The sequence below is a fragment of the Hermetia illucens genome, chromosome 3 (assembly GCF_905115235.1).
Source record: "Hermetia illucens chromosome 3, iHerIll2.2.curated.20191125, whole genome shotgun sequence".
Taxonomy (NCBI): domain Eukaryota; kingdom Metazoa; phylum Arthropoda; class Insecta; order Diptera; family Stratiomyidae; genus Hermetia; species Hermetia illucens.
Window position 1 is genome coordinate 113,907,370 of NC_051851.1, and position 144,179 is coordinate 114,051,548.

Consider the following 144,179-nt stretch of genomic DNA (forward strand, 5'->3'; position numbering starts at 1 on the left):
ATCTTCGCGGATCAAATCACTAGTCACGGCTGGATGCACATACGGACTACATCTCTAAATAGAAATCATCAGCTATCTATGTGTTCCAGCAGACTGCGCTTGACTGCTCGCCACTAAATTATTCTTTCAAACCACTGTGATTTCTGTAGAGCTGCTACTTCGATATATGCGAGAATTCCGCCAAACTCTGATGTATTGAAGGGAGTGGAAGGGAATGCGTTTTGAGTAAAACGATTAAAGGGGTATTCGTCTGCACCGAGTTGTATAGCTAAAATAATCATAGAAGGTTGGTTTATGCTTTTAATCCTCCTACACTGACTACATGCCTGTGTTCGTTGTGGAACAAGAATTTCGCTTCGACAGTGAGTCTACCTGAGGTACTCTATGCGGGATGGCATCCCAGAGAGACAATAGCTGCTATCAGAAAGACATACGATGATGCAAAATATCACATGCTATATCAAAGTAAAATCTCTGACGAATTAAAAGTCCAAAGCGGAATACGGCAAAGTTACATTCTAATGTCAATACTATTCTGTGCCGATTCGGCGACGTTCTTTAGGCTGTTTTCACAAGACAACGTCGAAAGATTCAATGGGCCGTAACACCTTTCCTTAAACGCCGCATCTACGCTGATATGTGTGCTATCTCACAAAGTCATGAACCTTAGCCGAACAACTCTAGATTTGGTTAAGGAGGTAATTGGAGTTGGACTGAAGACAACTGCCATCAAAACCAAGGCTCCAATTACTTTGAATATTTAGCTAGTTGTTGCTACCGATTATGACACCACAGGGTGGAGGCATTTGGCATGCAGCTTTACATACTATTGCCATTTCAATGTGATCTAAAGGAAGATGCCTGTTTGAATGTACATATTTATGCACTTGCAGATAAAGCACATTATTATTGCATATTATTCGAACCCACTCTAAAGGTGGAAATACTGTCTATGCTAAGCTCTAGATGTCAAGCATTCTTCATTAATCATCGAGCTTAGAATATGAAAATTTCCCCTAATGGCGATGATGGCAAGTATGTTTCGGTTAACTTTCAGATTATTCTTTCTTAATGAGTTCCTGACCTAAATAAATCCAAAGCGTGCAAATATTTAATCCATGAATGAATATGATACCCGCTACCAGGCCTGATAGGAGGGAGCTAGAAAGAGGAGAATCCTCCGGATCTAAAGTTTTATTGGGAGCTCTGAATAGAAATTTCAATGCCAATGGGATAATATAGGCCTCGGATCCACGCCTAGTTTTTCCACATACCTTTCACCTTGGATCCGGCTTTACTCTCAACGGTCCTGCCTGCAACTCTCCCTGCGCTCGTTTTCACGACGATATCTGACAAAATAGTAGCACCAGCGTTGCTTCCGTATATAATTTATATAACATTTACCTGCTAGTCATCTGAATTAAATTATTGATATATGTTATGTCTTTACAACAAAACAGAATTTCAATCTAAGAAAAAATTTATGTTCATCCAGAACGAGTACGCCATTATTTTCTCATTTATGGACGTGGAGTTCAGGTAATCCGAATTTAAATCCTCTAGTATAAAAGTAAGATCACAATTACATTTTCCTTCCAGTCCGTGCCAAATTCAGAAGTAGTCAACTGTTTAACGAAAATGAGTACCAAATCGAAACGGTATTTGTCGCCTCCCATAAAAAAGGCCCAAAAATGAATGTACCCTAGATACTAAAATATTACAGGACATCCGTTCCCAAATTGGTCAGAAACTTCAAACCGCATGGCAATGTCGATTATCTACGTTAAAGACGATCATCATCGCTTTGTTCACGTAGTCTCCAACACTCTCTGTCATTAAACACAATCAGATGAAGACGTCGAGAAGCTGATGTTTTTCACGAGAGCATAACGAAAAAACATCTGATTAGCAGTTGCTAGAACCAAGCTTGACTAAAAGAAGGGAAACGATTTTGGAATGTACCTCAGCATTTAGGGTCACATTTGTGAATGCTCCTTTCAGTGGAGATTCGGTACACTCCATGATTTCACCGGAAATCTCGACACGGAGTTTTCGGTGAAGTTATACCAGAAAATATTGGTGAAGTCTGCGATATCGTTGAATGGTACGCTTTCGTGGAAATGGATTTTCGGTGTGGATAACGATCCCAAACATCGTAGCCGATTGTATATGCGTTGCAAAGAGAACAAATCGGAAAACTGAAACTCAGTGCCGGATGATAGGTTTTGTGTGTTTCATATTTGGGAATATGTCGTTGCATGACGATTAAATTTGTACCTAACTAGTAGCTACAATGTATATGAATTTAATATGTGTTTCAGACTATTCACTTTACTGTGATACTGGACTCCGCCATGTTATTTACATAGCATACTGGTGCCAAGTCCCGGTAACGGAGTAGGGTTTGAAACGACGCACTTTGTACCTTCCTCAGAGAAACAAAAATAAATGTTAAAATCAGATGTAGAAATAAATATAGTTGGAGTTATTCTACTATGTTAAATCCTACCTGCTCTCTCTTGGTGACACGTCCCAGCAAATGCGTTGAATCATAAACTTCGGAAAAATGCTGGGGCGTTCACCTCAGTCGACGTGGTGGGACGGGCCCCGGTGCTGTTGAGAAATGAACAGTTACTTCACGCATAAATTGCATGAGGACGTAAGTAAATTAGTTCTAGCGAAAAAATAGGTATCTGCGCACTAAATATTGGCACTTTCACTAATATCTACGCTCTACAAGGAACCCGATGGTTCGGTGTCAAAATTGCGACACAGAACGCGAACACAATAAAAATGGCTATAAACTACTCTATTTTCGTAACTCGTACACTCAATATTGGCATTGCAATCTCTGGCTTCGGTAATACCATTAAAGAAGTCGAACGAGTAGACGACCCCCTGAAGTTTACCTTAATATCAACTGATCGCACTATCCACAGCTCGACCTGATGCCGGGAAAGATGCCTTCTGGCAACTTCTCGATGCGAAAACCTGCAACATGCTCACTAATGACTATATCATTATTGCAGGCAACCTTAAAAATTGTGTGGGTGAAAAGGCAGACAGCAACAGGTGCAATTGTAGAAAAGGGTTTGGGGCGTGCAATAAGGGTGATGAGCGTATAATCGATTTTGCGGATATCCATGACCTTGTAAATATAAATACATGGTCCGTGGAATATTATTACTCACTGCGTGCATGAGGATTCACCGTCCCTCAGAAATAAGCATATGACAGACAAACAGGCAGACCGACACATTTATCATGAGCGACTTGAGTTTAGTTCAACATTCAATAATTATGAAACTATAGAAACTAGAAAACAATATATCGATTCGTCGAAAGACGAATGGTGGAGTAATGCCACATAATTTCGGGAGGTTTAAATTAGCTCCATAGTCTTTGATCTGGACATAATAGAATTTCATTTTAGAGACATACATACATACATAGCTTCTATATGACGTGGCCGAAAATTTTAAAAATACAAAGGAAAAAAAATGACGAACAATAATAAGTTACAATTTTACATCAGATTTTCATAAATTCCATCATAAAGGAATGATATATTTAGATGGGTACAAAATTTCAATTTTATCGGTCCAATAGTTTTCAGGCTATAGTGTACGTCGATTTTGAAAAGATTGTTTGTTAACCCATCTAAAGCTATCGCTATGGGGATAGAAACGTTTCCCTGTAATGTGAACACAGAAAATATAAACGAACGAAGCATCCATACGTAACTTTAATGTTTTACAGTGCACAACTGTTTACATTAGAAAAAATACTTTTCAGGACTGGATTTCCTTATTGAAGCCTAATGTTCGTTTCAAAAGCATGCAGTGGGTCACTTTGAAATATTGGGGAAATATTCTCCAGTATATTACAACCGATTAAAGGAAATAGACAAGTCGGGAAACCGGAAGCTGGACGTTTCAGGTGTTTCCCTATTTGGGGAACTTTGAATGCGTGGCAGTTGCACTTGCATGATTTAATTTAAAATTCAACTACGTCAGCAACTATTTACACAAATAATTTGCTCTGCAAATACTCTATCGATTATAGCTAATTCCATACGCTTCACACTAGGAGTCCAATATGACTTAATATTTTAATATTTCACTCGAATATTAATTATTCTCGATAATTATGACGTCAGCATCTTATTTGCATGGCTAAGGATGCAGTAAATTCGCTCGAAATTTACAAGTTTGAACTGCTATCACTTTGGCGGTATCGGCCGAATTTCCATGAAACTTGGCACACGTATCCGAAAAAATTTTCCTCTATGCTGGCACCCCTGCGATGCGGGTTTTTTTTTCTAAAAGTTGATAATATATTATTAGTATTTGAACAGATATCGGAATGGGATATACTTCGAGTCCTAGATTTTATATAAGCGCATCATGCTGTTTTTTCTTGGGTTTTTGGGATGGGTAGTTTCTGCAAATGAGTCCTGTCTCAATTTCAGAGGGCACATTTTGACTCCTTACTGGTGCACTTTACAATTCACGTTAGAGAACTTTCATTTGATATCCCACATGACTACAATCGATGAAAAAAAATTTTACATCCCCCCTTTGTATGTATGAGAGCCCCCCTTGAAACTCCACGTAAATTTATATCGCTCACTTTATGCGTGAAATTTCATAGTTCCCATATGTTCACCAAATTTAGTTCGGATCGGTTTAGCAGTTTTGGACAAAAGTGCGTGCGACAGACAGTGAATCGATTTTAATAAGGTTTTACCGGAAGCTGGGCGTTTCGGATATAAAGATTTTATGTTTATCTTATGTGAGAAATTCTGTCTGCACGATTTTCCATTCGTACATACCCAAGGATACAAAATATTCAGCCATATTTTCACAAACTCCAAGAAACACATATGTACATACATTTCAACGACATAAATACTGTGTTCATCCTAAATAAACAAATATTGTCTATTACCACATGACGAGACATACATATATATGTGCATAGCAAAATTGATCTAACGCATCTTCACGCACTTCCACTTTAAAATATATATGCGTCTATGTTAATGTCAAATTTCATACCTCTGGGAAGAGCTTAAGGTGGTTTTCCGTTAAATTTCAAAAACATGGTAATATACTATTATTTATTTCATTTGCACAGAAAGCAGAATGGGATGTATTTTGCGTCTTAAATTTCATCTGGCTGCATCACTGTGATTTTTTTTTCAGATTTTTCAGTTGGATAGATTCTGAGAACGAGACCTGTTTCACTTTTTGGGGAACACATTTTGAGCCCTATCTCGTTTCACCGAATACCAGAAACCGAACAGTTTTGGAAAGTACTAATCAAGCCCTTCCATTTGATACCACACATGACCATATTCGATAAACAATAATTTAAAGCGCCCCGCCCCCCGTTCGCATATATGGGTTCCCCTTTAAACTCAACACAAAATGGCGCCACTCGCTGCATGTAAAGGGACACACAGCCTACATCTTCTCACCAAATTTTGTTCAGCCGAGAAAATTGGGTATGACAAACCGACAGACATTGAACCGATTTTAATTAGGTTTTGCTTCACACAAGGTTCTAATTGTATATCTCTCCTTAAAACTTTTATTAAAGTCGCCGCGTGTAAATCAAATAAAGAAATTTCATCCAAACTTTGCGGTTGATCGGAAAAGTCATCGGATTCTTTCTTATATTTCAAGTTGTTTTCATACAAGAACGTTATTGATTATGAATCTAGGGATGCTTTAGCGTATTTTGAACGACAAAAAAAAAAGTGGAGAAAAAGATAATTTCATTTGTATTAATTGAATATATTGAAAACCGCTAGAAATACGAAACAATGAAATATACATATATGCCTACGTGGCAAATATAGACTGGTCTGGCCAGACTACATGCGCCAAACCAAAGATTATCAGAACAAGTGGCAAACTTCGACATTTGTAAATCACGTTGAAATGAATATGGAAGCAGGGAGAAAATCGAGTGCAAAGAAGTATGTAGAAAAGGTGTGAAACCATTATTCGTAGCTATATTTGTAATGAATAATAACATTTGTAATAATAAAAGATAATTCAAACTACAATTCCTTTTTAACCTAATTTTCGCCACGCACTTTCTTATTGAATACATAGTATATTTTCCTTCCTATAGTTCTTGCCATCATTACCCGCTTTAGCACGCATAAAATTCAAACAAATACAATTTTGATCTTCTAAAATTGCTTAGAATAAAATGTGCACCAAACACTCTAGTACTGTGTATTTGAGAACATGCATATATGTCGCTATAATTTCCCGAAACCATTATTTTTCTTTTTGCTCTTTTTCAGATAAGACATGGAGGACTACAACTTAACTCAAGAAATGAAGAAACATGCGGTTATCGTCGCTATATGTGCAAATCACACCACCACGTTCCTTCGCTCATAAGGTTCGCCGTGAAATTGAAGTATTAGGCGGCGATACAGAATCTGACACTGTCCGATCTGCAAAATTTATTCAAAAAGTGCAAATGATCATTGATGAGGACCCTTCAAAATCAATGAGGAACCTTGCGAGGGAGCTTAATGTTTCTGACCGTCTTATCCGTCGACTTGCCCAAGAAGATCTCCGGTATAAATCCTACGTTTTCCGCAGACGACAGTTTATTTCACGGCGGAGTATCCGATCAAAACGCCTTTTAAACAAAATTAATCACCCTGAAGTACCTGAGATGTTATGGTTTTTTTCTGATGAAATTTTTTTTTTACCAAGATGGCTCTGTTACGATCGCACAGAGGTTCCTGTTGTCATGCATACGAAGCTTCCAGCTACTGTTATGGTTTTGGGTGTTGTGAGCAACAAAGGACATGTCATAAAACCTCACTTCTTCACTCAAGGACTTCAAGTGAATTCTGCTGCATATATCGAGGTTCTAGAGACAGTAGTGAAAACCTGGATTGATAGTGTTCGTGGTGACAGCCTATACGTCTTTCAACAAGACTCTGCTCCTTCACACAAAGCGATGGTGACACAAGATTGAATGGCTGAAAATTTCCATGACCATATAACACTGAACTTATGGCCGCCTAGCTCCCCATCCTCTGGATTATTACGTATGGAGTGTAGTTGAGCGTGAAATGAACAAACATCCTCATAACACTATTTCTTCTCTGAAGGCTGCAATTAATACCGTTATGGTCAATATGTACAAGGAGCATATGATTCGGCCATGCAATCGTTTCCGGACTCGGATCGTGGAGGTTATTGCAGCAAATGGAAATTTTATTGAATGAGTTTATGGATATATAATAAGTTAATGTTGTGTAAAAAATTCGTCAAGTTTTATTCATTCAGGTTCAAACTAAAAGCTAATTAGTTTTACTCTCAAATACCGTACCCACCCTGTATATTCTACTTTGTTGTACGTACGCGAAATTTTAAACAGAAGCCACATCAACTTTGACTTAAGCTTTTTCCAAACATTTTACACTTAGGAGCCAATTTCCATTCGAATTAAATGAGACTACGTTCCCTTAAAGCAACCACTCATCCAAGTAAATGAGTATGCCTCCGGTGCCACCAGTTTTCTTGAATAAGTTTTCTATTAAGGCTGCACTTGGAATCTTAAGCCTAGGTAAGATATGTTCTCCGCCATAATGAGATTTGCAAACCTTGCATGAAGGAGGGATGAAACAGTGAAGACCTGCGAAAGGGAAGCTGGCCACGCGTGTCCGAAAATTTGATAAACTTTCGGCAATCACGGAAATGTCTCTTAGGAACCCAGAAAAATCTCAGCACACAAACGCGAAATTGGTGTATGAAGTGAAAAATAAAGTATCAAATCACAGCCAATAGATTGCGGGAAAAAAAGTATTTCATAATAAAACCGCAATGAGACTACTAATATTTGCTCCGTCTGTAATGGCGGTAACGATAACATATCCAGTTGGAACCTAAGCCTGTGGAACTCCTAACATATAGTTCGGTTGATTCTAACAACAAAACAATGTATGTATACTCACTTAAACGCTCCATGTTTGCTTTTACAAAGAAAGAAAGAAAGAAGAATCCAAGATCGAAGCGACAACTTAAAACCGGATACACATGTGAACTTTGAGTCTTCAGCGTCAACGACATTGCCAAATCCAAATTATATGTTCTAATTGAACTCTTCTAAATCCTTAGGTACTAAATTTAACATTGAACAAAGAAACACGTCGGTAAATTTTAAAAAAATTCTGCTTTTATTTAATCACTTGTAAATTGTTTTATATAACTTTTGTTACCTAAAAATTACAGTTCATTATCTTATATAGTTTACAAATATAATCACGACAAAGATAATATACCAACGTCGTTCGCTAACATCTCATACCGTCTTCATTTCTTTTGCTTATTATATACATATCAATATTCGGCAACAAACTTCTGTTTTCTTTTCAATCGCGCCATTCTCATCACCATTTCTGGCTACACACCATTCTAAAATAAGTTAAGAAAGAATTCTCGTCTTGCTATGTTTTGTTCTCATACATTTTCTTATAATAAATTTTCCTTTAACTATCACATTTGTTTCCTTACTTCTTAGTAGTAGTCGTCGAATGAAAATTTTGATGAATACAGTATTTGAAAATATATCAGAGAAATCATAATATAAAAATAGAGTTGGTTGTAAAAAACTTGTCAATTTTATCATTTTTCTATTCTAGTATTTATGTTGAATGATATTATTTCCCGTAGGTTATTTAAGCAAATGAAATCCTTTAGCTGTATTAAATTTTTGCGGCAACACATGATGCTGTTCATTCAACTATTGTTAATCAAACACTGATCATTTCAATTTCCAAATTGAATTCCAGAGCTTTAGAATATCCTATAAATGGGACGAATCGCGGTTTTCTATGTAAGCTAAGCGAAGAGAAATGTTTCTATTTGTGCTGGATAAAAAATGGAATAATTGTCGCAAACCAACTACTTCAAATTGATGTGTTTTTCATAAATCATTTTCATTCTAAACCACGGACAATTATTTACTAAAATGTATTTTTATATCGAATTGGATGGTGAGAATCACTTAAAATTATATATAATTAGACGTTCATGTAAAGTAAGCCTCACAACTAAATTTTTGAAAACCGTGTAGGATAAACCAAGCATAAAATCATAGTCCGAGCGAATCTACTTATTTTAACACTTCATAGTTGAGTCAAGGCAATGAAAGCTGTGCAGATATGTACTCTAGGGAACGTCTGCTTTTGATTTATTTTACACTCCAGTCGGAGAATTATGTCTAAAACTGAATTCCATTTTCGCTTCATCCCATGCCGTGGTATAAAGTCATTTAACATAGAAAGCATAAACCAAGTATCAACTTATATCCAATAGTCTTAGAAGTCGCTTGTATATTAAGTTCACTACTTGCGCCTATCTACATCAACTGATTTCATCACTGTTTTAAAAATCCCGCCTGCTTTGATAGATATCATCATCATCCAAATTGTTGTCTACCTTCTATTTATTTTCTCTGCATTTGTGAAAGACATGTTTTATTTATATATACATTGGATACTTCGATACCGTATGGATAACATACTGTTTGCGTCGTGAATTTTCGATACAAATCGTAGTTCTACTTAATTCTTGAGCTTGTGAAAAACAAAACATTCGAAAAATAACACAAAAAAACATCAAAACTCTACCTCAAGCGTCCATATTTATTTGTAATGGCGATAAAAGTGGTTCAATAAGTGTGAATATTCCAATACTACGAAAGGTCGTATTCTGGAAATACATAATATACATAGAGATACAGATTTTTATTTATAAGGTAAACAGTTTAATTCTAGATATTTTGATCCTATTAAAATATGTTTAGATTTATTTGGGCTGTAGGTTTACAGAAAGGATTTTACTTTAGTAGAAAGAGCGATAAAAATATTTTGATATTCAAAGAATCACACGAATAAATTTGTATGGACTTGGTTTTATTGGAAACACTACAAAATATAAACGAAGATCTAGACTTGTTCATATAAATATATTCGTTTCTTTCGTGCTGCCTTGAAAGTCAAATAGCGAGAAGACCTTTTTGTATGCTCAAAACAGTTGAAACTTCTACAAGTTTCCTTCCGCAAATCGAACTCTCTTGATTATTGTTATTATCAATTTTCTGAGTCATGGTCATGTTCTATTAAATATAATATTGAAAATATATGAAGAGGTAAATGCAAGCGAATTACCAGAGAAGTTTAGCTGCATTATACAATTTCGTTGTTTTAATTCATAGGCTTTTAATTGATTGGCACTCAAACTTCCACTTGGCCCACGCTAATAAGGGCTCGTTGCGGTCCTCATGCGAATAAGTATCGACCTAACACAATTACACGTGTCGAATGGATCGAATATATTTATATTTTCCACATTCTACGCTTCTTCAGCTTCATCTTGAACTTGCTCTCGTGTAAATATTCTTCTCCTCAAAACGAAAACTTCAGCGGTATAGACTTTAAAAAAATATATTTCCTCAGTTTAAAGATAAAATTTGTCATCTGCAGGAAAGGCTTTAACTATTAAAATGTGTCTCTTTCTCCAAAATGAAAGCTACACTGTCTCAATATCAATTAAGGCGAAAACGGATCATAAGTTTCTATTGCAATTTTATTAGTTTTTATAAAATTTGTGATCCAACATCTTTTCAAATAAAATGAAAATTACGTCTTATCTATAAAATTTCTCTACGTACGTACAGCGTAAACTTTACAAAATACAAAATAAGATGAACGACTGCAAATGAATATTGTGTTTTTCTAAACTATTCCAGATGAAAAATATGTTTCGTCTTTAGCTTCTAACGATCGATATTCATCGGAATCGTCTTGATCTTTCTCTGACGAACACTCAGTTGATATTTGTGGTGGAGGGTTAGTAGCAGTAGTAGAGGCTGTAGCAGTACTGAAGTCCTAAAGGGGTACATTTTATGAGTTTATCTTTAATATTTTCATCCCTTGAGTCAATTTGCACTATTCGAGTACACTACAACGACCATTGGACTTGTATATATGCCAACACATATTTACACCGTGGTCATTAGAACTTACTCTTAAAGGTTCTTTCCTTATGCATGGAAATAACTCTACTTATTCTAGAAAATATCGTTTCATTTGAAACTAACCTGACTTCCAGGCAAATTTGTTGCCGCTGCGATTGCACTTCCTTCTAGAGTTCGTTCATCCTCCTCACTTAAACTAACACAACGATAGCGGTCGGTTAATGAGACTTGCTCTTCATCCTCTTCTGTGACACTTATAGTCCTATCTCTAGTATTTATAGAATCTGTCATATCTTGACTCGCCGAGGTGCAAATTCCTGATGTATCCGTTTGCGCAAAGGAATCTATCAAATGCTGAGTACTCGTTGAGCGGCTTACAGCAACACTTGACGCGCTAGAAGTGGCTGGAATAGATCAAAGACATTCAACTTTCAGATGTGCTGACGTGAATAAATGAATCCCATAATTTACAGACAACTGAAATCAGGGATAAATTGTTTATTTACTTACATTCATTGCGTTCACGGCGGCTATGGCGGCTGGATTCTGATTTAATAATTGGTTGTACTCTAACTCGATAAAATTTCGTTCCTTTCGATACTTTATAACGATTTTCGTCCTGTCGATAAATGGTAACGTATAAAACTGTAAAGGAAAACATGAAAAGCTTGATTACCTTTCTTGCATGGCAGTACTCCTTATCGACCACTCGCCCGACACAGTAGTATGGCTCGGGGAAGTCCGATATTGTGCAGCTGGGCGCTTTCAAGTTTAACGCACTGTGGCTATCGCTATGTAGGAAATATAATGTCGCTGAATCTTGGACAATAATATATTGACCATGTCTATTATTCCAAACTACGAATATTGTATCGCCTCTGTTGCAGCTATCTATTTGAACGCCTAGTTTCAAAGGCGATTGACTAGAAGTAGTAGGTTTTGAGCGTGAAGTGCTTCCGCCTTCCAAATCGCGACATGTTGATCTGTAACAGACAAGAGGTTTGCATATTTAAGTAGGCAATAGTAAGCAGGTAAGTTTTTTAGTGAAACCGTAAAAACAGAGGAAATTGGAGGAAATCGCCTCTTAAGTTCAATATATGATATTTTACTGTTTTTTTCTTTACATACACTGCCGGCCAACAGTTTGGAACTGTTCCTAAGAAACTTATGCCATCTCTCAATATTCAAAAACTACTGGCAAAAACAAAAAAGCTGCACACATGTATATTCTTTTGTCTGAAGAATCATTCGTTTGTATATTTGTCCGAGAAATTAATAACTTCAATGAGTGCCGAGGGATAGGGTTAAATTTGTGTTAGGTTTTCAGTGCTTTTATGCCTTTATTTTACACTCACCTAAATTTCTTTTTGTTTTAGCCTTTACTCACATTGATTATTGCTTTTATTACCCCATATTTATGAAGACGTCCCAAGAATGGGAAAAGTACACGATATTAATGTTGAAATGCAAATTGCTATCATTCAAAAGGCGATTGCATCACACTAACTTTCCAAAAATCTCTGGTAAAGCTAGAAAACAAACAAGTCGGGAAATCGGGAGCTGGACGCTTCAAGTATCAAAGGTTTTGTGTATTTCTTATATAAACACATTTGAGTGTGCATTTGCCCCAGTGATACGTAGTACATACAGTACATACATATGAGTATATTATGTGCGGGTGATATCGACATTCATAGTCTTGAACACGACAATTTTGACCTATTATAACTTTGTTAGTACTAGTGCGATTTCCACCAAACTTATCAGGATCATTCTCTCTGTCTTAACCTAGATTGATGGTGTTAGGATGAACTTAACGGGGGTTTTGCAGCCAATTACTAAAAATTATAGTAATATACTATTATTAACTTTATTTGAAAGGATATTGATATAGAGGATATTTCGGAGCCTAGATGACTGGGTCCGTTAAAGAGATGATCCACTTCCATCCCCCGCACTCCCCACCTTTCCAACAAATGTCAACACAAAGACCGTCTTCGGGGAGTACTAATCGAGAACTTTCATTTAATACCCCATATGAATGTATTTGGTGAAAAAAAAAATTTCACCCCCCTTTTGCATATATGCATATATATTTTAATATATGTATATGTGTGTCCGGATAGCTGAGTGGTTAAAGCACAAGGCTGTCGTACGGGAGGTTGCGGTTCAAATCTCGCTGGCGGCAGTGGGATTTATATCGTGATTTAACGTCGGATACCAGTCGACTCAGCTGTGAATGAGTACCTGAGTCAAATCAGGGTAATAATATCGGGCGAGCGCAATGCTGACAACATTTGCCTCCTACAGTGTTCTGTAGTGTACCGTTACACTAACTTCGTTAGTAATAGCGTTATTTCCACCAAACTTAGCATTATTATGCTCTATAATATAGCCTATATTGCTACTATTTCGTTGATGATCCTAGGATAAACTTAAGGGGGGTTCTCAGGCAATATCTAAAAAATATATTTATAATATATGTGGTAATATACTATTTTTAACTTGTATTTAAACTGGTATCGGTATGGAAAGTATTTTGAGGCCTTGATACAATGTGCATGGATGACCATATTTCTTGTCAGGTATTTGGGTTGGGTGGTTTCTGAGAATGGAACCCTGAAGTAATTGACGCTTTTTGGATCCCTGCACAGGTCTCACCTTCAAATTTCGTATCAATCGTTTCTGAGACAGACAGACAGTGTTTTAATAAGGTTTTATTATACACAAAACCTTAAAAAGTAACGGTAAAACGCAGGCACACAAAATTTTAATTATGTAACATTATGTTCTGAATCCTATCTTTCATATGATGAGTGCAATAACGAAATTGAGAATATAACGGTTTTCCAGTTTCAATATGCGCATTTTCGATGTCATTTTTATAGCGCGAAATTGGTTAGCCGCAGTGCTATTTTAAGCGTCCTGTCGGTGAGCCCTCTTCAATTCTCAGTGTTTTGTAAATATTTCGGAAAAACTAATTTCTTGAGATTATTTCAGGCTAATAAATTCAATTGCAAAAAGCGGAATTTAAAAATGGCAAGAGAAACCTCCTAGAAGTGGAAACAAACAAAATCGCCGTTTTAAAAGAAACTGGATTTCCAAATCATGCGATTTGTCGCCGATTTAATAGATCGATTGAATAGGTACTGAGAATGAGACCTGTTACACTTTTTGATGGTCATATTTTGAGCCCTCACTCCCCTATGTTTCACCTGTTATCAAATATGGGACCAGTTTCGAAAAGTACTAATTGAACCCTTTCATTCGATATCCCATATGCATACCCCCTTAAACTTAACACAAAACGGCACACAATTTTCGTGACAATCGGTCTAGCCATTACCAAATAAATCAGGTGTGACAGATAGACAGACATCGACTCGATTCTAAGCCAGCATAAAACCCCAGCCTGCGTCTTCTCACAAAGCTGTCACATTGAACTATTTAAAAAAACATATGGCTTGGATGTAAAATTGGCATGTCATTATTTCAAATGAGAAAAGAAATCTGCGTGCGAAGGACGCCTCAAGACTGAACCATGCGTCGATCATGGTATGGGGAGTAAATTCTTATTACGGAAAACTCTAATTATTTTTATAATAAACAAAATGAGGACAAATTTCATGTCGTTGGGAATCTTGGACAATGTTCTAATTAGCTATTCAAAAATTAAAAATTAGCATAGAATTCATAATTCCGCATGATTAATAACAGTATTCAGGTAGCAAAAAGTCAAAAAAATTCTGCCTCGTTCAATACTATTTTTTGACTGGAAAGCCAGAAGTCTAGGTCTAGGAATTCAATCGAAAATGTTTCAGATATTTTAGCAAAAGCAGTTTACGCAAATGTTCAAAATTGATAAAAAAGTGAATATCACTAAAAACGAAATCGTCAAACTTAACGATAACGATATTTACCGAATATTGACGAAAGTGCCTAGGCCTAGTGTAAGCAAAAAAATAGTGAATCAAAAATTCGCCAACGTTTAGTTTTATTTGTGATAATAAGACGTGTTCAATAAATTTCGAACATAAAGAACACATCAAATGTGATGATGAAGATCGCCAGACTTTGAGATTTAATTGGAATATCATTTCCCATTCCCACTGTAAGAAGAAGGAAGGAATCCAGAGGATAAAGTTAGATTCATACCGTTCTCGTCAGTCAATAACTAATCAAGCTAATATGTTTTCATCATAGATGAAATAATGACATGAAATAGCTAATATCGAGAGTATCGTCACAGTTTGATATAATCTCTGACTCATGAACATGAGGCAGCATTGCTGCGCAAAGCCAAAGTTTCAGCTGTCGAGACAGAACTAGCGAGTTCACCTAAAGCTGAAAGTCAGAGATTAGTCCAGAAGTAAATATTGACAAAATAACTAGAACCATTCAGCAAAAAGCCAGCAGATTTCGGAACAAAAGTGTTCATTGTGCAATCCCCAGTTGAAGCCTTTATTCAAAACTAAGCAAGCCGCCTACAGAGCTTTGAAATTTACCTCAGGCTACTAGGGAATAAACTATAATGAATAAACCGATAAAATGGACAAAGAGCCGCCACGCACACAGAACTAGAAATGGGTAAGTCATGAGTGAACCGACTCAAATCTACAACTCAGTCCATTCGTGTAAGTGCTGCGACTCACCACAAAAGAGGCGAGTAGACTCAAGGGTTGGCGAAATCGAAGCAATTGCGAAACGATTGATTCATTCATCCGGCTGGAAAGGAGATCAAGCAAACCTGTACTTGTGCGCATGAATGCGCCTGACCGACGCGATGGTCGCTGAGTGAGCGAAACTTTCATGCGCATCTTCATCACTCAAACATAAGAATATCTCAAATTTGGGCTCGACCTCTTTTTCACGGTCAGAGTTGAACTGATGGTGCCGTCTGGCTTGTCGGTTCTTCGGTAATATTTTTAGTCCGATAGGCGGCCGAATGGACTATCGACTGTTCAGGCGTAATTGACAGGCTTGCCGGATCGTCGATGACCGCCTTTAGGAACATTGACGGTCGCAAATACGTCTCCAATAAAAATAGTTATACACGTATTTCCGTTCAATGTTATTTTGGAGTATAACAGCATCAATAATACACGCAAAAGACTGCTCTTGTCAACTAACACCAACCCAGGCTTCTTGTGCGGTATATGGCGATCAGTAGAACTTGCCGGTCACAACACGTGCCGCAAGCAGAACTATTAAGTGCCCTTGCTTGTATGCAGAGTTTTGATGTTTGTCCGATGTATGGACTACCGAAATATTCCTAATGTATCTGTCAGTGAAGGGATAGCGAATACATTTAGAGCGCTTATTTTATTATTATTATTTATATCCAAAAGGCGATGCCTCATAAACATTTGAGGTCGGAGAAGCATCGATTGAGGATGTGATCCATCGTGGGTCCCCCTGTTGATCGTGGCATATAGGTTCCGAGTTTTACGGCTCCCCACATACGGTCGCCTTTTTTTATTTTCCAGTTTTATCCTTTTTTATTCGCCAAGTTCGCACGATATTCTCTTCATTAATTTTCACCTGAAGTGTTCAAAAGGACGGCCTCCTCCTCTGTTCCCAAAGATTCCTCGTGCTTGGCTAACACAGAGGCATGCCAGGGCATTTTCATTGGACATTTCAGTGGAGCTTCAATATTTGCGGGCGAACTTTCACGGCCAATTTCGCCAAATGTCTAGGTTTTTGGAATAGCTTTCCTCTCTTGATTGACTCCTATCACTCGGGATGATCTTTTGATCACCACATGTTATTATAGTAAATAAAAAAATTACCCGGATTCCATTACGCATGGACTTTTTATTCGATGTGAATTTGGCAGAAAAAAATCATTGAATGAATTAAGAAAAACAATTGGAATATATGAATCATTTGATATACTTACAATTTCATAGTCGCAACCGATGATTCCATTTCCAATCGACGCATCTTCTCAGCACGCAATTCGGACTCCATGCGCACTTTGTCTCTATTCAAAATGTCTATTTGATCCTTTAGATACACCCTATCACTTTCCTCTTCGTTTGCGAGCGCTTCGATTTTTACTTTTAATTGCGCATTTTCCTTTGACAATATCAAATCACGTTCCCGCATAACATCAAGTTGTCGCTCTTTCTCTTCAATTATCTTTCGGAATGCATCGGGACTAATGCTACTCGATGAGGCAGATTTTTGATTCTCCGCCCATTTCAGGCGCTCCTTCTCAATGGCTGCTTCGATAGCTCGTGTCTTCTCGTTTTCGAAATCTTCACGGAGTTGCTGTATTATCGATTCATGACTCATGATATCAATTACGTCAGGTCGTTCGATCTTTTCGAGGCTTATGTCGGATGGCGACCGTTCCATATTTGTCATTAGTTTAAAGCGGCAACGAAGAGATTCTATTTCTGTTTTATGTTCGTGAATTATCTTGTCGCGACAGTCGGCTACCGCTCGTTCTTTTTCGATTTCCGCGTTTTGCAGCTGTGTCTCCAGTTCACAAATTCTCGCATTCATCCTCGCAATTTCTTCCTTCAAAGTAATCTCTCTCGTTTCGAACTCCTCAGCATCCTTTGTCAATTTTGTTTCGAGTTCCTTGTAGTTACCTTCTAAGGTAATGAATTCATCCTGCTTCTTCTTGAGAGTCGAGCAGAGTTCTTTGATAGCCATGTCATGCTGCTCGGCAATAAGTCTATTATTTTCCGCCTCCTTGGCCTCACATTCACTTTTCATAGTGAACCATCGTTCATGCAAATGCTTTATCTCATCTTGCATTTCGCGATTGCAAGACTCAGTCTCGCATTTGGTTCGTTGCATTTCCGATCGTAGCAAAGTTAAAGCTTCCAACGATAATTGTGACATCGATTTTAGTAAGGCTTTCAACCGCTCCACCTCTAATGTCGTTGAACCCAAATTATCCTGCAAAAGATATATATTATTGAGCAAACATTAGACTAAATATACACTTTTATTCGTTAATAAGTGTTTAATTTTTGAAAGAAATATAACAAACTGTTTGAACCACGGGTGGGATAGGAAAGTTTGTATGGACATGTTCAATGGATGTGAGGAATTAGGAGATGACAATTCAACCGATTTGTTTATGGGCCACCAATGCTGGAATATCAATAGAAAACTACTGTTTCAAAGCTGTAACTATGTTAAAACTTAAATAAAAATAAAACACAATTTCCAAATATTGTTTTGATTTGATAGAGCTGTAACTCCCTAAATAGGAATGAATTTAATGGTGAAGTCCGGTATTTAAGTGAGCACTTGCTTCATTCGGTGGCATGATGATCATTAAAATTGTTGAGAGTGCATGAATTGAATATGTTCACATTTAAGGAGTTGGGTCGAAATTTTAATGCCCGTCGGAAAAGTGCTTTACTGGGATATGTTCCATCATATGCACTTTGCAGAAAAGCGAAAACGTCATTTTCGCTAAACATTGCCGATGAGCTAGAATGCAGGTTGTACTTCTATCATTTTCGCTGTTAATTAAATTTTAAGTTTGCGCTATGACCAACTTTTGGTGAGAACTAGTAAATAGAAATTTCAAAATTAATTCGATATCAATTACGATTAAACTACAAAACATAAGTTAATCCAAAATGCTTTTCAAAAGTGTAAACTGGACGTTTCCACATGTCAGCTGATAATATAGCATACAACATCTGATCATAGTTTCTAACGGTCATGCTACAAAATAGCAATGGCATTCCAAAAATTAACAGAAGTGCGTGCCCAAGTGTAGATAAATTGAACACAAAATACTAACGGAAGCTCTTGATAAGCTTTAGACTATGCGATAAATGCAACATCAACTCCGTTTATAGAATATCAAATTTTATCATTACATACTAAATGATTAAATAGAGTGTATTTAAGAATACTTGAGAATATGCAATTACATATATATGTATATAGTCTGATACCTGAAGTAAACTAATTACTGTCTCCAATGACTCGCGACTATTGTTGGTTAACGAAGCGTCCAGGGGACATGAATTATCCTCGCTTCTATTCTTGTATTGATATGAAAAGGATGTGTCCACATTTTGGTTATTCTCATACTCTTCATCACCACAGTGCCGGTCGAAAGAGTCACTATCTCCATCCTCACTGTATCCATTGTCGCCTTTCAGGCTTGACGGTAGAGATTCATCGATATAAAATTCCGAATTAATAAATTCATTATCAATTAGTAATACATTGTTGGCCGCCTGATTAGATGGTGAAGATGGCGATCTAGAGGGTCCTTGTTGAGTATGCAAATGCTGCTGCGGATGTTGGTGGCCCAGTAATAAAGGAAATGTATTTGTTGAGGGATTTTGTAAAGGATCAGGGGATCTTCTACTATCTTCGAACTGAGTAAGGGAGTGGGGAGAGGTTTCAGTGGAATCACTTTCAGGGATAGCTGGCAACATTAATTCATTTGTCCTCGAAGATATGGGGAGTGTATTCAGACGCGATGATTTCTTTTTCATCTTTTAATATTGGCAAAAAAATTGTTTTATACACTAACTTATATTTTATTATAAGATCTATCGATGGTTAATCAATATTTACCTCAGTGGAAGTCTGCGCCGTTTGCATTTCGACCCGCTCAGTGGTTGTACTTATGGTCACAGTCTCCACTTTCAACTGACTTGTTGAAGTAGCGATAGTCACGGCTGTTGCAGCTGCTGATAATTTCCGCTCATTAGGACTTTGGCCCACTTTCTCGAATTCTTCTGTATCAGTTTCAGATTCAAACCCACTGTTGAGAATCAAAGATGTAAAATATAATTCGCTGCGATGATATTTCGTTTTTATACTCACTCCTTCAAATGGGAATATATATCAATAGGCCGGGGCAATACCTGCGGACCTTCGATAGACTGCAGTTTGCCTGATAAGCAACTTTTATCTTGTGTACTCCTATTTCCAGATCTAAAAAGAAAGTTACTATCAAACTTCTAGCTATATTCTATTGCAAAACTTCACTCTACACTTACCTGGAATTGAAAAATTCTATCACAGGGTTTACAGGCGAAAGGGGAAAGTTCGAAGTTATATCTGGCATATATGTTGATAAAGTTTCCAGATCTGCAAATCAATTAAAGCAATAAAATAATTTATTGGAAGCCAAAAATAGAATTGCATCATTTACCATTTTTTGTCAAATCTGGTAAGCATTCATCGAAAGGAGCTGGGATTTCCGTGGCAAATTCAGGTGGCATGTCTGTTAAGCCAGGGAACAATGATCCCAAAAAATGACCGCGAAACATAATATCAAATTCTTGTCGCCGTGTTATTTCGTCCTTATAAATATTCAATAGATCACTGGCTAAACTGGAAGCCCAAGAACTAAACGCCGTTGAGTACGAGCGCCTCTGCACCACCTCCATCACAGCGGTCACATAAATTGTGGGTGCCTCGTGAATTTGCTTTATAACACTTAGGTGACTGTCGATTCGTCTTAAACAACGATGATAGAATAACAAATTGTTAGCCAGTTCCAACATAGTGTTTTCTATGTGGACAATATATCTGAGAAGAAAAATTGGAAATCGAATTACAGTTTGCATTCAAAACAAAGCAATATCTTAATATTATCTAACATCTATGCTATTGCAAAATTTATATCTATAGAAGGAGTGGGTTGAACTTCAGTTCCTTGCCTCCGTGTCGCAGGATCGAATATTGCTTCCAATTAAGGATGTTTTTTGTATGTCGATTCTGTGGCACATTATTATTATAATGAAACTTAAGCACAATTTAGGTTCATCGTCTCATTTAACATGGTCCACGGCTAAATCTGAAGAAAAGAGGTTCTACAGCGACTTCGATGAGACCGTAGCGTCGATCGTTCTGTAATTGTCCAAGTTTATGGAAAACTATCAAAATGCATTTATGATAGCTTGACACCCTAAAAGACCTGAAAACTGCCCGACTCCAGTCGAGCCAAACCTACGGACGAGAAGAGGCCAACTTGATACATATCAGCCGACCTCGCTGTAAATGGAGACAAAGGACGAAGAAGAAGATATAAGTGGAACTAATAAGGGCTAAACTATTTTGAAGAATTAGTTTTAACTCGCTGGTTGCATAGTTTAAGAAAAAACGCTCCTCGTTAACTCACTGTGACAAATTAAGTTATTAAGGGAGTCATTCTCTTTTGAGCCGAAAATTCAAGCCTATTTTTGTAAATTGCAAAAGAACTATGGAAGATAATTGCGCCTTCACAAATGTTTTTTTTAAACCGCGCCTGCAACACTAAAAAGCCCTCGACGTCGTCGAAGAGTTGTCTCAAACAAAAGCATAGATGTTTTTGAATAGTGTAGCGATATTTCTAGTAAATAATGAAAAGAATCACAAGATTCTACAACTATATTTAGTAAAAGTCTTATGACAGAAATAAACAAATCGGACGCCGGAAACTCGGCGCTTCAGGTATGAAAGGTTTTGTTTAGAGTGACTTAACAGTGTTAAGTCTGTTCTGTCTGAGGTTCGCAGTAAATTTTCAAAATATTAAAATATACTATTATAAAGTTAATCTGAGCAGTTATCATAATGAAGAAGCCTAGATACCATGTGCATTGGACACTATACTGTTTTTTCAAATTGTTTGGTTCGATAGTTTCTGAGAAGGGATCCTTGAAGTAATGGGACCTTTCGGTCCCCGCACTCCCCCATTTGCAACAATGTCAAAACAAATATCTGCTTACGAAGATACTAATCGAGACATTTCATGTGATGCTCCACATGGCTATATTCGGTAAAAAATGCATTCATTTTGTACGTGTAAAGCAACCCCCTTAAAATTCAACGTGCAGCAATGTAATTCACCGCATGTGTAGAGGACAATTCACAATTCTAATCCTTCTACCAAATTTCGTGTCAATAGGTGTAACTCTTTCTGAGAAAAGTGCGTGCAACACACAAACGGACAATGAATCGATTTTAATCAGGTTTTGTTTTCATCAAAATCATAAGGAAACTTATGAGAAATCGCATTTAAACCCCGACATGCTATTTACGTAGCATGCTGGCCCCAAGCCAAGGTAAAGGAGGCGGGTGGTGAGAGCAGGGAAAGAGACAAAGTATAGGTAGTTATTCCACTATGCCAAATCCTACCTGATTTTCCTTGGTGACACGGGACAGGCGGACTAAGCAAATGCATCCAATGTCGTTAAAAGCAGAAATGTGCAAGAGTTTCTGATGCATGGACCGCGCCAGGACGAACTAATCAAACCAAATCACGCTAAATATTGGCACCATCACAGAAAACATCGAAGAACTCGGAAAAGGCGCATTGATAACTGCGCTTTATAAGAAGCGCGATGGTTTGTTGCCAAAAGCTGCAATATAGAACGCGAACATGGTAAAAATGACTATAAAATTGTCTATTGGTAGCCCACACACTCAATACAGTGTTGGTATTGCCATCTCTAAGGATTTCCGTGACGGCATTAAGGAAATCGAACGATTTGATGACCGGCTGATGAATAATAATAATCGTTGGCGCAACAATTCAATGGGACCAGGCCCTTGACGTATGTTAGAGCATTTGATTCAAGACCGTAACGGTGCCCTTCAGTACAATGTTGGACACGATGTGGTGAGCATTGCGCTCGCCCGAGATTATTACCGTGTTTTGACTCAGATACTCATTCACAGTTGAGTCGACTGGTATCCGACATCAAATCATGATACAAATTCCACTGCCACTAGTGAGATTTGAACCAAGACCTTCCGTAAGACTACCTTGTACTCTAACCACTCGGTTATCCGGGCAACTGATGAAGCTCACCATTATATCAGCTGATCGCACTATTCGCTTCTTCACCGTCTACGCTCCAGACAGTCAACCTGATGCCGAGAAGGATGCCTGGCAACACTTCGATGCAAAACCTGCAACGTGCTCGCTGGCGACCTTAATGGTCATGTGGTGAAAAGGCAGCCGGTAACAGGTGCCAAGGGAGAAAAGAGTTTAGAGCTCGCAGTGAGGGTGACGAGCGTATAATCGATTTTACGGACACCCATGACCTTGTACTTATGAATGCATATTTCATCAAACGATTGCCTCATCTTCCTACATTTTGTAGTGGGAACAGTAACACGCAAATCGACTATATTCTCATAAGACGCCGACATTTTATCACCGCTCCCTATGAAACCAACGACCCTCAACATCGACCGCTGATCGCCGTCTTGCGAATAAGGGACCGATAAAACAGCTTTTTCAGTGATAAAACACTGGCCAATTGTTCAATTTATAAGAATGCCAACCGGGAAGTAAAGAAAGTGATCGCTGCCTCCTGAACGGTCCATTACAAAGATCTTTGCGATAAACTAGACACTTGCGATCTGTATCGACTCGCACACAGAATACCAAGCACTTCTGTTGCGTTAATGATAAAAACGGTATTTTGCTTACCAACCGTCGACCCAAGATGGAGCAAATTTCAACAGAAGAATTTGTTCATCTTGCATTGCCGACATTTGGAGCAATTCCACCTGTCACCCCAAGTGGTGCGCAGAGGTGGCGGTGAGGAAGATGAGGCCGAACCAGAACCAAGGGGCCGAGGAGAACCTTCATAGTGGCACCAGGAGACGTTGTATCGTATTGGTTTGCGGGCCGTGATGCAGTAAGCGAATGCTCCCAAGGCCTAATTAGGGAGATCAGGCTCAAGTCTGCAGGGGGACTCATTGAAGTAGCAATATGTCACGAAACCTTACCTGGGGTTTACTGGTACCATGGGAACCGGGATAGCCCCTGAATTCACATATTTCAGGAGAATTCCTGTTGTATGTGCGTTCAGCTCGGTTATTGCGGTTGGCCCCCTAGTGAGAGCTTCATAGGGGTTGTTGGTTACGTTCAAGCGAGAAATCTCGGGCCTCGACGTGGTGTAGCCTTTCAACACGGGTGTGGTACTCCTTAGTTGGGTAGAGATTTAATTTGTCTTTCATCCACCAGTATGAATGCTGAGCCATGCAATCGGTATAGACTAGTACAGTTGTAGCTCGCCGGAGCGGGGCTCTGATTGTGGTCACAAAATCATTGTGTCTTAAAAAGAAAGTGCGATTAAGTGCCCGAGATAGGTACCCACGTAAAACCATAGACGTAAGAAGCAGTCAAACGAATGAAATGGGGGAAAGCAACAGGACCTGACGACATCGCATCTGATCTCTGGAAAGTTAAGAGCTGAGACCCAAAACTGTGACGCAATGAATTCTTCAATCGGATGCGGATGAGCAATATAAAACATCATCTGACTAGCAAGAAAGTACCACAGTTCCAATATAGAAAAATAAAGCGTTTTGACCTATTTACAAGCCAATGGAGAACTGCGTTATGAAATTTCTTCACGCATTAGCGCAACCTGGAGGAAGTGGCATTCCACAACTGGCGAACGTCTCAAATCTAATATGACCGCACTGTCGTCACCCACTATTGTTTCAAGTGTTAGTCAGCTATAAAAAACAATGGACGGCATCTTGCGGTAATGGATACGAAGATATTGCATTGGATTATTGGCGTGACACGTTTTGATCACACTCGAAATTAAGATATCCGTGATACAAGTGGGTGTGGTTTTTTGGGGCGTGGACTGTATACACATATCACTACCAAAAAGTTCTCAATTCCATAAACTACATCAGTTCAAACTTACTTAATGGTCTGTATAGGCCTTATCTGTAGTACTCACTTTAGTCTTTTATAAAGATTGTCGGACAATTCTTCTTTCGCTTTTGAAATGCGCCGACGTATATCGCGAATTTTTCTTTGGCTTTGTAGCATAACTAACAATTGGCTTCGATGCGAAGCACACAAATCAGGAAGGATTGATGGATCGCCCAGATTGCTGGCACGGTTTTGATTCTGTAAATGAAATCGTTATTTTCAATGCCAAAATACAAATCATTTTCATTCGAAGAGAAAGGAAATTTTACCTGTTGAAAAGCAGTAGCCAATTCACGTTGTTCCTGGACAATTTTCTTGAGATCAAACATAAGTTTTTCAAGACCACACAGCCGATCTTCTAGACCTTTAATTTCTTTTATTTCCTCCTAGAAATTTTTGTTTCATTCAAGTTAAAGTGAAATTTAATAATACATTTATTTTGAATCATACGACAATCATTTCTACTTTCATCCAATCATTTCGTAACTGAGTCGTATAGTATCCAATTGTGAATTAACAAATTACTTTACCTGTTCAGCCATTTTGAGAATATTGGCAATATCAGTTCTAAGGAGTTGAACTTTTCTATCTTCCAACATTTCCATACCACGAAGGCATTCTTCCGACATCGATTTTAGGGCTAAATGATTATCCTTCAATGACATCCATTGCAGTAAACTAATTTGAAGTTGTGATGAATGTGAAAGACTTCCTTCCGACTTCAAACTTCGATTTTCTTGTTCACTCTTCACTACCGCTAGTTCTTCAGATTTAGAAACTGTTTTCGCCCTGGCCATGGCTAACAATTCCTCATTTCTCGAATGTGATACCTCTTCAGAAACGTCTTTTTCAGATATTTCATCGAATCCATGCGAATCGTATTCCACTCCTTTCAATAAATTAGGTAAGACAGGAATACGTCCTAGAACCTCAACGTCAATTTCAAAAGTCTTCAAAGCTTCGCACAGCGCGCCTCGTTGGCCCATATAGACCTCGAATGCTTCCGTGAAGTGTTTATATCGTTCTTTGAAATCGGTAACCAAATCTTCCATGTTCGCTATAACTGCTGACCAGCCTTGTTGTTGCAGATGTTGCTCATGAACAAGTCTTTCACAAATCGATTCTTCCTCTCGAGCCAAGTCGAAAATTTGCTGCGAGAGTTGGGCTCGTTGTACCACTGTTGCATATGTTGCTGGTAGGGCTAAGCATCTTTCAACTTGATCCTTGAGATCCACGTCTAAAACAACTGAAAATTCAATTTAAATCCTTTAATTACATCACATTTAACTTTCTTTAGGTGAGTTAAGATTCGAATCTGCCTACTGGAAAGTCGATAACTTTTACAAATAAAACGAAAGAATCATTTATCGTAAGGCCTTGGAAGTACCTCATTTGCTACGTCCATGACCTTCCAAGTGTTTTCCCCATAACATTGGAAATACAAGTAGAGCAACTTAGTCAACCCTCTCATTTCATAACTAATTGATTCCCTATGGTGATCACAGCATTTTGATCCTGAGCCAATCATCTTTTGTAAACAAAGTAAACAGTGACACCAAGTCTCTGATTTGTGAAATTGTCCCGTATTATGTGTACGTGCCACGGAACAATCTTTGATCAATTGAAATGTAAAATGAATATCACACAGGCAAACGAGCAGAGAAATGTCGCTCGCCAAATGTTAGTTATTCATCCGCAAGATAACATATATGTATATATATACATGCATCAAATGGTTTGTTTTTTCCTAGAAGTAAATTTGCTAGTCAAAATCGTGCAAGCATAAAAGAAATGATCGCAGCACCGATTTTGAGCTTTTGCATTTGCAGCTACAGGTTATTCACACATCAAAATATAAATGGAATGAAGCGGCTGCAAAAATATTATGAATGAGACATGGTCAAGTCGTATTGTCAATTCCTTCAAAGCAATGAAGCGTCAATCGACTTCAAGGTATTTATTTTTGGAAAATCAGAGATAAGGCAATGACTGCAGTTAGCCGTTTATAAGTAAGACCAAATACGAGTCTGCTCGAAAACAATGACAAGTAATCAAATAGCTATGGGGTAGGTCATTTAATTAAAAATCGCAATTAATTATTGAGAGAATTGTAGATGCATTTCTTTATCGTGTGCGAATATGACTTTCTATTCACTTGTGAAAAATTTCATATTTATAAATGAACTTTGTAAATATAAATATTATTGTCAAGTCAGCAGAAGCCAAAAAACAGACCAAATAAAATGAGCGAAACTCTGTAAAAAAAAATAGGATTGAAACATCCGCTGAGAGTTGTTAATTCAGAACTTTCATTTCTGTACGTTTTCGTTAAAAATTAAATTTTGGTTGTTACAAGTGCGCTAGTTGATAATAATTAAGTATTCTCATAATTAATTGTACCTAGAGCTCGACATGCGAAACATTTTCTTTGTAGATTCAGATGCATGGGCTCCGTAGACGTCTGCAAATATATTTTGAAATAGTCAAATACCTCCATAAGCCTATGGCGTATTCTGAGATCAAGAAACCACATCTCGCCCTTGTCATACAAATATGTGACCCACTTCCATGGTGCGTGGTGTGTTATCATCGTGTTTTCTTATCAAACTGTCTAGCAAACATTTTCTGATTGCTTCGTCTACCCGGCATGATAAACAATATGAAAGCGCGTACACTCGAATAATGTGAGAGTATAGTAGATTGTCATGGGTAAACAGACGAACTTGGCCCAATTCAAATTTGCAAATTGGAGAGAGATTTTATTGTGTCGTGTTTATGACTAATGCGTTTTCTGAACGTGTTCTATTGATTAGTATATGCTACAGTTTGATAACGTAATCAAAACAATTCAAATCCTCATTTTGACTTCTTACTCGCACACTTTACAATTCACCACCAAAGTAGTTTCGAAAAGTACTAATCGAAGTACACGAAAGGTGGCATATTCGATAAAAAAAAAATTACACCCCCCTTTAAACTCCACGTAAATTTATGTAACTGTATGCATAGAATTTCATAGTTCCCATATGCCCTCCAAATTTCGCTTGGATGGGCTTAGCCGTTTTGGTAAAAAGTGCGTGTGACAGACAGACAGACAGTGAACCGATTTTAATAAGGTCGAATGAAGTTCATGTAGGAAATTCAGGAAACCCCTTTTCGCCTAGACTATATTGTGCCCGCATCAAAGTTCATTCACACAGGTTCATAATGCTCCATGCATTGAGGTTTTTCACAGATTACTCTTTTTAAGTTTTCGTGTGAAACAAAACCTTATTAAAATCGATTCAATGTCTCCTATCCGTCTATCTGCGGGAGGGGCTCCTCATATATACGAAAAGAGGGTGTAAATTTAATATCAAATAAAATGGCTCGATACTTGCATCTTGGAATTCGGCAATATGTGAAGAAATATTTTGCTTTCTTAACTACGGAGGAATGGAAAAATGTGCATAGATTTCTCACATAAGATGAGCACAAAGGCTTTACATCCGAAGCGCCGAACTATAGAACTAAGTATGTCATTTGAATGGCGAGGTATCCTGAAATTAGAATTTCTCTAAAATTGAAATTGTATTATTATTGGGGCAATAATTTAGCAAATTTGCTAATCTGGTAATTAAGCAGCGATTCTGCCCTCAGTCGATTGAAGTGTAATCGCACAGAACCTATAACGAGTTGTTTCCATTGTCCAGAAGACTTAATGGCGTATATTGATTACCACACAATTACATACATACATGCAAAAACAAAACTATAGGATGTGTGTCAAGAAAATTTCCTTTTTTTTAACAAGTTAAGACTAACCAGCTATTTTTGTCCACTTGTTTTGATCGCCCACAATTTAGCGACTAATATTTTTATACGGTCTTCGCCAATTTCAGCAGATCATCCGAAATGCACCCTTAACGTCGAAATCAACAGCTTTCGGCCGGCTTGATCGGCATTCTTGCTTTTTAGAAACGAAAAACTGAAGTATGAAGCCGATGCTCTTTGTCAACTTTCATTTTGAAACCTATGTAAACTCATCAATTACAAAATCAGTTGTACAGCACAGAACTAGAGTAGGAAAACGAAATCCTCAATAGAACATTTCAGGCTAACTTACTCGCAGCGAACTGTGGCAGCTCTAGTAATAATGAGCCAATAGGATACAAGAGTGATCCCAAAAGTACCAGTTTGACAAAAATATCACTGTATTAGAAAGTACACACTCTATGGAGCATATGTGAAAGATTTGACTTTGAAAATATTTTCTTTTATTGGCTAATAGTATTTGAAATGTATACAAATACGTATTTCGGAGACCCATCGTCCCCATCTTCAGTGTTTTATCTTTTTTGAAGATAATACAAATACGTATTGGTATACATTTCAAAATACTAATAGCCAATAAAGGAAAATATCTTCAAAGTCAAATCTTTCATTTAAAATTTCGGCGTCCCAATTCAAACTTGAAGAGGCCATTTTGTTTACGATTTGTGAAAATGATAAAATTGGCCATCGTTATGTGATACAATACTTTTATTTTAAAAGCCTCAGTATAAAAGTTTCTTTTTGGGGATTGAGGAGTCCTAAGTCCACATCCATTTAATGTCGGACCGGACCAAATGGAGAGCAACTTGCTCCGACTCTCTATGGTCCACGGACTCCTCTTTTTCGGTTAACACTCAAAGTTCAAAAATGAAAAGACGAAGACGGCTACGATTTCGTACCAGGGGAGAGACAACTCATCAGACGCTGCGAAGAGCGTTTCATCTCCAGACAAGATAGATCATAGCGTCGGGTTTTTGGGATAATTTGCATTGACTATTTTGAAAAAGGAAATCAACGGCGAGTAATATGCCAAAGAATTGTAGCCTTTGAGTGAAGAAATTAGACAAAAACCTCCTGATTTGTCAAAGAAGAAAGCATTGTTTTATCAACGCAATGCACCAACTCACAAATCTGTTATTGCAATGGCCAAAATTAATGGATTGATTCTCTAGATTTAGCCCCTCGGATTATTTTCTGCCCCCAAACTTGAAAAAAAGCCTCAGTGGTCAAAGATTTTCAGAAGATGAAGAAGTGATGTTGGCAGTTAATGGCTATTTTGAGGAGCAAGTCAGTTCTTCTTATAAAAAGGACATCAAACTTAACATATTAAATATCGATTGAAAAAATAAATAGAAATAGAAAGAGATTACGTTGAAAAATAATTATATTTTTTTAAAAATTTGTGTTTTCTTTGTTAGGCCCGATACTTTTGGGACAACCGTCGTATCACACATAAAGAACTGGCTGGATCTTGCAAACAACAAAATCGGCTAAGAAAAGAAACACGATATTGTCACCCGAAATTATTAGAAATACTCCCGCGGAAAGCGGTGCACAAACATACGTGGGCCTCTCCACACGGGACCACTTTCAACCAAATTGACCACGTGCTGATTGAACGCTGCCCCTCGCAGCCTTGATGAATGTCAGAACATATAGGGGGGCCAATATAGACTCGGACCATTACCTCGTTGGCACCTACAATCTCTTCTGATAATCAGGTGAGAGTGAATACTGAAGCCATTCACAACACAGCCCTCCGCAATGCCTATAAGGGCGAAATGGATGCCGCAATAACCGCAGTCAACAGAGATCTTGGAGATGAAGCATCAACAAATGATCTTTACAACCACCTGAAGAACGTTATCATTGATACGGCCACAAAGATACTTGGCCCCAGCCGCAAAAAAAGTCGGAACGGAAAAAGGAAGCCTGGGAGAAATCTGATTTCCGACAGAATGGGCATATTGGAGCGATGGGTTGAGTATTTTAATGAACTATTCAATAACCAAAATATCGGCGAGTTGGAGGTACCGCTAACTGAAGACGACAGACAAATACTGCCACCAATAAGCATAGAAGAAACAGTCCGTGCAATTCATCGGCTTAGAAACCATAAGTCGCCAGGAGCCGATGTAGCCCGTTATGTATATGCATTTAGCATGTCTGACTACCCACTTTAGTGTGGTATTGATATTCAGTTGCAGCACATTTACACGGTAAAGTCAATTTTGACCTACTGTAACTTTGTTACTAATAGTATGATTTTAATCAAATTTGGGGATAATATGCTTCATATTATATTTTATACAACTACTAACTTTTATAACTCTGGGATAAACTTAAGGGGGGTTTTACTCAATTTCCCCAAAAATATGGTAATATACTATTATTAAATTAATTTGAACAGATATCGATAGGAGAGTATTTTGAGGCCTGGGCACCATATAGAAGCAGCTTCATGATTTTTTTCATATTTTTCGGTTGGGTAGTTTCTGAGAATGGCTCCGTTAAAGAAATCATCATTTTCCACCCCTCCCGCTCCCCACCTTTCTAATTAATCTGAAAACTAAGACTGGCTTCGAAAAGTACTAATCGAGACCTTTCATTTGATACCCCACATGACTATATTTGGTGAAAAACAATTTTACACCCCCAATTTTCTCTCTGCGACAAGCGATGGAAAAACTGTTGGAATATGGACATCGGTTGCACCATCTTTTCATCGACTTTAAAGCCACCTGAGCCAGCATGGCCAGGGTAAAACTGTACACGGCCATGAGAGAATTCGGTATCCCAAAAAATTGATAAGACTGACTAGGCTAACCCTGACCAATGTGCGTGGCCAGATAAAAGCAGCAGAATCACTCTCGAAACCATTTAACATCAACAACGGCCTAAGACAAAGGGATGCTCTATCATGCGTCCTCTTCAACTTGGCTCTCGGGAAAGTGATTTGCGATGCCGATGTAAATGCGAGAGGCACCATCCTCTTCAAATCCACCCAACTACTGGCCTACGCTGACGATATCGACATCATGGGAAGAACAACTCGAGATGTACAATCTACAATGTACAATCTAGCAGGCGGCGCGAGATCTTGGGCTGCACATTAATGAAGCCAGACTACAACTTTGAGACCGTTGAAAATTTCTCGTCTCTAGGGTTGAAAATCACAATCGATAACAGCTCCGGGTACGGTTGTTGGCAGCCAACAAAGCTTGTTTCAACTTACGAAAACTATTTCGCTCGAAACGCTATGATGACTATTATTTTGCCAGTCCTTATGTATTCCTCGGAGACCTGGGTTCTTAACAAAAAAACTGTGAACACCTGGCCGCGTTCAAGAGAAGAATCCTTCGAAGAATTTTTGGCCCCCTACGTGAAGATGGACAATTCCGTAGCCTACATAACGAAGAACTCTATGAGCGATACTGATCCAGCCCGGAAAATCTACAAGGGCAATATCTATGGTATGATAGAAAAAGAAGACGAGACAGACCCTGCCTGAGATGGAGCGATGGCGTAGGTCAGGACACCAGATAGTTTTTAGGGATATTGATTTGGATGTCAGGACTTCCTTATTACAACAGGCCTAGATTGGACACCGGTTGTTGCACCGTTGATGATGATCATGACTTAACCACAGTCCGCAAACTAGGATTATTCAAAAATATTAAAAACTAAATTTTGGTGCCTTATGTTAAACTTTTTCTGTAAATTTTGGTGTTTTTAGGGCTCTTTAATAAATAAAAAAAAACTACCGAATGAATCTCCATTATCCTAGTCTGTGGACCGTGGAAATATGTTCTGAATGAGTCCTGAAGATTTCAAAGAATTTCTTTAGACAAATTTGGGCTATGGTGGCAGCAGATTTTCAACTTGCGGTTTCGAGAAAAACGCATTTAAAAAGTAGAAGAAAAGAATGTGATTTTTATCCATAAAATCTTAACTGACCATTAATCTGTTATACCTAGTCCATAAACCTTAGGTTTCTTGAAGAATCACATCTAAAGCCTTGGCATCAATTGTTATGATTTTAGCGAATACTAGCTTTATTATGACAATCGACACTGTGATTTCCGAACAACTCCGAATATCAACAAATCACTTTGCCCATGAATCCTACACTATATCTAGATACAATTGATGCCAAAAAAAATTCAATTCCTTGGATCTGACACACGGGAGGACCCCCTTAATCACCAAAGGGTAGTTAGTTTCGATATAAATATTACATGCTCTGTGTTTACTATATTGCGGATGATAATTTAATTCATACTTTTGAAACAGACCACCAGCAAGTATAAAAAAATCATGTCTCTATAATCCGCGTCTATTTCTTTTAATAGTAGTGTGTAGAATTTCAAAACTTACTAGGTTCTATACTTGGCCATGGAATTTTATTGTTTTTACTATCTACTGGATCCTCCGTTGTAAACATGTAGATTGGATTGGTATCTGTTCCGGCAGAATAGCTGCAAACCATCGATCCAGGTTGAAGCATTTCACCACCGCTCACCAGAAGTACCTGGTGCGCAGCAGAAAAGCCATGTAGAAGCTCTATCGTATGTTTTAAATTTTCCACCCTGCAAAGATTCGAAACAATATATAAATAATTGAAAATAATATATTATATAGTTTAAACTTCTAAGAATATTATATATTTTGAATATGGAGAGACTAATAAAATTTTGTCGGCAACTAACAAGATCACGTTTTATAAATTTTCGACATTATTTCAAAAAATGAAATCTGCCAGATTTATCAAAAGTTCACGATTTGATTGTGTATTTGCGGGAACAATCAAAGATGATAATGTCAACATCATATTGAGTGCGTTGGCTACCAAAGTTGAAGATCACTTTCAATGTCTGGCCTCCTGGAACCAGAATACCTCTTAAAGCCTGTTAATTCGTCTGGCGTATTTAGTGAAGAATAGATTGGTTGTTCATTATCTTTGAAATGGGAAAAAGTTGGCATGATATTCTCAAGGGTGTCTAGACCCAAAAGTAAGAGGGGTAGACAAGACCTAGTGTATCCTTATGGAAAAAACTGCTCCAGCTTTTTACATTTTTCTAGCCATAATGAACTTACTAAAATTTAAACTGAATTATTTATTGAAAATTTAGAAAAAGATTTCCCTAGCCTTGAAAAAATTGCTATTCATTCACTTCATGTATTGGGTTTGGGAAAAGAAATGTCGTATTTGTGGTCGAAATTTAACGCTTTATATAACATAAAATTATCCGATTTAAGTCAAATATGCGCCGTTTTGTTCGCAAACTTGTTGCCATTTAGAAGGCAACTTCATTATCCTCCCTCCTTATTTGCAAAAAACTCAAACAGCCAGTTTTCGTAAGGCTCTTTTGAGGCCAACTTAGTAGCACCAAAAGCACTTGGTGCCAGGTCCGGACTATACGGTAGGTGCGATGACATCCCATCCGAGCTCCCGTAGCTTCTAGCGGGTCATCAAAAATGTGTGAGGCCGAGCGTTGTCCTGGTGGAACACAACACCATTCTTATTGACCAATTCTGGCTGCTTCTGGTCAATCGCCTGTTTCAAACGGTCGAGTTGCTCACATTAGAGGACCGAATTGAGGGTCTGGCCATATAGTTGAGCAGCCCTCAATCCGGGCTTGGCGATGGTTTAGACCGGCTCGCTGCGCTTCGACCATGATTTTTTTCGCTATACGAATGGTTATAGTATCGGACCCATAAACTTCACAAATATTTTCGGCCGCCTTCGTTGTATTTTTGCCTCTCAGGTAGTAAAAACGTAAAATATGACGAATTTCTTGCTTGATGGATTCCATCTTTGAAGCGCTATAACTTGAGACTGAAACGTACGATCACAACACTGTCAAAGAGACACTTGTAGCGCAGATTGTCGTCTTTAAATCGCCGTATAGTATGATCCGATGCGATAAGTACAACAAAAGATATGTTGAAATGTCACCATCTATTGGCAAAATACGACATTTCTTTTTCCCCAAACCAATATTATTGCCCACGTACACAAAAATTTGATGAATTAATTTCTAAGATTATGCGCGGCATATTTTGCTTTCTGTTGTGTTATGAACATCTTTAAAAATCCGAAAACAGAAACGTGTACGTTCTAATATTTGTGCCTCCTAACTTTGACTTCAAAAATTGTTTAAAAATATTTTTGCCCTAAGATAAGGATTACTTAGATATTCCTTGATCCAGGAGGCCCTGTGTAGTAAGTTTAGTCAAAAAAAAAACTTTAATTTTTTCATTTTTAAATCTTGGCTCTCCCTAGCGCATTCATTGCCCATACCTTATTGTCAGACAATACAGGGGTGCCTAACATATTTCTCAGCCTTTTGAGGTCGTGGCACCACGTGTGCGTCATTTGTCGTTTTTAAAGCAGAATTGAGTGAAAATCTGTCTGGCCCGCACATGTACGTCACGTATGATTTGCGAACAAGTAAAATAAAAATTCGGTTCTTATATAAATGTAGCTGAATATCTGATTTTAATAAATAAGGGCCGCCAAAAAGTATTTTGTCTACCAAGGAAAAACAAGAAATGAAAAAATATAATTATATACGATATTTTTGTTTAAAACTTGGTAATACAGTTAGAAGTAGGCTCGAGATAGGGCTGCGTGTAAAATGCTGAATTTCTAGGAAATATTTCTTCCTTATATTCATTGCATCCTTCGACCCCATTCTTCTAACTTGGTCAGCGGAAATGTAGTTGTATAATGTTTGCGATGTCGATATTTAGATTTCGATCCCAAGGTTGTACGCTGACATTTTTAGCACAAAGAGTGTGCGTAGGCATTGAACATTTATAGCCAGCATTTTAGAAATTTGGAAGTTAAATTTTTCATATCAGCGAAGTGTCTTGTGTACAGGCAAAACAGAATATGGTAATACATATAGGGCATCAAATGAAAGGGCTTGATGAGTACTTTCGAAATTTATTTTATTTTCAATATTAGCTGTGAAGGATTTAAATGTGTGCCCCACAAAGTGAGTCATGTTGGCTGATAGCTGGTCGAAGCATTTCTATTGCTTTTGCATCCTGAAGATGCTCAATACACCGAAAGTTGTCATATGTAGAATATACAGCTTTTGCCATTTGCCTAACTGTTGCTTGGGCACACAACGAATGTTGACAATGGTTGAGGCGTTGCAATTTTTCAGAGATGATGAAAATGTCGAAATATTCTCTACTGTCCTGGTAATAGGTTGGAGCCTTATAACTCCTAGCTCCCAAAATGTTCAATGATGTTGCAAATAATCATTAGTGCTTAGGCTTATTTAACATTCCGCGTGGAAAATCTTCCGTTCCACTGCGAATTCATTAAATAGAATGTCGACCTGAGTGTTGCTAGTGTCAAAAATAGTAGTTTTCTTAAAGTTTTGGCAGTGAAAATCTATCATTGACACAGTTCAACCAAGACAAATTCAAAACAAATACAAATAAATAAAAAAAATCTTGACTTATTTGATTTAAAAAAAAAAAAAATTATTACAAATCTGTCTCGATTATGTAGACACATCTGTACGAAGTACACGATAATAGATATCTAATTCTGTCTGATTAGAATAATAGTAATAATCGTTGGCGCAACAATCCATATTGGATCAGGGACTTGAAGTGCGAACTCTTGGCCGCGTTCGAGAGAAAAATCCTACGAAGAATTTTTGGCCCCCTACATGAGGATGGACGATTCCGTAGCCTACATAGCGACGAGCAATACCATGACGGTCTAGTTGTGGATAAAATCCGGCTCAATAGGTTACGGTGGGCGGGTCGCTTAATCCGTATGGATGAGGATGATCCCACCCGGAAAGTCTATAATATCTATGGTCGAAAAAGAAGACGAGGCAGACCCTGCCTAAGATGGAGCGATGGCGTAGGCCAGGAATCCAGACAGCTTTCAGGGATATCGAATTGGTGGACCTCGGCACAAAACCGGGATGTCCGGAGTTTCTTATTAAGGCAGGCCTAGACCGGATACCGGTTGTTGCACCGTTGATGATGATGATGACTTGAAGTGTGTTGGAGCACTTCATTCAAGGCCGTAACGGTACACTACAGTAGTGCACTGTAAGAGGCAATGTGGTCGGCATTGCGCTCCCCCGAGATGATTATCCTGATTTGACTCAGGTACTCATTCACAGCTGAGTCGACTGGTATCCGACGTCAAAGATTTGAACCGCGACCTTCATACGAAAGCTTTGTGCTCTAACCACTCAGCTTTCCGGACATTTAGAATAAACATAGTAATTATGATCAGAGTGAAATTATGCGGTGTTTCCAACGATTAATTAATTGAAATAATAAAAACTTGTTTCTTTTTCGTTGGTGTGGGTATTTATTCTTGCAAATACCGATATTTCGGGAACCACTTGTTCCCTTCATCAGTGCAAACAAGTTGAATAAATACCCACACCAACGAAAAATAAACAACAAGTTTTTATTATTTCAATAGTAATTATGTGTTCAGTGTATATAGCAGTTGGGCTGAAAAGTTCGTGTGGTAACACAAAAAACATGTTTTTTTATAAAATGATTTTATTATACAATATAGTTGCCTTCGAGGGAAATACAGCGGACGATGACCGCTATGGTCATATAATTTTTCGATACCATTTCTCAAAACAGACCTCAGTTTTGGCGATTACCTCTTCATCGGCGCAAATTTCTCTCCACCGAACATTCTCTTGAAGTCTGTGAACAGGAAAAAGTGGCTGGGCATCAAGATCTGGAGAATACGGTGGATGCGGAAGCAATTCAAAGTCCAATTCATGCAATTTTGCCATTGTTTTCATTGATTTGTAAAACGGTGCATTGTCTTGATGCAACATCACTTTCTTTTCCTTCAAATTGGGCCGTTTTTTGCGATTTTATCGTTCAAACGCTCTAATAACGCTATGTAGTAGCCGCTATTGATAGTTTTTCGCTTCGCAAGAGAGTCGGTGAATATTACACCAAGCGCATCCCAAAAAAATGATGCCATAACCTTGGAAGCTGACTGTTGTGCCTTTACACGCTTTAGAGCCGGTACCCCGCGTGCAGTCCACTCAAATGACGATCGCTATCTCGATAAATTTAACTGTGCGGTCATCCAAAATTATTTTGTGGGGGCGTTCACTGTGTGCGTCGTCCTCATTCCGCTTCGTTTAAAGTTAGCAAACCACTTCTCGACGGTGGATTTGCCCCAACTGTTCAATTTTCAACTACATATGTGGAAGTGGTCAAACGTGCAGCGAAAGCTCCTCACATATCAAAACACACATCCTTTAACAACTTGAGCGTTCAGCTTCAGTTTCCAGATTTGTTTCAAAGTTTTCATTTCATTTTTCTTTTCTTTGCACTATTGAGTAGTAGACAACCTGTTTCATATGTTGATCCTCTTAGCCTTGGAATTGGTGAACCACTGTAAATAATTCGTTGGTCCAGTACCGTTTGGAGAGTTCAGTTACACTGATATTCGCGAACCTGTATCTAATATATTGACACTTCAGTGCAAATTCCAAAACTTTGAATGTCAGTAGCACGCGAAAGTGATTATTCTGACATCTTTTTTCTCTTAAGCATTTGTCCCCTTCACAAGCGGGGTCAGCTGCGCCGTTTGATTTTATCGAAGACCTGATCCGGATGTAGTCGCGAGCCCCATCCAACGTATCCAGCCACCGTTATTTCGGGGCTTACCATCGACTTCGATGTTGAGACCAATCTCGGTAAATGTTTTCTTGTTAGTCCGAATTACATGATACCATCAAATACGCTTCTCTCGCCAATTTCCTATAATCGGTGCAACCCCATATCGATTGCGGATATCCCATTTCAAATGTGATCAAGGCGTTCACGCCACTAGTCTAACGCAACATCTTCGTCTCCATTACCGCAAGACACCGTTCCTTGTCTTTTATAGTTGACCGACACTCAGAACCATAGAGAGGGGCAGAACGGACGACATTGCGGTAAATTTGACACCTTTTATATTCTGGCATAATATTTGCATATACATTACGTGTAGATACTAATGGGACAAATGTCCACTCACATGTTTTCATATAACAAATACAAAAAAACCTATCATACCCGAGGCTGCTTTTGGTTTCTCGACTAAATTCCTCAAAAAAATAACGAATTCGTCCGTGGTGGTCAGTCAGTCAGTCAGTCTTGTTGGGTGATCACTCCCGTAAATTCTAGCCAGGAGCATCGTAAGGTATGAAACGTTTTCAATTATCCCATTTTTGCACCATTACATCCAGGGTTGCAAAGAAAGACAAAAATGTATAAATTAAAAGTAAAATAAAACAGAGTGAAAATTGCGATCTGTTACCATTGCTTATCAAAAGCGCCACCATATAAGTGAATTTAACTGCCTACTTACAACTTCATCTACAGTACGTCAGTACGTCGTCGAGAAATTATGATAGTTCCCTGCCTTTTCACTAGTCGATTTTTCAACTAGTGTCCTAGGACGAGTTAAAACACATTACCAGAAACTGGAAAGATAGGGCGCAATCGTGGTTGGCTGCTATGCGATGTGGTACTAACATAGTAGATATATCTATCTATACCCGCAAACTTGATTAGCATATACAGTATGGTGCAAAAATGAGTCAATTTTATGTATATAGATCTCATTATTGCGCATCTTATCATCTTATTCTATAATGTGAGAATAATCCTTTCAATCTTTCTTTCTCTCCCTCTTTCTTTTAATAGAGAACACTAGTACTGCATTGATTCAATTCTGCACAAATTCAAAAACTATTCCTTTAATGTTTTTCCCCTATCGCTCTTCTAATGGTAAAATTTATTTTTATGGTCATTGTTTGAACACGTACTAAGCTATTCAACATTATTTTGTTACAATAAGAACACTTGTGATTGCAATAAAAATCAAAGTTATTTCTAGTGAAAAGGGATCTAAATCAAGCCGAGATATTGCAGAATTATTGGAAATTGGTCAACAATCTGTAATCAAAATTATAAATAGTTGAAATCCGAATGGACCTTCCTACGCCCAGGATTACCCCAGCTGAAGCACGAGCTTTCTCGCTAAAAAAGGATTAAAGCTACTGCTCTTGTAAACAACCTGAAGGAGAAGGAAAACTAAAAATTTGCCTAAAAATTCTCAAATAATAGAAGGATTTTTTTTTGGAAAAGTACGAATTAACGACTGCTTCAGATTGAAATTCAATAAGTTAAAATTTTTTATTTTTATTTCTACACAAATCACCATCATCGACGGCGCAACAGCCGGTACCCGCTCTAGGCTTGCTTTAATAAGGAACTCCAGACATCTGTGCCGAGGTCTACTAATTCAATATCCCTAAAGCCATCTGGCGTCCTGGTCTAAGCCATCGCTAAATCTCAGGCAGGGGCTTTCTGGGCTGCATCATCCTCTTCCGTACAAATTAGGTGACTCGCCCACTGGAACCTTTAAGCCAGATTTTATCCACAACCACACCGTCATTGGATTGTTCATAGATTTCGTCGTTATGTAGGCTACGGAATCGTCCATCCTCATGTAGGGGGTCAACAATTCTCCTGGGCTAAGAAACGAGATCCTCCAAATCCATTCCATGTGCAACTTACGATCGTTGTTTTTACATTGTTTGAGGGTGTACTACCCCAATCGTAGTCGAGCTACTTATTAAAGTGAACGGGGTAATTCGTAATTAGTAGCATTTGCGTTTTTGTGAAAAACTCCTCGTTCTAGTGGTAAAAATAAGAAAGAATTGCCATGGGATCAAATTTCAACATAATAATGACCCTAAGGATATAGAAAAAATCGTCAAGAAATGAATCAAAAACCAAGAATTTGAAGTCATAAAGTGGCTAGCATATATAGATATAGATAGATTCGATTCTGTCGCTATGTAGCTCGAAGGCATATTTAAGCAGCGCGCACAAAATTTTATATTTAATGACTTGTTGACCCAAATGTCTTTGAACTCGTTCGAATATTTTCTGATGAAATCAAATTGTTTATTGGCGGTGGATACGATTTTGCTATACTCTATGTTGCATTTTGCTATCTAGAACTTTGTCAAAGTCGATGACTTATCGCATCGCATTTGTTAGCACTAAGGTGAAGATTTTGGATGCACCAGCGCTCAAGTAATTGCAATTTTGTTTTACACAAAACCTTGAAAAGCAGCACCTCAAAAATGAGAGAAGTTTTTCCACCTGGGTTAGGTCTAGCAAAGCTCCGGAAGCTCCGCTCCAGATATACAAATTTTGTGTTCATCTTATATGAGCTACCCTCTATACACGTTTTATCCATTCGAACATAGTTAAGGATGCAAAATATTCCTTCATATATTCCGAAAATCCAAGATGTAAATATGTACATATACAAATTAAACACATAAATATGGTGCTCGTCCTAAACAAGCATTGCCTACCGTGCCCTGATGTCATACATATACATATATGTATGCATCTAAATTGATCTAACGCATCTTCACGCATTTCCTGTTTGCTTCGTGCACGAAGGCATACATAGCAAATATATTAACTAGCGCTGGTTCTGCCCTATGCACATGTCCATCTTATTGACCAATGCTCACAAACTTCATTAGCACATATACACTCACATGTTGGCGTCCAGTAATTGATACAAACAACTAAAGCAAGTCGAGAAACCGGACCTGGATGCTTCAAGTATGAAAAGTTTTGTGTATTTGTGTCCCAATAGTAGCTAACACGTAATGTAAATGCATTATTAATGCGTTTATTAGGTGAGAATATTGACCTTCGCGTGATACTGACATTCAAAGCCTTGAATTTACACAGAAGCGACCATTTTGGCTTATAAGAACTTTGTTAGTAATAGTGCCATTTCCACCAAACTTGGTAGAATCATGTTCTAGGTTATAGCTCACATTGGTGCAACATTTATTGATTCTAGAATGACCTTAAATCGGAGTTTGCAGTCAATTACTAAAAATTATAGTAATGTGTATATTATTATTAACTTTCATAAGTCACATATCGGTATGGAGGGTATTTCGGAGCCTGTTTTTCAGATTTTTCGGCTGGGCAGTTTCCGAGAATCAGTCCGTGAACAAATGTCGAAACTAAAACCGGCTGCTTTGGAAAGTATTAACCGAAACGAGATTTGATACCCTACATGACTATATTTCGCGCTCCCATTAAATTCGAGGTAGAATGACATAACCGTATGCGTGACCTTCACAGTAAGCACCTTTCCCCAAATTTCGTGTCAACCACTATAACCGTCCCCGAGAAAAATGCGTTCTCAGAACCTATTCAACCGAACAATCTGAAAAAATCGCAGTAGGATGTTTAAACGAAATCTACGCCCCTTAAAATAGATTCCGTTCCCAAATCTATACAAACAAAGCTTATAATAATATATTACCAGATTAGAATGTTTCTTTAGGGTGAGCATAATATCTATGTCTATAATATGCACTTATATTTTGTAGTTTGAGAAAAATATGAAGGAGTAATTTGGATTTTTAGCCATAGACACTAATCGAGCCCTTTCATCTGATACTCCACATTCTGCAAAAAAACATTACACCCCCCTTTCTCATGCATGGGGAGCCCCCTTCAAACTTGGTACACTCACTAGAAGGGCTCTTTGGAAGCGGTTTTTGCGCTCTACAAGAAACTGAATGCGTGATGTCAAAAACTGTGACATAGAACGCAAACGCATAACCTACGCACTCAATATGGTGTGGTGTGATGCCTTTAAAAAAAATCGAACGATTTAATGGCCGGTTGACGAAGCTCCCTATTATATCAGTCATTAGTCAACAGGTGTCTGGATGGCGAGTGGTTAGAGGACAAGGCTGTCATACGGAAGGTCGCGGTTCAAATGTCACTGGTGGCAATAAAATTTGTATCGCGCTTTGACGTCGGGTACCAGTCGACTCAGCTGTAAATGAATAGTTGAGTCAAATTAGGGTAATGATCTCAGACGAGCACAATGCTGACCACATTGCCTTCTACTCTATACTGTAGTGTACCGTTACGATCTTGAATGAAGTGCTCTAACACAGTTCAAGGCCCTGATCCACTTGGATTGTTGCGCCAACAATTATTATTATTATTAGTTTACAGTTGTCATGAGGGAAAAGGATTTGGCGCACTTCTGTTGCGTTAATGACACTTACCAATTGACGAGCAGCATCAACGGAAGTACTTCTAAAAACACTGTTGACATTCGCCGCAGTTACACCTACCATCGCCTTTGAAGTCAAGGAAGCAATACAACGAATGAAATCGAGGAAACGACAGGACCTGACAATATCGCAGCTGAACTCTAGAAGGCGAAGAACTGCTCATGCAACACTCTCTCAGATTGAATCTGAATAAAACAGAATTTTTGACGACCGATTCCAATAAAACAGACATTATCACTGTTAATGGTAGTGACGTATTTACAACTGAGAAAGTTAATATTTCGCATCAATGCTTTACCTATGGTGAACTGTGTTATGAAACTGCTTCATACATCAACACAACTTGATAGAGTGGCGTTCCTTGTTATCCAAGCAAGCCAAAAATGCAGAATTTACCGCACTTTCGTCCGCCTTGTTACCCTTTAAATTACTGGATGCAAAACAACTATAAAAGAGAGTGAAGGACACCTCTCTGTAATGAAAACGAAAACGTAATGGACTAGTGACGTAACACGGCTCCATCCAGATCAGTCCTTTGACCGAGCAAATTGGCGAAACCTATTAAGATGAGCCAACCGCGCTGCTGGGCGGGATAAAGTCTGAAGAAGAAAAGAACACAGAAAATCCACAGTTATGAAAACCATGAAGGCTGGGAAGTCAAGCAATTAATCCATGGATGAGAAGCAGTGAAGGGCTATATGCACAGCAGTTTCACACTACAGGACAGGCGGTCAACCGAAGAAAACCAAAATATCATCATTATGGGAAAGAATACTTGAGACCTAATTAAGGGGGTCATCCCGGGTGTCGGATCAGCGGAATCGAATTTTTTTTTGGCATCAATTGTATCTAGCTATAGTGTAGATAGTGATTTTTTGATATTCGGAGTCATTCGGAAATTATCGTGATAAGTCACATGATAGATTTATGTCGATTGCCGTAATAAAACGCGTATTTATCGGTCCGAATGACGTTCGAATCACTTCGCTAAAAGGACAAGAATTGAAGCCAGGCCGCACATATGTTTCTCCAAAAAACCTAAGGTTTATGGACTAGGTATAGCAGATTAATGGTCAGTTAAGGTTTTATGGCTAAAAATCGCATTCTACTTTTTAAATGCGTTTTTCTCGAAACCGCATGTTGAAAATCGGCTGCCACCATAGCCCAAAATCTATCCAACCAAATTCTTTGAAATTTTCACGACTTATTCAGAACATATTTCTACGGTCCGCACACTAGGATGATTGCGATTCATTCAGTAGTTTTTTTTATTCATTGAAGAAGCCGTAAAAAACGCCACAATTAAAAAAAAAAGTTTAACACGGCACCAAAAATTCTATTATATTTTTAATATTTTTTAATAATCCTAGTTTGCGGACTGTAGTTAAGTCAGTACGTTAAAATGCCGTTTACTTTTTTTCTTTAAGATAATCACAGCACCCTCTAGCGTGGCAGCAGAAAAACACCTTTTTTTTGGAAATGAGTGTATAAATTGCTCTGTATTTTAATAATGTACTATGTGATCTGGCTGGAAAAATTACTATGCACGTTGAAGATATTAGTAAATCTATGGTGGAAAATTCGTATTTGCATCTTTCTCCAGTTCTTCACAAAAAATTTCTTAAAAAAGGCAAAAAAAACGGCTTTCACACGGGATGACCCCCTTAACTATTATAATGAGAAGGGGGAAAGGGCCTCTCATATTAACCTAAATTCTTCCGCGGCTCCAGATGAAGATATACTATCAGGGGAATAATAAGCACTGCAAAGGCACCTAATCAGGTGCACTTAGACAAATATCTCCTGAATCTAGCGGTAACAGACGGTAGTGCAGGGTCACAAAACGAGATACAAGTATTCATCCATGTAGTAGATTAGACTTAAATAAATGCAGTGGAATCCCGATAATTCGTACATCGATTATTCCTATTTCTGGCTAATCCGTACAAATTTACCGGTCCCTAGAGTTAATTTTCTTTAGTTTACACTCCCGATAATTAGTAGTCTCGATATTTCGTACAAAGTCGGCAATCCCTTGACCGTACGAATTATCGGGATTCTACTGTAGTATGCCCATCATTCAAAATGCACAATGTAGCAAAAATAATAGTAAAACTCTATGATAAATTTAATTCAAAGTGTTTAGAACATGTCCAGATAAACAAAGAGTCTCGATATGTGCGAATTCAATATAAGCAGGAAATACATCGATACGTCTTCCACAAATTTTAGGTGATTTAGCATTTTTATACTGCACCATGCATTAAGCATTGCTATTTTTATTACAAAAATTTAGCATTTAACATCCGTACCAACACTGCACATAGGGGTATTTCATCGATCTAGCCAGCCAAAACCCTATTTCTTAGAAACTGCTCTTAATTGAAATAACTGCCTCTGCGGATTATTTCCAAGTATGATTTTTTTTTATCGTTCAAATACTTAGGCTTTACAGTTAGTGGAAATTGATCATTGCTACACCTGCAAATCACAACTTTTAACGACCTCTGCGTAGAGGCATTTTTAATTTGGTTTTCTAAGGTGTTAAGTGAAGGTTTTGAGAAGAAAGTCATGGATTCCGAGAAAGCAGGTAAATGTGATGAATATTTATCTTTTTAAAATTTTCATTTGCCGGTAGTCTATTTTTTATTAAGGTTTTGTTTGTAAAACAAAACCTTATTAAAATCGGTTCTGTCTGTCAGTCCGTCTGTTTGTCACAGGCACTTTTCTCAGAAACGGCTATACCGATTGACACGAAATTGAATTGGTGAGAAGGTGGGACCTGTGGACCCCCAGACATGCAGTGAGTGATATCCTTCTACGTTGAAAATTAGGGGAGGTCCCCATACATTTAAAAGGGGGGTGTAAACATTTTTTTACCGAATATAGTCTGTGGGGTATCAAATGAAAGGTCTTAATTAGTACTTTTCGATGCCGGTCTTAGTTTTGAGATTTGTTAAAAAGGCGGGGAGTGGGAAGGGTGGAAAGTGATGATTTCTTTAACGGACCCAATCTCAAAAACTACCCAACCGAAAAATCTGAAAAAATCATGAAGCTACCTCTATATGGTGCCCAGGCCTCAAAATACTCTCCATACCGATATCTGTTCAAATTAAGTTAATAATAGTAAATTGCCATATTTTTGGGAAAATTGCGTAAAACCCCCCTTAAGTTTAGCTCAGAGTTATAAAAGTCGGTAGTAGTATAAAATATAATCATCATCATCGCGCAACAACCGGTATCCGGTCTAGGCCTGCCTTAGTAAGGAACTCCAGACATCCCGGTTTTGCGCCGAGGTCCACCAATTCGATATCCCTAAAAGCTGTCTGGCGTCCTGACCTACGCCATTGCTCCATCTTTTTCTTTTATAGATATCATAGATATTGCCCTTATAGACTTTCCGGGTGGGATCATCTCATCCATACGGATTAACTGACCCGCCCACCGTAACCTATTGAGTCGAATTTTATCCACAACCGGACAGTCATGGTATCGCTCATAGATTTCGTCATTGTGTAGGCTACGGAATCGTCCATTCTCATGTAAAATATAATATGAAACATATTATCTCGAAGTTTGATCAAAATCATACTATTAGTAACGAAGTTACAATAGCTCAAAGTTGTCTTTACCGTGTAAATTTACAACCCGAAGTACTAAATCTGACATGCTAAATGCATATACATAACGGGCTACGTACAAATTGGATAGTTTTACACTCAAATTTACTTACAGAAGAAGCAAACAAAACCTTTCATACCTGAACCGCCCAGCTTCCGGCTTCCCGACTTGTTCAATTTTTAAAGAGTAATGTTTTTAGACAAATTGTTTTCCTAAATATTTTTTCAACGGTGTTTTTATTATAGTGGCATCAATTCTACTTTTTTGAATAGCTTTTATAGATACCAAAAAGGTTGATCTCGCTTTTTGAAAATAGTGTGAGAAAATAACTGTTTAAATTCATATCTTGTACTTGGTGTCATAATATATGACATTTTTCTATCTATAGGCCCATCCAATCGTCGAATAATGACTCCGAAACAATTATCCAATTATATGAAGAAATCAGAAGTTTCAAATATTAATGAGAAATTGAATTATTTAGAGGAATATCTTCTAAACCTCGGACCGTTTTCAAACGAGAATACAATCAAAATAAAGAGAGATATATAAATTCACAAAATAAAGAAGAAATATTTTTAAAAAAGCACAAACTATGGTTAGACGGAACGTTTAGTGTATCAAAAACTACAACTCAGTCTGGACGACGGCCACAAATAATGTTTCCCGATTCAAGCGGCAGAAACAAAAGAAGAAATACGGGACCACTACGAAGAAAGAATGAACTGGAAGTGTTTCCATTTGCTGCTCAGTCTAAATTTCGTGAGCAAGGAAAAGGGATGCTTCATTAGTGCTCAAGGATGTCATTTCGTCACCAAATCGGGCGAGGAAGTACAAAAAGACCTCTAGTAATAGCCAATCAAAAGCAAATGCGCAGTTGACACCACAATAAGCTTTGTCTATGTTTATAAAAGCTGATCTATCACGAAGACAATACAAAATATTAGGTTGGGGAAAAAGTAATGTCGCATTTTGTTAATAGATGGCGACACTTAAACATATCTTGGGTTGTACAGCGTTGGTTCGATCGATTTCGTTCTGGTGTAGTGGATATCGAAGATACCCCCCGTACTGGTAGGCCAATCGTCGTGGAAACCGATAAAATCGTCCAAATCATCAAAGTAGACCGGCATGTGAGCATTCGCTCGATTGGCCAGGAACTGGGTAAGGACCATAAAACCGTTTGGAACCATTTCCAGAAAAGTGGATTCCAAAAAAAGCAGGATGTTTGGGTGAGTTGACGCAAAAAATCTTTTGGACCGAATCAACGCCTGCAATGCACTGCTGAAACGGAACGAATTCGACCCATTTTTGAAGCAGATGGTGACTGGTGATGAAAAGTGGATTACGTACGAAAATCTCAAGCAAAAAAGATCGTGGTCGAAGCGCGGCGAGCCGGCCCAAAACCATCGCCAAGCCCGGAAGGTTTTGCTGTGTCTCTGGTGGGATTGGAAGGGAGTCATCTACTATGAGCTGCTCAACTATGGCCAGACCCTCAATTCGGTGCTCTACTGTGAACAACTCGACCGTTTAAAGCAGGCGATTGACCAGAAGCAACCAGAATTGAAGTGGAAATCGGAGATAAATCTTATATAGTACCTTACTCTATGATGTTAACAATGGTTGATGGAAAAGTATGCAATGCTGCCACTAATACAACAAGAGAAAAATAAACTGTCAAAGAGAGGACGCTTGCTATACAAGGTGAATTCGAGAGGAAGATGAGCCTCATAGTGGATGTTCCGAAGGCCAATCTTGCCAATTATTGAAAGAGGCATCAGAAGCGAGAATCAAGTACACTCGCCTATATCGGCAAAAATTTGCGAGAAAATTTTCTCGAGAAGCCTTCAACATGGACATACTAAACAGGTAAAATGCAATCTATATAAATTATTTTGTGCCTGTCCACTTATTCACATTTAATTAAGATTACTAAATACTAAACACGAAATGGTTCCTTAATGTTCAAACAAGTGAAAATGGAATTTACCGCCATTAAATGTCTACCATCGTATCTTATTTACAGGTTGCTTTTGAAATCTGATCCAGTAATGACAGGTATGAGACCGCACAGAAGGAAAACATCGAAACCTTTTATAAGAGAAACTATTTCCTTGCTCCAATCTAGTGGCCATGACTTACCTGACATTCTATCTGGCGATGATTTTTAGGTTCTCAGAACTAAAAATGCGGCTGGTATTGAGCTCACATTAGATTGATCAAATACCCCTATATGCTGGCTAAACCTCTATTTTGCAAAACTTAACTTTATCCTTAAGGATGTTAAAGGAAGCAACAATTTAATCTTTATACGAAGAACCGTGGTTCAGGAAACTTCTTTCACTTCCCCTTGTTTGAATTAGAAGTGCTCATGCAAGGGTGAATAACCAAATATTACAGGAATCGCAATCTAATACAAGAAAGGAAAGTGCAGGAAATGCTTCTTTAATTACTTGTCCCACTTAGTTGATTGTTTATAATACTTTTCACGTCAAATTTCCTATTTTGTTACTCGTTATTAGAGGTCACAAACATTAATTCCATTTGCTCTAACTAGAATTGAATTCGCATTCATAACAGACAATGACGACGGTAAATTAATAGAAACTGTCAAGGCTAGCATTAAAATAAAACGTGAATACATTCATCCACTATCAACACCACTGCCATTTAATACATGAAACGCAGCGTTTAATTCGCACAGAATAAATCAGTGCCTAGAGACGAGTTCCACCATGTCGAAAAGAAACTATGCATCAAGTTTTCATTTTCTATTCCCTGTTTTTATTGCATGTCAGTTATATGAATGAAGCTGCACAGCACATAGAACTCGAATCATTTATTTCGTTTGAGACTGTAAAGTGGAAAGTGCACTCCAATCATTTTACTTGGTCAGAAATATGAGCAGGGTTGCTGTTGACGCCGCAACGTCTAGATTTAGGAAACTTGAAACAAGCTTCAGAAGGTAAAAGCAAACCTAACCAGTTTCTACAGGTTGACTGGCGAATTCAGAAAGTGGCAATTCATTCATTGCTGGTAGACTTCAGACCTTTGAGTCATGGCTCTTGATAAGGTATCAACTTCACCAACGCTCACAAATCAAGTGAAAAACGCCACTAAATAAAAATTCTCGGTTCATTATAGGCTTGTTGCTCCTGTTACAATCCTGCGAGAACAAACCAATAAGTCGAATCTTATATAATATTCTTGTAAAACAAATAAAAGCAAAATAATGTGCGTTAACTTACTTCGATAATGCCATGTTCATGTCGAATTTCATCATTCGACCGCAGTCAACGTGGAATACGTACAACATTCTGACGGCTGTTCAGACGGGTTTTACCCGTTCTCCTCTTTTCGAAAATTGTTGCAATCTAAACTGGATAACGCGTTGTTTAGGCTCACGACTATTTGTCAACATACCACAGAAGACTTTGTTTTTGATTGCACAGACTATCTCAGTATGTGCCTGCTAAATAACAAGTAACCGAAGCATATCTACACTATGGCGTGTGCTTTACTTTATATTATCAACTTGTATTTACACAACTACTTTTTTTCTTAACTTTTAACGCGCATGGTATGAACTTTAGAAATTACGAATACTGAATGCACACGTTTACTCTTATGTATTATGCGGCCACTTGTACTTTCAATCTTTTACATGATTACCATCGCTTTTTGAAGCTTATTCGATGAAAAATTCGCTTATTTCAAGAGACTTTTGTTGTAAGAATATCTACATTTCATTAACTTAACAATCAGCTTTCGGCACTGAACGTTCTACAGTTGTGACTTGTCTGAAAAAGAAGGAAGAAACAGTGAGTAAAGATGTAGTCATAGCGATTCACAGTAAAAGCATTTTAAAAACTTTTCATTCATATTTAGGGTAGTTACCAGCTAATCAATATGTAAGATCCACAGAAAGTGGAAGGTTCCTAGAATGGTTATATTCATTACAAACCCACAAACCACCAGTAAATTGCCGAGAACACATGCCATATCTGCTAGAGAAGCGGCCAAACGAACACTGACAACGACCATCAGCAGTCGCCAGCCTGATGTAACCAAGCATAAATTACAAGTTCTGGATAAAAAATTAAGGCAAAGATCTCAAGTGCTCCACAACGGAACATTACATATTTTAGTTAAATATTAAATTTGCGTTTTTTTTTTCTCAACAGGAAGGTGATTAGGTTGCTCCGGGCGCAAGTCATCAGCAAATCAAATTTTCATCTTCATTTTTTCACTAGGTTGAAGCGAGCTAATTTTTATCTCAATTATGAATTGATTCAGCACAGACTGCTCCATGCTTTAAAAAACAGCTCATCATGCGGAGTCAATGGTGGCTGAGATTATTCAAGGTCATCGTGGTTGGCTTCATTTAAATTACGTACGTTTACTTTACTGAGACTATCGGAAATCGTGTCACCATATCGAAACATGGTTTAGATTCATAAAATAAGAAGCAATATTTCCACTGTATTATCAGCGGCTCCAAACACACGCGTTCCTCAGGGCTATCAAACCAAATTCACATTTATTTTCCGTGATAATATCATGTTTGGCTAGTATTTGTTTAGCTGAAGTCTAATATAAGAAAATATTGCAATGGTGTGGCGATTGAAAGAAAACGTGAACCTTCTGAAAGCGCTTGAATATAAATATAGTTCACTTTTTAGTTTTGAAGGTCGAAGATTTTCTGTTTGTAAATAGAAGATTCCATTGGTCATGGATCAAGAGTGAATAAAAGAATTGTAGAATATGATTATTGGGAATTCGGAGAATTTCTATTTAGGGAAATAACGAGCGAAAAACATGTGAATACTATAAATGTGAAAACTTATCGACTAAAATTTTGAATTTGTTTCATGTTGTTAGTGCTGGCTCAAATCTAAATGAAGAAGTGCCTTCGGATTCCTACTACTTGCCTAGGTTTGTGCCTAAATGCATAAATGTAACTGGGGAACCTATCTGGAATCTGAACAATTCAGATATTTACATATGGAGTTTTAACAATGGTTCTATTATTATCACTCTTCACCATTTCTTCAAATTTTGGGATACAGTACCACCAAAATACAATTTTTATTTGATTCGCATTGCTGAAAAAGTCATGTGGCAATTTCAGAATTTAAAAGTGACTTGCATGAACAAATATGAATTGTGACCAGAAAAATATTTATGTTATAAAAACATCGAAATTTACGATAAGATGAAATCACATGACATAGCAATAGTCCTGCAAGCTTCCTCTTATGCTATCTAGTAAAGTTGCCAAAATTACAAACGCGTTGAAAAATATATCAGCGTCAGGATAGTGCTACCTGATTTGTAGCCGTTAGCGACTCACGTCCATTCCGAAGAGAAATGTCAAAAGTACTTGACAACTTTTGCATAATCTGCCCGCTTTCAAAGATCTTTTGCATACATTATATTTGAGATGTAGTGAAGCCGGCGATTATGGCCGCAGCCAGACGAAGTGTCCCAAATGGTGGCCAAACCAGAATTGACGGCCAGGAAGATTTTGCTGGGTTTGGCGGAGAGATTGTAAGGGCGTTATCTACTCTGAGCTGCTGCCCACCAACCCAGTTCATCAAGGCTCACCCGAAACTTGGTTGGGTTGGTCTGCAACTACTTCACAGTCCGAACATGGTTGGAGAAGGAAAGATGACTTGATAGTGTGAAAGTGACTTCAAATGCAGGTTGAGGAAAGAGGCTCTCTCATTTTTTTTCCTAACAGCGATGAGGTGTTTTGGAAAAGCGTATTGCCTTTGAAATGGAAAGGGGATGCCGAAATTAAAAAAGGAGAAGTCCATGGAATACAAAAGAGGAAGTAAGTTGCTTCCCAGGTGGTCCGGTCCATCACCAAGTGGGTACGGATTCAGGACTCCCAGCATCCTCAACAAAAAATTTACTTCGGCCTTATGACAGATTTCACTTGAATATAATTCGTACCCATTACGTATTTGCGATTATATTTAAATGGAGCGATTGCCATCTGTCGTTACTTTCGGTCACGCTGCTCCCAGGGCAGAGGTGAGGCAACGTTTGATGAGTTGCCTCTGTCCTGGACGAAACCGTCAGTCAACTTTCTCGTTCAAGTAAACTCCCAGTTTACACAGTAACTATAAGAAAATTCGCCGTTCAGTGAATCCCAGACTGGAACCCATAATCGATACTTTCAATATCAAAACCCATACAATTAAACGAAATTCCGAAAAAATACAGTATGGTGCAAAAATGAGTCCAATTCATACGAAAATTAACCAAACAAATCGTTAGTATTAGAAAACAAAATCAAAATTAATCATTTTATAAACTAATGAAAAAATCATCATGAGCGGCGCAACAGCCGGTATCCAGTCTATGCCTACCTTAGTAAAAACTCTAGACACTCCGGTTTTGCGCCGAGCTCCACCAATTCGATATCCCTAAAGACTGTCTGGCGTCCTGGTCTAGCCATCGCTCAATCTGAGGCAGGGTCTGCCACGTTGAATGACCCGCCCACGGCAACTTATTGAGCCGGATTTTATCCACAACCAGACGGTCATGGTATCGCTCATCAATTTTTTGAAGCAGCTTTATCACGGTCATTTTGGAGCAAAAAAATATAATTTTTTTCTTTTCGTATAATTCAATATGTATAATTTTTTGCACCCCATACACGTGAGCATTTTGTGCAACTTTTTTTTCACAAAATATGGTATCAATCGAAAGGGTTCATTTAGTACTTTTCGAAACTGGTCTCATATTTCATATAGTGAGGGCTTATAATATGACCCCCAAAAACTGTAACAGGTCTCGTTCTTGGAACCTATTCAACCGAAAAATTTAAAAAAAAATCACAGTGGTGTATCTAAACGAAGGCTTCAAAATACATCCCGTTCCTATATTTACAGGAATAAATTTAACAATAGTATATTAGCATATTTTAGAAATTTTGCCGGCACTGTACTTTGCGATAGTTCCAAAGGGAAGAGAACAGTAGTCAAGAAGTATTTAGTAACTTCTAAGAATGAATCTTTTAACGGGGGGTAACGTTTTGAAACTTTTTCTTTTCCATTTTTTTAAGGTTTTGTGTAAGCAAAAGGGGGGTGTAAATTTTTTTCATCAAATATAGTCATGTGGGGTATCAAATTAAAGGTCTCGGTTAGTACTTTTCGAAACCGGTCTTAATTTTGAAATTTGTTAGAAAGGTGGGGAGTGCGGGGGGTTGAAAATGAATATTCTTTTAAGGGGGCCATTCTTAGAAACTACCCAACCGAAAAATCTGAAAAAATTCAGGAGGCACCATATAGTGCCTGGGCTCCGAAATACCTTCTATACTGATATCTATACAAATAAAGTTAATAATAATATGTTACTATAGTTTTTAGTAATTGACTGCAACCCCCCTACCTGCTATAGAGTTTGGCAGAAGTTGCACTATTACTAACAAAGTTATAATACGTCAAAGTTGTTGCTTCTTTGAAAATTCAAGACTACGAATGTCAATATCATCCGAAAGTGGATACTCTCGCGTCCAGCTTCCGGTCTCCCGACTTGTTTTTATCTGATTTTCTAAATGGGCAACCTTTCAAGAATATAGTGAGACAATTTGAGATAAATCGGAGCAAAACTAAGGAAATATAGTGGTTTAAGTAACGACGCCTCATACATGACCGTGCTGAGTCATGTATAAGGCTCGTAGTTCGAATTGCAAAAAGCTGCAGCTGCACTGAACTAACTAATTTGGAAAATCTCATCACAGTATGTGAGTGGAACCTCTGTCTTCGTTGAGATTCCAGCTTATGTGACAACCTGTGTCTTCAATGAAGGTTTTTGGGCGCGATTAGCCGAGTGGGGCCGGCAGTTGAAAAACAAACTAAAGAAATCAGGATTCGTCGTAGACAGGAGCAAGAAAGTGCTTTAGATGTCATGGATAATAGCAACATTCTTTGTGGACCTAGCATCGATGATTCAGCGCGAGTTGAGCTGCAAATAAGTTGATTTTTAGGCAAAAGTAACATTTTTTCACTTCACAGTGTTACAAAAAATTAAACAAATGAATTTTTGTAACGAAAAGCATTAGAAGCATGAGACCTTTTATTTGATACCGCACATGGTTTTGTTTTCCACAAAATGTTGAAAACAGAGGATTTGACAACTATAGTTACAAGAAGTACAGGAGATAGTGCAGTAGTTCTCGGATTAGATCAAATATTTGAATGAAACTACTTTACTGAAGTGTTTATCGATTTGGTAAAATAAAGTTCCGTGGGCAGACAACTTGTTGATTCAGAAAGTAAACATGCTCATCAGCAGCTATTGAAAGCTGTTAAATAGTAAATTATATATTTTTTATTATTTATTATTATGTCCAAACTTCAGACCGGATAAATTACAAACAAGTCGGAAACCCGGAAACAGAAGGCTACGGTTATAGAGGGTTTGTGTTTATCTTGTATGAAAAATTTCTTATGCAAATTTCTCCATTCATATATAGCCAAACATTCAAAATATTCCTTGTGATATCCAACTACGCCATTCATATGAGTTCACTTTGCATGATAACGACGTCACACACATCTTAGTTCGCAATAAATTCATGTGAAATACAAAATTTTGACTTTCTATAACTTTGTTCATAATAGTTGCATTTACTTCACACATTTCAAAATTGTGTATTATGTTATTTAGTTTAGTTTAGTTAAATGGGGGGAGCCGCAGCTCCGAGCGCTCAGGCCATTATTAGGCCCATTGTACTATCCCCGTAAGTTGCCTATTCAATGGCTTCCCGCCTACGGTGTTCGCAGGCTTTAGCGAATCTGAGAACATTCTCAAGAGGCAGAGAGTGTGTAGATTCTTCATTGAAGAAAACCTTGCCAAGGTGTCTTCGTCTGAGATCTGAGGATGCCGGGCGGCTGCATAAAAAGTGCAGGGCTGTCTCCTCCTCCTCCTCACATTGTCTGCACACAGCCGAAACCACTACCCCAATCTTTTCCATATGGTAGTTTAAGGGGCAGTGTCCCGTCAAAAGCCCTACTAGGGTTTTCATGTCCCACTTCTTAAGGGACAAGAAAAATGCCGCTCTAGTGGCCCTAGGTTCCTTCACAAGGATTTTCGCTTGCCGGCAAGAGTCCAAATTTCTCCACTCGGTTGCGTGAATCCTTGCAATTTCACCCTTTAGAGTAGACTTGACAGTAGATGGTCGGATTGCAAGAGCTGGTTCTAGGCCCACCATTGTGGATCCAGACCCTCGGCGAGCCAGTCTATCAGCCCCCTCATTACCGGCGTTGTTTCGTTCAGTCGGCTTTCCGTTTCACCTCCAAGTGGATGGGGGGTAAATTTAGGATGGCTTCAAGTGCTACAGTCGGCGTAGTACTCATTGCTCCATTAATACTTAGGCAACCAAGTCTCTGAATCTGCGTTAGCAGCTTCCTGCTGTTAACAAAGTTCAGTCTTGGCCACCAGACGATGCATGCATACATCAAAATGGGTTTTATTATGGATGTATACATCCAATATATCCGTTTAGGTGAAAGTCCCCAGGTCTTACCTATCGCATTCCTACAGCAGCAGAGCAATCTGACGGATTTCTGGTATTGTTCCTGGATATGATGCTTCCACGTTAACTTGGAGTCGAAATGTACTCCTAAGTACTTGACTGTTTGTGCCAGCTAGATTTCCGCCCCTGCTAAGGTGGGTAGCGTATAGCTGCCCCACCTGACGTTCCTAGTGAACATAACTAGTCCAGTCTTCCTAGCGTTCACCGTGAGTCCATTGCGGAGGCACCAGCTGTATTATGTATTATGTTATTACTTATAATGGTACCAAACTTTGTACTTCTAGGATGAACTTAAAAGGAATCTTCGAGTAAATATTTAAAATATCTTATTATCTGAGCCGGTATCGAACTGGGATGTATTTTAAGGTCTAGATCGTCCATTGTGCATTTTTGTTTAGATTTTTTGGTTGAATAGGTTTTGAGAACGAGACATGTTACACTTTGCGAGACACACATCTTAAGCCCTCTCTCCCCTATTTTCCTGCCAACATCGATAACAAGATCGGAAAGTACTAATCGAACCTTTTCGTTTGATACCCCACATGACCATACTCTTTGAAATGCATGTCCCTATCTTTAAACTCAATGGAAAATGGCGCACATGTTCTCACCAAATTTTGTGGCAACAGCTTCAGCCGTTTCCGAATAAATTGCGTGTGATAGACAGACATTGAATCGGTTTTAATACGGTTTTGTTTCACACAGAACATTGCAAACCGATAAATCACCAAAAAATGAATCGTTTGTGCAAAAAAAATATATAAAGGAAAACTAATGCTCAAAGTACATCAGCAAGAAAACAACTAGTCGAAAACCCGGAGCTGGACGCTTCAGATATGAAAGGCTTTGTGGATTTCTTGTGTAGGAAGGTTATGCATTAAAATGTGCCATTTGCACATATCTACCAATATATATGTATTTTGTGCGTCAGACTATCCGTTTTAATATGATATTCAATGTTTTAGTTCGCAGCAAATTTAAATAAGAGGAAATTTTGACCTACTATAACTTGTTACCAATGGAAGGATTGTCACCAAACTTGGTAATGTCATGCCTTACATCATGGACTATATTACTGAAATATTTCTTGGTTATAGGATAAAGCTGAGAAGGATTTCCAATCAATCTGCTGAATACAGCCTTCCTCCGATATCAAAGACCTCATGTGAAAGTTCTCTCTTCCCACAGAATGATGAATGTCTTCTCCCTTCTGTGTGTCGCTCATTCTTATTCTGGTGGAACTGGAAGAAGTGTTTCATACAACTCGTCGACCAATTTCCATATTTTTTCAGAATGGACGCCCTATTATCAACTATCGCGCTACAGGTACAATACGCTTTATTTATGTCAGCAAAAATCTCACTTGAGAGATTTTCAACTGCCATCATTCAAAATACCGAAATGGCGAAGCCTTTACTCGAAATATTCTATATTCATTTCCGAAGGCAACTAATGTCGGTCAAACACATATTTGAAACCTGCCAAGCCACTGATGGAAAACTGGATTGGTAAACAAGAACTTCGGGTTACCGTCTCCCAGATGCATTCACCTACGTACGGAGGTATCCTTCCCGCTCCTTGCAGCACTACTTCGGATGCACGAACACACCCACATAACGCAGGCACCCGCGAAACAGTCAAATGGGGTCGATATACAGCACACGCCACTACCTACCCCTTACAGCAACCGCCCGCTACGTAACCCACACTTTCACACATTCTTTGCATCCCCGCAACGCTTTCTCTGACCGTGTTTTCATTACAGAAATCAATAAATGCCGACCACAAAAAATGACTCGCATTTCAAATCCAGGAACTGAACTTTTGCAAGGATATTGCCCATGGTTAGGCGAGTCATTGTTTACGGCAAGGGGCGAATGCCAAATTATTCCATCTGCGCCAACCTGCCTTATGGACATTTTCGGCTTCCAGGAACGTAGCTAGGATATTCGAAGAAATCTGCCGGCAAATCCTAAATTGAAAGTTTCAACAAATCCTACCTGCAACACGCACTTGATGACGAAAGCCAATCACTCACAAAACGCATAGATAATTCAAACAAAAGTTACAGATTTTCACAAGATAAAAGAAAACATAAAAACGTCACCACACCGAAGCGGGTGCAAGCAAAACAACCCCCGACGCATTCGGTAAACGAATGTCAGCCGAATAGAACGTTCGCGCTTCCAACGACCCCTCGAGTTTTCACCAAACTCACCACACTCCACTTGTCGTCATGAGTTTTCCGTCATAACAAAACAACTGCGTACACGTTCTCCTAACCACTACAAACAACACATCGTCAACTTTTCTTCTAACTACCTCATCTAAAAGCGACACTTCTCGACGGCATCAGCCCGTGTGCGACAAGGAGGCCATAGTCAAATGTCAATAATGAAGTCGACGTGTGGCCCAGAGCGGGATGGAAAATGTCTTTGTATCAGCCATCAACTGCGAGTCTGACAAACTGAATATGTCATCCTAGGCAACGAGAAAATTTTCTTAAACTGCTCGAATTTTTGGAACTACTTAAGAAACTCCAAGAATTGCCGATCCCTTTTCATTTGGGACCTTTTACCTGCACACGGTGACCTGAGAACCAGGTAAAAGCGGATGCAAGTCACTTTTTCTCGGAACTACCACCGATGACGTCTCGGTTTTCTTGTCGCTCGGGAACGACTTTGGCACATTTTCCTGAAGAAACACAAACTACTTACTGAGAAATAGAAGCTTACCTGGTTCCAGGCAGTTGTACGAGGGAAAATACTTGCACAGATCACAGATATGATTCCGAATTCGCCAGCGAAAGAAGCAATCCCCTTGCCAACTTCCGACACTACGCGAATCTGCAGCCTTCGAGTGCCTTCCCGGAGCACTCAGCGCACGGTCGGGTTGCAGAACAACAATAAATGACGCACAAAGCCGAACGGCCGATGCTATGGCAGCGCAAAGAAAACTTCTACCGGACCCTCGCAGGCACAAGCACTAGAATTTGTTACTTCCTCGCCGTCTCTTGCCCTCTGGCACCCTTCGAATTACCTTCAGCAGACAGTTCACGGCTGATCGACGATGAACCCTCGCGCACAACCCACCAACTAATAATGCACGACAGCACAAGGAAGCAGACTCGACTGGCGAAATAACAAAAGCAGCGGCCGCCGCACTCCGAACAGCTCAACTCCACAGCAATGACGAAACCGAAAGCCTCGCCGTACGTGCTCTTGCTCTCCCTCGTACCAACGACGAGCGACGCGGCAGAGCAGCTTCGCACTTCGCACCTTTCAGCGCGCCGCGACGATGTCAGGCTCGGTCCTCTTTCCGCCTCCCGCGTGCAGCAAACCAACAACAAATCCTATTTATTGCCGTCGCTCGGCCAGCGGACTGCGTGCAAACACTCCAAAACCAGATCAGCTGCTTTTGTTATTATTTTCACGTCTTCGGGTGGAATCAAAGCAGGTAAAGTTGCTTTCCGGACCAAGGCGAAGAAATGCGAGAGCGACGCAGGAGAACGCAACTCCCTACAAGCGGGGAAACGGCAGAAGTGCAGCGATCAGATGTTTTCTTTTCAGAGAACGGTCCCGGGTGCTTTGAAATGCACCAGAAAAATGCCCAAAGGTGCAGAAGGCGCGAAAATGAATTCAAAAGGCCACCCGGTTTTCGTAGTTTACGCGGGTAGTAATTGCCAGTATCGATAACATAAATCGAATAATGATTATATTCTTACATAAACGATGGGAAATTACCTAAAAGTACACCGAAACCGCGATGACCAAGCTAGATGGTGATTTTATAGCCTCTCGACTCCTCCCGAACCAAGCCTATGACCAAGAAAAGTGCCGAATCCGATCTAGACGACTCGACCCCGATACTGAACCGTTCGAATCCTAAGCAACAATAAGGTTCGCGATAATTCTAACATTTTAATTTATGAAAGGTGTTCTGGATTAAAAACGATGACAAGGCACCGAATAATGCAAGGGAAACGCGGAGATGCAAGCGTAAATATTGTATATAAACTGCTGGTACTTTAACACATTGCTTGCGGGCTCCGTATATGCTACAGAGTTTTACTCTTCAGTTTCTTTTTGTTTATGTGTTCAACTGTCGTGTGCTTCCCTCGATATATTCTCGCAGTTTAGTTACATTTTGTAAATTATATTGTACATCGGACACATGTTCCAAAAAGAATTTAAACATTTCCTTCACCTTCACGAATTGTCGGTCACAAATTGACTCTGGGCCGTAGTATGGATTTCTTCATTGAAAAAAAAAAACGAATTAAAGTAATAAATATTTGATAATACATGCATACAAACTTGAAACGAAGCTTCCACAAAGAAGGCAGTCAACGTGTTAAAATCAAGTAAGGTCCAATCAAACGCTGTGCGTGTTAAGTGAGCTACACAAAAACATTCATCTCGCAGAGTATGCTGCATGACCAACCGCACATAAGTCAATGCACCACCAACCTAGCACTAATCAATCCACGTTTCACCAGATTAAGCGAATTTATTCGAAAATTACAAATGCTCTGCCAAAGCACTCCACCAAAGGGGGTTTCAGGGAAGAATCAAGCACATGTCTCCCTCAGCTCAGCTGCCAGAAGGCATAATGGACGCGTTGCGCGCCGCTCTTCCTGGAAGAAATACTTTAGCCGGATCAGGCAGACCCTTTCTCCCCTCCTCTTTCCCTTTGTTTCCGACGCTGAGACTAAAATAATCCTAATTTTGACATGCGCGAGATTCCTGAGCACGTTTTGATGCACCCCGAAATAATTATGCCAAAGATTACCATGGGGCGGTAATGTGGGCAGACAGAACGGGACCCACCACAGCAGGCAGGGAGTTGCACAGACTCTAAACACTGGGTTGCATGTGTATCAATAGGGCAACATACCCCAGGGCATCCCTAGAAATCCTTCTTGTATTGACCCTTCTCTATCTGCACATAAAGATGTAGAAAAGAATGGCGATCTTCAAAATGTCTTGGAGTACCAGTGAGGCGAGGAGCTGTCTTAATTGAAATAATATTGATATTTTTTCTAAGCGGCATATAAAATACCAAGGCATAACATGACAACGAAGCACGACACGTAGTCACTAACGGATCCCTTACGCAGAGGGAGTAGGCGCCGGGGACATTGGTCGGAGGAAAGCGTACTCTGAAACAATGAGTAAGCATACAAACATGGGAAGTGAGCTGGCTGCGAAGGATGCAGCAAGTGCTGAAATACCTGACGTGACATTGGAATGCGCAAAAGGAGAGGAGGAATCGCAAAGTGATACGGCACCTGCAACGGAGACGGGAACCTAGACAGTACCACGCAGTGCTACAGTTGCGGAAAGGGGCACAGTGGAAATTGCCGAAACTAGCCAAATTTCGAATATAAGCCGAGTGGGAGGCCTGCCGACTACTCTAGCGCGAGCTGAAGAGGGAAGGTTAATTAAGAAATGCGTGGCAGTTGTGAAACGTATGCGCTTCGATTTGCGACGTTCCTCCAGAAAAACGTCAACAAAAGGGTGAAAACTGGCTTATAGAGCTGGAGGAGCTCCTGGACAGAATTTCATATTATAGGCGGACAAGAAGAGTATAAGAAAATCCGCGGGAAACAGAAACAACCGCGGCTCCCGATGAGAACACTACGAGTGCCAAACGGATCGCAGACAGCTCATTGCAGAGTGAGCTGGGGGAAAAACGAAAGGAAGAAGGGGCATTTGAAGGAGGTACTCGCCAGGCCTCATAAGAAGAAGGCGAAGAGAGACAAGAACATGCCGCATCATCAGAAAAAAATCTGCTTAACATTAAGGCGGATATGAAGGATAGAGAGCACCAAAAGAAAAGATGGAGAGACGAAGGATGACTAGACCGCCAGCGCTGTTTCTTAAGCCGACGGAAAGCAAGACTTTTGCGGAAGTCACCAGTGAAATCCGTTACAAGATCAAACTCGAAGACAGCGGAGCAGAAGTGTTTTCCATTCGTGAAACGAAAGGTGGTGGAGTCCTAGTCGAACTAGGCCCGAGAATAAATAAAGCTAAGCTCTGTGAAACAGAGCTTCTGGGAGAGAAAGCTTTGCTTTCCAACCTGGAACCCACGTGTTCTCTGGAAATCCGAGACCTTGACTGCCTCACAGAAAAGAACGAGGTAGAGGGGCCATCAAATGCGAACTCACGAGGCCAAAAACTCGCTGTGGAGGAAGTTGCCGAGCAATACGCGATAAAGTTTCTAGACAGCGGGAAAATCAGAATTGGTTGGGTAGTGTGTAGGATACGCATCTGAGCCATCCCAACCAAATGTTACAGATATTTAGATTATGGGCAAATGTCTGCAATCTGTCGGGGAAGTGACAGAAAGGCAAAGTGCCGTAAATGCGGTCAGTCCGGCCATAAAACCAGGCTGCGAGGGAAGCATTCCAGACGTAACCTCCACGTTGGAGTCGCTGGTGCCGCTGGTGGACAGGTGGCAAGTTCTGGAAGACTTCTCGGTAAGCGACCATCAATACATTACCTTCGAAATGGTGGATACAAACTCTCGCCATTCCGGCGCTTTTTCTGTGCAGGGAACGTTGCGAAAGTGAACACCGGGCGATTTGTCGACACTCCTGGAACAGCTGGGGCTGCGCTAAAGAGTACTCCTGGGGGTGGTGGTGCTGCAGCTTATACTGTCGTAAATGCAGTTAAGAAGCTGATAATGACGACCCGCGCAGCCTCCATGCCGGGAAGAACATCGAGACGTGAAAATCTTCTATGTATTGGTGGACGGTGGAAATTGCAAAGGTCCGGAGGGAGTGTCACAGGCTCTGCCACTTAACACAACGTCTAAGCGTACCATAATGACGCAATACAAATCAGCCAAAAGGAGACTCCGCAGTGCAATAAACTGGAGCAAAGCTCGCTGCTGGCAGCATCTGGTCGACGAGGTGAATGGGGACCCGTGAGGACTCAGTTACAAACTGGTAACCTGTTCATTTAAGGGTACTATTCCCTGCGCACCCCGGAGGCGCATAACCGCCGAACTCGTCCGGTGGTGCTCCTCGTAACGCATGACGTCAAAAATGCCTTTAATTCCGTAAGATGGAAAGACATTCTAGGCACACTAGACAATAATTTCCACGTGCCAAATTTTCTTTTACGGATATTGAGGCACTATCTGAGGAACCGCTCCCTGCTCTATGAAACACTAGAGGTTCAGGGTCGAACAGCCGCAAAGCAGACTCAGCATATGGATGTGGAGCGTAAGCGGATGGATGACTACTCATGATGTCAACCTTGCTTAGTCATCCTGACTAAAAAGATAATTTCGACCTTGTGTCCCATATCATTCGGCGAGTCGATAATCGAGTCAAAACCAGCGGCAAAGTATCTCGGGTTGACTCTTGACTCAAAGATGAGCTTTTCTGAGCAAATCAAAGCAGCAGCGAACAAAGCTGCAGTTGGAGTTTCGTTGTTAAATAGGCTAATGGCAAATATTGAGGGTCCTATAGCAGGCGACCTCTTCTGATAAGTTCAACGCAGTCTTTCCTGCTCTACGGTGGAGAGGTATGGGCTGACGTTCTAGGCAAGGAGGTATATGATGAGACTCTGACGCAAATACAGAGACGGGGAGCTTTGTGGGAGGCGTCTGCGTATCGCACTGTCTCTAAACCAAACGTGATGATGGTCACGGGAGTGATTTCCGTTGCCCTTCTTGCGAAAGAGTGTCAAGCCATATACAAGGGCAAGGGAGGTGGTTCCTGGTGAAGAACGGTAATGCAACCTAGACGAGTAGCAACTCTCCTGGCAAAATGATACTAGACGCAGATGGACAGCGCGGCTCATCGGCAACTTAGGCGCGTGGCTGAATCGGAAGCATGGTGAGACTGACAATTTCCTGACTCAGTTCTTAATTGGGCATTGAGGTTTTCAGTCTTACCTGCACAAGATTGGAAAAGCACGGTCTCTGGATTGTGTGTTTTGTAATGAAGTTGTGGACGACGCCCACCACTCCTTTTTTTCTTGTGGAAGGTGGGATGGGATTCGTTAGCAGCTCTATTGAAACCCAGGGGATCTCTATCCAGACAACATTGTCGAAGTGATGCTGAGGAGTGCTGACAGGTGGAGCCGTCTTGCCCATTACGTTCGAGGCCTTCTTGTTGCAAAGAAGATAGAGCTCGACCGATGGAGGAGCCTTGAACTGACAGTTCCCTTCCTCCCTCCTCCTCCTGTTGATGAAAGGAATTCCCTAATTTGAAGGCTCCGCAAGGCGGGAGAGTTCGGGGACTAGCCCGAAGCAATGTGACAAAGGGTTCTAAGCTAGCTCTCTGACGATGGGGACTTGTTTAGTTGACACTTAGCATCTCACATTCGACCTCGGCCTGCACCGATCATTTTACTGGCCATTCATCATCGCTGATGTTGCTCGGATCCGCCACGCTCAAGCACCAAGGAATAATAATCGACTTACGACAACGTCGCCTCCTCGTCAACCTCACCAGTCTTTTCACGATCTGCATGCTCGGCTCCACAAATTCACACCATCAGCGCCGTCTCATCTAAATTGACACTTTGAGACTTTTCGGAGAAGAAATATAGGCGTTCTCAAGACTGCGTTTTTGCCAAGAGAAATGGTAAGCTTGCCAGATCTGTTAATTCACCACCTGATTGTCATCAAGGGACCACCGGTTTTCACATGTCTCGACACCTCGCGGGAGAACGCCTCATCATAGCGAAGCAGGAGTTGGAGCTCCTGTTCGAGCGTGGTGCCATTCGACCCTCTTCGAGTCAGTGGGTCAGCTCCTTGTACAAAGTGCCCAAGGCTGGCGACAAATGGACCGCTTCGGGTGATTACCGACAACTCAGTTCGATCACCCACTGGGCCCGATATCCGCTGCCTATAACAAAGAATCTGGTCAAGGAGACCAGAGGCTTAGTCATCGACATGCAATGAGCCTTCTACGAGATTCCCGTCGCTCGCGAGGATGTATGTCTGCAAAACAATCGTCACTATGCAATTTGGCCTGTTTGCGTTCGTAGGAATGCCAATGGGACCGAGCAATGAAGCTCGAGCACAGAAGCGGACTTTGAACCACCTCTTTCGTCTGCAGCTATCAAAATGACATTCTAGTTTCTTCCTGTGACTAGCAAGAACATTAACGTCATCTCGAGGCGGCCAAGCGCCAGGTCAACTGGCACAGATGTCAGATCAGCCAGACTGAGGTCGTATTCGCCGACTAGCACATCAGCAAGAACGGTTTTCGTCCACAAGAGTCCAAAATTCAGCCTATCACGGATTTCTTGAAGCTCATAAACTTCACGTGGCTAAGACGCTTTCTCGGGGTCATTAATTATTACCGTCGCTGCTTACGCAACGACGCTTAACACGCCACACGCCGCTGAGCTCCAGGCACGCTAACTGAGCTACTTAAGGGCTGTACGAATAAGAAGTCCAAAATCAGTTGGACAATCGAGGCTGACTCCGAGTTTGAACATTATAAACAGAGTATCACTTTTACTGCGACTTCATGCTTCATATCATGGACCCAAAAGATAGTTTTACGCACCGACGCCTTCAAGATGGCTATCGGCGTGGCCTTGGACCAACAGCGAGAAGACGGCACTTTTGCTCCATTAGGCTTCTTCTCAAGGAAACTATCGGAGGCTGAGCAGCGATATTCCACTTACGAACCCGAACTTCTCACCATTTTCGCTACCGCCAAGTACTCCCAGCGAATCCTGGAGGAACCTAGTTCATGATATACACCAACCATCACTCGCTTACCTTCGCGCTGACGCAGCGCTCCGACAAGCCTTCACCACGTCGGACCTGTTTGACACCCGCTTCGAGTACACGCTTGGTGGCCAAAACTTTGTGGCAGACGATCTGCCTTGTGTGGAAACGGACTCTATGCACTCAGTTCCCATGCTATCAGCGAGGTGCAGACGAAAAACGTACAACTGCCGCACCTCGTATCTACCGGTTTCACTTTGCCGCCAGCCTTTTGACACCGTTCACCAACTGACACATCCAAGCGCCCGGGTACAGCCAAGCTTAGGTTCTTTTGGCCGAGTCTTCGCAAGAATGCCTTGCGCTGTATCAAGCAATGTGTGTCATGCCAGCTCTCAAAGGTACACCGCCACATCAGAGCAGATTTCGGTAATTTCACAAAATAACGGCCGCTCGGTTTGCTCACATCCACATGGATTTCATCAAACTTCCCCTTTGCGAAGGGTATGGAAATTGCCTTCCTATTATTGATCGGCCAACGCGTATGGCCGCAAGCAGTTCCAATCCTTGATACAATTTTTCCTAGCATCGCCTCTGATAAAGGCCTGTAATTTGAGGCTGACCTGCTTGTCCAGCTCAACCGCCTCGTGAGAAGCCTTTCCGGCTGAAATGATTTTCGGCTCACCGCACCGTATTCTGGGCGAGTTCATCGCTCCTCACGATAAACCAGCTAACAGCCCCAAGGGCTTCGCCACCGACATGTGCAGCCTCTTTAAAGCTATTCGCCCATTGCCAGCGTCTAGGCATTAAGACCACCATCCCTCCATCAAGAAACTGCCAGAGCAGCCGTATACCGGACCGCATCGAGTGATAAAACGGTGTGACGCTGTATTTGCGACGTGCTTTTTATCACTGACCTCCTTTTCGCGGACGTAACATATTATGTATTATACATTGCTAACAAATATGTAATATTAAAAGAAAAGGACTAATTTTTATTAAGGTTTTGTGTGAAATAAAAGCTTGTGAGAATGTCTGTCTGTCTGTCTTTTTGTCACACCTGATTAATTCAAAAATGGCTAGACCGATTGTCACAACAATTGTTGAGAGCGTGTGGTCTGTAGATCCCTTTATATGCAGCAAGTGGCGCCATTTTCCATCCCACACATGCGAAAGGAGGGTGTAATTTTTTCACAGAATGTGGCCATGTGGGGTATCAAATGAAAGGGTTCAATTAGTATTATTCGAAACTGGTCCCATATTTGATCTGGGGTGAAATGTAGGGGAGTGATGGCTCAAAATACGACCCTCAAAAAGTATAACAGGTCTCGTTCTGAGAACCCCTCCAACCGAAAAATCTGAAAAAAATCAGTGCTCTATATAAGCGAAACTAGGCCTCAAAATACATCCCGTTCCGATATCTTCACAAATAAAGTTAATAATAGTATATCAGCATATTTTAGAAATTTAGCCGGAAACCCCCTGAAGTTCATACTAAGAGTACAAAAGTGGCAATTGCATAAGGGATAACATAAGACATAATTTAGGGAAGTTTGAAAGAAATCCAACTATTATTAATAAAGTCATAGAAGGTGAAACTTTTACATGTTATGTGCATTTCGTGCATTCTATGTCTATGGCGTCATCATAATATATCAATTCGTCAATACCACAACAGAGTGAGCTCACATGAATGCGAGGTCGCAGGGAAACATTTCGTTTTAGTGTTTTAATCATTTATATATTGACATCAATTACTCGATGCAGACATATGTATGTATATGTAAATTGAGCTTTGGGGTAGTGCCTAATTCAAATAGATATATTTGCACATTGAACAAACGGCATTCAATATACGTACTTTATAGGTACATATGTATACTTTTATGCACCAAGTAAATCGAAAATACAGTACTGGGCAAAAAAAATCCGATCAGTTAATTTTCATTTCAATTGACAAGCAGTTTTTTTTGTTCCATAAAGACATGTGAAGACGGTGTTTGCACAGTTAGGTTGTGGTTTTTCGCAGTGGCAAGTTTTTGAAATGCGTTAATTGAACAAAAATGGCAAACACGTAAAATGAGTGACATCGACAAAAGAGAAATAATTGCCTTATTTCATAAAAAATATAGCACACGACAAATAATGGTCGTTGTCGGTTTTAGTCAGACCTCTGTAGCTGACTTATTAAAAAAAATCCGGGCCACTGGGTCTACTGCCCGGAAATGGGGTTCTGGAAGACCGAGAAAGACTACATCAGTCGAATACAAACTGATGCAGAGATCTTGTCTGCGAGATCGGCTCAAAAGTTCATCGGACATTAAAAAAGAGTTCAAGGATGCCATTGGGGTAGAAATTGATGGATCAACGGTTCGTCGAAGGCTCAGAGAGAGTAAATTTCATGGCCGACGTCGCGCAAAGAAGCCTTTTTAAAATGGAAGAATGCGGAAGCAAGGCTAGTTATGGGCAAAGGACCACGACAATTGGACCTTGGAACAGTGACAAACTGTAATATTCTCCGCTGAGTCCAAATTTAATATTTTTGGATCGGATGGGATTCACCACGTATGGAGAAGATCAGGTCAGTGATTCAGTGGGTAGTGTATCCAGACTACAGCACGCCAGCCGGGGAGCAGGATGATCTGGGGCTGTTTTTCGTTTTATGGTGTGAAAGGACTGTCGTTAATTGATGGAAGAGTCAATGGTGCAGCCTATAAATGAATCTTGGAGGAGCATCTGATACCTGCATTGCAGAGCAATATCAGTATTCAAGTAAGGTCATTTTTCAGGACGATTCTACGCCCTGTGACAGGTCTCACATGGTAATTATTTTTTTTTATTTTCTCAAGCTGTTTTACAAGAAATATTGAAGGTTTTCCAATAATTTTAGCTTTTTTGCTTTGGAGGTGCGCACTTTCTGGCCGAAAACTCAGTAAAGAAGCTTCTTGGCCCGGGAACAGCCCAGATTTATTCCCCATAGAAAACTTGTGAGCACTAGTAAAGAAAAAGGTCGCTGAATAGAAGCCGAAAAGCCAACATGAGCTGGATTTAATCCTCTTAAGGACGTGGAATGATCAAGTTGACCTGCAGATTCTGCAGAATCTTATCTCATCAATGCCAGTGAGAATTAGAACCATAATTAAGGCAAAAGGAGGTGCAACGAAATACTAATTAAGCATTTATGAGTTTATTGTTTAGCTATTAAGTAAATAAAAAAAATTATTGTGATACGACTAGTTTTGCGATTGATATGAAACATAAACCAAATTTACCTATTATTCGTAAATTAGATTAATTTTGAAAAAAAGACCCTCCTGAAAAATTTTACATAGGTTTTTTTTTCTCCAAGAACAATTTTTAGTGCAAATACAAAAAAAACCCTCATATTTACTTTTTTGATCAGCTCGATATTTTTTCTCAAAAATCAGATTTTCTTACTGATCTGATTTTTTTGCCCAGTACTGTAGGTGTACGATCAGTTTATATACATGCATATAGAACACAGTATTCGGTTCTAGGCAATGTTTGTTTAGCGTGAGCGTAATATCTACGTCTGTAATATGTGTGTAAATCTTGTAGTTTGAAAAATATGAAGGAATATTTTGGGGTTTTAGCCATATACGAATGGAAAAATGTGCGTAGAAACTTTCCCACATAAGATGAAAACAAAACCTTTATACCCAAAGCGTTAGCTTCCGATATTCCGACTTGTTTATTTACAAGCATAAGGTCTTAATGCACAATAGAAAGTGATTGATCCCGCAAGTGTAAACTGGCCTGAGAGGAACTATCAACTAACAGTGGAAAACAGAATTGGAGAAACCAATGTGCTCTTCAAACAGAGAAATATTTTTCCTGCTTTATTCCACTTCGGATGATCATTAGGATATTATCTGCATGAAAAAAGTTTCCTGCCAATAACCACAAACTTCTTAGCTCAAATTTTCAGTTCAGTAAACATCTTGGTGCCATTGCACGGAGCGCAGAGAATGTAATTCGAAATTATTTCGCAGATATTGCTTCTCAGATAGATTATCAATTTTGCTTTCGCAAGTGTACGTACGTTCGAATGTAAATACTTTCTTCGCAGCTCCAACCGCAATTGATAACCGTCTCAGATGAAGGAAGCGTAGATTCGTTATAAACAAAAACAAATTGCACAAAACAACTTGGCTGTGTTGGTGTTGGGTGGAAATTCCGTCTGTTTTAATTTACCTTCGCAATTTCATCAGCTCGGCTGGCGATAACAACTTGGGCACTGGTGCTCGGCGGCAGTGAGCAAATTACTATGAGCACTATTTTTGGAATGCTCCAACAGCTTGCGATCGCGGGCACAACGAACTCCTCCAAGTTCTGCTCACTGTTATCTTTCGCTTTTATCTTCCGCTCCGACGACTGATCGAGACGCTATCAAAACTGGGTCACGAAAACGCGTCATTAGCACACAAAAAACATTAAATTCTGATCAAATGAGAAAATCACATTCCTATCAGTTCGCGAATTTAGCAATCATACGCAATTAAATGGAACCGCGATCCCGTGGATTTTAACGATGAATGAATTGTTAAATCTGCACAATCACCTCGCGGCAGCAATACTGACCTTTCGGGTAGGGATTAAAATTGCTGGCAACGTGGACGTAGAGTCACTTCCTGACCACACTGTCCAGACACGTGTCGCGCTGTGCACTCTACTCTGTAACGAGCAATCTCATGCGAAAACAATGCAATTTTGTAGACTTTGCGGTAACCTCACGTATTTGCCGAGTGATCAATATCAGGCGTAGGTAGCGAAATTCGCACAAGATCAACCGACGAGATCATATGCAGAAATGTAACTCAACTGATCGCCAAATAGCCCGCGGCCCCACACTCCGTCTATGAGTAGCAGCTGATCGGGAGCTTTTGTGGCACGTGTACCAAGTGTGAACTGGTTGAAGGGGCCAGCGAAGCTGCCTGGCGTTTTCTGCGCTTCACATTTTCTGTTTGTTTACAATTTTTATAGTTTGTGGTTGCGGCGGTCGTAAAGCGCCTACACGTGCTAGCCAAACTGGGAACCGCCGGAAAGCTCACGTCTCGGGACCTTGATCAAATGATATTTACAAACTGCTTCGAACAATTCAGACAACCGAGCATACACAAATAATTACGCGTACAAACAGGCAGTCAATGAACACTTCTCTACATATTTGTCTTATATGTTCGTCAGTTTGTACGTAGAAGTTTACAACCCCAAGTATCAGACATTTTTGAATACCAGCACAAACTACCTACAATTAATATGTGAGTAAGTAAACATTTTGTTTTAAATTTGCGGAATCACTTTCCTCAGCGAACGGAACTGGAATACCTCAGGCCCGCTGATGGACCAGGGGATGAGGAGGAGAAAGGGGGTGATTGCCTTCGTTCTTGGCGTTTGTTCGGAGCGAGAAGGCTACCTACAGAAAAAGAAAATCGAGTTTCTAGGCGGAGTATAAGCAGGAGATCCCCCTCCCGGCGCATTGCTTGAATTTATATGGTGGAAGAAAAGCATTGCACCTCTTCGACGTTTCTCTACCGCTTGGGCTCTATATGTGATACATGAGATGGGGAACCACACACAACAGAATTACTTAGGCGTCATCGACACATGCGCCATTTAGCTACCTCGTACTAACCCGCGTATTTGCAATGATTTCCGTGCCGTCCAGAAACTCGATTTGCTGTATTATAAGTACAGGGGGTTCCTGCATTGGTGCGTGGCGTGGCCCATGTGGTTCATGTATTAGTGTGTCGATTGCGCCTAGGTGGTTTTCTTGTATATATTTCCCCATCTCATACATCATATACACGTGTGGTTCACGGTCAAATGCTTTCTCCAGATCCAGAAATGCAATGTAGAGGGCTTTTTCTCACGGTGTTTTTCCATGTGTAACCGTGAATTGCGTCAGTAGTTCCGTAGTTCTTGATAACTTTGGTTTGATTCACGTTTATTTGAGTGATGTCACGAATACGGTTGTCAAGAATGCGTTCAAAAGTTTTCGTGGTATAGGACAGTAATTCGATGTGAAAATGGAGGATGAACAAATTCTTCCGTTCAAATCTGCTGGAAATATTCTCGCCATTTATATGTCGCGGTTCGCCGATCGATAAGCAATTCTGTGTGCGCTGGGGTTGGCGATCGCTTTCTTGCCTTTCCGGTTGGCATTTTTGTAAATTTGTCGAGAAACTTATGGTAGATGCTTTTCTCTTCACGGCTTAGCAGACAGTGGCGATGGTAAAATGTCAGCGTCTTATGAGAATGGTTTGGGTTTTTCCCATTACAAAATGTAGAAAGGTAAGACAATCGTTTAATGAACCATGTATTCGCAAGTACAAGATCATACGCTCACCATCTTTATTGCGTGCTCTAAACGCCTTTCTCCCACCTGTTGCCATCTTTTTTTGCACCAACCTGACCATTAAGGTCGCCTGCCATAGTGGTATAGTCGTCAGCAAGAATGTTACAGGTCTTTGCATTGAGAAGTTTTCATTCTCGGCATTCGCCCTGTCTGGGATGCGTATGCGGCGAAGGAGTGATGACGTGTTGGGCTGATATAATGGTGAGTTTCATCAGCCGGTCATCAAATCGTTCGACTGCTTTAACTCTAAGATAGCAACGCCAACACCATATTGGGCTACCAAAATAGAGAAGTTTATAGCTATTTTTAATCCGTTTTATTAATTTCTAAGGTTTTGTCTGTCAGTCCGTCTGTCTGTCTGTCTTCAAAAGACTCTGGCCTGGGCACGCCAGAGTGTGGGATTTTTACCCACTAAAACCACCGGTGAGAAACTGGGTGAGAATATAATTGATCTCCCCATGCTTTCTCTCCGGCCACTCCCCGATGGAAGGGATCAACCTGTAAGTCCAACGACCCTTTTGTGACTGGTCCCATCGCTGTCGCCATCTGCTTATTGATCTCTCTCTTTCGGCTTTTTTCACCTGAGATAAGGGAGAGATGGAGCTGGTGTTATAAATGTTCATCATTTCGGTTATCAGGATGTCAATCGGCATCATTCCCGAGATGACGAACGCTGCATCGTCTGAGACGATCCTGAAGGCAGAACACACCCTTAAGGATGTTCTTCTGTAAACCGCATTCAGTTTATATGTATTGCCTAAAACCTGCAGTGCTTTTCCCCAAACTGGGACTGCATACAGCATGATAGAGCTCACCACCCTGGCTATGAGCAGCCTGCATGTATTTCGCGGGCCTCCTCCGTTCGGCATCATCCTTGCCAGAGCCATACTCGCGGTGGTTGCTCTTTTACAAGTATGCTCTATGTGCTGCTTAAAATTAAGTCCTCTGCCTATCATCACTCCCAAGTATTTGATAGCCGGCTTGGAAGTAATGATACGATTCCCGATTCTAATGCAGGCGAAATTTCTTTTGCGGCGCTTAGTGATGAGAACCGCTTCCGCCTTTTCCTCCGCGAGTTCCAGTCCAGCACTCTTTAAACAAGCCTTAACAACAATGATTGCTTCGCTTGAGTACAACTCAGCATCCTCGAGGTGCTTTGCGACCACAACCAGTGCTATATCATCGGCGTAACCCACCACCGTGGCCTCCTCCGAAACCGCAAGGTTAAGCACATTATTATACATGATGTTTCACAGTATTGGGCCCAGTACAGCGCCCTGTGGGACACCCGCAGAACCAACGTACTTCTTGGGCCCATCATCGGTGTTATACCAGAGCGTCCGCTCTTGCAAATAGCTATCGATAATAGCGGCGAGGTAGGTGGGAACATCAATAGTCGCCAGAGACTTTCGTATAAGGTTCCAATTGGCCGAGTTAAATGCATTCCTCACATCCAGGGTGACCACCACACAATATTTGCTGGTACAACTCCTTCCGTGAATTGCATTTTCGGGCAAGCCAGTAACCATTTTGATGGCATCAATGGTCTGGCTTTACGGAACCCATACTGCTTATCTGAAATGCCCCCTTGGCTCTCGACGACTGGGAGTAATCTATTATAAATAACCCGCTCCAACATTTTCCCTATAGTGTCTAGAAGACATATGGGTCTATAGGAAGACGATTCCCCTGGAGGTTTGCTAGCCTCAGGCAGCAGCACCAGCTTCTGCCGGTTCCATGGTGCAGGAAAGATACCCCCGGACATGCACGTTTCGAACAGCTACCCGAACATATCTTGTCTACATTTGACAGTAAATTTGAGGGCCTTATTCGGTATACCGTCCAGACCCGGGGCTTTGCTGTCGCCTAACCGACTGCAGACCTCCAGCAGCTCGTCCCTGGTAACTGGTGAAATCGGCGTCACATTCAGGGGGCGCTGGAAAGTGTCAGTCCCTTGCTGGGAAAATTATTTTCAACAAGAGTGTAGGGCACATGATCTGTGGGGATGATCGGCCTCTGAATCGCGTCCTGTCACGATTTTATAGGCGCTACCCCACGGATTTATGTCCGCTTTCGAACAGAGCTCCCTCTGAGCCATTCGTCTGGCTCTGTGGCAAATCGATCAAAGGCTGGCAAGTTCACTATTCCACCAATAATTGAGTCTTCCAGTGAGGAATGAGCTTCTCCTAGGCATAGACGCGTCACATGCTTTAGAGATGCTCTGCGTGACATGGAGGTGCCTACTTTGCTAGGCAAGTCTAGCCACACCTCCATGAATGTTTGCTCATCCATCGCTTTGGCAGATCATCCTGGTGTTCTTTCGGATTTCGGCTTCCGGGGTGCGGGTCTCCTGCTTTGTGGCTCCGTCGTTAGTTCAAAGATGATTGCATGGTGGTCACTGTACGTGAAGTTCTCACTAACTTGCCAGGACATGTCGCATGCTAACGCAAAAGTCGGATCTACAATTGAACCAGTTCCCCCTTTCCGATAAGTGTTTATATCGCCTTCGTTGGCCAGAACCACATCCAGCTGGGCGAATGCTTCTAATAAGCACCACCCCCTTGCGTTAGTCTCTTTGCTGCCCCACTCGATAGTCTACGTATTAAAGTCACCTCGTCCCCTTGCGTCTTGAGCTCAAACTCAGGCAGTGTGAGGTTCGGTGGGCGTAACAGCTATATACGAATATACCGCTTATTTTTGCCCACACGAAGCTACTACCCGCCTGACCCATGCTATATTGTTTGCTGTATTTCGCGAGGTGCCGTTTCTCCTGATTATGATACGCAACTTGATGTGGCACGACACAATAACAACGCTATATCCGTCCTGACAGCTTTATACAAAATATGAAAATACAGTTATTATCAACATCAAGTTGAGAAGACTCTTGAGTGTTAATGTTTTCTGTGTTGATAAATGCAAATGGAAATGTGGATATAACACTGCTCAAATTGTTTTCGACTTGCTTTCCAGCACACTGATAACGATATCACAATATTTAAAAGTTATTATTAGTTTTCATATCTAACCACGATTTATTCTAAATTTTAAAGGAAAATTGAAACAAGATGAATTACACAGGCCCGATGCGTTCTATACCACGGTTGGAGACAGAAGACCGGCTTATTTCCATGCGGTCCTTACTGTCCCAACCAACGGCATTTTCTCACCGCTAATTCTCCACTCCCTCGGCGAGTTCTAAGCGAGTTCTAAAGTGAGTGGAGTTCCGCCCCATCTACCCGTCCGCATCCGCGATATTCGAAATAAATTTCGAATGCCGCGGATCCTGCCGTGCCACATCACTCCGCCCCCAGACGAAACCTAGGGGGTTTCGGCGACCGATCCCGGAACTCCGTTCCCCGTTAATCCACACAACAGACACGACGCTGCTTCGGGGCGCACACGGGTTTCAGTCTGGACAAAGAGACCGCCTTTTTGTGTCCACCGATCTCGAGCTGGAAGAAATGTTCTCCCCTCTCGAGAACGCGGTACGGGCCCTTATATGGAGGCTGCAGCGGCTTCCGGACGGCATCCGTCCTGACCAGTTCCTTGGGCGAACAGGCAGGTGTGGGCGAGTGTCGAGTGGGTGGTGGCGCTTTGATGCGTCGGAGATTGTCCCTCAGCAGACGCACCAACCCCGACTCCGTGAGACCCGATCTCTTGTCGAAGACCGGATCGCTTGGGAGTCTTGGGTTCTCCCCGTATACCAGCTCCGCGGGGCTGGCAGCAAATTCCTCTCGGCGGGTTGTACGTAGGCCGAGTAGGACAAGAGGCAAGACTTGAGTCCAGGACGGGTCGTCGCGTGCCATAATGGCGGCTTTCAGCGTCCGGTGCCAACGTTCTAGCATCCCATTGGATTGCGGGTGGTATGCAGTAGTCCGCTGGCGTTTAAAACCTAGGAGTTTGCCTAATTCCGAGAAAAGGGTGGATTCAAATTGCATTCCCTGGTCAGTGATGACCACTGCAGGGACGCCAAAGCAAGGTATCTACTCTCGGCAGAGGGCTTCGGCACAAGATTGCGCCGTAATGTCTTTCAGAGGTATTGCTTCAGGCCACCGCGTGAACCTGTCGATGATTGTGAGGCAATACTTGCAACCAGGCCCAGGAATTTATATCCTTGTTCATGGAGGGCCAGAAGTATTTTCCGGTGACTAACCGATTTGTTGTCCTGATGCCGGGATGTGCCAAGTCGTGAACTGCGTGGAACACTTCCTTCCGAAATGTGGCCGGAATGTATGGCCGAGGTCCCTTTTCCGAGTCTTCGCAGCAGAGCGAGAGGTTTGAGCCGAAGATGGGCAACTCCCTAAATTTGTATTTGGGGTTCGATTTGAGGCTCTGAAGTGCTGCGTCATCCACCTGCGCCTTGGTAATAGCCGAGAAATCGAGTGAGGCGGGGATGTTAACCTCGGAGACACGAGACAAAGCGTCAGCAACTATGTTGTCCTTGCCGGACACGTGCTGGATGTCTGACGTAAACTGGCTTATGAAGCTCAGGTGTCGAAGCTGACGAGGGGACGCTTTGTCGGGCTTTTGTTTCAAAGCATATGTGAGAGGCTTATGGTCCATGAACACTGTGAATGGCCTGCCTTCTAGGGAGAAACGGAAGTATTTGATGCTCAGGTACGCGGCGAGCAATTCCCGATCGTAGGTACTGTAGTTCCGTTGAGCGGGATTCAACTGTTTCGAGAAGAAGCTCAACGGCTGCCAAATTTGATCCACATTTTGGTGAAGGGCAGCACCTACTGCGATGTCAGAGACATCAATAAAAACGGCTAGGGGTGCATCTTGCAGAGGAAATGCCAAGAGTGTAGCATCAGCTAGTTGCTGTCGGGATTTATCGAACGCGCGGACAGACTCTTCAGACCACACAATCTCTCGTGTGTCTTTTGTTTTGGGGCCAGACAAGTACGCGTTCAAAACGGACTGGTGATGAGCGGCCTTGGGCAGGAAACGACGGTAGAAATTTAGCATGCCCAAGAACCTCCTCAACTCCCTCACTGTTTTTGGACGCGGGAAGCTTGTGATTGCTTGCACCTTGTCTGGGTCGGGCTGTATTCCTTCAGAGGAAGTGGAGTGGCCGAGGAATCTCACCTGTTGTTGAAGGAATTTGCATTTCTCAACGTTTAGGACTAAACCGGCCTCAAGGAGACGTTGAAAAATGCACACGATATGGGCGAAGTGCTCAGACTCAGTGGAAGAAGTGACCAAAACATCATCCAAATAGACGAAACAGAAATCTAGGTTTCGCAGGACTGAGTGAATGAACCTTTGAAAGGTTTGCGCCGCATTGCACAATCCGAAAGTCATTCGGGTGAACTCGAAGAGTCCAAAAGGTGTGCATATTGCCGTCTTTGGAATGTCTTCAGGAGCTACTGGGATTTGGTGGTATGCCTTGGCTAAGTCCAAGGTCGAAAAGATGCGGCAATTCGCGAGGTGATGCGCAAAGTCGTGGATGAGTGGAATCGGATATCGGTCAGGAACAGTCTGTGCGTTTAGCCTTCTGTAATCCCCACAGGGGCGCCATTCGCCATTTGGCTTAGGGAGCATGTGTAATGGGGAAGACCAACAGCTGTTTGAGGGCCTGCAGATACCCTGTTGAACAAGTTGTTCAAATTCTTCCCGCGCAATAGCCAGTTTCTGGGGTGGTAGAGGACGCACCTTTGAGAAAATCGGGGAACTAGTAGTATTAATGTGGTGCTGCACATTGTGCTTCACTGGTTTCGAGAGACTACACTTGGTAGTAATCTGGCTGAACTTTTGGAGGAGTGTCCGAACACGAGAGTCGGTGATGTCTTCCAAAAGAACGGAAAGGTTGTTGTCAGCGTGAGATTCCATTTGGCCCGACGAATTAAGGTTGGTTGTGGGGTCTATAAGGGACTTATTTTGCAAGTCGACTAGCAATCCATAGTGACACAAGAAGTCTGTGCTTAATATGGGGAAGCTGACATCCGCTAGGGTGAAACGCCACGAAAACGTCCTACGCAAGCCAAGACTCACGTCCACTTGCCTGTACCCGTATGTGTTGATGCGCGAGGAATTTGCTGCCGCCAGTTTGAGGGGCTGTGGATATAGTCGATGATGCCGGGGTACGGGAAGAACCGAAACCTCCGCACCCGTGTCAACGAGGTAGTTGCGCCTGCTGAGGGGGTCGAAAATAGTTAGGTGACGTGGCGCTGCGCTCTGGGTGGCCGTCGCCAAGACCCCCCGCGGACCTAGTTTTTTGCGGTAGGCGCGAATTTACAAGGTAGCGTACATCTTGTCGCTTTATCTTCGAATCTCAGATGGTACCAGCAAATACCTTTGTCCGCAGGCTGTCTTGACGACCTGCTACCCGAACGCCCTTTTCGTGTGGCAGACCGTGAGCGAGCTCGCGATCTGGCACTCGAACGCTGAGCGTCCAACGTCGCCCGCATCTCGGTCACCCTGGCTGTTAAAGCGGCTATCTCGTGCCTTAAGTCGCTCACCTCATCCGACGGTGGTTGAACGGCCGCTATGGTTGGGCGAACGTACACCTAATGCACCTGGTCGGCCGTCGCTGCCAGTTCTTCCAAGGAACCGGAGACGCAAGCTAGGATCGCCTGGGTGCCCTCCGGGAGCCATCGCAGCCAGAGCGACTTGATCAGGTCATCGCCAATCTTGCTCCCACCCAATTGCCTCATTTCGCGAAGCTGGGAGGCTGGGAGGGGGGCTGGGAGTTCGATCACCCAACGTTAAACCCGCCAGCAAGTGGTCTAATGTTGCCGACTCGCTTGCCGACAGGCGCCTGATCAACTCACTCTTGAGCTGCGTGTACGATGCCGACTTCACTACGTCGGACACCAGAAGAATAGACTCTTCGTCCAGGCCGACCACCGCGTAGTTGAAGCGGGTCGCGTCCGATGTGATGCTGGACATTTGGAACTGTGCTTCCAAATGTACGAACCACAGTTCCGGGTTCCACCGCCAAAACGGAGGAATGAACACGCGATGAGTCTGTAACGAAAAACGCGGCGAATTTACTCCGACACGGCAGGCCGCACCCACGAATGACCGCACGAACAAAGTGGATAACACGACCGAAGCGGACGCTCGCTAGCGCAGACCGAAAATAAATACTTGCCGAGAAAATGGAGAACCCGCGATGAGATAACACCTTCACGCCGTCTCTTGCAGCGATTATTGCTTTAATTGATTTTAAATTGAATATAATATGAAAAAAAACTAGAGCAATATAATTCAACAAAGTCAGCACCCTAGGCACTTTTCCTTGTTTTGGACGTTGCAAATGGTCCTTACAATAAAAGTTGCAAACAATACTAAAAGTAATGAATTTCACTTATTCACTAATTCACAAAAGTGCTGCAATTGTTGACGTGCGGGGCTGCGGTGATGGCGTTGGGGCTATAGCGGCGGCTTCTGGTGTTGGCGGCTGCTGCGGTGGCTATGGTTGTGGCGGCGACTACGGCGGCGGCGCTGGTGTTAGCGGCTGCTGCGGTGGCGATGGTTGTGGCGGCGGCGCTTTGCTGCGCGTTCTCGGGGTCACCAATTTGCTGTATTTCGCGAGGTGCCGTTTCTCCTGATTATGATACGCAACTTGATGTGGCACGACGCAATAACAACGCTATATCTGTCCTGACAGCTTTATACAAAATATGAAAATACAGTTATTATCAACATCAAGTTGAGAAGACTCTTGGGTGTTAATGTTTTCTGTGTTGATAAATGCAAATGGAAATGTGGATATAACACTGCTCAAATTGTTTTCGACTTGCTTTCCAGCACACTGATAACGATATCGCAATATTTAAAATTTATTATTAGTTTTCATATCTAACCACGATTTATTCTAAATTTTAAAGGAAAATTGAAACAAGATGAATTACACAGGCCCGATGCGTTCTATACCACGGTTGGAGACAGAAGACCGGCTTATTTCCATGCGGTCCTTACTGTCCCAACCAACGGTATTTTCTCACCGCTAATTCTCCACTCCCGCGGCGAGTTCTAAGCGAGTTCTAAAGTGAGTGGAGTTCCGCCCCATCTACCCGTCCGCATCCGCGACATTCGAAATAAATTTCGAATGCCGCGGATCCTGCCGCGCCACAAGTGTATGGCTTGACGACCCCACGTCCATATCGCCGCTCCACCAGTCGAATCTGTGACCCATACATCACCGTCAAGATTTCTGTGCGGTTCACTAATGATAGCAATTTCCATTGCGGATTCGTAAGTGGTCTGCGCAAGCAAATCTTGTGCGACCCTGCAATGATTAAGGTTTATTTGTATTAACCTCTTTTTTTCACTGCAGTTAACGCCTTCCTAAACTCAGGGTATTTACCACTTTCGGCAATATGCCAGTTATTCCTTCCCTCCTTTTCTTCGCACAAAATGCATTTGGGGTCTCCATTCCACTCCTTTGCAATATGTCCTTTTTCCCCACACCTTCGACATCTAGTGCACGCCTTCACGAAGTGTCTAAACATTAGGCATTTGAAGCACATTTTTAAAGAGATCTGTTCCCTCTGTCAGCAAACAACCCATCCAATCCGAACCTTCCCCACGGCCAACAACTTCTGCGCTGAATCGACTGGCAGCCGCATTGTGGCCGCTTGAGTATCCCCATAAGCTTTTCTTAGGCTCACGATAGATTCTTCCCTGAATTCATCCAACTTGAATTGTTGCTTCAAGGCAGTGCAGATCTCTTCTCTGGATGTTACCTCATCGAGATCCTTGGACTGTATATAGACGTCATCTTTTTGGGATCAAACCGCGACATTCTCCCCAAGTGAGCATATAACTTGGTTACGAAAGCCGTCAGTTTTTCCCACGCTGGATTTTCTCAGCTCAAACATGAGATCCCCTTTCTGGGTCCTCCGGATTTTGCTGACATTTCCGCTTAGGTCTTTTAGGTCGGGGTCAGATTTCACCTTCTTCAGCCTCTGTCCTCTGCTGAAGATTACAATTGCCTTTGGGCGAATTTGCACTTTTGGTTTCTTATTTTTTTTTTATTCACGACCTGTCTGTCTGTCTTTCACACGAACTTTTCTCAGAAACGGCTATACCGATTGACACGAAATTTGGTGAGAAGGTTGGAACTGGAAACGCCCCCAGTGAGTGATATCCTTCTACGTTGAGATTTAGGGGGGTCCCCATACATGTAAAAGGGGGGTGTAAACGTTTTATTCACCGAATGTAGTCATGTGGGGTATCAAATGAAAGGTCGCAATCAGTACTTTTCGAAGACGGTCTTAGTTTTGTTATTTGTTAGAAAGGCGGGGAGTGGGAGGGGTGAAAAGTGATGATTACTTTAACAGACACATTCTCAAAACTATCCAACCGAAAAATCTGAAAAAAATCATGAAGCGGCCTCTATATGGTGCCCAGGCCTCAAAATACTCTCCATAGCGATATCTGCTCAAGTTGAGTTAATAATAGTATATTACCATATTTTTGGGAATATTAAGTTTATCTCAGTTGGTATTAGTATAAAATATAATATCAAGCATATTATCCCCAAGTTTGATCAAAATCATACTATTAGCAACAAAGTTTCAGTAGCTCGAAGATGTCTTTACCGTGTAAATTTACAACCCGAAGTACTAAATGTGACATGCTAAATGCATATACATAATGGGCTACGTACAAATGGAATAGTTATGCACCTAAATATACTCACAGAAGAAGCAAACAAAACCTCTCATACCTGAAGCGCCCAGTTTCCGGTTTCCTGACTTGTTTTCCCTGATCTCAGCATTTTATTTTTGTTTTAGTGAGGAATATATAAAGTACGTTGCTTCAAACCCTTCTCCTTCACCTAGGCTTAGGACCAGCATGCTATTTAAATAACATAATAATACTAATTTTTGCATTTACAAGATAACTGTACTAGCTGTTCCGAGCTGTCACAATCTCAGCTGATGCCGGATTTTACCAATACTAGAACTAAGTGCTAAACATTTAAGTTCGAACGATCCTATCTGCATGAAAGATTTCTTCCGAATGCCAGTGAAGTGATAGTGAATACATTCAGTGCGCCCATTTTATTTTTCCCGGGTGATGCGATTTCAGCGCGGTGCAGGAATTCGGACAGCAGAGTATACTTTAAATCACCAATTCGAGCATAGATTTCTTGCAAAATTGCGAGATGCTTGTAGAAGTTTGCCTCGGTCTCAGCTTGATGATTTCATTTGGATTCGGCGATTCCCTGTAAGATGGATCCCAATAACGGCATACAACTTGGTGTTAGCTAAGTGCATCAGGTATGTCAGCTCACATTAAGCATATATGCTATATTTAAATGCGAAACCATAACTTCTAGCATCATTCAGTAAAAGCGAGTTGAGTAAAATACAAAATCAAGGGATCTCCCTGGTAGATGCCTGTCCATATACGGATGCATTCTGAAGCATTGATACCCTCAGATGACCGCTTTGAAAAGGTGGTATGTCACCTTTCCATGACTATCGCCAAATATTTTACTAATTTCGGATCAGTGCCATACGGACATATGACTTCAATTAGCCAATTTTTTGGGACTCTGTCAAAAGCCTTGGGGCAATTGATATAGCAATTTTATTTATTTTCTGAGTTGGTGGTGGTAGATCAATGGAAGAATCCCTCCCCTCCCTTTAAGTGTGTTGGTCAGCATTGCGTTCGTCTAAGATTATTACCCTGAGTTGACTCAGGTGCTCATTCACAGCTGGTTCGACCGGTATCCGATATCCAGTCACGATAACAAATTGCACCGATCGTCGAAAAATTGTGAGAGAAGTGTCTTCGATGGTATGGTCACGTTATTCGCGCTAAAGATTGGTCTGAACAGATAGATAGATAGAACTAAATGGCGAAATCGATTACGACCAACCGACACCGCTTATGAACGCGACAAAGGAGAAGGAGGAAGAAAAAGGAGAAGAAGAGTCATGATAACCAATCTCTCTGCCACCAGTGAGATTTGAACCGCAACCTTCTGCTACGATAACCCAACCTTCTTACCACGTGAGCCACCCGGACAGAGTCTAGCAATATCTAGCCGTAATGGACCGCGCCCACTTTCCAAGTGAATTTTTCATGGTGGATCTCTTTGGTCATTCAAACCAATAAAATGAAGCTCGAGCGAATCTTCTGACCGTCCAATCTGTAAGCCACACAATCCAAACGCAATCTCATCACTGATTTGAGATAAAATTCACGGAGTTGGTTGAAATACATGGACCGTGGGAATGCCTATACACTATTTTATTGAAGCTCTTTGGGATTCGCTCTGAACTCCAGGGGAAACTTCAGTCTGAAGCCGCGTCTGCCCATTTCACCAACCACGGTTTCCTGATTACAAAATGTGTCATCATGGAATTTGGTCGTTGCGGGTAATAAAGCATACTGGTCTGCAACCCGCTGCGTAGTGAAGTTTGCAGATTGCGGGAAACGCTCATCGAATTTTCGATGCAACAAGGGGCGGTGAGGTCTACCTCGCGTTGTACATAATTTCGTAGTAAGCGGATGATAAAGAAATTCATTTCATCAGTTCTGAAGTGGTCGCCATAGATTATGGGGAAACAGGTCCAGCAGGTGGAGCCATACTCTGGGCCATCGTGGCGTCTAGACGTCAAATCGTCCCACGATTATGGATTTCGACGCCGTTTTGTTCATTACGGTAGCCCGACCCAGTCAACAAATCAGATGAATCTGGTCAGTTATCCGTGCTGGACCTCAAGTTCTTTCTTATCGTCGTTTCCTTGGGAATATTTCGATGCGGAACGACTCGATGCAGCACGTTTCGACGCCGTACGCTTCGACGCAGCCGGTTTAGACGCTGTACGCAGGAACATTTCTACATTCCGCCGTAACGATTTTTTGCCGCTTTTTCCCTCATATGTAATCAATGTTCATTCTCTGGTTTGTGAAAAGCCCTTTCACCACCGCTAACTTTTTTCGATGTTTTGATAGAATAAAAATCAATAAAATGAAAATTCTCTCATCGGCGCTAGTTTTAGGAGAGGAACATTTTTCATATATTCCTTTAAATAATTGGGATTGATGTTACCCTGGTTTTCTCTGCTACCTGGGTCGTTGGTTGAGATGACGTTTTATTTATTTATATGTCTAGTCGACAGCGCCTCATGCAGCCAGATTTATAGATGGTTCAATGGTTAGAGCGCTTGGTTCGCAGCGCGAATCTCACTGGTGGTGGAGGGATTTCTATTGTCATAGGATATCGGATACCACTCGACTCAGCTGCGAATGAGTACCTGAGTCAAATCAGGGTAATAATCTCGGGCGAACGCAATGCTGACCCCATTGCCTCCCACGGCGTCACGTAGTTCTGTAGTGTATCGTTACTGGCTTGAATGAAGTGGTTTAACACACTTCAAGGCCCAGATCCAATTGGATTGTTAGAATTATTTACTGAATATTAATCATGGATGCTCCTGAGGTTTATTCTAGACTTTTTACTCATTAAAAACCTTTACCGCTGTCAAATAAATACATTTATGGCTTAATATTTTTTGCTATAAGTTTCTGTATAAATTTACTTCTAGTTGTACATTCATTATTTAAGAAGTATATGATGGAGATATAAGATTGCATTATACATAAATATGTTATCAAGACTAAGGGGACGTGACCGGAATAATTTTTGAAAAAAAAAAAATCGGTTTTCTATGATTGATTTTGGTAGTGAATACCTCTAAAAATATGTTTTCAATAATATAAAACAAGTCGGAAACCGGAAGCTCGGCGCTTCAGGTACGAAAGGTTTTGTTTGCTTGTTCTGTGAGTATATTTGAGTGCAGAATTATCCCATTTGTACGTAGCCCGTTATGTATATGTTTTTAGCATGTCAGACGACTCACTTTAGTGTGATATTGATATTTAGTTGCAGTAAATTTACATAGTAAAGACAATTTTGAGCTACTGTAACTTTGCTAGTAATAGTATGATTTTGATCAAACTTGGAGATAATCTGCTTCATATTACATTCTATACCACTACACTACTACTTTTATAACTCTAGGGTAAACTAAAAGGGGGTTTATATAATTTCCTCAGAAATATGATAATATAGTATTATTAACTTAATTTGAGCAGATATCGATATGGAGAGTATTTTGAGGCCTGGACACTGTTTAAAGGAAGCTACATGATTTTTTTCAGATTTTTCGGTTGGGTGGTTTTTGAGAATGGGTCCGTTAAATAAATCATCACTTGCCACCCCGCCCCAATATATGGGAACCTGGACCAAAATTTTGCATATGGGATCCGTGCGGTGGCCGTCACCTCTGCTACTGCTTGGCTTTTCGGAATAAAGTCAATCCCTATCTGAGTGGCTGTTAACGTTTCGATAGCAATAATGTTTCGAAATATGCAGGTTGTTAGCTTACAAATTTCTATCTCTTTCAGTCGCCTTTTCCGACAAAAGCGAAGACTTTGAGTGTATTCTTAAGTCCCAACTGACAGGGCGTAGTTAACCTGGCAAAGGCAAGATAAAACTCAGCTTTTATATAAATGTTCCTGAGTGAAATGGCTTACGTTGGGGATATAAAGTTTAAAGTCAACAATAATCAAGCATTTCTTAACATTTTTTTTTAATTAATAATTTTTACCAGGACGAGCGCAATGCTGACCATATTGCCTCCTATAGGGTATATGATTCAGTAGCGTAAAGTTACGGTTTTAAATAAAGTGCTCTAGCACACTTTAAGGCCCTGATCCAATGGGATTGTTGCACCAACGATTATTATTATTATAATTTTTGCAAACTAGCGTCGATTAATGTTTCCGTAGAATCATTTGGACTTGGAAAAAACGGCTGAAAGTTCAAGGAATTCATAATTATCTGTTATAATTTTGAAATGAATAACTTTGAGTTTAATTGTTGAAGTTTGAGAGATGCTTTCTTTAACTACTGAAAATAAGCCAATTTTTCAGATTTTTTTTTTTTATACAAACTATTTGCTCTTAAAAGGCAGTATGGCAGTAATATTTGTACTTTTTCCAAGGACGCGTACCTAATTAATGTATAACCTAGCGTCCTTAATTTTTATTCGAAACAATCAAAAATTTTACAATTGTATAGCATCAAGTTGAACCTATAAAATGTTAGAAATTGTCAGAATTTATCAAAAAAAGTTTAGATGGAGCATTTTCTTTTAATAATATTTTATATTTTCTTAGGTTTAACTAGAAGGTACTAGTCTATAAAAAGTGTGTGGAACATTTTAGCAAAATCAAAGAGCACTATTATAAATATGTATTATGATCAATGATTTTTATATAAATTAGAAAATTTTATTTTAGGTAAACATATTGGAAAAACTTTTATTAACATATGTTTCATCATCAGCATCATCATCATCATCAACGGCGCAACAAGCGGTATCCGGTCTAGGTCTGCCTTAATAAAGAACTCCAGACATCCCGGTTTTGCGTTGAGGTCCACCAATTCGATATCCCTAAAAGCTGTCTGGCGCCCTGACTTACCCCATTGCTCCATCTCAGGCAAGTTCTGCCTCGTCTTCTTTTTCTACCATAGATATTGCCCTTATAGACTTTCCGGGCTGGATCATCCTCATCCATACGGATTAAGTGACCCGTCCACCGTAACCTATTGAGCCGGATTTTATCCACAACCTGACGGTCCTAGTATCACTCATAGATTTCGTCATTGTGTAGGCTACGAAATCGTCCATCTTCATGTAAGGGGCCAAAAATTCTTCGGAGGATTCTTCTCTCGAACGCAGCCAAGAGTTCGCTATTTTTCTTGCTAAGAACCCAGGTCTCCGAGGAATACATGAGAACTGGCAAGGTTATAGTCTTGTACAGTAAGAGCTTTGACCCTACGAGACGTTTCGAGCGAAACAGTTTTTGTAAGCTGAAATAGACTCTGTTGGCAGCCAACAAGCGTGCGCGGATTTTATTATCGTAGCTGTTGTCGGTTGTGATTTTCGACCCTAGATAGGAGGAATTATCAACGGGCTCGAAGTTGTAGTCACCTATCTTTATTATTTCCGTTTGACCAGTGCGGTTTGATGTTGTTGGTTGGTTGGATTTTGGTGTTGACGTTGCCACCATATATTTTGTCTTGCCTTCATTGATGTGCAGCTCAAGATCTCGCGCCTCCTGCTCGATCTGGACGAAGGCAGTTTGTACGCCTTATGTTTGGCGTAGAAAAATGTCTCCGGCTCCCTCAGACAACAAACAGACATATATGTCCTTTCGATGATTTTCAAGAAATATGCATACATTTATATTCGTATTCGAATATTTCCGTATTCACACAAGTGAATATGAATACGGCTGTATTCTTACTTGCGAGAGTGAATACAAAGGTATTTATATTTACGAGTGTGAATACGATTTCTGTTGGATTCATAATTTGGAAATATGAATACAAATTCTTTTGTATTGAAATGTTAGTGTTCGCCTGGATAACGAATTTATCGCCTAAATGATCTGATCATGCTGTAAATATGTATGTATAGATAAAGAACTATGTACGTATAAACTTGAAAGATATTTACAAGTCTGAAGGATTGTTTTCTGAAAAGAAAGCACGTGAAAGGAAAGCCATCCTGTTCAGTGCTTGTGCCAGGTAAATGTCTATGCCCTTATCATACATCAGATATACAAATGTCTGCATCAGAGAAGTGTCTGTTTCAGACAAAGTCTGCGTCTATGTCAGACAAATGTCTGTCTCAGCGGAATGTCAGGCATCCGACAGACTGTATCAGACAACAGGCAAACGGATGTCTGTGTTTGAAGCAAATAGGTGGTTTCGTCTCAATTAGACTGTCGATTTACACAGTACGCGCATATAAGCAATTGCCACTTACGAAATACGCGTATATAAATATTTAAGTTTCTAAATTGGGTATTCCCAAATGGACCGGGCTGTTGTCTACCTCCCCGTGCAGAGTCAATTCTCTCAATTCGTCATTTCGGCTTGCAGCCAACACGCCTTGTTTATAAATTACAAAGAACCATCATCATCTATGTACGCACGCACACAGATGATCAAAAATATAATTTTTTGGGGGGTTGTTTTGCAATTCTTACACATATACATATCTACAAGCGTGAAGTTGCCAATTGAGATGAACACATATATATCTGTGCACTGGGGGTTGAACTATTTCCCATTTCCCATTTAGACTTTTTCCGAAACAAACATTCAGCTGAGGCAGACGTTTGTCTGATACAGAGATTTGTCTGTTTGATATCTGATACAGGCACAGACATTAACCTGACACAAGCATAGAAAAACAAGAAGATGGGTTTGCTTTGAAGTGCTTTCTCCTCACAAAACAACTCTCTCACTCGAAAAGTACATTTTAGATCTGCTAAAGTGATTCGTACATCTTTTCTGTAGTAGTATCTTTTAGTGGAACCTATGAATTATGAAGTATTATCAAAAAGAAACAACTTTGTTTACATAAATCATAAAATTCTCAATTTTTATTGGAAATTCACGCTTTTTTAAAGTTTATTTTTTTTATAAATTTTAAAAGTTTACTGCGCACTGACTGAGCACCTCAATTGTAGCGTTTTTGGGACAAATGGAAATCCTATTGCCATTTTTTATTAAAATCGGTTTACTGTCCATCCGTCTGTTCATCACACGTATATTTCTCAGAGAGGGTTGTAGCGATTCACACCAAATTTGGTAGAAAGGTGGAAACTGTGAACGTTTACGCGTATAGTGAGTTACAGCCCTTTACGTCGAATTTAAGGGGGGGGGGTCCCCATACATGCAAAAAGGGGGTGGACATTTTTTTTTCATCAAATATAGTCATGTGGGGTATCATATTAAAAGTCTCAGTTAGTATTATATTTTTCGAAGCCGGTCGTAGTTTTGACATTTGTTGGAAAGGTGGGGAATGCGGCGAGTTGAAAGTGATCATTTCTTTTACGGACCCATTCTCAGAAACAGACGAGGTCCTGGGATATCGAATTGGTGGACCTCGGCGCAAAACCGGGATGTCTGGAATTCCTTATTAAGGCAGGCCTAGACCGGATACCGGTTGTGGCGCCGTTGATGATGATGATTCTCAGAAACTACTTAACCGAAAAATCTGAAAAAAAGTCAAGAGGGTGTCACTGTATGGCGCCTAGGCTCCGAAATACCCTTCATACCGATACCTGTTCAAATAAAGTTAATAATAGTACACTGACGAAATGCCCTCCATACCGATAGCTGTTCAAATAAAGTTAATAATAGTACCTTACTATAATTTTTAATAACTGGCAGGAAAACCCCCCTTACGTTCCTCCTAGAATCAAAATTTTGCAGCAAAGTAGGCTACAGCATAGGCCATGATACCACCAAATTTGGTGAAAATCGCACTATTACTAACAAAGTTATAATAGGTCAAAGCTGTCGCTTTTGTGCAAATTCAAGACTTTGAACGTCAATATCACTTGAAAGGGGATATTCTCACATAATATATGAATATATTACGTGCTACATACTAATGTGGCAAATGCACACCCAAATCCCTTTATAAAAGAAATACACAAAACCTTTCATACCTGAAGCGTCTAGCTTCCAGTTTCCCGACTTGTTTTTGTAAGTTGATAACAAATGAAAGGTTACTTTTAAATGTACCTTATTGAGACAGCATCATCTGAAATATGTAACAAGTTGGTATACTGGGCTGGGCGTTTCGGGTAAAAGGTTTTGGGTTTATCTTATGTGAGGAATTCTCTATGCATAGTTTCCAAATCGTACATAGCTAAAAATGCAAAATATTTTTTCTTAGCAATTATTAAGCTCCAGATAAATATCAAAGACATCCATACTGTGCTCATCCTAAATAAACAAACGTTGCCTATCTAAATAGATCTAATGCATCTTGACGCTTTTCCACTTTCCTCTGTGGTATGGCGTCTTAGAGTTCAATAAATTTACGTGGAATGCAAAACTTTGCACGTCCATAATGGCTGGCGAACGATTTCCATTAATAGATGAAAACACCTTTTTCTATTTTTTAAAAACAGTTTATACAGTGGTCATGGAAACTTAATCTTCATTTTGTTTATCTCGATTAGAGAAAAAGTCGCAAATTGTGGTCTGCTTACCACCGGTGTAAGTTATCATATTCAAGGCGCAATCCAATTCCGTGATGGACTTGACTACACCGTCGCTCAAACTACCTTTTTTTAGAAATACACACTTTATTACATCTAGAGCGTTACGAGCGTCTTCTGTAGTTAAATCACGTTGGTTAATTTCACTCTCTTCCTCCTCGCATTCTTCCGCTTCTTCATTAGGGAGTGGTAATACAGCTGTGACAATTTCATCATCAGTGAATTCTCCACAGATAGCTAAACCATAATCAAAGGTAAGAAACTTTTCGAACTCAATTTCTTGAAAGTTGAATACTTCCTGAACTCATTGCCAAGCCTTAGCAGATTCTACGAGTGGCAAGTCATCCTCGTCATAATCACATGGAACTTTGAACCCACTGTTCTTGAAGCAGTTGGTGATGGTTATTTCACTTACTTGATTCCAAGCTAAGACGTCAATTGTAGTTTGCGTTTGGTGTTCAATATAAGTAAGAGACTGTCTGACAACTTCCTCCCTGTAGTGTATTTTGAAGCTTTGAATGATGCCTTGGTCTAGTGGTTGAAGTTTCGAAGTGGTATTTGCAGGCAAGTACTTTATTTTTATGCTTGCCAGGTTGGAAATGTCTCAATGTGCAATACAATTATCGATGAACATCTCTTTGTCAAGACTTCTAAGCCAATTGTTAAAAGCATCACAGGTCATCCAAGCCTTATTGTTTGACATATACTCTGTTGGTAAATTATTGACATTTTTAAAACATCGTGGTTTTATATATTTTGCAATGATGAGTAGTTTAAGTTTTTATGTCCCGGTACAGTTTGATCCTAGCAACACTGTTAAACGAAGTTTGCTGTTTTGCCACCACGACTTTTATCGCCTTTGAATGAGAAGGGTTTGTCAGGTAAACATTTATAGAAAAGACCTGTTTCATCGACGTTAAAAATGTAGTCAGGTCCATATCCCTCGGTCTGTTCTAAAAGTTTGTCCTTGCACTCATTACATACCACGTCATTGACACCAGCACTTTCACCACATATTTTTCAAAAAATTATTTCGTTTCTTTTTTTGAAATTTTGAAGCCACCCTTCGCTGGCACAAAAGTCTGCAGATCTCAACTCTACTGCGAACTGTTGAGCGGTTTCCTGAAGGATAGGCCCTCTGATAGCCACATTTTTGTCCCAGCACTGTTTTAACCATATCCGAACACATTCTTCAATGTCCGTGTATTCACACGCAACCCACCTTTTTCTAAAAATATTTATCTTTAAACTTCAAAATTGTGACCAATTTACTCGCGGGAATTTTGAACTTTTGAGCAATGCCCATTTTTAAGGTTTTGTGTGAAACAAAACCTTATTAGAATCGATTCGATGTCTGTCTGTCCGTCTGTCTGTCTGTTTGTTTGTCTGTTTGCCTGTCTGTCTGTCTGTCCGTCTGTCTGTCTGTTACAGCCGATTTATTCGGAAACGGCTAGAGCGATCGTCACGAAAATTAGTAGGAGTATGTGATCTGCCGTTCCCTTTACATGCAGCAACTGGCGCCATTTTGTGTTAAGTTTAAGGGGGAGCTCTCCATACATGTCAAAGGAGGGTGCAAAATTTTTTTTCACAGAATGTAGCCATGTGGGGTATCAAATGAAAGGTCTCAATTAGTACTTTTCGAAACTGGTTCAATATTTGATATTGGGGCTCAAAATATGACCATCAAAAAGTGTAACAGGTCTCGTTCTCAGAACCTATCCAACCGAAAAATCTGAAAAAAATCGCAGTAGTGCATCTCTACGAAATCTAGGCCTCAAAATATGTCCGGTTCCGATATCTGCACAAATAAAGTTAATAATAGTATATTTCCCTATTTTAGAAATTTATCCGACACCCCCCCCCCCTTATCTTCATTCCAGAAGTGGGATGCGTATAAAGAAGAACATAATGCACAATTTGGTGAAGTTTGAAGAAAATCAAACTATTATTAACAAAGTTATAGGGGGTAAAACTTTACAATTTTTTTTGTGAATTTCGTGCACTCTACAACCTGCATGACGTCATCATCACATATCAATTCGTCAATACCACAACGAAGTAAGTTCGTATGAATTGGGTGGAAAAGAATTATTTTGTTTTAGTTTTTTAATCATTTGTATATGAATATCAATTATTCCAACGGGACATGTTTGTATGCAGGTGTATAGTATATGCGTGCTAATGGACTTTGCGGGTAGTGCCTAATTCAGATAGATATAAGAAGGCCTTATTAAAACAGGCCTAGACCGGATACCGGTTGTGAAAATTTGTTATAAAGAGGTAAAAATTATTCGTAATGTAAAGTTATATTTCCCATTAACTCTTATAGAGAGTTGCCGGGGACTCCCAAAAAATTGTTAAATTGAGGAAATTGTTATGTTGAGGCTTCTTATATTAAGGTTGCACTGTATTATGGTATATATTGCTTTTGCAATTACGAGGTGATGTGGTTGAGTTTTCAGCAGAAATTTAATGAAAGCCTTCTGCATATATTTAATGTCTTTATTACGTATATGTAACATTAAACCTGCGTTTTATTGTGATGTTCGCAGTAGAGAAAAAGATAATTAAAACAGTTGAGGCGATTCCCGACTTATATTTTTTGATGTTACCAGTCCAATGATAGTTCCCAAGGGTTGTATTTGTACCCCCTCCGATCCTAGCCTCTTTATCTTGCCTTTCCTCTATACGAGTTTATGGAAAGTCGGAGCAGTTAAAGTGCCGAATTCCAGGCCAACCAATTTTGGGAGCAGCAATTGCTTAAACTCCACAAGATTTAAACACGCCCTGTTCAGCTTTAATAATTCTGACGAACTATATATATTTCTAAATTCATGTTTCCTAATTTATACAAAATTTACATATGCTTAGTAGGTCTGTACTTTTAGGTACATATGAATGTACAGTATATGGGAGAAAATAGTACGTAGTAAGCAATGATAATGTGGGTAAGTTTTACAGTATTTTACAATTTTATTTAGTAAATATTATATACCATCTGTAACCATAATATTGTTCTTACCTACCTCACTGTCGACAGTCGCTTACAAGAATAAAGGCTTTGGCATGTCCCCGTGAATGGGCCTAATGAGAACAATATCTCCCACAGGTCCCCTCGCTGCCGTGCAACCTCATTTGCTACGTCGATGCATAACGTTAGTTATGGTCGCAAAGGATCTCGAGGATGCTGAGTCATACTCAGTAAAAACGGAAACGGTTCAAGTGTGTGAAATCCCACATGGTGGAGTGTCCAGGTGAATGGCTTCCGAAGGTTTTTACTTCTTTAAAAAAAATACAGACAAATATAGGTAGATAGACAGACAGTGAATCGATTTTGATAACACGAAATCTTAAAATGAAATTCGAAAAAGTACCCACTTTATACATATTATGGACATTAGTACTATATGTGATCTATGCATTTGTGGCACGGCAGGATTCGCGGCATTCGAAATTTATTTCGAATGTTGCGAATATCAGAGAAGCGAAAGATACAAGATGTTAGAAAAATAATAAAAATAACTAGCACCAGTTGTGTTGTTGGAAAAAATGAAAAGATTCCTATACAAAGTTTCTATGAAATTCATCCTTTGTTGAAATTGTCAGTGACATTGTTTTTATGAAATAAATGAAGTGTTATAACCAGTGAACATCGTTGCTCTTTACTTCTAAACATTCACGACAGTATCACAGAGAGTTATAAGATGTAGCAAAACACACGAAAATGCTAATTTTAACTTACTACAATTTTGCTCTGTTTGCTCATTGAGCTGATATTCAAGTATGCTTACCATAAAATGCGAATGGAAGGGATAGAAATTTGTAGGCATGAAATCAACACCTCGGCCAGGGACTTCGGCTATAAAAAGCGATTGATGACTGCTTTCTGAAAAGTGCGCATGTTCTTCGGCAACGGTATCGAGGAGAGAATTTCAGTGATATCGGTTAAACATTCTGGTTCTAAACGAAATGTGGTGGTGGGACTTTGGAAAACACTCCTCCCCCTCTTACGGCACTGTGATTTTGTACATTGGAAGGTAGCAGACGTAAATCCGTATTGGGCTGCTAGTGATGAATATCATAGCGTGCGTTCTGCTGCAGTTGCTCTGGGAGCTGGTTTTAGTAATTGTTCATTGCTACGTACCAAAAGGAATTTCCAGCATGCAGGACAAGGATACTTTCTACGAACAATTGAATGTAGTAGAGGAGAGGGTTGCTAAAGTTGATATTGTCATTGTTGTGGATGATTTAATGCCAAGGTATGGAAGCACGGTCTTGTTGACCGGAACAATGGTAACTTTGTAGATTTTTGCAAATGTTCGGTGGCCCATTATTTGAGCAGAGCACCTACCATAAGTTTAGTTTAGTTTTGATGATCAAATCAGGTTGTAGTTGTCTTTTGACTGGGGTAACAAAAGGGTGCTGACATTGCCCTCGAAATGGATTGTTTTTTGATGATCGCTTATCTCCGCCTCTGTGTGACCGGTGCCTTTGCTTATTGGGGAACAGACCATTGAACCGCAAAATTCATTACAATTCGTCTTCATGTTCCGACTGTAAATCAGCAGTCGGGAAATTTTCTTGTTGCGCAAATGGCACAAAACCCTAAACAAAGAGAATATTGATGGCTGTTATTAAAACTGTCTTTGTCTCTGTCGTGGATACACTTGTCGTCAATGTTCCAAAAAAACATTACAAAACCTGACTGAGTGCGGAAACGTGGAGGCGAATTGATGAACGTAAGGAGTTGAGAGCTCTGTTGATGGCTGCGAACGGGGCTAAGCGAGACGGGGTAGAGACGAGCTACTGTGTAAATGAACGAGAACTGCAGCGTAGTATACGTCATAGCAAAAATAATTTCATCATTGCATTAGTGGGGGAAGCAAAAACTTCCGCAAATACCTAATGCATACTGCGTCACACAAAGATTTGCAGCTGGCTGTAAATCGGCCAATGGTCCAGTCAAGGACATGAACAGTCGACTCCCATCCATGGAAATGAGCAGGTAATGAGGAAGAAGAACCCTTCACCAAGATCCTGAATCGTATAACTTCACCTTTTGTATGTATGGGCTTCAATTCAATTCATTCAAGACCGTAACGGTACACTACAATACACTGTAGGAGGCAATGTATTCAGCATTGCGGTCTCCCTAGATTATTACCTTGATTTGGCTCAGGTACTCATTCACAACTGAGTCGGCTGCTATCCGGCATCCGGTTAGGATAACAAATCTGCCGGTTTAAAAAAATCCGTCTGTCACCAGTGAGGTTTGAAACGCGACCTTCCGCTACGATAGCTCAGTGCTCTAACCACTTGAGCCATCCAGATACTATGATACAAATAAAAGCGAAAATATTTTTGTCATCAGCGTGCTCAAGCGGAGTAAAGCCACCGGCCTTTATGATCTTTCGCTGGAACTTTTCCGGGCAGCATCTCCTAATTGTAAATACAGAGAAATGGAAATGTTTTGCAGATGAGAGAAGAGGACGACCGTTAAGATTCCGAAGACGGGCATCTGTTGCTGTTGCTGGAAGCTTCGAAAGACATGAACAAGGAGTGTATGATAAATGCTCTGTGCAGCAGAGGATTGCGCAAAATATCACGTGCTGCGCCGAGGTAAAATGTCAGAGAAATTTTAAGTTCAAAGTGGAGTCCGCCAGGGTCAGGTCCAGTCATCGATACTTGTCCTCCCGGTCACAGGTAGATACTAGACAGATACCACACCCCCCTTGCCCCTCAAGAAGGGAAATCAGTGCGAGTACGCACGATTTCAAATTGCCCTGCCCTTGAGCATGAACGAGATATAACGACAACCAGATCAGCTGCGTTTGACGTGCTGCCCGGATTTGCTAATGTGTTGGTGAGATTGGCACGTTTTTGTCTATGTAGATGTGAATACTGAAATTACTTTTGGCTATATGGGTGAGCATGCATTAGTGCCATGGCTGACATATTCTTTTCATCTCTCTCTTAACAATACGATTTGACGAAGGTTATGGTTCGTCTTTCTTTAGCGCGGATCATGTGTACGGATAAGTTTCCGCAATCCATTTGCAAATCGGGGCATTTTAGTGTGGGTACTGCCTATTAGATATACTGTGCTCTCGGTTATCAATAATGATCCTCATGCTGCAGTTCGGAGGACATGGTGGGGTTCAATGGGGCATGAAATCGTTCCTCAAACACTTTCACTGTGTTGATGACATTTGCTTGCCCTGTCATCAAATCATGGACCAGAAATTTTAGATTTAAAGTAGGAGGCAAGCAAGGTTGGACTGAAAACATGCACCAGCAAAGTTATAGTTCTGAGTGTGGCTAGTATTCGCATTCTTCCTATTCGAATGGAAGGGTAGAACATTGAGGAAGTCGAAAAGTTTGTACATCTAGGATGCGTTGTTTCTGCTGACGGTACCACCGAACTCTATGTCGCTCGATGTATCAACAGCACTAGATCTGTCTTCAACACCAACATCAAGTTGAGGTTGCTCCCAGACACTGTTTGGTTTATACTGCTATCTGAAAGTAGCACATGGAAAGCAACCGCTACTGTTACAGTACAATACAGTTACACGGAGGCTGTAAAAGCTGGATGATCGACAAGTGGACCACCCTAGAGTTACGTAACGCAGAATAATGGAGGGAAATTGCAAGCTTCTTGAGAAAATCGTGGAGCGAATTGAACCACATTGCCAGCAGCCGAGAGTGGTGGCGTGTATGTCTTATTGACGTACTTAACAGTATATGAGTATATATAGTTACGAGTTTGTACCGTCGGTTAATGAAAAATAAAAACACGGCGGTTGCTCGGAGTAGTAAGCTTTATTTTCTCGATGAAATTTTGCCTAAGACTAAAAACTTAGATCAATTCTACCTTATTTATAGTTGAGTTGAACAAAGGGCGCAAATTGCTGAGTTTGCAAAGTTGCATCTTTTGTAACTCGATATCGCTCAATGTTCGTTTGAGTCATGTTTTTGTTTATGTTCGAATGTCGCTTATCTCTTGTGGATAGATTCTAGCTTCTGTTAGAACGACAATGTTTATATTATTTCGCTCGAGTTTAGCAAGATAAATTTTATGAAGATAAGGTGTTCATGACTCATACGTATTATGGGCATGTGGTCTTTGTGTAAGGTGGAGTGACGCATGTTACAGGACATGTAACCTCCCCCTCCTTTGACTTTACTTTGTCCTCAAAGGAAACAGATTCGTCCTCCTTATTAAATTTTGCCTGGTTTTCTCTAATTTTATTTACCGTAGGGATAAAATTTTTAATCTTTATTGTTTTATTTTTCAGTTTACAATAAGTGAAAAGAATTAATGCTAGAATTATTGAGATTATTAGGAGAATAGTAGAAGTTGATATCCAGGTCTTCTTGTTTATGTAATGCAATTCTCTAATTTCTTCATTGTTTTGAAAGGTTTTCATTTTAATTTCTGTGAAATTGAATTCAAATTGTATGTCTGATATGTTTGTAATTGGACTTGTTACAAGGTTGTCAATATGGTTTATTACTTTATTTACGTAAGTATTATTGTTAATAGTAACTTCACAGTTTACAAAGGTTATTACATAATTTCCTTGGAGTGTTATTACATTTGTTTGTTTACATTTTTGTACACAATTTAATTTTTCTGCATTTACAACGAGTATTTTTCCGTTTTCGATTTCTTCTATGTATGAGAAGTTTTCATCTCTTACTTTACAAGATTTACAATTTATTGGTTTACATAAATTCTTAATGTATTTTTCTAATTTACAATATTTGTTATCTGATGTTTTTATAGCAATGGAATTGGTTATGTTTAGATATTCAAAATTTTGATTTACAATTTTTCTTACAAAGAATTGTGGGTACTCAATAATGTTTGGTATTGATATTACAAAGGTTAGTTTATTCTCTTTTTGTAGTACAACAAGTGTTGTTAATTTTAATTGGTTAAGACTGATGTTTTGGGTATTTATTTCGTCTTTTGTTAATAGTGATCTTGTCATTATTCCTACTTTTGCAGAGTTAATATTGTCAATAATTTTTTCCAATTCGTCTTGAATATGACTTAAGGCTTGAGTGATTTTAATTTCAATTATTTCTTCGTTTATTAACTTTTGAAATTCATTTAACTTTTTTACAAATTCTGTACTAACTTGCTTTTGAATATTATTTATATTTTTATTGATTTGGTTCATATTTTCTTGCAATATTGAGTTTATTTTAATTTGATTATTTAATTTTTTTATAATTTCATGATTGTTGGAATCAATGATCTGCATATGCTCTAGGATCTGGTTGTATTCGTCTCTATCAACTAGTCCGAATAACCAATTATATCCTGTTCCAATGAAATTGAAAAGTCCTCTTTTGTGTATGACATGGTGGGTGTGACAATTTTTGACTGTGTCTTTTTTCATGCAATTGAAGAAGTTGCTATGCTCTGAGGCGTTATTAAACAGGGGTATACATTCTTCGTTTTTGGGATTATCATTACAATGTTGAACGTAAAGTTCCAGAGTAGTCATGTTGACTGAGTGTAAGTGTTTGTAATCTGGGAAAGAGTTTTTGACTTCTAGGCATTTGCTCATTTTATCTAATGTTTCGTTATATTTCAGGAAGGTGCATTCGTTCCAATGTTCGAATTCTTCTTTCTGTTGTTGTTCAAGGGTTTTGTTATTTGTGATTATTTGAGATGTTTTTACGTTAATTTTTGGATTGATTAGTGTTAATTCTGATTTTATTAAGTTAATTGTGTGTTTAATGAAACTGTTATTGATTTTTGTGTTTTGGATATTATTTATGGCTTTTACATAGGATTTTAGGTTAATGGTGTGGTAGATTCTGTACCAATCTTTTATTAAAGTTGCCGGTTCGTTCTTGGGGATTAAGATTATTCCTGAGTTTGATTTAATTTTCTCGTTTTTAATGTACTGGGGTTCGCTAGTTACCATAGATAGTAACATGATAAAGATGATTGTTATCATCTGAAAAAGAAAGTTTTTCAAATTATTTTTCCGTTAAGGATATTTTCTTTGATTTGATGTCTATACAAAGGTATGTTTGATTGAGTGAATATTAGGGGTTTATTTTGAGTTATTAGTTCTGCGAATTTAAGAGTGTAGACTCCGCAATTATAACTATTGTGCTGATGAGGGATGTCTATTTCGTTAATGGTTATATATTTTTCGGGTAACTCTTTCTTGAGTTTGTCTAGGGATTCAAGATTTAAATAATTCTGTAGTTTTTCTAACGTGTAGTTGTTGTTATTTCCAAGGGAATCATAGTTGGAAATTGTTTTGGTTTTGTTGTTGATGACTATTAATGTCCAATGATTACCTTTTATGTGGGTTGGTATCAAGATTGTGTCGTAGTTAAATATGTTGACTTTTTTGGTCCATCTTTTAATAGAGTCGTATCCTTGTTCTAAATATTTGTTTATGAAGAAGGTATTGAATACATATACTTTATTGTTATTTTCTGTTATGAGGTTTAGATAAAAGTTTATTATATTATCATTGAGCCAGTTTTGATTATCGAGGGTTTTTAGATCATTTTCGTAAATGGAAATACCGTATTTCTCTATTGGGTATTTGATAGGGTCTTTCTTTATTAGTTCTTTTGCATTAGTTTCTTTATTTTTATAGTATTTGGGTTGACGTTTGATTCTATCAAGGTTAATTTTTTTATTATTCTTTTTCTGTATTATATTTTGATTGCTGTCTTTCTCTATTTCTCTTCTTTCGAATAGAGGTTCGTTTTTTCTTCTAAAAGTTTTCTTTACGTAGACTTGTTTGTTTTCTATATCGGGTTTTTGTTCACGTTTTTGGTTAATTTTAGAAATCCATATGTTTTTTCTGTTTTGCATTCTTTCTGTTAATTTGTTTTTGTTGATTTTTCCGAATTGAATTTCGAATGGGGTATAGCCTGTTGTGGAATGTACTGTGTTGTTGTATGATTCTACAGCTTCTAATATGACGAAGTCTAAATCCTTTTGTTTGTCTATTTCTTGGATAGTTCTGATTCGTTCGGTGAGTGTATTGTGACATCTGTTAATGTCTGCCGTTCCTGTATGGGATCCTGGGGCTGTTGTGTGGTATTCTATGTCTCTTGACTTTAGAAATTGTGTTATTGATATTACGTCGAAAGCGTTGTCGAATATAACCTTTTTGGGTTTGCCGAATGTCGTTATATATTCTTGTATTAGTTTTATTAGGGTTATAGGGTTTTTATCGAGGGTATATTTTATATGAAGGTATTTGGAAAATTTGTCGAAAGTTGTGAAATAATTTTTGTTTTTAGTCATGTAAATGTCCATTATGACTATTTCGTTAACGTCGTTGGGGGTTTCTGAAATTTCAAATTTGATTTTATACGGCTTTCTGTCGTATTTGGTTTTACCGCATGTTTCGCAATTATCGATGTATTCATTGATTAGTTTTTCTAGTTTAGGGAAATAGTATTTTCCTTTTAGGTTATCATAAGTTTTATTAACGCCGAGGTGTTTGTTTTCCTCATGCTCTTTTTTTATTATTTTGAGTGTTTGTTCTTGATCTAATAGATCGATTGCTCGTTTGCTATACTTTATAAAGTGCAGTTTTAAATTGTTACTAAATAGTTTCACGATTAGTATTTGTAATTTGTTGTATATTGAATATGGAAGTTCACTATATATTCCGATTTTTCCTTTTTCTGGTAGATTGCGTTTTAAGATTTCAGTTGTCAAATTTTCACTGTTAAGATCTATTTCGTCGATGTAGATATGTCTATTTTTATGAACTGTTTTGAGTTCTTTTTGTTTCTCTTTTACTAATATTATTTGATGTTTGCAAGTGTTTACTATTCCTTCTCGAATGTGTATGTGGTCGTTCAATTCCTCTTTTCCTGAGTGAATTGTTGCTATATCTGATGGTATTTTATTTTGGTAGTTAATTTCATTTTGGTCCGTATTAATGCGGCTTAAGAAATCAGCAACTTGATTTTCTTTACCTTTTACGTAACTTATGTTGAAATTATATTCGTTGAGTTTTATGCGCCAACGAAGGGTTTTTGAATCGGGGTCTTTAAGACTTTGTAACCATACTAATGGTCTATGATCAGTTTTGATTTCGAATTTTATACCGTAAAGGTAGGGTCTGAAATATTTTGTAGCCCAAACGATTGCTAAAAGCTCTTTCTCTATGGTAGAGTAATTCCGTTCGTGTACATTGAGGGTTCTCGAAGCATAAGAGATTGGATGTCCTTTCTGCGATAGAATGGCTCCTATGGCTTTATTGCTAGCGTCTGTGGTTAGAGTGAATTTTTCCTTGAAGTTTGGATACTTCAGGATTGGATAGTTGATTAACATTTGTTTGAGTTTTTCGAAGGAGTTTATATATTTGGGATCGGTATAATCGATCTGATTCTCATTTTTGAGTGAGTCAGTTAATGGTGTCGCTATTTTTGCGTAGTTTTGGATAAATTTTCTATAGTATCCAGTGATACCTAGGAAACTGCGAATTTGTTTCAAAGTTTTGGGGATTTTAAGTTTTTTTATGACTTCAATTTTATTTGGGTTGGGTTTTATACCATCCGAAGTTAATATGTGACCTAGAAATTCGGTTTCTTTTGCGAAAAATTTGCATTTATCAACTTGTATTTTCAGGTTGTGTTCCTGTAATTTTTGGAAGATTAATTTGGTATTATTTTCCATCTCCTGTATGGAGGTGCCAAAGATTAAAATGTCGTCTAGATAGACAATGCAGATTTTATTGATATGGTCCGCTAGTACTTCATTTACCATGCGCTGAAAAGTAGCAGGTGCATTTTTTAAACCGAAGGGCATACGATTAAATTCGAAATGTCCCTGAGGTGTACTGAAGGCTGTTTTGAACTTGTCTTTTTCTTGTATTTCAATTTGGTGGAATCCTTTTGCAAGGTCCAATGTAGTGAAGTATTTTGCCTTTCCGAGTTTATCGAATAGGTTTTCTATGTTTGGAATTGGGAATTTGTCTTCGACAGTTATTTCGTTTAATTTACGATAATCGATTACGATTCGCCATTTTTGTTTGCCTAAATTATCAAGTTTTTTGGGGACCACCCAAATTGGACTATTGTAGGGTGATTGACTTTTTCTGATAATGCCTTGCTCTAGCATTTCGGTTATTTGTCTGTTCACTTCCTGCTCATGGACAGGTGGAAATCTGTAAATTTTTGTATAGATGGGTTTGTCTGACGTTAAGTCTAATTTGTGACGGGTTTGACAGGTTGCTGTAAGTAAATCTCCATCTTTATACATTAAGTTGTTGAATTTTTTTAGGATTTTGGTGAGAGACTGTTGTTCCTCTAAGTTTAAATTTTTGGTTAGACTTTGGTATTTTTGTTCAATAACGGGTTCTATGACTTCAGCATTATTGATCTCCTGTGGTGGAGCGTAATTGAAAGGGATTCTGTTTGTTCCTATTTGTAGGTATTCAAATCCAGAGAATATTGCTGCGTTCAGTGGATATAGAAGGTTTTGTCCTATTATACCTTTGAAAGATTTGTTTGAAAAATCCATGATGTTCCATAAGATTTTGTGATCTTCTGGCATTTGAAATTCTTTTGGCATGTTTGTTTTAAGTTTGTGTGTAACATTGTAGTTACCGCCTAATCCTGCTATTGGGATCGGAATGTCGAGTTTGATTTTTGGTAGGTTTTGAAGACAATTTTGATCAAGACTAGATGTTGTTGCTCCTGTGTCTATCAGGATTGGAATTGTTTCACCATCGATTGATAAATTTGTTATTGGTAAAGGGTTTCCGAGGCAAATATTTGAAAATTTTGCTCAGGTTGAATGATTTGTGTGGACATTTTGGAAATATAACTCATGTCCTTGGGGTCTAGGTTTGGTCTGGGAGTATATCCTGAATTATATTTAGGATTTGTAATTTGTGTTCGCATGGATGCGTCTGGAATTTCTGACCTATTAGTTTCATTTCTTTTTTGAGAATGGTTGTTGAATTTGTTATATTTATATTCGGAATTGTAGTTCCTTTGGGGTTTATTAAAACTTTGGTTAGTTTGTTTGAATTTGTAATTACTGTTGTCTCTGTTTTGAGGATGTTCAGTGTTTTGACTATTAAATTTGTTAAAACTTTTGTTATATTTGAAATTATTTTTATTATAATTGAAGTTTTTTTGATATTTAGTGGGTTGAAATTCGTCTTTCATTGCCGTAGCATCTACCCTGTCAATGGTTTCTTTGAGGTAGTTGTAAGCTTCAGTTAAATTGGTTGGTTTTTTCGCGTCTAGAGCCCAAAATTCTGCTCTAGGAAGAAGCGCTAGAAATTTACTTAAAACAATTTTGTCGGAATTTTTATGATTGTAGATGATAGAGTCGAGTTGGTTAGGATCCTGCTCATATTTAAGCGAAAGCAGATTTTTGATTTCTAATAATTTGTGATACAGTTCGTATATTGTATAATGTTTATTTAATTTATGGTTAAAGTTCGTTATTCTATGTAGTCTCGCGATGATTGAGTCGTATGATTCTGATACGCCAAATTCGTTTTTGAATGCTGATGCAACGGAGTGCCAGCCTTTGTCTGGGAGATTTAAATAGGCTTGTAAAGCTCTGCCTTTTATTCGTTGTATTATAATATCGTAGACGAACATTCTTTCGTCGCCAAATGGTGCTAATGCTAGTATTTTGTTGACATGTGATATCCACGTAGTTAACATATGTTTGTCGCCATCGAATATCGGTATGTTTTCCGCTCGTCGAAGGACTTCATTGTATGGGATTGTGAAGGGTTGGACTTCTGGTCTACTGACACTTGGTCCTTGTTGTGTAGCCATTTTGTTGGTTGTTGATTGGTTGGTTGGTTGGTTTAAAGGTTTTACCTAAGGCCTCTAGTTCCTTAGATACTTACTTTGTGATGACAGTATGAATGTCTACGAGGTTGAGACACTGCTGGATACTGGTGATGAACTATAGTTGTTCGGGATTTAAAGTTGAACTGATTTAAGGGCTTCCGTAGGCGTACTCGCCCCACCGGTAGCGTGCTATTTTCAGTTTTTTTGTTTTCAGGATCTGGTGATGACTTTTTTTTTTATATAACACTTTCACTAATAATGTTACTTGATGTTTATATATTAGCCAACTCAGTTTGTCCTGGTTGGAGGAGAATTCTTTTAAAATTCGTCCTATGAGGCGATGCAAGCCTTTTTTATATTGGTTTGACCCGAATTCTTTTAAAATTCTGGAGTCTGGGCGTTGCAATACCCTTTTTTTTTTTTATATTTGTTAGGTTGACCGGAATCACAACTGGTGTTACGGTGACCGTTTATTGTTGCAGGTTCCCGATCGCGTTTGTTGTTTTATTTGTGTGTTTTCCTTGCCGTGTCCTCTTGATCGAGTTTGGCTTAGCGGAATTTTTTTACAAAATAACTAAGTGACGACCGAAACCGACTGCGCCAGTTACGAGTTTGTACCGTCGGTTAATGAAAAATAAAAACACGGCGGTTGCTCGGAGTAGTAAGCTTTATTTTCTCGATGAAATTTTGCCTAAGACTAAAAACTTAGATCAATTCTACCTTATTTATAGTTGAGTTGAACAAAGGGCGCAAATTGCTGAGTTTGCAAAGTTGCATCTTTTGTAACTCGATATCGCTCAATGTTCGTTTGAGTCATGTTTTTGTTTATGTTCGAATGTCGCTTATCTCTTGTGGATAGATTCTAGCTTCTGTTAGAACGACAATGTTTATATTATTTCGCTCGAGTTTAGCAAGATAAATTTTATGAAGATAAGGTGTTCATGACTCATACGTATTATGGGCATGTGGTCTTTGTGTAAGGTGGAGTGACGCATGTTACGGGACATGTAACCATATATGTAACTTTTGTTCAGGTGGGCTTAGTCGTTAAAGAGCTGGAAGGTCGTAGCGTGAATTTTGCTGGTGGCAGAGGGATTTGTATCGTGATTGAATGTAGGATATCAGTCGAATCAGCTGTGAATGAGTACCTGAGTCAAATCAAGGATAATAATCACATTGTCTCCTGCAACTTCAGGGGAATTCAATTTCAAAAACGCAAATAATAATAATAATAATAATCGTTGGCACAACAATCCATATTGGATCAGGGCCTTGAAGTGTGTTAGAGCACTTCATTCAAGACCGTAACGGTACACTACAGTAGACTGTAGGAGACAATGTGGTCAGCATTGCGCTCGCCCGAGATTATTACCCTGATTTGACTCAGGTACTCATTCACAGCTGAGTCGACTGGTATCCGACGTCAAATCACGATACAAATCCCTCTGCCACCGGGGAGATTTGAACCGCGACCTTCCGTACGACAGCCTTGACGCTCTAACCACTCAGCTATCCGGACACTTAAAAACGCAAATATATAACTTTATTTGAGTAGATATCGAAATAGGGTGTGTACTGAGTCCTAGATTTCATAACCCCTCACCACAGTGTATCTGATCATATCACTTTTTGAAAAAAAAGCGGTATTATAGTTATATCCGTACAGATTACGTTATATCGTCAACATAGCATATTATACTCGGTGACCCGTTTTGCCAAATATTATCTATCACTAGAGCGTTTATGACATTCGTAGCGTAAAATGCATTGCAGCGCCAAGCAGTTGGTGAATGAAGAATGAATGAAGAGAGGAAAAAAACCTGGGAGTAGGGAGTCTTGATTCTTACGACGGAGCAGGTCTGCATTTTATTTTTTCTTTATTTCACTCGGCAGTAAATCAAAGAATCCGCATTAAGAACAGATTTAAAACTAGAGATTTTTTCAAGCGAAGTGTAGCAAAGAGAACAGAGGATCACAATATTAACACATTCACAAGCGAAAGTTGGAATCGGCACTCGAAAACCGGTCGTGGTCATGTAATGTTACACTTTAAGATGATATCACTTTTGTGATGCATCACCCACCCCTCCTCACGACCTTATATTTTTACTGATATCAAAACAAAGATGTAAAAGGATTAACTTAGGTCCTCCAAAACAATTTTGACAACCCCGTCTCCTCTTTGCCTGTTTTGGGAGCACCTTCCCGCTATTTACCCAACTCAAAATCATTCCTCTCACTATATATGTGGAATTTCACAGTTCCTACATTCCTATTTATGATGTCTCGCGGGCAATAAATTCGCACGAAATTGGAGACTTTGATCTATTATAACTTATTATGCATTGTATCTTTTTTTATGCCGATGCCAATTATTCTTCTAGAATTTAAGGGTCGTTTTGATAAATTATGCTCAAGTGTAGGACAACAAATTAATGCCTGACGACTGGCAAAGAAAAATTATCTGCCCCATACATAGAGGTATCACGTTGTTATGTACAATCTATACGATATTCTGCGCTATCTTGCTAGGTGGAATATCCCCAGGCCCTCAGAACATCATTGGTGCGGCAAGCGGTGGCAAAACTATTGTCGTTTTATCAACTTCAAGGGCGTGCGTGATAGCATAGCCAGGGAAAAATTGTACACAATCATCATCAACAGCGCAACAACCGTATCCGGTCTAGACCTGCCTTAATAAGGAACTCCAGACATCCCGGTTTTGCGCCGAGATCCATCAATTCGATGTCCTTAAAAGCTGTCTGGCGTCTTGATCTACGCCATCGCTCCATCTCAGGCAGGGTCTGCCTCGTCTTCTTTTTCTATCATAGATATTGCCCTTATAGACTTTCCGGCTGGATCATCCTCATCTATACGGATTAAGTGACCCGCCCACCGTAAGTTATTGAGACGAATTTTATCCACAACCTGACGATCATGTTATCGCTCATAGATTTCGTCGTTATCTAGGCTACGGAATCGTCCATCCTCATGTAGGGGGCCAAAAATTGTTCAGAGGATTCTTTTCTCGAACGCGGCCAAGAGTTCGCAATTTTTCTTGCTAAGGACCCGAGTCTCCGAGGAATACATAAGGACTGGCAAGATCATAGTCTTGTACAGTAAGAGCTTTGACCCTATGATGAGACGTTTCGAGCGGAACAGTTTTTGTAAAATATGGTAATTTACTAAAAGGGACGCCCATAGGTGTTAAGAATACGCTTTGTAAACAATTTTAAAAAATGCAAAATGAGAGAGTAATTTTTATTCAAAATAATCTTTGAATACATTCTAAGTTGAAATTAATGTCCATGTTTTTTTTACAGTTGGTATATAAGTTGAAAAAAGAACTAGGTGTTCTTCCTTATCCTGTAAATATTTTTATTTTTTCCCCGTATACAATTGTTTCGGAGACCACGTGCCTCCTTCCTCAGTGCTAGTACCTAATTCCTAATTAGGTTCTTTTTTCAACTTATGAATACGTTCATTGGCGCGATATTGTATTGTATCCATCGCTTTCTTAAATTCGGAACATGGAAACGCTTTCAACTTGGCTGTTACAGATTTTTGGAGTCCTCAATCGTTTCATAATGGGTTCCTTTCATCTCCAATTTTATCTTGGAAAGGCAAACTAGTCTGGGGGACTCAAATCGGGAGAGTAGGGGAAATGCTCATCTAGATAGATAGATAGATAGCTTTATTAGTGTAAATCAATTCATGTTCAGATACAATCAATATTTAAGTGATACAGACTAAGTCTTTTCAACTATGGTAAGTTGTGCAGTATAAACAATCTTAATAAGTGCAATCGCTTCAATTCTCAAAATTCCCAAGGAAAATTTAAAAAAAAAACCTAGTTTGCAACTTACGACCTAAACTTATACCTATTACTAGCCTAAACTAACTCTAATAATATATACCTTAGCAATAATTAGAGAAAGATGCAATTAGTGCAAGACTCTGTAACTACAAAAATATCAGTTTTAATAGAATCTATGAAATCCATAGTTTCAAATAATTTGTTTTTGATGCTTTGTGCATTCCAGTATATGCTCATCTAAGTTACACCTTTTTAACCAGAAACTGCTGAACAATAGTGGCAGTTCGTTTCAGCAGATAGCGAAGTAGGATATGTTTTGCGGGTTAGATTTTATATGGACGTGCCTTTGTGACCTTGTCAGGTTTTTCGTTTGGATAGGTTGTGAGGACGAGACCTTTTACACACAGAGAGGAATTATCGATTTTAATGGGATGTCCTTCCTCCTTTTAAATGCCCTTTTAGATTATCCATACGCTGAACGTCGCTAGCCCATTGGAACTTTCGAAGTGTTATTAATTTGGAGACTTTATGGTCGTCACATATTTGGTACAACTCGTGGTTCTATTTTTCAGATCCGTAGCATAGCAGCACAGGTTTTACTATCGTTTTGTTGCACTCCTCAGAATGTAAAGTTTCTAGGCTGTACTCGTCAATCGTTATACTTTGTCTAAGGGGGGTCATTTTTTTCGTTTGCGTCATAATTTTAGTCGTATTTTCATTAATTTGTAGATCAACTTCGCTTGCTTTTTTATCGAAGTTTATATCATGTTTATATCATAGGCTTGTGCGACAATTTTGCAGGATTTAAAGGGCAGCGTGCCTTTTGTGTCTACAGGTAACTTTCGTATAACCTGCTTTAGTACCACATTGAACAGTAGATACCAGCCCATCTCCTGGAATCTACAGACTATTATTGACTCGGACTTGCGCTGCTGTGTGGGACATTGGGGTAAGACTTACCAGTTTTGCTGGAATTCCCGTATCGAAGTATCATTTGGTACAGTCATTTCGATCAATACTCTTATATGCCTGCTTGAAGTCCACGAATATTTGATGGAGATCGATGTTGAATTCCCAGTATTTTTGTCTAGCCCCTAATTGACCGTAAATATTAGGTTGTTGCGCATGAAATCGCCGATTTGGCAATCAAGTGAAGTTCGTTGCGACTTTGCGGTATCAAATCACCATCAGTTGGCGCTGTTGGTGTCGAATAATGAAGTATAAACACTCCTACATTTAATCAAGGAGTCATTTCAGTTTTGACCATCGTTGTGATAACAGTGAGCAAAAAGGAAAAAAGGATGGAAAAGAGCTAAGAACTCATACTTTTCCTGTATGAGTTCAAACTCGGTCATAAAGCAGCGGAGGCGACGAGGAACATTAACAGCGCATTTGGAGCAGATACGGTAAGCGAACGAACCACACGGCGGTGGTTAAAAAAAATCCGGTCAGGCGACGTAAACCTTCAAAGTGAGCCACGTGGACATCCAGGACCATCGATTTACAACGCCGAGCTGCGTCTGCTAGTCCAATCCGACATACGTCAGTCTCTGAGAGACATTGCAAAGAAACTGGGCGTACACTATTCGACAGTTTCCCGGCACTTGCAACAACTTGGAAATGTGAAAAAGCTTGACAAATGGGTCCCACATTCCCTTACGGAGCAAAACATGCCGCTTCGAATGGAAATTTGCAGTTCTTTACTCTCCCGCAACACAAGCGATCCCTTTTTGACCAAATTAGTGACATGTGATGAAAAGTGGATATTATGTAACAATCGTCGCCGATCAGCACAATGGCTAGATGCTGATGAGCCACCGAAGCATATGCCAAAGCCGAGCCTCCATCCAAAGGAGGTAATGGTGACTGTTTCGTGATCTACTGTTGGAGTTATCCACTATTCATTTTTGGCACCTGGAGACACGATAAATGCACAGAAATACTGTGCCCAACTCGAGGAAATACACCAAAAATTGAGTATTCAAGCCGAGATTAGTCCACAAAGATGGTGTGATACTCCTTCATGACATTGCACGACCTCACGTATCCAGAACAACGGTTCAAAAGTTGAACAAATTGCAGTATGAGACTCTGCCTGATCCACCATATTCACCGGACCTTTCGTCAACCGACTACCACTTTTTTAAGCATTTGGATCATTTTTTGCCGGAAAAACAATTTAGGAGCGAAGAGGCTGTCAAAATTGCCTTCGACGAATTTATCAATACCCGACAGTTGGACCTCTACGAAACTGGCATACATGCTCTTGAATCTCGCTGGAAGAAGTGTTTTGAATCGAATAGCACCTATTTTGATTAAATGAATAAATTTGTGTAAGCTTTACAGTCGTTTCAAATTTTAGTACCAAAATGGCCATTTCATTTGCAACAACCTAATAGCTGTAAATGTCAGATGTTAACTTGTCATCTTTTTTGTGGATAGGGCATATCACATTTTTTTACACTCTTGTAGGACCTGTTCGTGGTTCGAGATGGAGGGAACTAAATTATGGATAGCTTCTATGGTCAATGGACCATCTGATTTGATGAGTTCAGCGGGGATGCCACCTATGTCCTGTGTCTTTTTCTTTTTTTTACATTTGATCATAAACGGCGCAACAACAACGCCATCGCTCCATCTCAGGTGGGGTCTACCTCGTCTTTTTCACATTGTGATCGATGTCTCTACTCCATCCAAAGTTTTTGGTTCAATGTTTCCATTATGCTCGACCATAATTCTTGTGAGTTTTGATGATTAAGTTGTGTGTATTGATTGTGCTAAATACGTTGCCTCAAACCTTTATCCTTCACCTGGGCTTGGGATCAACATGGTATTTACATAACACGGCGGATTTGTTATTCCCATGGCCCATTTAAAAACTTTAAGAAGGATATTTTATGCGAATATAAGCCTCACTAACGTTCACGCCCCTACGGAGGAGACTGCAGAGTCGAAGAAGGATACCTTCTACGAGGCAGTAGAACGAACCCTCGAAGTCTGTCCCAGATATGATATCAAAATCATACTTGGGGATTTTAACAGCCAAGTAGGGTATTCAGGGGATACGTAGGCTCCCATATTTTACACCAAAATACAAATGATAACGGACTGCGGATTATTCAATTAGCAGGGTCACACGAACTGGTTGTTGGAAGTACCTGGTTTGCGCGGAAAGCGTGGGCCTCTCCAGACGGGAGCACTTTCAACCAAATTGACCATGACCAATGATCTTCACAACCACATGAAGAACGTTATCATTGATACGGCCACAAATACACTTGACCCCAGCCGCAAAATGAGTCGGAACTGCTGGTTTGACGAAGAATGTAAGCTACCAATGGAACGGAAGAATGCCGCATACCGAGTAATGTTGCATTCTCAAAGAACGCGGGCACGCGCCGAGACTTATCACGAACTCCGTCGAGCGGAGAAGCGACTTCACAGACGGAAAAAGGAAGCCTGGAAGAACCAATAAGTCTGTGAATTAGAAAAGTACAGGGAGCAACCGCACCAGGCGCGGAAGTTTTACCAACAAGTCAGGAAGATGAAGCATTATACACCCCGATGTTCATCCTGCCGAGACAAAGAGGGAAATCTGATTTCGGACAGAATGGGCATATTGGAGCGATGGGTTGAGTACTTTGATGTGCTACTGAACAACCAGAACATCGACGAGTTGGAGATCCCGACAACTGAAGACGACGGACAAATACTGCCACCACCAAGTTTAGGAGAAACAGTCCGTGAATCGGCTAAAAAATCATAAGTCGCCAGGAGCCGATGGAATTACAGCCAATTGGTTAAATATGGAGGCGACCATTTACACCAAGTGGTTCATCAATTTGTGCTCAAGGGATGGGACAGCGAATCAATGCCTGACGATTGACAACGAGGCATTATCTGTCTTATACATAAAAAGGGAGATATTACACAGTGCAGCAATTATAGAGGTATCACGTTGCAGAGTACCATCTATAAGATATTCTCCGCTATCTTGCTAGGACGGAAAGCCCCATACGCCCACAACATCATTGGCCCATACCAAAGAGGCTTCACTCTAGGCAAATCAGCAACAGATCAGATTTTCTCTCTGCGGCAAACGATGGAAAACTGTTGGAATATGGACAACAGTTGCACCATCTATTCATCGATTTAAAGCCGCCTATGATAGCATAGCCAGCATAGGGTAAAACTGTACACGGCCATGAGAGAATTTGGTATCTCGACGAAATTAATAAGACTGACTAGGCTGACCCTGACCAATGTGCGAGGCCAGATAAAAGCAGCAGGATCACTCTCAAGACCATTCGACATCAACAACGGTCTACGAAAAGGGGATGCCCTATCATGCGTCCTCTTTAGCCTGGCCCTCGAGAAAGTGATCAGTGATGCTGAGGTAAATGCAAGAGGTACGATCCTCTTTAAGGGGGTCATCGCGTGTGAAGGCCGTTTTTTTGCCTTTTTTTGAAAAATTATTTTGAAGGACTGGATAAAGATAGAAGCGTAATTTTTTCACCATATGTTTATTGATATCTCTAGTATATGTGACAAATTTTTCAGTTTGATATCGTAGCTAGTTTTTGGAATACGTGTCAATTTAGGAAACCCATTTCCAAAAAAATGTGTTTCTGCTGCCACGCTGGAGGGCGCTGTGTTCATCTGAGGAAAAAAAACTAAACGGCATTTTAATGTGGACAATATTCCACGGTCCGCAAACTAGGATAATTAGAAAATATTAAAAGGTAAGTTTTTGGTGGGCTTTTAAGCTTAATTTTTTGGATTTTGGTGTTTTTTTACGCCTTTTTTTATGAATAAAAAAAAACGACCCTTCCGATTGCAATTATCCTAGTTTGCGGACCGTAGAAATATGTTCTGAAGAAGTCGTGAAAATTTCAAAGAATTTGGTTGGTTAGATTTTGAGCTATGGTGGCAGCCGATTTTCAAGATGCAGCTTCGAGAAAAACGCATTTGAAAATTTAAATGTGATTATCAACAGTAAAACTCGCCATTAATCTGCTATACCTGGTCCATAGAGAGCACCCTCCGTTTCTTCAAAAAAGTCTTGTAAAGGCCGTTTGTTGCTCTCTGGTTTCAATTCTGGCTCTTTTAGCGAGGCCAGTCGATCGTCGTTCGGGCCGCCAAATTCGCGCTTCATTACGGCGGTCGGCATAAACCTGACATATGTGAAAAACATGACATCCCATTGTCACTAGGATTTTGAGAATGCCATTGAATCCTTTATTGAAAATAATTACAGCCAGAAAAGTGGCTATTTCTACGACCTTGGCCCCAGAATGAAGGTGTTTAGGAGCGAAAGTCCAGATCAATGCATTTAACGATTCATTGTTATTCTGGGTCTCTGCTCCTAAACATCTGTTCAAGAGATCATCTCGTGACAAATCTTCGTAGATTGGTTTGATGACTGTTTGAACTTCTTCAGTCAAAGGTACCTTCTCGTGGTGGAAACTATCCAGTTCTCCTTTAGCTTTGCGCCATTTGCACCAATTATCCTCGCCTGTTGGACAATTTTGATGCTGAGGATTTTCATCTGTAGAACATTTATGGAAGAAAGTTGCCCAAATTTCCTGCTTCATTCTTCTTCATTCCTTCTATCGAATTTGCGTGTCGACGAATAGCTAGCCCAAAAAATGTAGTGAGGTCGTTAATAACCTTATCAGTAAGTTTTCCAGCCCCTTTGCCTTTGTGATTCTTCTTTGCTTTTCTAAGTCGCGTTCCCATTCTTTTCTCGACATGTCCTGTGCATTCCTTTTTTACTACTACGTACATTTTATTATTTGCAGAAATTTGCAGAAATACCGGAGAAAACTCCAGCCAAATCCAATACACAATACACAAAATTTGTCGCAATTGGAACATCCATGTTTATGCTTGCTAAAAGTTTCTTTGCTGATGTTGATGCGAAGTCCTTTTATCGATTCCCATGAAATACTCGTTTGTTAGTGCGAGCATGACGTTGAACGTTAAAGCGATCTCCCTTCGTACGATCCATTTCAAAAAATCACTGAACACACAAACAGCACAATACTTACAACAAAATATAACTGAGTATAGCTTGAAAGCCTTTCAGTGCTCACTCTAGACTGGATTATCCTTTTTATTCCAAACAGCAAATAAGTTTAGACAATTGATTGGTTTTCCATCTGTTTATATTTATACCTGTGTTCGAATTTATAAGGCTCAGGTAAAAAACTAACAGGTAAAAAAGATTCGATGCTCTTTCTCATCGAGTACTCTAGCGCGGCTGCAAACTCCTTACCTGTTTAACACTGTAATTTCTGAACGATTCGGAATATCGGAAAATTCCTCTGCCCACACATTCTCCACAATATATAAATATAATTCATGTAAAAAAAAACTCGATTTCTCCAACCCGACACACGGGATGACCCCCTTAAGTCCACTGGCCTATGCTGACGATATTGACATCATGGGAAGAACCACCCGAGACGTATAAACTGGCCTGCACATCAATGAAGGCAACACAAAATATATAATGGCAACGTCAGCACCGATAACCAACCAACCAACAACATCAAACCGCACTGGTCAAACGGGAAGCATAAAGATAGGAGACTACAACTTTGAGACCGTTGATAATTTCTTCTATCTCGGGTCGAAAATCACAACCGATAATAGCATCGATGATGATGTCCGCGCACGGTTGTTGTCAGCCAACAGAGCTTAAAAAACTGTTCCGCTCGAAACGCCTCACCATAGGGTCAGAGCTCTTACTGTACAAGACTATGATCTTGCCAGTCCTCATGTATTCCTCGGAAACTTGGGTTCTTAGCAAGAAAAATTGCGAACTCTTGGCCGCGTTCGAGAGAAGAATTCTTCGAAGAATTTTTGGCCTCCTACATGAGGATGGACGATTCCGTAGGCTACATAACGACGAAATCTATGAGCGATAACATGACCGCCCGGTTCTGGATAAAATCCGGATGAGGATGATCCCACCCGGAAAGTCTACAAGGGCAATATCTATGGTAGAAAAAGAAGGCCCTGGGGTCGGCCCGGGTGAGCGTAATATCATAGCTGTAATATGTACGTATGTATGTCTCGTCGTTTGGAAAAATATGAAGGAATATGTTGGATTTGTAGCTTGCGTCCGCCCTCCTTAAACTTAACACAAGGTGGCGCCACTTACTGCATGTAAAGGGAACACCAGATTACATACGCTCACCAATTTTCGTGACAATCGGTCCACCCGTTTCCGAATAAATCGGGTGTGACCGACAGACAGACAGACAGACTTTCCGCTGTTGCGGAAAAGGAAGGAGGCCTATCCGACAAGCAATTCGGGTTTCGTAAGGGGAGATCAACCATCGATGCAATCAGCATGGTGACTGGCCTGGCTCGCGCTGCAATACAAGATGACAAATGCTGCGCAGTGGTGACCCTCGATGTAAAAAATGCTTTCAACACTGCAAAGTGGACGAAAATCGTAGAGGCTCTAACCAAACTAAAGGTTCCAAAGTACATTGTACGCATCGTTGTTGCATTTCTTCTTGGAAGAAGATTATATTGCGACTCGGACGATGGAGAAAAATTATTCCCAATGACGTGCGGCGTACCACAGGGGTCTGTCTTAAGTCCCTTACTGTGGTTAATTATGTACAACGGAGTGCTGATGCTACGCCTTCCTAACGGCGTGACAACTATTGGCTTTGCGGACGATATCGGGGTAACAATAGTGGCAAAACGCTTAGACGAGATCGAAATCTATGCAAATGAAGCGATATGGGAGATCAATTCCTGGTTGAAAAAGTCCGGTCTATCACTTCCTGAACATAAAACGGAACTAGTGCTAATCAGCAAAAGAAGGAAAGACACGACCGTGAAAATTAAAGTTGGTGAAAAAACAATTTACTCCCAAGAGTCGCTTAAATATTTGGGAGTAATGATTGACAAAAGACTCAACTTTAAAAAACACATTGAGTGCGCTGCAACTAAAGCATCTTCCATCGCTGTAACGATACTGCCGAACATTGGTGGACCAAGACAAAGTCGACGTCGTCTTATTTCAAGGGTAGTTAGTTCCGTGCTACTCTACGCTGCTCCAGTTTGGGCAACCGCTCTGGAAAATAAATCAAACTGCGGAAAACTAGGAATGGCGTATCGACTAAGTGCACTCCGGGTATGCAGTACTTATCGAACGACATCAGGCGAAGCAGCATATGTACTGGCAGGGACAATCCCCATAGACATCTTGGCGGATGAAGGTCGGCGTCTCTACGACAATATGTATGCAATCGGTGAGTCTATTGTACTTAGACGGCAACTAGCACGGCGAGAATCCATCGCAAAATGGCAAAAGAGACGGAACGAGGCACAAACTTGCCGTTGGACCTACCGTATCATTCCACACATCGAAGATGGATGGAAAGGAATCACGGGGAAGTAAGCTACGAGCTAACACAGTTTTTAAGTGGACATGGAGGTTATCGGGCTTATCTTTATCGATTTGGACACGACGAGTCACCATGGTGCCCAAGATGTGGTAACGTGGCTGAGAATGCGGAGCATGTTGTGTTTGAGTGCCCAAGGTTTACAGCACACCGAACTAGGCTGGAGGCGATCGCAGACAGGCGCTTAACACCTGGAAATATAGTGGAGTTTATGTTGGAATCAACGGAGGCTTGGAATCAAGTGGTAATTGAGCTGAAAATGATTCATGAACAGCTAAGGCATGAAGAACTGCGAAGAAAGCAAGAAAGGGAGCGAACAATAATGCGCCGCAGTTAAGAACTGATCCAGCCCCACGATGCAATGCTTATAGCAGTCCCGTGGGGAGAGTGGAAGAAGAAGGAGGTGGTTTTAGTGAGTAGAAGTCTCACATAACTGTTTGGGAGGAGCCAGCAGTAGGTTTTGAACCTTTCCACCTTCCAACGATGAAAAAAAAAAAGACAGACAGACGGACAGACAGACACCGTCTCGATTCTAATAAGGTTTTGTTTCACACAAAACCTTAAAAATGTGCGTTGAAATTTCTTACATAGGATGAACACAAACCCTTTATACCCGAAGCGCGAGCTTCCGGTATTCCAACTTGTCTTATTGGATATTAAGTCTGACTTCACCATACATACTTACAAGATAATCAGATCATCGAGCCGCGAGTACTAACGTATAAATACAAAAGAATTCGTATTCGTACATAGAAGTACTCGTATTAATCCAATAGAGTTCGTATTGGTACTCGTAAGTACGGATACGTTTGTATTCACTTGGGACGTGAGAATACGGTCGTATTCTCTTGTGTAAATACCAAAATATTCACTTTTTCGAATATTCATATAACAATGACTAAACGCGATTTGGTAACGAAAGTAGTTGGGTAGGTTCCGAGAATAGTTCCGCGCCTCTGCCCTCCTCTCTATTGCACTAAATGTCAGAACCGAGACCAGCATTGGAAAGTACTAATCGAATCAGATATGAACATATTCGGTGAAAAGAAATGGCACACCTGCCTTTGCATGCCCCCCCCCCCCCGTCCTTAAGTTCCAGGGGAATGTAGCTTCGTGTATACGTGGGCGTTCACAGTTCCCGCCTGCCCACCAAATTTGGGGTCGATCAGTACAATCGATTCTGAGAAAAATTGCGTGTGGCCGACAAACGGACAGGCAGACAGACAGACAGTAAACCGATTTTAAAAAGCCTCCTTACAGCAAAAATGTGTTGTGATCGATTAAATTGGTGCAAAAAGAGAAAAAAATTGTTCAGCAACTGATGGGGCTGATGGAATTTCCCTCGGCGAAAGCAGAATAACGTTAATTGGTCCAAATTTGGGAGTTATAGCAATGGACCATACAGTGATGAATGAGTACAGGGATGCAAAGGATTCTCCATACTTTATGGTCTCTAGAAGCAATTATAAGCCGTGGTATAGGAGAAAGCACTGTGAATTAGGCAGCCTTTGTAGAAACTATGAAAAGAGCCTTTTGCTAACAGTCGGGGCTTTAAGGGAGGAAACCACAATAGAAGGTATTTTGCATGTACTCTTTTAAGATTTTCTTTAGTGGGGAGAATTATTTGGAATTTAATGAAAGTTGAACATTATTAGTCATATTCCCAAAAACTTTAGAGAAAGGTTAGGCTTAATATTTGGATTTTCACCATGTTTTTTTCACTAATTATGCCAAATGTTGGTTCATATTCTTGTAAGGAAGCAAATTTCCAAATTTGATAATGATTGATTTATTACTTTTTAAGCTAGAATTCCCGCTCATGAGAAACGTCGTTTTGAGAAAGACACGTTTCAAAAAACTGCTTTAAAAATCCTCTTTCGGATATGAAGACGTTTAGCTATCAATTATTATAATTACGAAGAAAATACAGTTACAAGAAAAATAAATGCACTCGTACAAAGGACAAGTATTTATAAATACACTAGGTACATAAGGCTAACAGATTTCGTAAGGACATAAAGCAATTACCTCCTGTGCGATGGGCGCTGAGCCTGTACCCGATAATCGCCCCTTTCTACCCCTATAAATTTAAAGGACCATGAATTTAGCTTTGAAGTTTCTGCAGCGCATTCTGGGATAGCTAAGTTTACGATGTTAGCAATAACGAACGTCGATTATGAAAACCTTCTACTGTGGTTTCCCCTTTAATTGAGTACATATGATAAGTGAAATTCCAGGATGATACTTCACCGTGCCATTAATCGAAATTTGCGAGAACAGCATGGCAATTTTCTTATACGGCTATTTTGCTACAGTTTTCACGAACAAATTACGATGAATTAACTTTCTTTTTTTTGCATAGGTTAACCAGTATTAAGATATTTCAGGGGCTAAGTCTGCAAACAGCCCGGAGGTCAACTCCAGTGTGTGGGCTTTGGCAAAATTTTTTCTATAAAATGTGGTCAAGTGGAGTGCCAAATAAAAAGGCTCAATTAGTACTTTTCTAAACTGGTTCCATATTCGATATCGGGTGAAACATAGGGGAGTGAGGATGCAAAATATGACCATCAAAAGTATAACAGGTCTCGTTCTCAGAAACTATCCAACCGAAAAATTTGAAAAAATCACAGTGGTGCATATCTACGAAATCTAGGCCTCAAAATACATCCGGTTCCGATATCTGCACAAATAAAGTTAATAATAGTATATTTCCACATTTTAGAAATTTACCCGGCAACCCCCCTTATGAACATTCCAGAAGTACAAAATTTGGCATGGGTGTAAGGGATAATATAATGCACAAGTTTGTGTATGTAGGTATATCGTATATGCGTGCTAACGAAGTTTGCGGGTTTTGTACCAGCCGTATTTAATGTGCGTACTATATAAGTACATATGTATGCTTTTGTGCACGAAGTAAATCGGAAATATGGGTACGATCAATTTATATACGTGCAGTATTCGGAAATGTTTGTTTAGGGTGAGGATAATATCTATGGCTATAATTTGTACGTATATTTTGTAATTTGGAACAGAATGAATTAATAAATGATGAAGGAATATGTTGGATTTGTAGTCATTTACGTCATATCTTACATAAGATGAACACAAAACCTTTCTACCCGAAGCGCGAGCTTCCGGTATTCCGTTATCTCTAGGTCGGCCACCTAGGATGGTCTTCTGGCTATCACCCAACCCATTAAATCATTACATAATACATTATTATATCTTAAAAATTTGCCGCACTGAAATTCATCCCAGAGGTACAAAATTTCGGGGTAATAAAAGTTACTGTATTGAGTATCATACTGGAAATCCTAGTACTATATATGGAGGTGCCATCTTATATCTTTGTTACTTTTTTTTAAGTAGGTCAATTTTACCTATCTTGAGTAAATTTGGTGTAAATAAGACATCTTATGGATATACACTTGAACAAATGCGCACCAAAACATTCTTTCACCAAAAAGCCAGAAAACTTTTCATATCTGAATTGCCGAGCTCATGGTTTCGGACTTGTATCTCTTGCGGTCAATATTTGATTTTATTTCAAACCTGATCTATTAAATGATTAAATCACTTCGGGAAAGCAAACAGGGACAGGGTGGAAACCTGTTCTAGAAGCCCTAAGCCTCAAAGTACATATTTCGGCTCTAATCCTTTATTCATAAAGCAAGCAAACCTGGCTAATAAAAAGTAATTTTATTTATTTAAATAAATAGGTAGAATAATGGTTGTTATAATAAATGTCGCGAATCATTAGTATATGGTTGAAATTAATCATTTCATCGAGTTCAATGTTTCAAAGGCTCCTTAGCCTTTAAATCAGTGCCGGAAATGATTGAATTCAACGAGTGGGTTTGACAACATTCATTCTGATGCATATCGATCGACGATAAAATGATACATTTTTCGCACTGGTACTATAGGCATGCGTAACACAAATATTCATCCTAATTGCGGACTAAAAGTGGAGATGTTAAGTTGATACTTGTATGCCTGTGGTGACTACCGCCTCTCGATATGATGATAGATTAGAGTTAAATTTTCGACCTTCCGCACCAGCTCCAGCGACAGGCTTAAAGGTCCTTATTCCCGAATTGGAACGTACTGGCAGGAGGGTAACAAGGGAAGGCGTATGCATGGTAGTACTGCTGACTGATTGTGATGAGAGCATTTCTTCGTACTTGGTGGGATCGACCACTTCGACCTCCGCTTCGCCAACTATGTTCTCGGGCTCGGATGATTGATCAGGTGATTGTGACGTCCTTGCAGAGGTAGGCGGAAATGGAGTGGTTGTTGTAGAAGTGGTCCTTTTTGTTGTTTGTTGCAAATTGGACAAGTACTTTTGATCGTTTTTGATTTTCTGTTGAGATGACGTCGAGAATGGCGGTTCCTTGGTGGGAAAGTTGGGTGTTATTCCTAATTTAGATGAAAGCGTGTCAAAAATCAGGGTGATGTTCTCGATATCTTCAGATGAGTTTCTTTTCAGGTCTTTCATCTTCAATGAGATATTCGAGCTAGCTTGATTTTCAACAATGAGAGCTTGCAGAGTGTCGTTGTAGGTTTTTTTCAAAGGAACATGGTGTGATGTTTGGTCGTTGGGATCGTATTTTGTATGAGCTGGGAATAGCATTTCATCGTCCATTATGCCTGGAGAGGAGAGTTTATTTTTCGTCCCTACTGCAGAAGGGACTTTGGTCGTAGAGTGTTCATTGGATTTTGTTTTATTTAGAACCAGATCTTTGATATTCAGGAAGTGTGGTTTTTCTGTTTCAACTTCCACAATTCGCTCTTCAACTTTATCATTTCGGGTGTCATTATCTGATGGTTGAAGGAGGTCTAGTAATATTTCGCCTATTTCACTGTATATTGTTGTATCAGTGTTTGGATGTGTGTTTATTACTTCAGATTCTGTTGTAGTCTCATTGTGTGCTTCATCTTCTTCAATGTCGTGTTCTGCTGTCCCATTGTTTTCTGATGCTTGAGTGAAATGGGATGGGGTACGAGGTTCCGTTTGATTGACTGGCTCTTGTTCATAATTTAAATTGTTTGTGTATTTATGCATAGGTAAAACAGGTTTTACATTGGGTGCGACGACATCGTCGATCAATGGGACCGGAATAGGATATGGTCTAACATCTGTGCTCCCTAGTTTCTCAATTCCTGATGTATCGGGCATGAATACTGGGTTTGTGAAGCTTTGATAAAAAACAGCTTTATTTGGAGAATTTGTTGGTTGTTCTGTTATTTGGATTTTGTTTCTGGGTATTAACCCACTTTCGATGCCAGCTGGCACAACAACGTTATATCCAGGTCTCGCTGGAGTTCCATAATTGTGGAGACTGTAATGGGAATTGGAGGGTTGAATGGGGTGCCAAGGTTTTGTATCTAAAATGGGAGCGCTAGTGAATAAACTCAGATCCAATTTGGGAGGAATGCTGACGTTTGAATCAGGTGCAGATTCTAAATCGAAAATTTGAGATGCGGTATCATTTCCTTCTGTAGTTGTATTTCTAGAGGTTGTAGGTTGCGTATTTGTTGTGGTTTGGATGTTCGCGGTTGTCGTTGTTGTTGCTGTTGTTGTTGGAGCGGTGGTAGTAGTTGTTGTAGTTGATGTGGTAGTCACCTCTATCGTAGTTGTTATCGGAACGGTAGTCGATGGAAAGGGTGTGGTTGTAGTTATCTTATCGACTTTAGTTTTCTTAGTTTTTGATCTTAAGCCGATACTTGCTGTAGTTTGCTTGAGATATGGTGAAAACGATTTGGTTGGGCTGGCTTTTTTTGCAGTGATATCGGCATCGGTTTTTGTGATTTCGAATGAACCTTCAAAAGATCCTTGAATCACCGGGGCATTCTCAACGTCCACATCTGGTTCGCCATCATTTTTTTGCCACTTCGGTTGATGAGTCGTCACATGTTTCGGAATTCCTTTTTCGATGTTTCTGGATGCAGTTTTGCTGAGTTTTTTCTCGAAATGTGATTGCTTATCAGTTGGTTCCTGAAGCAGACGTTCATATATATATATGTATGAATTAATTGTTGTCTGAGAGCTTACTTGACGCTGTAATGTAGGAACTAATCTGTTCATATTTTCTCCAGTAATGCGCTTCACTCGTACCGAGTCCGGTTCGATTCTGATAAATTTATATAATGACTTCACGGAATTCGTCTCCAAGAACAGAGAGTTTCGAATATGGTCTTCTACACTGTGAATGTTCCTAAAAAAGCAAAATGTAGGTCATAAAAATATTTCATTATAATGAATATCCTTACTGAGGTATATTCCGCATATCTAATAACATGACGAACTGCACATCTATCAAAGGACCTTCTCCGAATCCCCTTATATCTAGTTTGGACAGCGGAAGGTCATTATCCGACAATGATCTTTCAATGAACCGCCTATAAAAATCAGACTTTTGACGGAATATGGAGGATTGGTTATTTTTCAATCCTGAGGAGTACAAATCTCCCTTTTGAATTTGAAATGAACCTTCAAACATCATCATGGCTGTAATAAAAAAGAAACATGTTGGTAACGAAAGAATTGGGTACTTAATCTGCTTGCTTACACTCGTCCACGTTGGGTTTGAATCCGCTGAAGTAAAAAGCTAGCGCGCCTATTGACAAAACGGCTAGTAGAACTATTAATGCAGCAGTTGTTAGTATGATTGAAAACGACCTAAACTTGTGTCGGCGTTTAGATGGGTAAAGTGTCGGCGTGATGTTCCTAATATCGGTCATGGTACCCCATGTGTTGTACCCATATTGACTATTTAAACTTAAGTCGGTGGAGTATGCCGTTTGCTTGCTCATATGCATATACGGTCCAATTGGGGAGTGGCGTCCCAGTGTGTTGTTATACGAGTAATCATTCGTCTGAAATTAAAACAAAAATACCAACTATGTGAATATACATGAATCTTTCATTCTTTCCAAAACACTGGTCAAAATTGGCTCATTTTAATGCAAGCACTGTGGATAATTACGTTAGAGTGGAGGTTTCTGTGGCTACGACAATGGGTTTATTTTGCTTCTTACCGTTTCTACATACAATACATTAACGCCAGCAAAGATCTTATGTGGTTTAATGAACTTCTCGTGTTCGTAATGTTCCGTCCAAGTCCAGTATAACTGAACCTCCTAGCGTTTCCACGAATGTTTTATTTTGATTTCGACTACAAATTAAATTATCGTATTCGGCTATACTATCAAAGTTTTACATCATTTTTATGAGTTAAAGAGGTAATTGTGGGATATATAGATGGGAAAAGTAACATTTTCGCGGAAAGAATTTCATTGTTGCAAGTTTTTGTTATGTTGGAATCCGTTACAGATCTTTTCAGATCATAGCTATGAATATTTTGTAAGTAAATTTGCATAAAACTTAGCCACTTGTAATACTCAGCTCGAAGATTAAAACTTCTAACAATTGATTAGACGTGCAAACTCTTGGAGAGCTTTCTTAAATTAACCTGGATTTAAATTTATATGAGATCCAGTAACAGATTCATTATTGAAATCAATTAGAGGTTTTTTTCGAAAATATCTTACCAGTGCTCTGCATGATGGTCCTCGGAATACATCACTTCTTCCAGAAAGGCTCTGGAAATATTTTTTGGAACCATATACAGAATCCATTTCCGTAAGTTGGTCGCTTATCGTTGCTTTTTGAATGTCTGTTTTCCAAATTTAACAGGTGTTAACTTCGATCATTGTTTTGGTTGATTTCAATAATATTAAGGCAGTTACACCTTCTTGGCTTACTGATTTTTGCTGTGAATCAATGTACCAAAACGTGCATTTATCATTGCTTCTTGTCACACATCTTCCTTGGTATATCTCCAGGTGCCTCTGAATAAATATAAATATATATTTATATATATATAATAGGATGTAAACTAGAGTTGGTAATAAAACAAACGTTTAATTTCATTTTTGTAGGGACTATTGGGTGAATTTATATGGAATTTACTATACTATGTATCAGATGAGCACGGTGGAACTGTATGATTCCATTTGGTAAATTTATCTCCCCTAAAATTATATTTTGATTGGTTATAAGAGGTCTAATGCTAACGAAAATAAATAGCTAGATATTCTAATTACAACCATTCTTCAGCTACAAATATTTATAACATATCGAAAAATGTGTATAATGTGTATTCCTGGATTATGTTTTGAGATTCGTTCCTGAGAGGGGAGCGATTCTGTATAGATAATGGTCTTCACTCTTGAATCTAGCCTCAGATATTAATTACGCTATCAACCATTACATTACTCGGCAAGACAATAGTAATCTGAGTAAGATTGACCGCATATTCCGTGCAATGTTTCTTGGCAACCAGAACGATCTCTACCGTGGAAGAAGAGTGTCAAAATGATACCCGTCACCTACGATCATTAGAAGGCAAAGTCCGAATATTAAGTTATATCCGTCATCCGTAATAAAATCATAGTAAAAGCCAATATAGCTCTGAAATCTTATAACACTTTTTTAAATTGGGAGAATATATTCAAATGCTTGCTTCAGAACGCGATAAAGTTTTAATTAGTTTCGTGAAAGATTTGAAGGAAGACTTGGCACAGTTCTTCAGCATAAGAAAACCAGCGCATTTACCACAAGCACTCTACTTTGGCCAAGAATTCCAAAATGTGGACTGCTACTCTCGGCACACAAACATCACTTAAGCTATTATGCGTAGTGGGCAAAATAGCTCCCCATTCCCCCTTTTCGTCTTTTCCACAGGAATATTTCCACCATATTCAATCAAAAGGTGATTAACGTCAAACAGTACTTTATGGTAGCCATGCACTTTTAGGTGAGGTATAGCGGTAAACAACGTGCCGTTCTGCGCTAAGTGCTTCCGGGGCGACCTACTCGTCGGTCATCTTGGAAGAGTTTGTTCCATTGCGTTGACTTCTATCCACTGTCACCTCGCCTTCGGGTCACAGCGCCCACGGGTAATTGTCCTGTGCGCTGTAATGTAGTAATGGGGATTACTTTCCATGTGCCATTCCCATATAACAACACAGAAAGAACACTAGTACAGAGCCATCTCAACTTGATTGTGGTGTTGTGATAAGTGCATTTTCATATTTTAGACAAGGCAATGAGGGCGAATCTAGCTCTGCTAGTGCACCGAGCGACATCCAGATCAGTGCCACCGTCCGCCGAAATCACACTTTCTAGGTATAAACATTGATCAACACCTTTGAAGCTATGCCCATTAATGCAGATAAGGAGAACGCAACCTGCCAGACTGAGAGTCTTGGTTTTGTTGGTGTTTTTTTCAGTGCGACTCTACTTGCCTCTCCTTTCAAATTCAGAGCCTTTAGGCCAATGTCCTTGACCCGGTGAGGGAGCAAATAGTTGTCATCGGCGTAGTGCAGCTGTTTAAAGGAGGGTGTCGTTGTCAATTGAACTCCTTTACGTCCTACCGAAAATGCAACATGAAGAAAGTCTCTGATAAAAAAAGGAATAATATCGGTGACAGTATACAGTCCTTGGATCTCAAATTCCTCTGAGATGTTATTTCAATGCAGTAGGTGGCATTTTGCGCCATAATATGTCACTCTGGTAATGGCTATTATTTTCTACGGAATGTCTCTCCTGCGTAGAGCACGTCAGATTCACTTCTTTTTAATGGCTCCTCGAAAACGATGAAGAACAGTGGTGCATAGATCTAAATTCCGCGCACTGTTTCAAAATGATCCACAGAATATTGATGTGGTCAATGCAGGAGGATCTAGAGCTGAAACTAGCCTACCCGAATTATTTTAGCAGTTATCTTTGCAACGATAGGCATACTCTCCAATTTCCGCACTGATGTTAGGTGGTTCTGGGAAAGGTCTTGGATTCAGCAGATCTTCAGTACTTCATCCAACACCGTAATGATACACTACAGGAAAACAGTACCCTGTAGGAGGCAATGTGGTCAACATTGCGCTCGTCCGAGATTATTACCCTGATTTGACTCAGGTACTCATTCACAGCTGAGCTGGTATCCGACATCAAATCAATCACGATACAAATTCCACTGCCATAAGCGAGATTTGAACCGCGAACTTCCATACGATAGCCTTGTGCTCTAACCACCGGACAATGTTAAATATCAAACTTTAATACATAATGAGAAACCCTGGTTTATCAATAAGTTCAATGGGGAAACTCATATACAATATGATCCAAAAGTTTCCAAAGTTCCTGATTTTTATAGGCTTGAATAAAAATAATGTTCGACCGATGTACATGCACACAAAACCTTTTACTACTCAATTTAATACATTTGACAGTACTATCGGCAATAACATCCTGAAATAAATCAAAGTTGTTATCTATACCTCCATCTCAGGCAAGAATTCAATCACCTTGAAAATCGAAAAACGGCAATCGTAGATCCATGCTCCTTATATTACTTCCCGGTTTATTTTCACTAATGACGGAAATCACTTCTATGGTGCAATGTAACGAATCTCTCAAAGACCGTTTTTTATAAAAAAATGTGATTTTGAAATTATCAGTAGTTTAAATTTCAACCAAATTCAAACAGACGGAACAGCCCGCGCCATGTTGTTTGACGTCACAACTCGACCCAAGAGATTTCAGTAGCCCGGCAACTGGCAGTTACTTATACAAATATAAAACTGTCAATATTAATTTCTCATGAAATATTGTTTCGGGTTTTGCTTCTTAAATAATTAAAGAACTCCAGCAGGAAGCTTTTTTTGCTGTTCTGAAAGGAGATTGTCAGAAGAAGTGGATCGCCATCGTCAGACGGAATCCAGTTTCTTTGGAGTCAGGTTTGGATTGTGAGGATAATTTCAATGTGAGTTAACATTTTTTAAACTTTAACTCCAATCTTAATTGATAATACGATTATGTTAGAATTTTGTGTCCCTATCCTTCAAATTCAAATCTAGTCACAAGAGAAGAGATACCGGGGAATATTCAACGTATTCAGGGCTCGAATCCCGCCTAGTGAAAAACCATTTTCTTGCGGCCTGTGAAGCTTTCAGAAACGTACGTTTTATTGCTGTTCAGGTAAAAATGTCAGAATTTGCTATATAGCTTATTACCATTACTGCCGAAACGTAAAGTAACTTGAAGGAATTCCCGTATCAATTTCCCACTTTTCTGTTAAAAACTGATAAATTACTTGAACAGTAACAAACACTAAACCGGATGCCTTCACGTAGATAAAATTCAAATTGCTCACTCGATAACGTCACCCCGTTTTCTTTTCGGCCTTGTGAGAATTTAATTTTTAAACCATTATAATTATAATGAACTTTCCGAAAGGTTTTGTTTTTTTAACGGAATGGTAATTTGGCGTAAAAAACATATAGTCATTTTCTAAAGCAGGAGAACAGCAGCCTGTTCTACGGTATTGGTCATACCGCAGAAAGCTGATACTTCTGGCAATCAGAAAATGACTTCTATTAGTATACCGGATAGATATGCAATACTCGAAATCTGGAAATTTCATTTTGATGGTACACGGAACTTTATACTGATGATACCCCATAATGGAATTCCTAAACATGACAATCTTTTGCAGATTAAATTCCTTGTTTCATCGATCTTTATTTTCTTTTATTATTTTTCTTTGGCTCAATTCATTTAAATCCAAAAAAACTTTGGCCACATTGAGTGCAGATATTAGGTTCCTAAGACCTAAGCCTTAAGTACCGACTAACCCCGAAATCACACATAGTGAAAATTAAATCAGGCTTGCAATTATCACCTACCTTTAAGGACATTGAGGTTAATTTAAATAAAATCTAGCATCGACAGTTCGATACCAATTTAGAATTAGCTGCTATCACCTAACATGTTGGACCCACTGTGTTTAAGATTCTTACGAGCGTATGAATGTGAAAGTGATCGAAAACGAACTCTATTATGGAAGAAGTTTAAGCAACTAATTAGAACAAGAGAATACAGCGAGGACCTAGCTAAAAAAATGTAAATGAAATCTTGAATTACGTCACCAACAAGTCTTCACTGATGTTTACAGAAGAAGAAATGCAACTGCTGAATAAAGGTTGGAATTACGCCATAAAACTTAATTTCTAGCAGAAAATAGATTGATTGATATTGAAGAAGCTGTCAAATTTATGACGAGCGATGTGTGAGAGGAAATCAGATACGAAGTTGACAATGAGCAGGAATAGCCTGTCAACTGCAGAAAAGAAAAGATAGTTAAGCGGCTTAAGAATAACCTGTCTATTATCTTAAGGCCGATAAAGGTAATTCCATAGTAATTATAAACAAGCAAAAATATGAAGACCTGGTAATGGAAAAGCTCACAGGAGGAAATTATTTTGAACTGCGCAGCGCACCGGCTTCCATCAAATAGGTGGAAAACATTATTAAAGAAATGGTTGTGATCAATCCATCTCAACTACGAATACCGAATCCTTCCTTGCCAAGAATTAGGTGTAAACCTAAGGTCCACAATGAGGCCAAACTAGGACCCACCCACGGGAAACATGCTGTGTATTCCCAAGAAGTTATCAATAGACTGCAGAATGTACCACCACTATCAGGAGACGACTGCCTAGTGCCCTACGACGTGCATGCTCTGTTTCCGAATACACCCGTAAAACAAGCTCTAGTAAAATTCGAGGAATGGTTCCTACAGTTTGCTAATTCTATGGAATGGAAAAAGAAAGCTAGGCAAAACACAAAATTGGTGGCCTTGTGTATAAATGAAAACTACTTTACATTCAGAGCAAGATTTTTTAAGACCACTTCGGGAGAAACTATGGGAAAACTATTATCCCCACTAATGAGCAAGATCTTCATGGCGGTAATAGAGGATAAAATGGAGCAGCAAGCAGTCTTATCAAAAACGTGGCTGAGATATGTCAATAATATCTTGATAATTGTTCTGGAAGCCAAAATAAACACCGTCTTAAACACTATCAACGCAATACACCCGAAAATATAATTTACTCAAGAGAGGAAAGAAAACGGCAAAATGCAATTTTCAGATCTAATGATTATTCGCTCCAAAGAGCACTTCTTTTTCGGCATCCGACGAACACCCAACTGTCTCGTTTTCATAGCCTATCCAGCTGATCTTTATAAGTTCTAGGTCTTAGAAATGCATTTCATTCCGTTATCTGCTCAAATTTAATAATGGTATATTGCGATATTTTAGAAATTTATCGAAAAAGATACTAGTAACCGGTAATGGGTAAATTGGAAGTGTTGGGCTTAAAATTTGGCGAATAAACCAAATATCGTATTTCGGCAACCAAATGTCCCCTTGTTCAGTATTTTCTCTTGGTTGGTTCCCAATATACAGTATTTGTTCCTAATAATTTCATGTTATAAATCATCGGTGCAAATAGACTATTGTGGTAATTCATTTATTTTGCGATAATTTATACCGTTTTCAAGGCAAAAGAAATAACTAGATGAACCTAGATTCAAAAGTAATAAACTGCTGAGATCAGGGAAAGAGATAAATAGAGTATAGTTGTTATTCTACTATGCTAAATCCTACCTGATCTCTTTTGGTGACAGGTCGTTACACACATGATGATCAGATTGAGTCAAAAGCCTCGAAGAAATGCTAGGGCGTCCAAATCGGTCTTTTGCCAAAAGCTGTGACATAGAATGCGAACGCGGTAAAAATGGCTATAAACTGACCTGCTAAGATGGCGAGAATACTGTGAGCAGATTTCAACTGAAGAATTTGCTCATCCTCCACTTCCACAATCACTGCTGACATTTGGACCAGTTCCACCTGTCAGTGCAACTGGTGCTCAGTGAGGAAGATGGGGCGGCAACCCTATCGGCCAAACCAAAACCAAGTGTTCGAGGAGAACCTCCATAGTGGTGGCACCGGGAGATGCTGTAATTACTTTGGTTTGCCGGCCGTGATTCAGTAGGCGAATGCTCCAAAGACCTAATTAGGGCGATCAGACCCGAGTGTGCACGGGGACTCATCTGAAGTGGCAAATTGGTCACGAAACCTTACCAGGGGTATACTGGTACCATGGGAACCGGGAAAGCCCCTGGACTCACATACTTCGGGTGAACTCCTGTTGTATGTGAGGACAGCTCGGTTATTTGCGGTTGGCCCCCCTAGTGGGAGTTTCATGGTGGTTGTGGTTGTGCTCAAGCGAGAAGAGACCTTCGGGCCTCGATGTGGTGTTGCGTATCAACACGGGTGCCGTACTCCATAGTTCGGTAGAGATTTAGGTAATTCTTGCATCCACCAGTATGAATGCTAAGCCATGCACTTGGTATAGACTGGTACCGTTGTGACTTGTCTCAGCGGGGCTCTGATTGTGGTCACAAAATCAATCCGTGTCTGAAGAGGACCGTAGGATTAAGTCTCACGACAGGTGCCTACGTAAAACACTATGGGCTTCACTGTCAGTGCAACTGGTGCTCAGAGGTAGCGGTGAGGAAGACGGGGCGGCAACCCTGTTGGCCAAACCAAAACCAAGTGGCCTAGGAGAACCTCCATAGTGGTGGCACCGGGAAACGCTGTACTCACTTTGGTTTGCTGGCCATGATGCAATATGCGAATGCTCCAAAGGCCTAATTAGGGCGATCAGACCCGAGTCTGTACGGGGACTCATCTGAAGTGGCAAATTGGTCACGAAACCTTACCAGGGGTATTCTGGTACCATGGGAACCGGGAAAGCCCCTGGACTCTCATACTTCGGGTGAACTCCCGTTGTATGTGAGTACAGCTCGGTTATTTGCGGTTGGCCCCCCTAGTGGGAGTTTCATGGTGGTTGTGATCAAGCGAGAAGAAACCTTCGGGCCTCGGCGTGCTGTTGCGTTTCAACACGGGTGCTGTACTCCTTAGTTCGGTAGAGATTTAGGTAATTCTTACATTCACCAGTATGAATGCTAAACCATGCATTTGGTATAGACTGGTACCGTTGTTGCTTGCCTCAGCGGGGCTCTGATTGTGGTGACAAAATCAATCCGCGTCTGAAGAGGACCGTAGGATTAAGTCTCCACGACAGGTACCTACGTCAAACTCCAATGGGCTTAACTGTCAGTGCAACTAAAGTCGAGGAGGCAATAAAACGAATGAAATCGGTGAAAATCACAGGACCTGACGGCATCGCATCTGAGCTCTGGAAAGCGAAGAGCTGGGACCCAATACTATGGCTCAGTGAATTTTTTAATCGGGTTATTTAGGAAGGAAGACCACCATCTGACTGGCAAGGAAGTACCACTGTTCCAATGTGGAAAAAGATAGGTAGTCCAGCAGAATGTTCAAATTATCTTCAGATCCGGTACTTTCCCATACCATGAAGATTTTTGGACGCTTTCTTGACAACCGTATTCGCGAAATCGTTGAAATAACCGTGAATCAAGCCGGATTTGTCAAAAATTGCGGAACTACTGACCCAATACACGCTGCGCGGTTAGTCATGGAGAAGCACCGTGAGAAGCATCGCTCTCTTTAAATTGTATTTCTGGATCTAGATCTCCGTGTGCCACACGAACTAATCTGGTATGCTTTACGACAACACTTAGTGCCAGAAGAACTCGTGCGCTGGGTTCAATTGCTCTACCACGATTCGAAAAGTATAGTTCGAAGTATGGCGGGTGTATGAAAACCGCTTCGTGTCTCTGTTGGTGTTCATCAAGGAAGCGCCCTCTCACCACTCCTCCTTGTTCTTGTAATGGACACCGTCACACGGGATATCCAACGTCCAACGCCTGAGACACTGCTTTATGCAGATGATGTTTTTCTAGCATTTGATAGCGAAAATGATCTCGAGCAACTTGTTCAAAACTGGAATGATCGCCTCATGCAACACGGTCTCAGATTGAATCTAAACAAAACTAAATTTTTGACGATCGATCCCCATGAAACAGGTACAGTCGCTGTCAGCGGCAATGATCTGCCCAGAACTGAGCGGTTTAAATACCTCGGATCAATGAATGATGAAGCGGCGTCTACAACTGGCGTTCTTTGTGATCGACGTATCAACGGACGTCTCAAATCTAAAATCTACCGCAATGTCGTCCGTCCTGTCGCTCTCTATGGTTCTCAGTGTTGGCCGACTATAAAAGACAATGAACAGCGTCTTGTGGTAATGGAGACGAAGATGTTCCGTTGGTCTAGTGGCGTCACAGGTTTTGATCACATCCGAAATGAGGATATCCGCGATCGTTATGGGGTTGCATCGATCGTGGCAAAATTGCGAGAGAGGCTTCTTCGATGGTATGGTCACGCAATTCGTGCTAACGAAAATTCACTTGCCAAGATTGGTCTGAACATCGAAGTCGATGTTAAACGATTAAAAGGCAGGCCGAAACAACGGTGGCTTGATACGCTGGATGGGAATTTAAAAGCCTCGAGATTCCATTGTTCAAGTGGTTTAAGGTTTAGCCAAAGGAGTGCCAATATTACGATAAATGGATCCATATTACAGCCGAAAACAAACGGATACAACGTATTCGTGTACTTCACGGAATCATTTCCGGAAAATGCATTGGGGACTTGCTAGCATTCAGTCAATCGCAGTGGAAGACTGGTTTGGCCAAAGCTTCGAGAAAATTATTCACCATTTGTAATATTGACGAGGTAGCAGAACGTTTTAAGATCAAATTTGACAAAACTCTCAAATTTAGAGGAGAAAAGTGTACCTGTGGGAAAATGAGCAAGTAGGGGCCAACAGTTCTGGTTGAAATAAGTATGACGTGAGCGAAAAAGAATCTGATCGTTATATAAATATAAGAATCCTCAATGCTTCAGAAACATTAGGCCGTTTCCGGTACAATATGGGAGCATTTTGATGAGCTGGGATCGAAAACTAGAAAAAAATAGGGAAAAAGTCTTACTGTATTTCGATTATTGTCTAGCACATCCTGCTATAAGCGGCCTGAAAGCCTTATAACTGGAATTTTTGCCATCTCTGCTATAGAATGGAACAGAGGATTCGACGAATTCGACGACAATACGCACATTAATTTGTTTGGGGTTTTTTTGCAAATTTCTAAAGCGTGGGAAAGAATTCATACCAACACGTAGGACTTAGAAGTAATGAAACTTCCAGAGAATTTTCGCAATATTGTTTTAGTGACTGTGATGATTTGTCATTAAGTTTATAGTTGCAACAAACAACATCGATAGATAATAATCAACAAGAAAATCACAAATGAAGAACTTTAGAGTGACGGTGGGATATTTTTTGTCAATGCATTTTATCGAACAAATCAAAGATATTTTTTCTAGAAACTCGACTGGACACACATATGGTACATATATATATACATATGAGAAAAAAAGTCACATACAAAGGTAAATACTTAAAAATTTCAAATATTTACCTTTAAGATGCTTTTCTAATTATTGCGAAATTAAACGATTTGACTCTTCAATTTGGACATACCGATTAAAACTACCAAATTTCCCGGTCCCTTCAGCGTCGCTATATCCGGTTTTGAGTGTATATATTTGGTAATATTGCTGTTGACTATAGCATGTGGTATTGTTGATGTACGAATGGCTACTATACAACAAATAGGTGCTTTGCAATGAAATATCTGTTAAGTTGAGGACCCACTGTCTTCCTTATCCCCTTATTATTTAGAAACTTAGCATGTATAAACCGGCGTTTTCATAATCAGAGTCAGTGCGGAGTCAAGGTAGGAGCTTCATCGGCTGTGCCTCAACAACACCTGAGGCAGAAGGAGTATTGGATGAGTTTGCGACAAGCTTGAGATTGTCCTCCTTGATCGCGGTATTCGATATCGAGGATCTGCGCGCGGTAAAGCGATATTTTTTTGTTTCTTCCGATATAATTTTTTTTTTTATTCTTGAATCTGACTAGCAGAGAAGTATAAACAAGTAGCATAGGTATTCAGGTATTGGCGGACCTTCGTCACTCTTGCGGCTTTTGAGGTAACTTCCTATATAGCTTGTGCAGAAAACTCGGATGGTAATTCCTGCCATTTTGCTTACACGTGCATACTACAAGGGGTGGACTGATACTTTAGCTCCGTTTTTGTCGAGATAAAGTTCCAGTCCCGTTATTTGGAATGTCGGGGGAGTTGGGTCATTTCATGGAAATAGATAATCCTTTCTTTTGTTCAAGAAAATTAATTTCCTATAGCAAATCAAAATATATGCTCTGCCATTTCAATACCAAGAGCTTTACCTGGGAACCAATGTGATCTTTTACAACCGAGATCTGGACTGAATAATACAACACAAAGGAAGGGGACATGGCACTACTTGTCAGGCGAAATGGGGAACGGTACCTGGAATTGTTTGGCAAACAATTGTTCATAATTGGAAGCTTTAAAATTTCAGCCATATTGACTTTTTTTGTCTATAAGTTAATCAGTACCGTTTGAAAAGCGTTTAAAAAAATCCACTTTTGCCACTCCGAATAAGAACAATTCCGAACAATTGACAAAAAAGAGAAAATCACCCTACTTTCCAGGAAAGTTTTCTAATAGTTTCAAGACCTTCCTTTTAAAAACTTGAAGTAATAAACTTTTATTGTCAAAAGTAAAATAAATCACACATCCTGTTGGTAACCATGACCATGAAAAGTACGAAAGTGAATATTGGCAAAATGAACATTTGATGAAAGTTTAGATTAGAATAGGAATAAAAAACTGTGGTCAGTTAGTTGCCAAGCGCAAATAAAGTATCAACAAAAATTACGAAAAAAAATGAGTTATCTTCCAAAATAAACCCATATCCGGATTTGACAGAAGTATCTTACGTGACATAACTCATGCCGAAGGAGCTGTTATATTATACAATGTAGTGGAAATTATGATAAACACCTAAAGAAAGGGAAAAGTTAAACTGCCTGATTGGTAGAAAAAGTTAAATGGTAAATTATGGAAATGAAAAGCAGTTATAGATATCAAACTGTTCTTCGATCACTTTCATCATTCATTCCGCGCAGATGTGCAATTTCTAGTTGATCGCCTATGAATATTTCAGAGAAAATCATTTTAATGATCAATAGGCATTAATTCGCTGAAAACTTTCACTTTTAGCGAATCATGTAAGAATAAATTTCAGCGCATTCCATTCGATATGAAGCATTTCTTTAAAGACTTTTCTGGCTTTTCTGGCAGATCAGTAAGAAAGTAGTTCGTAGAGCTTTTGTCTTGTAACAGGTTTTCGGTGGGTTCCATAAAACTGATATTTACGAGTAGTATTTTGGCTGTGCCTGAGGAGGTAGACACCATTTACACGAGCGTCCATGGTAATTTCGTGGCAATGTTTTTACCGAGACTGTCTACTAGGTCACAGCAAAAATAAACCTGGTCAGAGTGGACCTCGCCAAACAAATTAGAAAACTTGTATGCATTCCGAGCCAAAGCTCCTTTCAATCAAAGTGGAAAATAGCGACCAGCTTATCACGAATTAGCCCCTTTGGATAGATTTAAGATTTGAATTTACTGCACTTTACTCGTACTGTTGTTGTTGCTTAAGTAGATTCGCCAATTTGAGGCTGAAATCTCCAGTACTTTTAGTAGCCAGCGAACGCCTTCGTGCACACCGCTTAGTGGAAAGCATATAATGGGAGAATGGAAATAAAGTAGCGGTACTTTGTGACGAGCTTCTCACCGTGATTACTGCCACACCGTATGAAATTGATTCAACGAACTCACTCATTCCTTCTTTTTCCGAAAATACATATACCATGCTCATGCCTTATTTCCTCTAAGTAGTTTGGCTCTCTACAGACGTCGCCCTTACCTTTGCGCGAAAAACACGCTATTGGTGTAAGTGTGCCTCTGAGACCATTTTCAGTGACCTTTCTACCACAAACGATTGGCTCCACCCGGCCGAAGACGTTTCGGCTTCTCTAAATTGCAAGAGTCAGGTGAAAATTACAAATTGGCTTATTCTTTGTGGCCCCGATTACAACGATTTTTCACCATTTTTCGAGAAAGTAAATTGTACTCTGTATTTATGTAGGTAATTACAGAAATCGGAAGTACGATTTGCGATACTTTTATTTTTTCATTAAACATATCTGAAATGGGTACCCCACAAACACTGTTAGCGGTTGCCAACTTTTCTTTGATGGCATGTGTAGATTTGGAGGAATACGGTAACGAGTATGAATCTACCATTCTGGGTTAATGTTGTATTTGGCTCAAAAGTATGCAAATAAAGTCATGAATGCGGCTGTTTATACAGAACTAGAATGGGAATAACAGTATCAAATGAGGTATTGTGAATCCGATTAAATGACAGTCCTTCCATGAATCCACTAGGACTACAATTATACAAACTCAGTCCTTAGATGACACTGACTGCACTTAAGCTCACTCTAACAACTTGTTAATCAATAACTGTTGACTACTGGATTTATCACCTTTTTAACTTTATTTAATTTGTTTTTTCACTGGGAGTATGAAGCGGTTTAAACAATTCGGGCCACTCACTATTTTTGCGTAAATTCGAAATTGTTGAAAAGTATTCAACGGTTAAGAGTGTTTAGGCAAGAACTCATTCGCAAGCACGAACTTAACTATTATTGTTAATTTACTTTCGTCTCCAAACTCGATGAAATTAGTCTCAACCTGTTCCCCGTTGAAACTCAGTTCACTAGTCAGACCGCGTATGCACCGTTTATTGTTTATCTCACGGCGGAAGAGTTAACAATGACTGTAAGCATTCCTACGAAGAAATGTTGGGAATTGATTGGAATCTTCCGACCAAGAAAAATGAGGTCTCAGTGGTTATTAAGACGCTGGCTCTGCAAGCATTTCTTTACAGGGTCGTATTTGAGGCGCTGCCACAGTGTCAAACACATAACCATGATTTTTGAATATTAAACTGAATAAACCTTACTTTTACCTTGTTCATGCAGAAAAATAAAAGATTAAATCGAAATTTTGAGGATGGGGTAGAATGATACATATTCCTGGAGGGTGGCTTCCACCCCATTTTCGATTCGTCGGAAATGTTTGTATGTGAGCCGAGACAGTTCCTATAGGAAAGGGTAGGCAGGCGGCTATCTACCTACCAACGGAGCAGGAAACCTACCCAAAATCCATTTGAAAATTTTCTGATACATTCGCCTTTTGTACGGACCTGAACACATCACAGTTGCTTTCTACCACGAAACTTGCTGGACTAGTTTGTCGACGAAGACTGAGCTGAAGAAAATCGAGCAAAGTCACGGCCATGGTGTGGCTGAACTCTTGCCGATCATACGAAGGTAGGTTTATCTTTGGTAACCATTAATACAGTAGAGGGTTTTCTAGCGATGCGCTAGTGTTGCTGAAAATCCAATGCACTGGTCTCATAAATTTTCTCAAAATACAACCAAAATGGCACCAACTGATATAATGACTCGCCTGTAATGTGGTCATGTTAACCGAGCAAAGACCTTTCAACAACGGCAATAACCATGCTTCATTGGAGTTGCTGAAGTTCTAGGTTCCTGCCGTGAAACTTCTGCTACGTTACGTTTAGCTATTGCGATTTGTGTATGAGGTGACATTAAGAATTTCTGCCGATAGTGTAGGTACGGCAGGTAATGTTCCATTGTTCAATTTAAATTGCGGTTTTCCAATATGCAATGCACATGCACCATTGTTATTTCATATCCCAATAAGGGGGAAATATTTCGATTTTTCATTTTTGATGATTCCTTTAGCATTTTTTGGAGTTTCTATATTATTTCCTCTTGATAAAAAGTTATTCGATGCCAGGTTTTTAGTTACAAGTTATGGATTAATTAACTTAATAAAATTCGTTAAGGGGGCAGTTGCAAGGACTGATATGAAGACATGTGCTTGATTCTTTTTAGACAGCATAGTCAATACTCATTAAAAAACTGTCGGCAATGCCGATTAATACATATTGGGGAATATTTGTAAATTGGTTTTAAGTAAATTTACAATATTTAAAAATGGCGGACCTACAGCTGTTTCCAGAAGTGCTTTCTTGGGACTAACTTGTTGTACAAACGATAATTCGATAAAGATTCCGTAGGATATGATGAACTTTTAGCAAAATAGCGAAAGTTTGAACGAAATATTCACTTCTTCATGGTATAAAATTCTCGATTTTTAAGGTTTTGTGTAAAACAAAACCTTATTAAAATCGATTCAATGTCTGTCTGTCTGTCTGTCTGTCTGTCACACGCATTTTTCTCCAAAACGGCTAAACCGATCCAAACGAAATTCGGTGGACAGATGGGAACTATGAAATCCCACGCATACAGCGAGTGGCATAAATTTAGGTGGAGTTTAAAGGGGGGCTCCCCATACATGCAAAGGGGGGATTCAAAAAATTTTTTCAGCGGATATAGTTGTGTAGGGTATCAAATGAAAGTTCTCTGCTATCAAATGAAAGGTCTCTGCTTTCCGAAACTGATATTAGTTTTGGCATAAATTGCAAAGTGCGTGAGTAAGGAGTCAAAATGTACGCATTTGAAGTGAGACAGGACTCATTTTTGGAAACTATCCAACCTAAAAACCCGAAAAAAATCAGGATGGTGCGCCTAGATGAAATCTAGGCCTCAAAATATGTCCCATTCCGATATCTGCTCAAATAAACATACTAATAGTATATTACTACTTTTTAGAAATTTACTGAAAAACCCCCCTTAAATTCATCCTAGGACTTCCGAATTTTGTACCAGCATAGGGGACAATATTTCGTATATATGTGGTAAATTTCATCGAAATCAGGGAACTAACGCCAAAGTTATAGCAGTTCAAACTTAGCAATTTCGCGCGAGTTTACTGCTTCCAAAGCCATGCAAATCAGATGCTGACGTCATAATTACCCGGAATAATTGACATTCGCGTGCAATATTAAAGTCACATTTATGAAGAATCTATTTATCTGCAGCCCTTTTTAAGCTTTTGTGTAAAACACTTATGTGAAATCTAATCTTCGAGAGATGTCCCATTCCAGTATCTGCTCAAATTAATTTACTAATAGTATATTATCAACTTTTAGAAATAGACTAAAAAACTCCCCTTAAGTTCATCCTAAGTGTACTAAATTTTGCACCGACATAGAGGGCAGCCTCGTGCATACACATGCCAGGTTTCATGAAAATCCAACTATTAGTGGGAAAGTTATAGCAGTTCAAACTTATCAATTTCGTGCTAATTAACAGCATCCTAAGCCATACAAACAAGCTGCTGACGTCATAATTAACGAGAATAATTGAAATTCCAGTGAAATATTAAAATTCCATTCAAGAAGAATCTAATTCTCCCTAGCCCTTTTTAAGGTTTTGTGTAAACACAAAACCTTATTAAAATCGGTTTACTATCTGTCTGTCTGTCTGTCCGTCTGTCCGTCTGTCTGTCTGTCTTTTTTTTTTTTTTGAGGAGGTGGAAATCTTCAAAAGACACTGGTCTGGACACACCAGCGTGTGGGATTTTTACCCACTAAAACCACCCCCGACTCCCTCCCTGCCCCGCGGCACCACCATAAGGTATTACATCACGGGGCGGAGTCAGCTCACTCTAGCTAAATCCCATTTCTTCTATACGCGGCGCACGTGACCGCGCTTTTCTGCTTTCCTCTGCCTTTCGCAACTTATCTTGAATCGATGCGATCATGGAGTTGACCGCATCCCAATTCTCTTGATGTGCTAGCATTTTCGGCACCAGATTTTCTGGTACCAGCACCTCTCCTAGAGTCTCCTCTAGGTTCCTCCTTTCTTCCACAAATCTCGGACAGTGGAAGAATACATACTCTGGGTCCTCTGGGACTCCATCGCAATTTGGACAGTCGGGTGAGGTCTCCAATTTAAACCTGTGAAGGTATTGGAGATATCCTCCATGTCCCGTGAGAAACTGGGTGAGATTATAATTAACCTCACCGTGTCGTCTCTCCAACCACTCCCTGATGGCAGGAATGAGCCTGTGAGTCCACCGACCCTTTCCCGAGCGTTCCCACCGCTCTTGCCATCTATTTATGGATCTCTCCCTCTCAGCGTTCTTCGTCTGCAATAAGGGAGAGATTGGCTTCGCATGGTATATATTCGCCATCTCATCTGCCAAGATGTCAATGGGCATCATTCCAGAGATGACGAATGCTGCATCATCTGAGACAGTCCTGAAGGCAGAGCATACCCTCAGGGCTGTCCTCCTGTAGACTGCATTCAGTTTGCTAGTGTTAACTGACATCCGCAACGCCTCGCTCCAAACTGGGGTCGCATAGAGCATAATTGAGGTCACCACCCTGGCTATAAGCAACCTAGAGGTATGCCGTGGCCCTCCCATGTTCGGCATCATCCTGGCCAGGGCCATACTGGCAGTGGATGATTTATCACAAACATACTGTACGTGTTGCTTATAGCTGAGCTTCCTGTCTATCACCACCCCCAAGTATTTGATGGCCGGCTTGGAAGTGATGATATGATTCCCGACTCTAACACAGGCGTAATTTCTCTTCCGGCGCTTCGTGATGAGGACCGCTTCCGTTTTTTCCTCCGCAAGCGTCAGACCAGAGCTCTCTAACCAGCATTTGACAGCACTGATTGCCTCGCTTGAGTATAACTCAGCATCTTCGAGATGCTTTGCGACAACAACCAGTGCAATGTCGTCAGCGTAACCCACCACTGTGGCTTCCTCCGGAAGGGGAAGATTAAGTACATCGTTGTACATGATGTTCCACAGTAGTGGGCCCAATACGGAGCCCTGCGGGACACCCGCGGAAACGACGTACTCCTGCGGTCCGTCATCAGTGTCGTACCAGAGTCTCCTTTCAGTTAAATAACTATCGACAATTGCGGCGAGGTAGGCGGGAATACCAACCTTCGCTAGGGATTTCCGGATTAGATTCCAATTGGCCGAATTGAATGCATTTTTCACGTCCAGGGTTACTACCACGCAATATTTGCTGGTACTACCCTTTCCGTGGATTGCATCTTCGGCCAAGCCAGTAACCAATTTGATGGCATCAATGGTTGATCTGGCTTTACGGAATCCATACTGCCGATGTGAAAGGCCGCCTTGGCTCTCAACTACTGGGAGTAATCTATTATAGATTACCCGCTCTAGCATTTTCCCCACCGTGTCCAAAAGACATATGGGTCGGTATGAGGATGGTTCACCTGGTGGTTTACCAGGCTTAGGCAGAAGCACCAACTTCTGCCGCTTCCATACCGCTGGAAATATTCCCTCGGACATGCACGCTTCGAACAACTCAGCAAACATGTCCGGCCTGGATTTCACGGCAAGCTTAAGGGCCTTATTCGGTACTCCGTCCAGACCTGGTGCTTTATTGTCTCCTATTCTGCCGCAGATCTCGAGGAGCTCGTCTCTGGTGACTGGCGGGATTGCCGTCACATTCAGAGGTGGTTGGAATGTGTCGGTGTTCTCCTCTTGCTGGGGGAATAACCCCTGGATGATTTTCAACAAGAGGGCGGGGCACGTGATCTGCGGAGACGAACGGCCTCTAAATCGTCCCATCACGATTCCATAAGCTCTTCCCCACGGATTTACGTCCGCTTCTGAGCAGAGCTCCCTAAAGCATTTCCTCTTGCTTCGCTGGATGGCGAGCTTGAGGGTTTTGCGGGCTGCCTTGTAGGCGCACTCTTTCTGCCCTTGATCTACTCTACCTACCGCCCTCTGAGCCGCTCTTCTCGCTCGGTGGCAGGCTGATCGAAGGCCGGTCAGTTCATCATTCCACCAGTAGTTTGGTCTTCTACGGGGGAATGCGCACCTCCTAGGCATGGACGCATCACATGCTTTGGCGATGCATTGAGCCAGATGGACAGCTCTTTCCGTAGAGGCGCCTGCTATATCAGGTTGATCCAACCACACCTCTAAGAAGCTCTGCTCATCCAAAGATTTTGCAGACCAGCCTGAAATCTTTTTCATGATAGCTCTTTGCCCTGAGGTTCGACACATGTCTCAAAGAAAACTGCCTGGTGGTCGCTGTGGGTGTAGCGTTCACTGACGCACCAGGACATACCACGCGCCAGCGAAGGGCTGACAAAGGTCAGGTCTACAACCGAGCGTGATCCCCCTTTCTGGAAGGTGTTTACAGCACCTTCGTTAGCCAAAACTATGTCCATTTGCGCAAAAGCTTCTAATAAACTGCGCCCCCTAGCATTTGATTCCCTACTACCCCACTCTAGGGCCCAAGCATTGAAATCACCAGCAATCACCTTTGGACTTCGTCCCTTCGCGTCGAGAACAAGATCATCAAGCATTTGCTCGAATTCAGACAGTGTCAAACTTGGCGGGGCGTAGCAGCTGTAAACATATACACCACTTATTTTCGCCCACACGAAGCCACTGCCTGCCTGACTTGCAGTACATTGTATGGCCTGTCGACCGCAAGCCCATATCGCCGCTCCACCAGTCGAATCTTTGACCCATATGCCACCGTGACGGTGTCTATACGGTTCGCTTATGATGGCGATTTCCATCTCAGATTCGAACGTGGCCTGCTCAAGTAAATCCTGAGCGACCCTGCAATGATTCAGGTTTATTTGAATAAACCTCATTTTCTCATTGCAGTGAGCGCCTTCCTAAATTCTGGACATTTACCACTCCCGGCAATATGCCGGTTATCCTGTCCCTCTTTTACTTCGCACAATAGGCACTTGGGGTCCCTATTGCACTCTCTGGCAATATGGCCTTTCTCCCCACACCTTCTGCATCGATCGGATCGATCAATGCTGCTGGTGCATGCCTTCGCAAAGTGTCCAAACATGAGGCATTTAAAGCACCTCTTCAGTGAAATTTGTTTCCTTAAACGGCAGACAACCCATCCAATCCGAACCCTTCCGGCAGCCAATAACATCTGTGCTGCCTCCGCTGGTACTCGTATTGTGGCTGTTTGAGTACCACCATAGGCTTTTCGTAAGCCCACAATAGACTCCTCGGTGAGTTCTTTCAACTTGAATTGCTCCTTCAGAGCAATACAAATTTCTTCTTTCGATGTTACTTCATCGAGATCCTTACATTGAAGGTAGATCTCATGTTTTTGGGCACGCACTGCGGCATTCTCCCCAAGTGAGTTTTTCACTTGAGTGCGAAAGTCATCAGTTTTGCCCACGCTGGATCTTTTCAGCTCGAACATGAGATCCCCTTTCTGGGTTCTTCGGATTCGGTTTACATTTCCGCTCAGATCTTTTAGGCCGGGATCCGCTTTGACCTTTTTGAGTATCTCCGCGTAGGACAGATTGCCCTTACTGGAGATAACAATTACATCTGGACGAGTTCGCACTTTTGCCTTTCGTTCCGCTTTTTTGTTGGTAACTTTAGTCCATCCATCGTTTTCGCTGGTCTTAGGCTTCGCAACGCTGGTCGAGTTTCCTAGATTCGCTGTACGGTTTCCTCCTTCTGACCTGTTGGTGTTGGTTTTCCGGATGTCCTGTCCGCCTTTTTTTCTCTTAGGCGCCTGCTGATTACTTAAAGGATCCTCCTCTTTTTCACGTACTCGCTTATTTCGCTGGGATTCGATGGTAGTACGGTTAGGCGTCACTTGGGTCGCTTGTGATACTGTTGGCACAGCGTGGTTCGGCGTGTTCTTATCGTTCTTTTCCTCCATCTGTGATCTATTATAGAGGACTCTAATGGCCCTCACCATATTCTTTATGGCTTGGTGCACGTTGTGCTTGTCCTTGATAAACTCGGACAGCTCAACTATTTTTGCCCCAAGCTGGGTGAAGGGTAATTCCTCCAGATCAGGACTCTGTTCCCTATAAGTCCCGGCAGGGTTACCCCTTTTACACGGTCCTTCACTTTTGGCGTTTGTTGACCTTGCCTGTACTTTGTCCTTCATCGTCTTTGGCATTGGTGGAGATCTCAAAGTTGATGAGCTTCTTTTGAATGGATCTCTTCCTTGTTCCTGGAGCACCTCCTGCTGTCGAACATCTTGAACATGTGCGGTGGGTGTTGTCACGGTTTTTGTTGTCCAAAAAGCTGTTTTTAGTTCATCTTTGTTTGGTCTTGTTATTGGTGTTCTCGGTAAAGTCGTACTTCGCTTGAATACTTCCTTCTCCAGATCCAAATCACTTGTAGCATTATATGCCAAGGTGGCCAAGTTGTCCACTACCGAGGCACTGCGGTCGAGGGATATCGACGACCGGGAGCCCGCTTGCTCACTCCCAAAAGCCGCCGGTACTGGGGTTCCGAATCCCTGCACCGTAAGTTTCCTCCTTCTC

General features: G+C 40.2%; 2 protein-coding genes across 9 annotated transcripts; both read right to left on the reverse strand.

The window, feature by feature from the left end:
* Positions 1-8,195: 8,195 nt before the first annotated feature.
* On the reverse strand, positions 8,196-70,365 carry LOC119653099 (RB1-inducible coiled-coil protein 1). Of its 6 annotated transcripts, none has more exons than XM_038057609.1 (16): positions 69,746-70,365; positions 49,530-50,081; positions 32,879-33,090; positions 25,219-25,934; positions 24,958-25,074; positions 24,714-24,886; positions 20,171-20,550; positions 20,016-20,106; positions 19,840-19,950; positions 19,588-19,777; positions 18,954-19,505; positions 16,922-17,934; positions 11,699-12,005; positions 11,533-11,641; positions 11,146-11,426; positions 8,196-10,933 (listed from the first exon to the last, which is right to left on the reverse strand). In XM_038057609.1, the coding sequence occupies exons 2-16, from the start codon at positions 49,595-49,597 to the stop codon at positions 10,781-10,783; spliced, it is 4,473 nt and encodes a 1,490-aa protein (XP_037913537.1). In that variant the 5' UTR covers positions 49,598-50,081; positions 69,746-70,365; the 3' UTR covers positions 8,196-10,780. The 6 variants fall into 6 exon arrangements, with proteins under 6 accessions (XP_037913537.1, XP_037913540.1, XP_037913535.1 ...); XM_038057612.1 differs by lacking the exon at positions 69,746-70,365 and adding an exon at positions 58,567-59,483 and having other exon boundaries at positions 8,196-9,755; XM_038057607.1 differs by lacking the exon at positions 69,746-70,365 and adding an exon at positions 58,567-59,480.
* A 49,370-nt stretch (positions 70,366-119,735) lies between these two features.
* LOC119653053 (mucin-5AC) lies at positions 119,736-136,665 on the reverse strand. Of its 3 annotated transcripts, none has more exons than XM_038057527.1 (6): positions 136,468-136,665; positions 123,606-123,905; positions 122,624-122,930; positions 122,325-122,562; positions 122,107-122,269; positions 119,736-122,049 (listed from the first exon to the last, which is right to left on the reverse strand). In XM_038057527.1, the coding sequence occupies exons 2-6, from the start codon at positions 123,690-123,692 to the stop codon at positions 120,028-120,030; spliced, it is 2,817 nt and encodes a 938-aa protein (XP_037913455.1). In that variant the 5' UTR covers positions 123,693-123,905; positions 136,468-136,665; the 3' UTR covers positions 119,736-120,027. The 3 variants fall into 3 exon arrangements, with proteins under 3 accessions (XP_037913455.1, XP_037913454.1, XP_037913456.1); XM_038057526.1 differs by having other exon boundaries at positions 136,398-136,665; XM_038057528.1 differs by having other exon boundaries at positions 136,572-136,637.
* Positions 136,666-144,179: the final 7,514 nt, after the last annotated feature.

Bases quoted from the DNA above. Each gene is read 5' to 3' on its own strand.
- LOC119653099 (XM_038057609.1), bottom strand. From the start codon at position 49,597: ATGTTGTACGTATTCCACGTTGACTGCGGTCGAATGATGAAATTCGAC. The intron at 25,935-32,878 runs GTAAGTTTTGAA...TTGAATTTTCAG, and splicing joins ATGGCCAAGTATAGAACCTA to TTGTTTTAGACGTGGATCTC. The intron at 19,506-19,587 runs GTAAATATTGAT...CAATATTAAAAG, and splicing joins CGGCGCAGACTTCCACTGAG to ATGAAAAAGAAATCATCGCG.
- LOC119653053 (XM_038057527.1), bottom strand. From the start codon at position 123,692: ATGGATTCTGTATATGGTTCCAAAAAATATTTCCAGAGCCTTTCTGGA. The intron at 122,931-123,605 runs GTAAGATATTTT...TTTTAATTTCAG, and splicing joins GACCATCATGCAGAGCACTG to ACGAATGATTACTCGTATAA. The intron at 122,050-122,106 runs GTAAGCTCTCAG...CGTCTGCTTCAG, and splicing joins TTCCTACATTACAGCGTCAA to GAACCAACTGATAAGCAATC.